Consider the following 144,179-nt stretch of genomic DNA (forward strand, 5'->3'; position numbering starts at 1 on the left):
TTTTTTTTTTTTTTCGCCATCTACTTCCTGAATTTTTGGTCAACGATACCTGGGACACCGAAACACCGGGGCACATGAAATTTGGTGGGTATGTAGCCCCGATAGACTTTTACGTAAAAATTTCGTTTGGTATCCGGGGGCCACTCCCCCTCCGCGCTGGGCCCCCCGAAACCAAAAAAATGCAGTTTTTCCTAAATAACTACCTGAACCGTGGCACCGAGGATGAAGAAATTGTTATGGTATGTTGGTCTCAAGGGCCCACATCAACCTAGCCCATAATCACTCATTTGTGATTTGCTCCCCCCCGGTAAAAAATGAAAATGCAATATCATTCTGCTTTAATCGCCCCTCTCGTCAGTTAAGATGTTCAGAACTGCACCAAATTTTATGTGTATGATTAACCTGGCATTCTCTGGGGGTATGCCAAGTTTCGTAGAATTTCATCCATGGGGGGGTCTAAAAGTTTAAGTTATGTGTACATTTAGTGACTGTACACTCATTGGCCTGTAGATGGTGGTGCACACATATACACACGCACACACACACACAGGCACACACATACTATCGGTATCGGCAATTAGAACGGCCGATACATAATTACAAATTTAGTAGGATTAAAGGAAAAATAAATATTCATCATCATCAACATCCTCATGGCTGCATTTCCAGTATTGGCGATACGTAGTCGTTTGTCCACCAGATGGCGCATCGTTGCAGTGACATTTAATTTTGTTGGAAGTTAAAGGAACCGTGTGTAAGAAATGTGTTTCTATTAATCATAAAATGGCCCTGATATGTCACTAGACATTAAGAATTCATGTTCATTTCAAATACTTATATCACTGACAACAGTAGTCCGGCCAGGATATTGTCATTTAAAAAGTAAATTTGCAGCCCTCAACTGATGTTGATGTTGTCATGTTGTGTTTTGGCCTGATGCGCCACCCTCCACCTATCTACTAATCACAAAGTCAGTAGTGTTTCGCATCCAGGGTGCCAGTTCTGCTAGTCAGGGGGGAGGGGGAGGGGATACACCGCTCTACAGTAATTTGAAAGTGATTGCAGTACCAGTTTTGGCCACAATCTTTCATACGGTTCCTTTAATCTAAAGTGGGTTGGAAAAACAATGGACGCTTCCTACAAGGACTGTAGTTTACCGCAGAGAACGCCTAATAAGGAAGGACGATTTTCACATGAAATGTAATTCCCATTTATTCTTGAAGCCGAAATAAATCTGAGAATGTTTATCGGACATGCTTGGTTTTTACTGCAGGTACGTTAATCTTATAATATCAATAGCTATAGGACCTAGGTAGCCTACAATAATGTTACTGTTAGCATTGGTTGAGTGATGGAGGCCAATTTGATTGCATTTGTAGAAAGCTATGCGGTTATACCAAGCAAATTGATGGCAGCACTAATTGTATCTTTCGACTGTCATCTCATTTGCTTATGACCATAACCTAGGCTACTAACAGGAGCTAAGTGAGTTGGCCACAAACAGGAGCTAAGTGAGTTCGCTCAAAGTCTCAAAAAGCATCTGAGTCAACGTTCATTCCCAAACACCCATATAGAAGGAAAGCAGCTTCACAGAAGTGAACTTCTGACGGCAAATTTGAGGAAAAGTTGGTAAACCACCTCTCTTACCTAATTTGATGGTGCTGATTCTGAATATTTTGTTTACCAAGCTCAATTCTGAGTTCTAAGCCGCATAATCAGCATTTTAACATAAAATAGCGATTGTTTTTGCTTATTTTTCCCTAAATTGGGTTGATTTCAAAAGTAATCACTAAAACCAAATAAAAGTGATCTCTAAATACATGTTTGAGCATTAAGAACCCATACTATAGTTTATTAACATATTTAATGGGAACATGATTACAGTTAACATGTAATACATTTGGAAATTCTAATCAAAACACAACCATATTTTTTATTGCTAACATAGTGAGTCCCTCATGTGGTGTTTAATGCATTTCATCACATAAGTTGCACATATAACCTTCAACTCAGAATATATCCTACAATACATATGAACTTAGATAGTGGGAATAAGCCTAATGCAGAACTGCATCTACCGTTAGCAACAACCGACAAGTAAAAAACATTTTACTTCTAGTAACACTGAATTTGGTATGTGTCCTTGCCTCCATACTAGAGCTCGACATCTAGAAAAAAGAGTGGCTCTGGCATAGTGTTGTCATGATACCAAAATTATGACTTTGATACAATACCTGACATAAATATCTTGATACTCGATACCGAAACGATATCCAAATCCTAAAATATCTGGAAAAGAAAGGACGCAGGCCTCCTCCAAGTGTATTCAGTCATTTGTGTTGAATTCGGTGCACTTTTGGTGCATTTTGGGTTTTAAACTTCTAAACTTCCTACTTAATTATTATTTTTGTAGTCAGTAAAATAGTATTTTGTGTGTGATTAAGTCCTTTATTGTTTGTTATAGTTAATTTATATTGTGTGGTGTTTTGGCAATAAATTACCATTAAATAGCCAAAGTAGGCTAGATCAAGGTCAGTGTTCAAATTACTGCATGCAAATCACTTAATGCTATGCAGAAGAGCCTAATCTTAAAGGCACACTATGCAGGTTTTTTAGCTTAAAATGCAATTTTTTAGCTTAATTTACTTTCATTTAACAGCTTCAGAGTCATTGGAATGGTTATATGACTTTTTTCGGGTTGAATGGTGGCTGTCTCGCTTCCCCCTAGCGCCTGTGAGCGGAAAAACCACCCTTGCAACTGTGGGCCGGTGGGCCGACGGCCTCAGTGTCAGGAAGTATAACAAGTGTAACGAATTGCTTTACTGCATTCAAATACACATACACGCCAGGCACCGGCTAGAAAAAGGTAGCGATGGAGTTTCTCAGACATTCGTTATGACAGAGCCACTGAAAAAGAAGCAAAAACCAAGAAAACAGTAAGGAAATTGCCAATACTGCATAGTTTACCTTTAAGGCCATCTGATGTAGGCTACCCTAGGCCTTCCCGTATTTATGGGATTTCTTTGACAGTTGCAAAGGGGAAAGTATGTTTCAACCACTCATTATCTGTTGCAATATCTGTGTGTATTTCTACATTAGGTCTATTTCTTTGATAGTTAACATCATTTGCTACCACATAACAAATACCAAATAACGATACAAAGGTGTCTTACAAACTTTCCTGCATACTTCTTAAATGTTCTGCAGTCAGATGGGTATCCTAAAGACATAACTAGATCTTGAGAATCTATTACCAGTGTTGAATGAGCAGTTTTTGCAGTGATCACTACTGGACATTCCACGTTGCTAGACAGCACTTGAGTGAGGATAGACTTATTTCCACTTCACAAATAACCATTGCTATCTGCAATAGCTACAGTACAGGGACATTAATCAGTTCATAGCAGTAATGATGCATCGGAGAATGTTTCTTTTTGTTGCACTATAAAGGATATCTTGTCTAATTTTTTTGCAAATAATGCAATCTCCATAGCACTCTTCAGCACTCCTCAAACATGCACACTCTTCCATTTCTGCATGGCTGGAATTTGAATGATAGGAAAGAGCACCAGTGAGACGTTTTAACTAGGCAAGCATAGGCAAAAAAAAAAAAATACAGTGTAAATCCTCTGTAAAGACTGTTCATAATAGTTAGTGACTAAGGACTTTCTACAGAAAAATGAGCAGTCACCTACTATTCTATCAATTTATTATCAAGGAATCTATTTTGTTTCTAAACATCATACTGAATTTTATCTATTATTTCAATTTATATTTTAATTTTAGCTTATTTTCATTTGCTACTTGAGGGTCATTGGGGGTAATTCCTGTCCTATCCTACAACATATCTGATACATAAAGAGTATATTAATGCATTGTTTTTTGCAATTCCTATGATATCTGATGGCAAAACCAAAAAGTATGTGAATTATGCTAATTATGCTAATTCAGCACCCTCAAATTGTGTGAAATAGCCCCTTTACCGACTTTTCCTCAAATTTGCCAACAGGACTTTTTCGGAACGTTTGTTAGCTATCTGCTCTCCCTCTAATATAGGCTACTTCAATCCTCTATTTAGTGGGTTTGATCCAGCAAGCCCACTATTGCTCTTCTTAAGTTTTCTTATTAGTGGGTTTGATCCAGCAAGACCACTATTGTTCTTCTTAAGTTTACTTATTAGTGGGTTTGATCCAGCAAGACCACAGCATGGCGAAGTAGGTTTGATCCAGCAAGACCACTATTGTTCTTCTTAAGTTTACTTATTAGTGGGCTTGATCCAAGACCTGCGGAGCAAGCCCACTATTGTTCTTCTTAAGTTTACTTATTATATCTTCCTATTTACCCACTTTTTGTACTAACTACTGCTCCTAGACCGTTTGAGCTATCGACGCGGTTCGAATTCCAAAAATTCAGGCCCGAACCGGTGTAGGGAGCTTGTTTCTTTCGTGTCGCTGGTCCTTGTCGTTTTCGCGTTATTCCCATTTTTCGGCGTTTTTCGGCCCCAATGAAATGAATGGCGGAATGTTCAGGATTCTAATTCCGATTGTGACATCACAGCTCTAATTGTTTAACCCTTAAAGGTGTAGGTTTTTGAACATTCTAAGTTCCGCAACAATTGAAGGTTCTAAAATTCTATGTTGAATTCAATGAACCCAGATATTCTTTAGAATGTTAATTTCCCAACATTCCAGTGTGACGGTACTCCTTTAAGGGTTAAAGATGCGATTTGTAGGATTGTTACCAAACGTTCTGCAGGCCAAAATCAAAACACTGGTGAACATTCTCAAGACTACCAGACGCGAGCCTCTTCTGGGTTGCCAGATGTAATGAAGACTTAGCTAACGTTAGTTGACCTGCAGCTGCTTTAACGTTTCTCCAACCATGACCCAGCTACACATTACGGAAACAGTGAAAACAAAAAATACCTCTCTAACCAACGTAACATATTTAGCTGAAGTTAGCGATGCAGATGAAGTTTAGCCTAGGCTACCTGTTGTGGAGAAATATGGCCAGCTCTGCGTCAGACTTGATATTCTTCGTTTGACGAAGACGTCACCATCTCAGGAAGCTCCTCCGATGTCCACTTAATTTGTTTCTTGTTTTAATTTTGGAAATTTGCCTGCCTCTCGTAGGCGTTATTGACTACAACTGACAGCTGTTGACAGTTGGCCTTTGCTAATTTGGCAACCCAAATAGGAGGACACGCTAGCCCATTATTAATACGCTATATTCTAGAATTAATCGTTCAAAAGATAAACGAAAATTCCAAGAGATTCCGCCCCGTAACAAATTTTTTTTCATGGGTTTTACAGGGTTTTACGGGTTAGAGTAATGTTGTCAAATACACTGCCCCCCCCCCCCCCCTCTCCCCTACATACACAGCACATTATTTCATCAGGAAGCTTCTCCAACACACATCCCCAACATACTTACACACTCCCCCCCCCCAATACACAGCACATTGTCTCATGAGGAAGCTTCTCCAACACACATATTGCACACTGCCCTCTCCCCACATACACAGCACACTATCCCATCTCCCTTGTCATCCCCCCAACACACACACCAAGACCCCTGGCAGTTGGGTTAGCCCCTTGAGCCGTGGATCTGCCCAAGGTTTCTTCCTTGGTAAGGGAGTTTTTCCTTGCCCCTGTTGCTCTTGGGTGCTCCTTGTTGGTGCCCCCCCCCCCCCAATTCCAATCCTCCCCCACCTTTCTTATGCAGCCCTTGCCACTTAATCTACTAAACCCCTCTTTTACTGCACTTTTTACCCCCCCACTTTGCACAAATAGGCTGACACCAGACATAATTTCACTGCATTTCTTACTTCCAGTAACTATATGCATGTGACAATAAACTTCCTTGTATCCTTGTATCCTTGTAAATAAGCCATTACTTCAATTCATCGTGTTTCCTTACTCTCTGACAACATATTGTGATCATATTTGGAATGGTTACAGTTTATTTTCCATTATTTCCTACATACTGGACCTTTAAGCTTGCACCTGGCAGAGTTCTAAGCCATCTGGCACTGTCTAATGGGCTGGGCTGGGCTGTCTGTGTATATGAAGGTGTGTGCATGTAACTTTTGATCTGTATGTATGTATTTTCATAAATGAGGTACTGTTGGAATTGGATGAGGCCGAGTTCCATGCCCCTGATCAAACCCACTCTTGCAGTTCCTCGGAACCGCAATTCTAGTTTCAAAGGTGATTCAAGTAAGGAAGAGCATGGCCCAAAGTAAAGTAACTAGGACTGAAACTACATAAATTCGTCAAAGTGAATAATTTGTGTCAACTCACCATGTAGATTTATTAACGCACCCATCTACATCTCCATTTAAACCAAATGTTTTAGAGCGCACGTTGAGAGATGTATCCAGGGCAGGGCTGTGCCTACACATACAGTATTGCATATGTAATACAGTAATACAGTGTATTTGTTGCACGTGCTACAAGAATCATTCTTTGCGATGGATGATTTAGTACCAACGTTACACCGGTCCGATACAGTTTTGCCTATGGCTACCGTGAGACTGAGATGCTTTTTGTTTGTTCGAAGTGCGTGTTTAGGGTGTGAGAGGGGAGTCGATGCGCTTTGATTCCAGCTTGGTAGTTGTAGTCTATGCGATTAAAAAACACGTGTGTGTGTGAAGTATCCAAACAATGATAACGCTTTCCTTATGGCTGCTTTAGCCACAGACCTTGAGCTACTGTACAGTGGATTGGTTTCCATTTAGAAGTGTCCACTTCATTCGCGCTTTCCGTGATTAACACAGCTGCGTGAAATGTATTACTATGCAAAACGATTAACTTTTCGCCAAGAGGTGGCAGCTTAAGTCCGCTTGATACTGTAAGCCATTGGTTCCCAAAGGAGATTTTATTTGGGTCGCCAGCATAGCCTAGTGACCATTTATGTTGTGTAATAGGCCTAGCATTATATAGTTTGTTAACAGTCACGGTTTTGTCATAACTCCTCTATGCATTTTTGCATTTATAATAGCTCTCAAACCGGGGGCGAACACGTCGCAGGGGGGGCGCCAGTGCGTGGATATCTCAATCGCAAAATTAAACAGTAGGCTATTTCTATTGGGTGCCTACCATGGACTATAGGCTGGGTGAACTCAGCCTGATCTGCCGGCTATTTCTTTTTCGATTTCTTAAAGGATTGAGCTTGGTCTGGCGAAAGCCAGACTAACCATGGACCTCATAGTTGCAAAATGCAAGGGAACATGAATCAGCCTATTATTTGCACGAACAATAACGGACGGTAGCTCTTCAACTTGGCCCGTTAAAATGTGTATGAACAGTCTAGCAACGCATTTCATGAAGGCCCTTTTGTACATATCAGTTATTTGCACCACTGGGTAAAACCACATTTTGTTTTAGACTACTGGTATTTAATTTGTGCATTGACAATAAAGCTAAATATCATATGAACTAGATTACTAAACCTATGCATAGAAGAAGAAGAAGAAACATTCACAAAAATCCATGACATGACCTCTCTTCTTGATAGCTGTTTTTTAGGGATTGTTTTGATTAATAATAAATAAATAAATAAATAAATAAATAAATAAATAAATACATTATGCTGCTACCTTCTGCTTTCCCCAAATACAATGTAGCCTACAGGTGTACCCTTCATCAGTCCAGTTGCAATGGATGGACTGTGATGAACTGCCCTACTTGTGATTGTTTAGAGATTTTAAAAGTTTTATAACAATGCTACAATTGTTTTGGCAAGTGCTACAAATCTATTCACCTTTGCAGTGCCAGTAGGCGACTTTGTGTGCGGCCCGCACACACACATTCCAAACAAGCATACACAAAAGTTTCAAGAGTGGGGGATGGAGTAGAAGATGGAGACAAATTAATTAATATGATTTATTTTCGCGGAATGGATGTACAGGACTGAGCGGCGGTCATATTTTGTACCGCTATGCGGTACATCTAGTTTACTTTCTTTGCTGCTGGGAAAGTGAACAGTAACTATAAATAAGATGAGGCAAAATGTAGAAGGCAGCCAAATCTTCCATAAATGGGCATTTGATGAAATGTATCTTTCATCTGTTTTAAAATATTACTTAGATTAGCACTTAGATTGTGGTAAATTCACTTGCTTCACTTGGAAAATTATGAAAAGGAAAAGCAACTGCAGGCTTTGGCTTTTTATAACTCACAGTTGGCCATGTCCATGATTGAATTCGGAAAAGTTTAGGGGAGAAATGACACCAGTTCACCTCTGAACGTCCAAGCACATCACCTCAATTTGGAATAGGTGAGGAATCCAATAAGTCAATCCGCTGGTTGGCCCGCTGGTTGACCCGAGGTTGACCTCTGTGCGGTGCAGAGGAACAGTGCATTACGGCCGGAATGATGTCTGCTCTCTCCGTAATGGGCTGTGTCTGGGGTCTCCTGCTTTATCCTCTCATTCCTCTCACTCATTTGGGTATTCGTCATGATCCCATTTCATAATGCAGACAAAGTCACTCGCTGATGGAGGGCTCACCTCCACTGAGTATGCCCTGATGAACACCCCGGCTCCTCTGCAGCGCACACTCACACACACACGCACACACACACACACACACACACACACAAAATGGATTCTGTCAGTGCTGTGTAAATGATAGTGTAAAATCTGGCTAAATGAAGAACTGTGCTCACCTCACAACGAGTCATTCTTATGTAATGTTGCACATTACTTTTCGGCAGCCTTTGGACCCCCTCTCTTGCATTAGCACAGACTGAACAGATGACTTATACAAAATTCATTGGCTCTGATGCACACAGAAGAGGTGCCTTGTTGTCAACAGACGAAAAACGCAAACTGACATCAGCATTGCACCTAAATGTGAAAGACTGTTGCCACTTACAATGAGCATCAGCCACCAAGTGTGACACTCTTAACACCTGTCCAAGCTTTTAGCAGCTCCTGACTTTTATTTTATTTATTTTGTAATCGCTGCTATTTGAATGGAGCTGCCTGTGTCACTCCCATGCCTTCATCACTGACTTAACCCTGACGGCTTTAAATGCCACTGTACACCTACAGCGGCTGTTTTTCTTAATGATGTCTTTGCCATTTGCTTCCCCTGATGCGTGTCTCCTCACTGCTGTCTGAAAGCCACCTCCCCACACCATCCATGTCCAGGGCTGTTTAGCAGAGAACCAGAGGAGACTGTAGTGACTGCGAGCCATGCTTCGGCTCATGAGTGAAAGCTCACATCATGGCGACGGACATGAATGTACTCTGTGATTCATCCGTGCTGTTTAACAAACGCGTAATTTCAGAGTTTACTCTTTTCCAGGTCACTTGGCACAGATTATACCCCAAGCACCTTAGGATTTTACCACAAGTTGAACTGCATGGTAAATTCCTTCTGGCTTGCATAATATGTAGCCTACTCTCCTTAATGCGATGTGGGGACAGATCACCTTCAGGAGGACACACTATATTTATACTGCATGCATCATAATATACTACACTTACAAGTCCCAAATATTTTTTTTTTTTTTTTAAAAACCTTGAATATATTATAGCACACTGTAATAATCAACTTGGTGTAATATTTAATACATGGTTTTTCAAGTGGAGGGAAAATGAAAGGTTCTTTGACTTTTCCAGAAGCCTCAAAGGACTTGTCTAAGATTTTTTTTATAAACCTAAAGATGCCTCGATCAAGGTCTTTGAACTATCACTGGCTTTCAGCTTTTGCCAAATATTCCAGAGCACATTCCATCCTTGAAGTACTGGTCTTCCCATCAAATACAGTCTGCAGAACTAGGCCGCTAATGCAGCTCGTCAAAGATAATGAAAAACATGAAACATTTGGCAAATAATTATTCGTCTGAACTGGTACAACTATTATGCATTCTATGGTATTGTATGGTATTTTATTCCTACATGTCGAGTGCTATGACAGGATGATCGTATTGGGCATTGACATAGTTTTGAAGTGAAACAGCAAACTTAGTCTACATTGGTGAATAGCTTAAGTACTGGAATGAATAACCTCACTCTGGCAATAACTGGCACAGAAACAGCTGGTGATGCAATTACGGTGCAGCAGGTTGTGGATTTCACGACCCAGAGGAGAGCGAGCAGGTTGAGGCTGGCATTGTTCTGGGAGTGGAGGAGAGAATGGCCGGAAATGGCAACTGTACAAATGTTTTTATGAAGTACAATAAGTAATTTAGATCAGGCGCTTGATATGAACACAGAGGAACAAGTAGCTGCTAATGACGAACTCTGCCATGACCCTGTGCTCACCACCCATGTGCCAAGTTTTATTCATTTGAGCACTGTGTGTGGCTGTGGGACTGAAGAAAATGATGGATGGGGAGCAGTGGGGGGATTTCGATTGCAGGTGATTCATGGTTTTGTGAGGTGTGATTAAATTTGACACCCTGATATGTCATTCAAACATGTATGCAGAAAAAAAGGTTCTTGCTGTTACTGACAATAGTGTAAGCGTCTCTATAAAATCAAACATAGGTCTTGCACTTGTTCAAACACTGACATCTGACCTGCATGAGTTTCCTTGTTCTGAAAAGCTGAAAACACTTACTCTGGTGATTTTGAAGATTTGCCAGTGGCACCCTCCTATTTGATAAGTGAACAACCTATTGAGTCCTTCATTTATCTGTTGTTTGTTTGCATTGCTACAGCATACATTTGACTAATCAGTTGCTCACCAATAGCCTAGAGGATGTAAGCACATATCTACATCATACTGGCCTTCACTGGAGATAAACAGACATTAATTAATCCACTAGGAAGACTATTAAATCCATTTTTAGCTCATGCGTGCAAACTGCTGGTGGACGAATTATGAAAGATCTGGTGGGTGTTACCATAAATGTACGACTTGAAGAAGACAAAAACTCCCAAACACTGGGTCTCTCAGCATGTGTCCTCTCGCCGTTAATCAGGGGAAGGCCAGGGAGTCAGTGACACGGAGTGAAGTGTTTGGGAACATACAGAGCACAAAGAGTGAAGCTCTGGCGTCTATTCAGAGCGAGAGTTTTCATCAATGATTGCTCAGCAGGCTACTGTCCCATTCACGGAAACCACAGAGTGGCATCATTTCTCTGCAAAGGTAGGTCAGATGCAAGTGTCTGTCTGTGTGTGTGTGTGTGTGTGTGTGTTTGCATATGTGTGTATGTGTGTCTTGAGATGGAAACTGTACGAGTGACAGTCATTCTCATCGAGTCTGACAACACTGTCAGACCCCAAGCCCAGAGGGAGAGTGTGAGGAAGGCGAAGGGATATGGCCAAGGGTCTGATTCAATATTAATGCCCATTTTACTGTAATGACAGCGGAGTGCTGCTTTATAGAAATGGTGCCTAGCAGTCATGCCATGTTTTTTTATGAAAAGGGGAGAGTTCGACAACAGCCAGTTGTCGATGAGAAAAATTCATTCCACGCGCCAAGACCTTTCAAATTTGAATCCGTGAATTACTAACAGACCTGTTTTGACATGCTCTTGGAAATCCAACAAGGTGCCTCATCTCATTTAACCTGAAAATATATTGACATATATCTATTCATAGCAGAGAGAGATAGATAGATAGAGAGAGAGAGATAGAAGGAAAGCAAAAGGGCATTTACCTGCTTTGCACTGCAGTGATAGGCAACATATTTATTTTAATTTCAATATAATCAAATGATTCTTCCTCTTCTTTTCCTTTTATGCATGACCATCAAAGGAATGAAAATAATACTAATAAAAAGTGATGAGTGCTTTTAGAATAGGCATCGGTTTTCACCAGACACCTGCAAACATTGCTATGGATCTTCAGCCACCAGTAACGGTTAAACAGGATTGTGAACTTGTTCTATGTAACTAACACACTACTGACCTCTTGTGTTCGTGCAAACACATGACATTTCTGAGCTGAGTTGAATTGGTTTCCTCAACATTCGTTTTTCTCAGTTGCTTTGGTGCATTTCTCAGATCAGAATGGCAATTCTCAAAACTGTTTGTTCAAACTCCATATCATCACTTGTGCACATCATTGAAGCAGTTTCTCCCAATCTCCAAATAGCAATGCTTTCGTACATCCATGCAACTGATTTTGTACAAATGTCTGCTGTTTTTTCTTCTTCTTTTCAATAGCTAATGTCATGTTGGTCAAAATGCACTATACTGGTTCCTTGCTGAATACCCCATTTGTTTACCCCATAAAACAAATTGACCTTATTTCATCGCTTGTGTCATTACATGCAAATGTGTTACTATTTGTCATAACTAGTTGTCATAGTCTGTCTAGCATATGTGACCTGACAGAAAGGAACGTCATAATGTACAGAAAGATACAGAGGTGCACAGCTCTGACCAAGAGGAGTTTTACTGTATTTTTCATTTGCACAATGCTGTAAAAGCCTTTGTTTTCTTTATACTGTCCCAATGTTTGTCAACAATAGAATGTTTGTCAACAATTGAAATAGAAAATATTTTCTAATGCACATTGTTCATTAGAAAATACTTACAGAGTAAACTGTCATATTGACAAAGACAAAACTTTGACTATCTTGACATAAACAATGACATTATGATTGCACTGACTGTTTCATTGGCATAAATATTTGCTTATTAAGGCATAAACTGTAAAATTGTTTTGAGATGCACTGTTGTGCAAATGTTCACTGTGATTTGAGAAATGCACCAAAGTGACAAACTGTAACAATGATTCAGAACAACTTAGTCACAAAATGGGTATGTGGATGGAGAGTTGTTGATGATATTAATGTAAACATAAACATAAACATTACATTTGGTTGTTGACAGCTGAGCCATGAGAACCCTTACTGAAGAACATCATTAATGCCATTAATACTTTTATACATTTAGAATCATGAGCTGAAATGAATCCACTGAGAGTATAAATGTCTAAATCAGTGATAACTACAAATAATACAGACTACACCTAAACACTCTATTGGGTTTTATAGTTTTGGTATAATCATCTCAGAAAAGAGTGGTGCTTTGAACAAACACTTAGCTATTACTCATCAAGTGTACCATAGTCTATTGTATCATCCCATGTGTCCTCATGCCTCTGCTAGGCTCACGTGGTGGGTGATGAGTGCCTTTCTGGTGCAGTCTCGCACGCTCTTCAGGAATGTCATGGGGTTGGAACCTCCCGTGCCGCGGTCACTGAGGCCCTCGCACGCTCCACGGAATGGGCAGCCCGCCACCGGTCCTGTTCGCCCCCTCTGCCTGGGCACTGTGATGTACCTGGCCACGGCGTTGAGGTGGTAGCTCCGTAGTGCCACCAGAGCAGAGACGCAGGTGTTGTACGCCTGACAGAGGGAGGGGTCGGCACTGGACAGCACGAAGGAGCGCAGAGACGGGCTGGCGGCTACAGTCTCTATCAGCTGCCGATGGGACGGGGGCATGTAGCTCCGCATTCGCCTCAGAAAGCCTGCTGTCTTATACAAACAGGACAAAGAGTGAGAGAGACCTACAGAAAAGCAATTGTTTTCTCATTTAAAAGCCTGGAACATAATGGAAAATAATGTTGCAAGTGCTGCATGAAGAAGTATTACTCAATATTTAGGGAACTGTCAACTGTCATGTGATCCATTTGATATACTACAATTTCCCCTTGGAAATCAATAAAATCTCTCTCCCTCTCCCTCTCTCTATCTCTTTCTCCCCCTGAGTGTGCCACCCACCTGAGTCCAGATCATGCTGAATGCCCAGCAGTGTGTCCAGGCTCTGGATGGAGGAGCTCTGAGCAGCGCTTCCTCCTGACAGCCGCAGAGGCTCCTCTCTGACCCCCTCATACCACAAACCGTCTGGCAGCAACGGGTTGTCTCTCCATCTGATAGAAACACATAAAAACAAACACACACACACACACACACACACACACACACACACACACACACACACAGCAACAAAAACTTCCATCACATTATGACATTGCCTACTAACTAAAAAAAACATACCGCTAATTGGCGTTTTATAATAATAAAATAAAAAAAGACTTACCCAGATAAATAGATTCGGAACGTCCCATGGAATATTTTTGGGTCTACATGATCTTGAATCAGACAGTACACAATGCATAAACAAGGAACCATTTGATTACATAAGTCCATCAAATACATAGATGAATATTTATAATATCATATATATCTTATCTTATAATATATAATATCTTACTGTGAATGATCCGAAACGCCTCCTCCATGTTTTTGAGAGACAAAGTAATTCTCTGAAGAGCCTTATGTAAACTACTTATATCAAATGTCACCATGGCATTCACTGCAGAAATTACACCCTATATGGGAGAAAACAAATGCTGTTGAGACAAAGAATGTACTAATTTATAAATATGAAAGGATAAAAAAAATGGCAAAGCACAGACTTGCCTGTATTCCTGAATTTGCACTCTTTTCCACCAACATGGAGACCAGGAAAAAGTTTTTACCACTCTCCCCTCCAGGAAATGAGAAGATGGTATCTAAGTTTCTAAAACAGCAACAGACAGTTTTATCTCAGTAGTGCAGTCTCTCTGCTACTGCATACTTCCGTTAATGTGTAACCTTCAGCAGCATCTAAGCCACATGCAGTGGCCTTGGAGTTCATTAAGAGCCTTTACGTCCTCAATCACATGAAACGTCTGCACTGGTTGGTTGGTTGGTTTCTTTCCGTCAACCCAAAGGTTACATATTTCTATCTACACTCTAAAATTCCATCCTCAATTTGGCCTCTGAGCCATTCATCTGGCTTTGCCACACTTCCTGCTGTGATGGGTATCGGCCACAAAGATCTTCCAGACTGAATTCAGGTGAGTGAGCTCTGCCAAGCTCTGTCTGGGTGTACCACAAACAGCTGTGCTGTAATATTTTGGCTGCCCATGCCATACAATATACTTCCTCAAATCCATCCACCTCAGAGTCCTGTGAGTTTCACTTCGGTCATTTTCTCACAGGCCACTGTCTAAATATGTAAGGCAGATTAGTCTTGGAATGCCACAACGTTTCAAAGGTAGCCAAGGGTCAGAAAATATGTCCATATATCTTTATCGTGGGCCACTTTTGATAAAACATCTGCTGACTAATGTAACTAGAGAACTACTTAATAAGGATGCTGGGCATAGAACTTACACTCCTGTTGCGTAATGATGCATATTTACATAGCGTTCATACTCACCCGATTTCCATTGGTCTGTAAAAAAACAAATGAAGACATTTTTGCAGAATGTGAAGAGAACTGTGAAAATCCCTGCATACATCTTAATTACACACATTTCTGAGCCTTAACCTTGTAAAAGAACACTCATATAGCACTGATAAAGACCTAACCGGCTTGGGTCCTTGAGCCTCCAGTTAGCCAGAACACAGTCTGCATAGACCAGGATGGGTGGGAGACCCAGAGCTTGAGATACATTACAGTATGGGACAGCCAGGGCTCTGGGTAATGCCTGTGAGAGAGGAGTCAAAAGACAAGACAGCCATATTAAACCAGCATTAAGGACTACAATTAGCTGATTTGTTAGATCTGTTACATCTATATGATTGCTGGTCTACAACTAGCTACAGTAGCTGGATCCACAGCCCTAACCTACTGAAAAGAGAGTTGGTCTGGGATGTCATACATCATTGCTGAAACTTCTGGAGGTGTCGTGGGCCTAATTCAATATAATATTGTGAACGGGAGGTGTCCACTTCATGACCTCACTTTGTGAAATGATAAAAAGGTGCCTCTTCTTTGTTGTTTTATTAATATCGTGAAGCATCGGTATGGTAGTTAGTGCCCTAAGGTGTCATAATATATATGCGGGAATGGATTGCTGAATATGAGTACTTGAAAGTGACAGTGTGAGAGCTGACTGCTATGAAAAGTCCACAATCAATAGTCTTCCTGTTTTTAGTAAAAAAAAAGAGGAATGGTTGAAAGTCCTATGTTGCATGACAAATCCCAATTTCCCATTCTAGCATGTTGATCTGGGGACAAAGTCAGCCGAAACCGCCCTATCACTCCATATGTTGCTATGGGACTGTTTGTGTCTTTCCTCGTCCTCTTCCTTATCTAGTGCTCACCTGAGCTGGCTGGTGAAGCCCCTCCTGCCACACGTATCCCATGGTTATGAAACCTAAGGCCAGGTGAGCGAGCCTCAGCTGCCGGTATCCATGGAGATGGAGCGTGCTCAGAAGAGGCATCTGCTTACATCACCCAGACAATGGGGATAAATAAAAAATACACCACAGAGGTGGATAAGCTGGTAGACTTCATTAAAAGGTGTACTCTCATGACATGTGTTTTGAAGTATGTCATACTGTACCTTTTTCACCAGGTCTCGGAGTTGATGAGTCTTTATGAGGTGTGTAAGGTTGTTGGCTACATCCATCCATGGCTGATAACAGCGTGGGAGTTCAGTCTGTAGATGATAAACAGCTTTACTTTATTGCTATTTGGCACACTTATCAGTGGATGTCATCCAATTTTAAACATTAGCTTAATGTCTCCAACATTAGATCCATTCATATTATGTGTGAAAACAAATGAAACAAAGACGGCAAAAACCATTTTGGTTTTTTTCTTATGCTTTTTCATTATTTTTCATATAACAAAATGCTTTATTTATGGTACATTTTATGGGTAACAGCAAAACTGTCTGCATATCTCAACATATCAACATATCTCAAAATATGTTAAATTCCATATGCTAATGGTTAAGAATGTGTCACAGCAGTCAATTCATACTCAAGATGAGTTAGGACACATAACCAGAAACAACAAATACATCTGAAGAAGATACATACACCACTGGCTCAGTTTTACAGTAGCTTCACAGACAAGCGACTTCGAGTGACTGTTCTCCAAAAACAACATCCAACAGAAGTGCTGCACATCCAGCACATTTTGACCAACATTAATTTTTCCATATAGTGCTACAGTTCTGAAATCTGCCCGTAATCAACACTTCACTGTTTTTCTACAATAGAGGGAACCTGCAACATAGGGAGCCATTATGAAACTTCCCCATACTGATAAATGCACTTTACTTCTGTTATCTACTTTTCACTTTCTCCCTTGCCCATTTCAGAATGTAATTTAACTTGGGCACACAAGTTAGTTGTTGTCAGTGTCAACATAATATCTATAAACTCGGATGGGACGTATCATCTTCCCGCCTTTCACCACCAACAACCCACTGAGATGCCCTTTTTGATGTCTTTCATTGTCATGGCAAAAGCTAACAGTCAATAGCCATGACATCAATCTCAAAATGCTGCTAGGATGAAGCCAGCAAGCATATGCTCAAAGAATGCAGGTCATGATAATTAGGAAAGCTATGATCAGGTCCTGAATGCCCTGAGTTTTCTTGAGTGAATAACTTCACCAACTTAAATGGATCATAGAATGAAATTCTAGAGTGTTCTTTCATCTTTTTTCAAAGATGTTCCATCTCCCTTAGTGTAGCCAGTAGCCACTCAATGCCTCCTCACCTCTGCTTAAACTGGTACTAATACTAACACTGATTCTAATGTTACAGAAAATAATATTAAAATTCCACACAACTGCTTATGTTACTGGCAACTCTGAATTACATTCTCCTCTGGCGGTAAAAAGTAAAACATATTCTTACCAAAGGGTCCTCAAGAACAAATCCATACTCCTCTGATATGAAGAAAGACTTCAGCTCAATTGAATGGACTGGATCAGTCCAAGTAGTCTCCATTATGGTGCTTTCAGGAAGCCTTTGACCTGACCTGTCTTCAAAATGTAACTGATGGATCTGTTGACACAATGCTACATCACAAAGATTAAAAGGACTGGCTATGTAAACCTGACTATCCTTAACTGCAGTAATCGATAAACCTTAGGTTAAAATGTAATCCTTATTGGTGCAACCCACGCAACGCCTTCAAATCATTCATGTGACAAGCTACATTTGCATTGTTTTCACTGAATGAGGAAACTGAAGAAAAAACCCCAAACATGCAGAGAAATAAAAGACACAGGACTTTCCCCTCATCCCTGTCATTTCAACTGCCCTCTGACACAGCTACAGCAGACATTTATAAGTCCTTTAATTTGATCAAAGCACACAATGAGAAGTGGGTAAGTGGGGAAATAGACCAGAATCTTTATGAATGTTTTCTCTTTCCTCATTGCTCAACCATAGATTAATATTATGAAATGAGAAAAGCACATGACAGTCATCTTTAGATATCACAAGATGGTCGTTTGTGAGGAAGTGACTAGCGCAGGGTAATGTTTACATCCACATTAAAATCACTCAACAATTGCAAAGTGCAAAACAAAATTTGCTCTCGTAAATTTCTCGTAAATAAAATAAACACTTCACTCCAGAGACATCGAAAAGCTTGAGTAACTTAACTCAGTCATTACTCTTTTTTTGTTTTCGTCTTTATTCATCTTTACTCAATTATGCTGCTGAATTAACATTAAAAACAAATGACATGACATGAGCTGTAACCAGTCATAATCACATGGTGTCATGGTGATGTGTCATATACATGAAATTCAAAACAACATTGCAGCAGCATGGATGTACAGTACATGAATTTGGTGGCAGTCAACAATATTTATTATATCCATATTCTGCACCCAGTTCAGAGTGCAGGCAAGAAATGTGATGGAAATAAACATAAATGTTACAAAAAATTAAATAAAGAACTACAAAGATAGAAAACTATATGATAACACTACAAGGGTGTTTCAAAAGTTAGAACTACAGGTTGCTCTAATGTAGTCTTGTCCTACATTCCATATGTCAAAAACTTTCAATGAGCTCAGGACAAATTTAAGCAGACATTTTGTTTTATCCTTCAGCTAAGTAGCTTTTCCTGATTTGTATTGAGGAAAGAACTTCAAAATGTGTTTTTCAGTGTCCTATTATGAAAATGAACAGTTCTGCATAATTAATATTGATTTTTTCTATTACACTGTATATTTAAATTCTCTAATAAATCATTTAAACAGTTTTTATCACTGTAATTAAACTTTGTCCAAACTGTGGTTAGACTACGAGGAAACATGTAAAGTGTTTCAACAGACAGTGTATATATTCAAGGTAAAAATAACAGTAAAGCAAATAAATATTTTTCCATAATTGTACAACAGTGTTTCATACACCACAATAAATAGAACACAGGTTATGACACTATGGAATGGACATCCAGAGTGACATGAGAAAATTGGGGTGATGGTCTTGCATATCTGTATATAATTTTAAAAATTTAATGGGCACTTTGAGATTTGCTCTGAAAAGCATTCAGTATTTGCCTCTTTAAATATGTAGTGATCGAATCAATATTCTCCATATGTGGCTAAATGTGACTTCATGTTTTAGTCAAGGCCTGGTCGGTAAAGCCAATTATCTTCATTAAGAGCTCATTACAGTGCTCTTAATCATAAACATTTGGAACTACACAAACAGTTATGGCTAACTTTATGCAGAATCATGAGACGACACTTCGGTGTATACTGTAGACCATGCTATGTTCAAATTAATAGCTCACTAACACAAAGCCCTTATTGTGGACCATACTGAGGACTGGACAACACACAGGCGTTAGCTTTGATTGGTGATAGGACCAGCGTGGATTCTGTAGCTTGAAAAGAAGTATTGATGTATAGCTTTCGGATATGATACGGCTCTATTTGGTATATATGTGAATGTAGGTCTCTTCCTGCATTTTCAATGGAACTCTTTAGTTGATCAACATTATTTGCATCCAAATAAGTGCGTCCAAAGGTCCAAAGTCTGAGTGTGACACCAATCGTTAGAAAAGCGACACTTTCTTCTTCAGGTTGTTGCGTTTCCACAACGACAGACGATCAAATTCTGTGATAGGCATTCCAAACAGCTCATGGAACTCTTCCGGAGAGAGGTGTCTCTGTTTGGGGACAAGCAGAGCATATAAGATGCAGTAGTCTGGTAAACTATCTAACTGATCAGCCTATGCAATCAATTAGTCTTTTTTTCTCTCAAGATATTGAGATGCCTTTGTCGCTAAAGCAATTTTGTTAATGCAAGTAAAATTATTTTCATCCTAATGAACAAAATATTGTATATTGTATTGCACATAAAATAGTTTTACCTCCAGTCTAGTTCGGTCAACACCTGGTGGGAGCTTGCTGCGCCCTCTATGGGTCACAATGAGCATCTCATATGGGTAGATCTGCAGACAAGTTAGCACAGCTATCACGTGTCAACATGCTAGTTTCATCAGACAATCACTCCATAAAAAGATTCCAAGTGGGGCCCTCAACCCAGTCATGACTGGCCACTGGTCAGTATGACTCACAGCCGCAGTGACAGGAAAGAGGTCATTACAGTGAAGGAGATGAGACTAAGGGGGATGAATGCTCCACGCAAACTATGGCAGGGGAAACAGCATTTCCATGTTTAAAGGCAGGCCTACTTGTGATCGCAGACAGTCCAGGGAGAGGAACAACATGCTCAGTAAAGTTTCAAAAACCGGGTTGCTTGATTAGGGAGATGAAGCCTCCAAAGTCTTTTCTTACCCCCATTATATATGATCAAATCTCTGCCTTTTGTTAGATCCACTGTCACCTCTCAGCTCCTCCTTTTTATCAGACACAGGAGCCAAGAGGGCAGTAGAAAGCAGATGGACATATAGGGGTGCATATTCAGTCAGCTGATAGCAATAAGTCAAGAGTGAGCATTGTTAAGATTGCATGGCACAGCGGCTAGAAAACTTTGGAGGCGCTCAGTACATGGGGCATATACACAGTGTATATGTTGAAGACAATCCACAACCCTCACCTTCTGTTCCAGAATACTAGGCAGTGAGTTTCCTCTGTCCATTCTCCCTCTTTGTGTATCTCCATTCTAAAAAGATACCACAAAGTCCCAGATATTCCCTCAAACAGAAGAGACTGGCATAAGCAATCATTTCAACCCCCCCCACCCCCCCACCCCACCCCCAATGAGATCTGTGGTGCAGTTTGTTTTTGCGATGCAAAATAAACTAAAACATGTAAAGCAATTATCTTCAATACAGCAAAGCATCAGAGCACATTTGTTCTGATGGCAAAATGAGAACATTCTTTAATGAACATATAGCCAATCACTGCCAGACTGTGTCACTGAGACAAACGCAATAATCCAACCAGGCAAATATGCTGCTAAAATATTAAAGCCCATTTCTATTCTTGCAGCATAGCTGCTCTGTTTGGATTGTAGCCGAAGAGAAAAGTGAAATGAGAGTTAATGTGAGAACAGTATGGCTACTAAGGAAAGCAACATACAGTTAGACTGAGTGTTAAGTCAGTGCACGTGCAGCCATGTCCAAAACATTTCTATACACACAAATGAAACAAGCTTACCTGTAGTCCTGTAGAACATGAAAAGAGAGAAATTAAGAGCGTAGAAAGTGGAAGAGATGTCTCCAGCAAAGAAAAGACAGAGGATGACTCAACATGACACGGGTGATTAGTTGTCAATACATACCATAGTATAGCGGAACCTGTTGCTACCTTTAGTTCATTTAATTCAATTTACGAGAGCTATGAGAGGGCAGTATAAATCCCTAACAGCTACAGACTTTAAGTAGGAAGGCATATACATCTATAGACAGCACAAAGCCAACCAATCTTATTTGACAATATATTTGGTGATAGGGTGCTGCAAAGGGTTTTTGATGGGATTTTGATCCAGTTCACAAAATTGGAATCAATAGAAAGAGCAGCTAGTGGGACCAGTAGATGTGTTTATCTGTCATTTACATGACTAAAATACACTGTAATGAATGAAATATGATATACAACATGAGGATGAAACAAACAACTCACAAAAATATACAAATTTCAACTTGCAACTAATGTACAATTTATAGAATATTAATCATTATGCATAAATTCCCTCAAGATAATAAGAAGTGAATGGTGTGATGTTTGATTATTTTGAAGTATTAAAAAACATTGTTGTTTTAGATTTTTCTAACAAAATGGTTGGTAATTGGTGGTTTTACGATAGTACATCTGGACCACAATTTTTATGACGACAAACAAACCTATTTAGATGGGATAATCATCCGTATGTAAAATCATTACAACATACTGCGTACCTGGCCTTGTCTGGTCTCCTTCTGACGATGGAAAGTCTGCAGACTGCAGCTGAGGATAGACATATATAAAATTAGATAAACTGGTTGATTAATGCAGTGTTTTTCAACCACTGTGCCGGGGCACACTAGTGTGCCGTGAGAGATCATCAGGTGTGCCGCAGAAAATTACCCAAATGTCACTCACTGGTCCAGAAAAGCAACTGTTGCACCAAAGAATTTATAACCACATGCTCTCATTGATTGTATGATTGCACTATTTGTGGTATGCAGGCATTGTACAACTGGGGCCCCATATCCAGTATTCACAGAATCATCACATATCCAGTTCATAACAACAATTAAATTAGATATAGTCACCTACAAATGAAACAGAGGGCGCTTGTTTTATTGAGCAGGTCTTGCATAGAAGCCATAATAAGGCCATATCTATGTATTATTTTAAATTTTAGGCTATGGTATGTTTATTTTTTCTTCACACAGGATGTTAGTGTGCCGTGGGACATTTTAAGTGTCAAAAGTGTGCCGTGGCACAAAAAAGGTTGAAAAACACTGGATTAAAGGACATAAATATAAAACAGTAATCTGCAGCTAATAGAGATTTACCATATCCATGGTTCCATAAGTAAAAAAAGATATAGTGAGTGGAGGTACTACATACATACCTCAAGTTCTAATATTTTCTATTCTACATTTGATATTAATTTCACAGGTAGCATAAAAGAAGTCATCACTCAGTATGAATGAGTACCAGTGGTAGTGTATCTGCCGCCCACTCTTACCCTGGTGAGGCCTGATCGGCTGCAGGCTGGTAAAGAGGTGGATTTTGAGGTACTGGTGGAGGACCCTGAGAGGAAAGACAGATATATGGTCAATCATCCATAAACAACCACACTATCAAATATAGCTGCAAGCAGCAATAAGGGGGCTAAGCAGATAGGCCGGAGTAACCATGGCAACGAAATGCTGTTAGCTCAATGCTGCAATCAGACGTATGGCCATAAGCTGTCAAAGCAAGTTTCACGTCTAGCACGTCAAAAGTTACAAGGCAAAATGCATTTTTGCTAATTGCAGTGACCCTAGAGGTCAAAGGTCACAGCATTTCTTCGGCATTCACAATACGGCATACATGCAACGATTGCTGAGATATGAGCTCACTTCCTGTTTGGCGGCTTCGCCACAAATTTCGATTGGATGTGACGGGCGAACGCTTCTATCAATTGTTACAGAAATAAATGAAGTGACAAGGCATGGTCTGAAGATGGTCTGTGCCAATTTTGGTGAAGATCAGATGAAATTTGTGACCTGTGCGAAATTGTTGGTGTTTTTGATCAAATCAAATATGGCGGCCGAATAAATTATATTGATGTGACAAGTTGCCCTCAGTTGACCTAAGGACCTTTCACAGTATTACCAGACACCACTAGTACAATTTAATTCTAAGCACAGCAGCAGCTACAGGCCAAAAGGCATGTTTGTGAATTACAGCGCGAGTCAAAGGTCACCAAATTTCTTGAGGGTCCTCCTGATGGGGTCATGAGTCAATGTACCAAGTTTGGTTTTGATACATGCAAGGGTTGCTGAGATATGAGCTCACTTCCTGTTTGGCGGCTTCGCCGCAAATTTTGATTGGCTTTTACGGGCGAACGGTAATACTTCCGAAGACAAAAAGTAACTTTTGTGAGGCTTGGTCTGAAGATGATCTGTGTCAAATTTGGTGGGAATCAGAGAAAGTATGTGACCCCTGATACATTTGAAGTGTTTTTGATGAAACCCAAAATGGCGGAAAAAATTGACGTCAAGCGTTGAACTCGGCTTGGTCCAAGGATTCCAACAATACCTGACTTTTGAAAGTCGGACCAACAGGTCAAAAGTTACGTGCATGAACGCACGTCCAACTTTGGCCTGTTGGTGGCGCTAAAGGGTTCGAGTTGCCGACATGAAATTTGTTATACATGATTCATGGGACCGTCCCCAATCAGTGTGCCAAATTTCCCAACTTTTTACCATACGGTTCTATGGGCTGCCATAGACTCCCTTTGCATATAATAATAATAATAGGAAAACGTAGAAACACAATGAGGTCCTCGCAGCTTTGCTGCTTGGCCCCCAATTATGCGCACACAATATATGTGTCTGAGTGTGTATGGGTGCCTAATATTGTATGTATAATGAAACATGAACCCCAACAAATGAAATAGGTACTATTTATGTTTAGTACTCAGACTTGGAAACAAATTTATTTTGGACTCAATTACCAAGTGTCCTGAATCACAGACAGACAGACAGACAGACAGACACAGACACAGACACAGACACACACACACACACACACACACACACACACGCCATGTTATAAACCCCTCACCTAAGTGCATGTGTGTCCTGTCCGGGAGTGAGCGGGTTTTCCTGCGGAACTCTGATTTCTCCATTTCCTCCTTCAGAATCAATTTGCCCAAGTTGGACTGGATCTGGAAGGCAACAAACCCCTTAGTGTGATTACAAAAGTCCATTAGGGGTGCCTTGGCTCAGATGGCCAGATGCACCACCCGCATGGTAAAACCACTAAATCCTGCACTGTGCCACTCAGTGGTGCTGCAGAGGCACCACCCCTGTACAGACACTCTGGCAAGGACATCGGTAGAATAAAATTCCATTCAGCGCTGGCTGCTGTCATTGGAGGCAGATGAGGCGCTACACACTGCGCCATGATTGATGGGGCACATAATGTTCCGCGGCCCCTCTCACCTTGTTAAGCTCCTGCTCTTGGAGTCGCCTGGCGTCCTCCGTCAGGTCCTCGAATTCATCGTCTTCCTCCACTTTTCCCTCCGCTTCCGCCTTCCTCCTCCACTCAATCTCTGCAGGAAGAGGGGAGGAACGACAGATGATTAAATCATGCAGTCACTGGTATGAGGATATTCACTGCACTCTGACGAGTGGACGTCCGGCTAGTTTCCTGTGTAATCTTTTTAAGATAAACACAAGGAAACTGAATAATATAAGAAGGCAGCATCTACTCGGCGGCATCACATGATGATGACCATAGAAATTAAAGCAGGTTGTACCCATGGTAGCCAGTGAGGGTGGACAAGGCCAGTACTCCGTTTCAATCTTGGAGGGCACGTTGGGATCAGGAGGCTGGGCGGCTGGGAATTTGGAGGACTTGATTATGTTGTCCCCTGGGTTTTTATTTTCTGATCCAGAATCTGAAGATAGAACACAGTGAAGAGTCAAAATATGCTGTAGGTTTTCATAATAAGTCATGATAGAAACATTTTGGATAAACAAATAAACAACACTCCAGGTGTGCTTCTTTAGTTCAAAATATGTATGAATTACCGTGTTTATAAATGGGAGGCTTTTTATAAATGTTGGTTCCATTATCTGAAAAAAAGCAAACAAACCAACACACATTAACTACAGCAACTGTAACATTCAACATACATAACACAGGAAAAATAATGACACTTTTTAGACCTAATATCATTATGATCTGCTAGTAAAAATGGTTAAATCTCTCACAGCTGCAATACTAATCTATTCTATCTGTTAGGCCTCAGCTAATATTTTGATAAGTCAGTCAGAAGTGAAAGATATCTGTAGCCTTTTTTCGGCTTTAAGATGCAAACACTTCCTCTCCTTCCACTGCAAAGTCCTTGACTTAGCAGAGCACATTAGAACGTCTCCCACTCTAAATAACATTATAATCTATTGGTTTATACTAGGTGCAAGTGTTCAGGTAAATATTAATTTAGGTCTTAGGCGTATATAAGTATAGTAATAATAAAAAAGAGTCTTTCAAAAAGAGAATGTGTCTGAATGAATGTCAACAGTGTGCTCAACAACAGTGATGTGTTCTGCTGGTTGGTAGTTCACCTGGCCTGTGAAAGTGCTGTAGGCCGGCCCGCGATGAGGTGCTTATCTTGCGGAGCTGTGTGGTGGAGCCCATGTTGGAGCCTCCGGGAGAGCCCTGCTCTGGCCACTCCTTCTGATCCCTACAGAACATCTGGGGGCAGAGGAGTGTGGGGGGAAAGAGAACAGACAGTGGATTACTCTCACAACCTGGGTCAAAGTCAATCTCACATGTCCCTCACTTTGATGAGAGGCTGATCTCACATCAATATCTTATTTTCTAGAAATATCTAATTGCCTTAATAATCACTTTCATGTCCTAATTGGCTCCAATCAAGCACTGCCCATGGGGCGTGGCACATCAGGGCAAACTGGAGTGATAGGCTTTATCCTGTACAAATTTCCCACATTTCCCACCAAAGCTCTCTCAGACCATCACATTCCCTTCTACCATGCTTGACAGTTGGAGTCAAACATTGCTTTGGCAGTTGGTTGGCGACTCACAAATATTCTTCTTTGCGATCCGAACACATTTTACCAGGTTTGCCAGGTACCAGGTCATCTATGTGTGTTTTATTGCCCTGTGTGTTTTCTTTTGCTAGACACTCTAATGTATCCTCTTCCATAGTAGTGCTCTGGGAGCTATAACTCTTTTATATTATTCCGGTTAAAGCCAGTTTGCACTTTTCTATGACGAGATGCACAGTATTATATGAGATCTTCAGTTTCTTGGCCATGTTTACAAGGAATATAGCCTTGTAAAACATGGCCAAGAAAATTCTGGCCATTTTGAGTCTGCAATTGAAACCACAATAACTGATGCTCCAGATACTCAATTCATCTCAAGAAGGACAGTTGCATTACTTCTTTAATCAGGGCAGCAGTTTTCAGCGGTGCTCTTTAATCACAAGGAGGTTCTGTAATGATCAGTTAGCCATTTAAAATCAGCAAATAGAATGTCCCATTGGAATAAAGGATGGATGGTTGCTGATAATGGGCCTCGGTATACTTATGTACATATTGCATTGAAAAAGAAGCCATTTCAAGCCACAACATTAATGTCTACACTGTATTTCTGAATGATTTGCCATTGTTTTAATGGCCAAAGATTTTTCCACAAACTTTTGAACGGTGGTGTATATCAATGTAGTATTTTCTGCAGAACCAAAGTAGGCTACATGTTTCAGTTTGAGCTCTGATACCCAAGAGTGTGCATTACTGCAGTCAGTAGCAGTTCAGACGTGCTGCAATACAGCTGTTGATGTATGCCACTCTCTCTGAGATGAGATGCATCATCACTTGCGATTTATAAGACTGAAACTGTGCTATGTGGATGTGCAGGCAATAACACATGGCTCAAATGAAATGCTAGATTATTAGCTAAATCTTTCAAAAACACATAACTTCACAATGGATTCAAATACATCTTCATTCCCCATCTCTAGAATGCAAATGGGGTGAGGAGAGGGAAGATGTAATTTTTTTCTGCGTTTCACATTTGCTTATTTTATAGGCTAATTTTCATGTTTCATATCGGCTCCACTCCAAAACAAAGACATGCCTTACCTCAGGAGATGGAGGTGGAGAGATGGAGTGTGGTGACATCGACCTCTAAAAGCAGAGAGAGAGAGTCCCATAAATCTTTCAGCAGTCATTGTGTGAAATGATCAAACACCAAACCACAGCAAACAATAAAGCACTTTGATCTTCACACAACTGCACATCCTGCGTCTAAGAAAAGCAGCACACCCAAGTTTCTAATAATAATATTCTACTACGAGAACAATAAACGTGTTTGAAAACAATATATGTTAAACAAAGTACTTGAGAGGACAGCAAGAGTCTATTTCCAAGGACACTGACCTCACGGCTTCTGCAGAGGCCCGTTCTGCTCAGGGAGGAAACGTTAAAGTGAGGTTCGTACACCATCAGGTCTGGCCTCTCCACCTCCAGAATGGCTTTGTCCTTGGGAATGGCAGCCAAGTCCTTGTAACCAATGACCTGGTTGTCCATCCGTGCCTTGACGCATATCAAAATAAAAAAGAAAGACCACCAATATGTTAAGAGCACGCAGAATATCCGTATAGCATCATAAAGATTAATAAATGTTACTGAGGCTGTAACAATAATGAAAATTCTCAACACAAACTCTAATCCTTATATTCTTTATACAAACATATTTCAATATTTGAGATTGTTAAAAACATAAAATATCTATGTCTATTAGACAAGCTTCTGAGCTAACTACAAGATTATAATGTTTTAGGGGCATTATCATTTGAATTTGTCAGCGCAAACATGTTCACTAGAGTTTTAGTTGTCATTAAATGATGCTAGACTTTAACAATTCTACACAAAAGAAAATGCAAAACCAAAAAATTGTGTTTATGCCCAAAGCAATGAGAGCTGGCAACAACCCTTTTCCAAAGCAGGACAATAGCGTAAGACAATTTATTCATCACTGCCTACATTCCTGCCAGTTCAAACACTGTGTGGGCAGAACATTTGTCCAGACTGTAAAAATAACTTTCTTAATACACTGTATATATTCATTTAATTTACCTGAATAATACAAGAACATTAGTGCAAATAAGCCAGATAGAAGACTGGCTGACTAATAGATCACTACTGAAAATGTTAAACAGAGACATTTCTTTGGCTGTCGGAAACTGAGGAAGTGATAGAAAAAGACGATGCAAAGCCTTCAATGATATCTTCACTTCAAAACAGTTTTTTTTTTAAAGGCTACTAACTTCCTGAGAATCGGTGGGGTGAATGCATGTCCCCTGTCAGATAACAGAGGGATCTGTTATCATTGGCAAAGGCACAGGCTAACAAACTCAAAAACAAAAAAAGGGGCCTTATTACAAGGAATAGTGTTTAACCTGGGTAACGCATGTTGAGTAAGGACCTTAAAACATTTTCAGGGATTGTTTTTGAACACAGGTTTGGATATTAGAAAGCTCATCTTACCACAATCGATGTGGCTGGGGATCCAGGGGCACTAGGACCTCGCGAAGAGGACACACTGCATGGGGCAGTTGCCGTCTGGAAATAAGATAGATGATGGGGTCAGAAGGTGAAAGTTCAACCTACATAGCTACTAAATCTGAACAGAATCTATTAAAAGAGATGTAGGATTAAAAAATGGATCAATGACTAAAAAATGTGTGGAGTAATGAGGGGGTTGAAAGAGATTATTAACCTTTTGCATGACGGAAAAACAGCTTGAAATCATTCACCTTGTTGATGACACCCAATATCACTGCAATAAAATTCAAAAAGAGAAGTGAACAATTGTTTAAAGGAGCTCTTAAAGACCACAATCAAATGGGGAAAAGTGGCACATGGTCAATTTATGTGAATACCAAAGGAAATAACTGAGGTCACAGGATATATTGAGATTCAATAACATTGACCTTTTCAAATACTAATAAACAGGGCAATAAATTGTCTTGAAACATTTATTAAAAAAAGGGTTTTCTTTTTATATAAAACAATCCAGTGTGAAAGGCAAAACTGTAGCACCCTGGATAAAGACTCCTGCCTTTATGGCACCGACACATCTAATTACGGCCCCCTACCAGGCAGATTTAAAATTCCCTCTGATATTAAAGACGATCAATAAATCCCCACTGGATTACTGGCTGTATTTGATATGGATCTTGAGGGAAGCATGATGATTGTGCCTAAGCTGCTAATACAACCACCGCTGCTACAGCCACCACAGGGACTCCCTGCTCTGTGGTGACTAAAACTATCACCTCTACCACTGTGGGCTTTGACAACACATGCTGTTGCTACGCCGTATTATCATCTCTGCAGCCATTATAAGTAATTTTACCACCAGTGAAATATATTTAGTGCTCTAACTAAGTGATGTTGGGTAATGTACTCTGTAACTCTCCTAAACACGCATCTCATAATTGGTTGGAAGAGTTTGTTATGTTATGGTCCAGGCTGGACCAAGTTGTTTTTGTTGCCGTTTTTGGAGCGCTGTCCACAGAGACTCTGTACTGTGTATTCAGGGCACAGGCAGCTAGTAGATGGTGAGGTGATGTCTGCAGTATGTGACAAAAAATGTTTAGCTTATAAACCACATAACATCACTTAGAGCACCTTTAATGCAGTCACAGGATTTTTGGCACTAGCCAACAAATGCACCAATAACATAGTCGACCACATCAGCAAACAATAGCCTGGTTTAATGGTACTAATGCTTGATAAGCTTCCTCTTCTGCAAGTCACTCGGGACAAACACGTCTGCTAAGTGGAAAAAAGGGTAATTGTACTGAAAGCGTTTCTTGCCTTTCGCTCAAATCACTGGCTGTACGTAAATTAAAGTGAGAGGCTGAAGCCTGACTTAAACGAGCTGCTTATTGGACGTTAGGACGTCCCATCTCATCACTGAAACTGACCCTGGAGACAGGACATAGCGTGGTCAGTTGCCCTACCACTCTCATTCATCTTAAGACACAAGAGTTAATTCCCTTCTCAGTCTAATTTGGATCAATGACGTGGCATGGCGTACACCTCCCTCCCTGTCATTGCTCTGCCCCTGGCCTGAACCCTGAGTTCCTCAGAAAGACCACTTGGGGATGTGTTTGAGTTTCATCTCCGATTCCAGCCCTGTGGCCTAAAACAAGAACAATACTTTCTAAGAAATGTCTTTTTGGAGAAAAGGCAATCACAGATCTCAGAAAAAAGGGCCACAATCTTCCATTATCTGCCTCTGATTAGAGAGTGCTAATTTCGGATTCACATATGAATCAGGAAGCCGGGATCCTGAATATTTTATGACTGGAGTACATTCATTAGGGCTTGTCAAAAAACAAATGCCTGGAAGCCCAAGGCCCAATGAATACATTTCCTTCCAGACAGAGAGAGACAAAGATGCTCTATGTACACCCCAGGTCTAGATTACAAATTCAGCCGACTCTTACTTTTGTGTGCCACTGGCGAATTGTGTCGCTTTTATTTCTTCCCCTTGTGATGTTGTACTTACTATAGTTCCTTAAAGGATATTCAAGAAGGCCCGCAAGAAAAACATTGTTCAATACAAGACACAGGATAGGCAACCCCAGTGGGATTCCTGCCTTTGAAATTCCATTTTATGAAATTCATAACCTCTCTGAAATTTCTAAACAGCATGGTGTTTAATTCCACAGTTCATTTAGGAATATGTTCATTGCTAAGAGAATGAAAAGCACAACAGCAATTAGCTATTTTCTTTATAGCTGGTCAAGCTGGTCCTCCAGCAGGACGAGATGTCACAGCAGGTTATGGAAACTGGTGCTCAGTACGGGTCGGATTCACTGAGCCATGAAGGGCACCTAACAATCCCCAGCGCCGTCCCTTTGACGTGATTTATAACCAGCACTATGGACAAAACCAATGTCATTAGCAGAGAGGGGTCCCATCTGCATCTGACAGCCTCCAATTCAAGTTCAATTTGAAGCCATCCTGAGACAGCCCCCACAGGAGCTGAACAGTATTTAAGGGTGTAATCTGGGAATGAGGTTTCCTCGAAGGCTGATAATGAACTTGTCAATGCTGGATTACGGTGTGATTTATGGATTTGCGATCATGATTGAATTTAATTCGGTAACACAGACTATTGAAACTTTTAAGCCTGGTGTAGCAAGTAAGCATTAAACAGTCTGAGAGGGAGCGTAGGAGTGACTCCGACTGGATGTGAAAATGTGAGGTCCTACACAAACACACAGGCCCTACAGCCCACGCATGAGTAAGATGTGAAGGCTGAATGAATATGGCAGGCCAATTATCATTCAAAGCTGACCAAGTGAGACCAATTGAAAGCTCTAAATTTCCTCAGTGCTTCAAGTGGATGTGCATTCAGTTATTTTGCCAACCATTGTCTTAAACATGGAATAAGACAAGGCTATTCAGAATGAACAATAATGTACATTAAAACATTCTGAAAAGACCAAATTCTTCATCTTGGCATAGGAGATGGGAAAGCAATTTGGAGATTTTGTTGGCAAGTGCTTTTCTGCTCAGAGAGCTCAGAGAGCTCCAAAATTACTGTACAGTTGGTGTGTCTTAATGATGTGTTTTAGGTCTTCTTTTGAATTTATTTCATATTTGATGTGATGTGTATGTGATTTTCTGCATTCATTACACATTCAGTACACAATGGAAACTATAAGAAATGTACACTCAAATGCAATGAAGTATGAAAATGCATTGAGTAGACATGACTGTTGGGAATCGCAAATCATAGTCTTAGGCTAAACTTCAATATGATTACAATTATTATCCAAGCCTTTTACAAAACCACTGGTATGCACAGGTCTGCTGATGCATCATATCAATGCTACCTATTACAAACTGGTTGTTTTAATATTCTCTTTTGGTTTCAGCATTCACATCCAAATGAAACGTGCATTCAAATGTCCAACGACTACAACACACACCCCTCAAAAAGCATACATTGGCTGTCCACAGTTTGTTCTATTGGAGCTCCTTCTGTCCCTCATTCTCAGATGAAAAATGATAATGAAAACAATGAGTCAACATTATCTGTGTGGGTTGTAGCACTCCACTCCTCTCATGCACTAATAGAGGCCTCCATGCCAGCTCCAGACAGGCTGGTCTGTAGAGGACTGAGAACACAGCCAAAGGATATGAACTAACCGCCAGAACCCAAATCGGCCAAGAACACCCATACACCCTAAATGACTCAATTGCACATGGCCTGCTTTAGTGTGGTCAGAAACAAGAAAACACAACCACTATTATGAATTAGGAGCCATGGATATGTAATAGTCTGTAATTCAGCACAGAATCATGTGACTTACCGCTCCTGTGATCTGTGCTAAATATGTGCTTTATACACAACTTAAATCTTACCAGTTCAAAAACAGACACCATTTTTGTTTTCAAGTTAACAACTGAAGTATGCAAAATTTCATTAACCACTAATTCGTTCTTGATGTACTCTGCATTTTGTTATGTCCATTCAATCAATAAATTATCCTTACAGTTAAGCTATAAAACTATGGCAATATCATTTAGTTAGTTTGCTTGCTTTAAGGCCTACTGGAACAATATTAAAGCCCAAGAAAAAAACTGAAATTCCAGTGGAATCAGCAGAATGAGAGCAGGAAAAGCACACTATCTAGAAGCAGGAAGAACTGAGTTTAGAATCAAAACAACACAAACCAGCTTTCCACCAAGCCTTGCCTGAGATGAAGAGGAAATCCTATGCTGAGGGACCCAGGCTTCCCGTCATCTTTCTTCAGCACTCTGCAGACAGTCTCTCTCTCTCTCTCTCTCTCTCTCTCCCTCTCTCTGCATGTTCCCGTGTGACCCCACCCCCTTCTCTCTCCACCCCAACTGAAAAGCACTTATCTCAGCGCCGCCAGAGCAGCCAACGCCCAATCAGCCGCTCGCTGCCGTCACCAGGGCAACACTGGTCTCGCCAGAATCCTCCGGGCACCTCTGGAGAAAACACCACCGATAGGCAAAACCTCTCTCTCTCCCCTCTGCCGGGAAACCACGTGGTGGGGGGAGAAGCCTACCAGCACAATCGATTGAGTCAAGCCATAACCATACCTATTTTTCACCACTTCCCATATGGAGGTCAAACCAGCCAAGAGTCCATCACAATGTAATGTGATGGGTATAGCTCATGGTTACAGCAGCCTGCACATAGCGACCCCTCCTCCTCCAGTGCAAATGCAAACAAGCAGACGCATGCAGGAACACACAGGCTCTCCCCATGGCCTGCTTTGCTCTGCTCTGCCATGGCATGTGCGTATGTGTGCCAACACTTCTGCATCACTGCATGCATGCTGCTCATTCGAGCTGGTTACCAGCATCTGAGCTCTGCTGGTGTATATGTGTGACAGAGTTCCAGCACAAGACACCGTCGAAACAGAGCCACCAAAGCCTTTCCTATCGGCTGCTCCCTGCTGGATGCACCCGGACCCATCCCATCTGCTGTCCTTAGCCAAGAATCATCCCCTTCAGTTCTTCACAGACCACATCTCACATCACTAAAGACAGATCACGGATCACGTCCAGAGGGCTCACCAGGAAACAGGCTGATGGATTTGGACAATCAGATTAGGGAGACATTGATTATATCTCCGACTCTGACACACTGAGATGGAGTAAGGCTAGTTCAAGTGAAGCCAGGCATGTTCTTTTTCTCATGTACTGTGCGGATGTGTACGACCAAACATTGAAAATTGTAAACTGTGAAATTCAGTTAAAAGCATCCTATGCAAATGTTTTCATCTTAATATAACAGCTTCAAAGTTATTGTGATAGTAAACTAACTCATAATAGGGAGAATGGTGTGTCTTTCCAGCCGTACATTACCCCTCTATGGAAAACCAGCTTTGCAACTTCACTCTTCCCCAACCCAGAGAATTACAAATAGCTTTATGGCAATTATGCTATAGCCTACTACTTGTATGAAATCATGTAATATTAATTACCTTGTCAGTCGACATAGCTTTTTTGAAGATTATCTATGCCAGTTTGTAAACAAAATCACAAGTACTGTGTCCAGGGGGAAGGATGCAAGCCATAAATGGTATTTATAACAGCTGTGTAAAACACAAATACTCTGCAATAATAGGGGGAGCCCAGTAGTGAAAAACCCTGAAACTGCGTTGGATACCTTTAAGCAAAGTTCAGAATATGTAACGATTACAGTCAGAACCCCCTCTCCCCCACCTTTAAAAACAATACTACTTCCAATTAATGCATTTCATATTGTAGGATTTGCATCTAAAAAGAATCTATGACCTTAATTGTAGGGATGGGTATCGCTTAGATTTGATCTGATACCGGTGCTAAATCGAAATGTTGCCTAAACAGTGCCTGAACCAACATTATTTTTTATTTTTTTTTAATTGATAAGACAAATTGGAACTTGAAATTGAACTACTGTACTCATGTGGATGTTGATAATGTTGTGTCAACTGTTTCCCCATTGATCCCATGCAAATCTATGTGAAGGTCCTGAGGCAGAGATGTCAATATTTTGACTACATGGATTTACACTAAAACAATAAAACAGTGACAGGGGGCATGGGCTTTCATAGTTCAGTTAACGAGGATGCCAAAACTCATCTTTTTTTCCTGAAATGAGAAGCAGAGGCATTCCAATGGGGAACATATCAAACACAAACCTATGGGAATATTATGAATTCAGCCAATTCCCTTGTACAAACTTGCACCTGCTAGGGAATACCCCTATGGTAAAAAACAAATAGGAAACCCACAACACAACTGTGTTTACGGCTGCTGGAACACTGTAATTTCCCTTTGGGGATGAATAAAGTATATCTATCTATCTATCTAAAACAGTATGAGTGCAACCATTTAACTAAGATGACTTCTAAAGGATTGATAAAAAGGAAAACAAAATGTTATTTTTGTAATATAATAATTTCAGTTGTCTTTTATTTCAACAATTAAAATGATGTACAATTATAGTGTACATCAACACTAGAACCATTTCAACCAAAACAGAGTTTTTTTTCCAGTAAGGAAACATGGCTTCCTGTTAGAGGACAGGACAAATAGAAATACCAGCTTTTGTTTTGGAATTAACTTGTGCAAAGGGGGACATAGTTTTTAAAGTAGGCTATAAGTTGTCTGATTTGAGTCCACTCAACCAGAAATGTAGGCCTAATATTAAACCTTTATGAAGAGAATGCAGCATTATCACTATTCAACTGAGTTACTATATGGGCCAACCTAGAACATTGATGGGCCTAATCTATCAAATGACAAATAACAATTTACTTTAACTAGAGAGCATAGCCTAATTCTCGACTAAGGACAAATCACATAGCCTAACATACGTAAAGATGTTGACTCCATCGAGTAACCTACCCCACATAGGCTAATGTTTGCTGAGAAAATTACGGAAACTGTAGCCTGTTACCTGCTATAGATTCCCAGTGACTGTACTATTTTAGCATAGACCTATGGGATGCTGGCCACAACTTTCCCACGATAACCTTCAATTTACCAGCATATAGCAAAAAAAGATCACCTCGTGTGGTTTCACCCGAGGTTATAGTTACATCGGTCTGCTACACTCAAAACAGTATCGTATTTGTAAATAATAACAGCAGTATATTATCTAGATATAGGCTATATTGTAGCATCTTGTCAGGTTTGCGTGCAGATGACAGCTAGGCTGAACAATGGTGAAGATGCCATGCGCGCCTACCTCCTCAAGCACTGTATGCTCAGTAATTCTTGATCCTCCGCTGCCAGCACGGTATAATGGAACAATCACTACATCCGAGCATGTGGATAATGTCCACGGAAACTCACATTATACACATAGTCCTAGTTAAAATACGGAAAGCTTTCCTCGGAACTGCGCGTTGTGCGTGACGTTTATTGGTGCTGCGCAGGTCTTCAAGGCGAGCGAGCGGTTAAAAAAAAAAGACAGCAAGGGATGTAGCCCACTCCTGTCCTGTTGATGCTCCTTTGCTTGTGCCTCGACCAATTCCGAGAACAGGGGAGTGTAATATGGTGAGGCAGGATTTATAGCGTAGGCCTAGTTCTGGAAAAACGAATACATTCCAATGAAAACAAAAAATCAAACTAGATCAGAGCCTTAGAACATTGTTTAATTAAAAGCCAGAGGTTTAATATTATTATTTTTATATAGGAAATTATAGGTCAATTACTCTTAATTCGTATTGCCTGGACCCATGACTAAGTTAGTTTCAGGTCATTCTTAATTAGGAATTAATTACAAATAGCCTGTTGTAGGTGTCTTAGGTTATCCTTCGCTGATGGCTTTAAGTTCATTATTTTATGCGATCTTGACCTAGGCCTGATTAAGGATATGCTCATAACATGTAGTCTATCGGTGACTTAAACCACGATGCATGTCCTTTTCATGTTTGTTTTTCATACCTTGGGGAGGCAATACAAATACATAGACAGTAATTTTGATCTAATTTCTGCTCTTACCCAATTTACAATTCGTGTTTTAGGCTTTACAGCCACGCCTTTTACGCATGACGCCAAGCTGTCGTGATTCAGGACAACGTGCTCATCGCAAGCAAGCATGGCGTCGAGTAATGGATTGGCGTCTTTGGTAAGGAGTTTTCGGTACATAACTTGTTATGGCAGCACGCTTTACAGTATTGCCATTGCTCATTGCATGCTTCATCCAATGGTACTCTATTCAATGCCGTTACAAGAGATTAATAAGCCATACATGTGACATTTAGCACAACAGGCCAGACACAAACATGCTTAAATGTTAGCTAACTTACCACTTAGCGTTACCATGTGCTGTTAACAGTTCAGTACAAAGGTGTTAGTAAAGTTCACTATTAACGTGGTCAGATATTGCTCACGAACAGTGTTATCATATTTATTCATACGTTTTATGTTAAGTCGCGAGCACTGGTAATGTTAAGTGTTAGTCGGGATACATTGCTATCTTGTTAGCTAGCTAACCACAAACGTCAGTGTAATTATGTATGGAGATGTTTGTTGCCCCCCCCCCCCCCCCCCAGCATTCATCTGTTAAGGACAGTATACACTACATTCATGTTTATTGACACGTTATTCTACATTTTCAGGGTGTGGAGGGGGCTTCAGCAGCAGCGCACGCTCTCTCTCTCCCGGCGGAGGCGTACGGAAATGATGTGAGTACAGCGGGTGAGGTGCTACCCCAAATTATGTTTCACATCACGTGATATTGCAGGAGTGCAATGAATTCAGTGATGTACTGTAATCCAGGTCTTTAAATATGCAGGCCTAGTAGAAGCTTCTACCCCACTTACTGCAGTCAGACTGAACCATTAAGCCAGTCTTGTACTCCTTTGATGGGCCCCATCGTATCATGTCACTCAAATGCTCCATGTTTTGTCATTCAGCCCCAACTGGAGGTAATGTGGGCCATGAAGGCATACAACCATGCAGAAGTGTACTTTAATGTAAGTATGATTGTCCTAATACACTATTACATGTTAAACATGATGAGTCTGTAAGTTTCAAATTTCTTTCCCCACCAAAGCTGATTTCTTCTGTGGATCCCAAGTTCCTGAAACTGACCAAATCAGATGATAAAATATATTCTGCATTCACGGAAAGTTTTAGTGACCTTAACCTGGAGCTACTGGACCCTGATCATCTAAAATCTCCTGAGGCCAAAGAGGTATTCCTAATCATTCAAAAGGAAAACCAATCCATTTGTACCAAGAGGTTTTTGGAAGACTGTTAGTATTAAATAATAATGAATAATATGCAAGCTCATTAACATGCAATTTTAAATATGCACAATGTGCAAGCCAAGTTCAGTTTTGCATGTTTATTAGTAGTTCTTTTTAATTAATGCATCATTGCACTCTGCTCTAGTGAATATGGTCATCAGCATTTAACGTCTCACTGATCAACCAGTAAAATTTATTTGAAAATTGCAATTGTTCTTCCTTGGGAGTTAGAGGAAAATACTAAAATGCTTCAGTTATTAAATATAATTGCCGTCTCAATCTCATTATTTAGAGATGGAGGCCATTCTGCAATCAGTTTGATGGTATTGTTGAGGACTTCAATTATGGAACACTACTTCGTCTAGACTGCAGAAAGGACTACACCGAGGAAAACACAATATTCGGTATGTCAGATTTTTAATTTTAACTGTATAATGCAGTCTTGTTTCATGATGTATAATTAATCGTGTAACTCTTGTTTGATTGACTTACAGCTACCAGAATCCAGTTTTATGCCATTGAGATTGCAAGGAACAGGGGGGGCTTCAATGATGCTGTTTTTAATGCCAAATGCAAGCAACAAAGCAAGGAGGAACAAAGTTAGTCTTCAACAGAGCAGTGTGACTGACGTCTTAATGTAATATTTGGTTAAATTTCAGAATGGTGGGGGAAATAACCACACAATTGATTATATTTTGAGACAAAAAATACTTAACATTGGAAGACAGTTGTGTGTAGATTGCGCCAGATCATCAGTGTCAGATTATGTTAAGCGGAAAGGTCCCGTCTTCCCAGGTCTTTGTCTATTTTACGGTAATATTATTTCACAACATTTGTGACTGATAATGAAAAGAAAGGAAAGAGCATAAACAAGGCACCATTGCAAGATAAAGCAATTTTTTGTTTTTTTGTATAACCTTTTCCTGATGCTGTATCAGACATGCGTTTTTTCCCCTGTATGATAACGTCTTGTGTACCCTCAACCAACTGGTGCAGGGGTTTGAAGTAGACTTGTGTGGAATAAATAGAGCTTCATATACAAACCATTGACGTTTATTTTGCAGTCACAATGCTTACACTATATGTAGCAGACATCCAAACAATTCAACCAGCTACCTTGTCACTCAATGGATCCAACACACAGTCGCCAAAAGGACACATTCACATCAGGGAACCAACGAAAAAAGGAACTTAAAACATCCATGAGTGTTTAACATGGTTAGAGATGAGCTAGATCTTCACAAACAGTTAGCAGCAACATCTGTTGAGAGTAGCACAAGTTGCTAATATATTCCATTCTGTCTCTTGTTTAATGCTTCTTTTTTCTTTAAATCTACCATAGTTTGATGCATTATTTTATTCGGTTATTAAAAATAAAACTGGATTCCTTCAGGGGGGTAAGGAAAAAACATTTGGGTGAAAGCTAGAGACAACTGCCAAGATTTGATTCACTCCTGTTTTAGCTGAGTTGCAGTACCAGATTCTTTTTGAAGTTCACAGCTATATCCTATAGGCCTCACTACCAAACAAATGCCAGCTCAACAATAAAGCCACGAGAGACTGGAAGCCTGTGAGATTAAAAAGCAGGGCAACAGTTGACAAAATGCTCGGAGAAGAGCAACTTCACTACAACCATAATCTTTTTAGCTAATCAAAATCCACAAAAGACATGATCAAACCTTCGGAGACTATAAAAAAAGGGGAGGGGGGAGGAGGAGGACTGGTGGTTGCGCACCCCCACCCCACCCCCCCTGCAGCTGAGGTCTCGGAATGAATCGTACACATCGAACGTAGCAATCATCCACTTTCACTTGATTGATCTCCAATCGCTAAATCCTAGGCCAGGGCAGCAAGCTTCTGAGTTCCCAACACTCAGAGCTACAGTAAAGGCAGAGAGGATGTTTCCATGGCCCAGGGGGAAGGATTTTATAGTCATTCATCACAACCACTATCATAATCATCATCATCATCATCTTCACCATCATCTCAATAGCACACCTCAGACTTGACTTATGGGAATGGGATCCCCACTGGCCCCTAACATTACTCTGCAACTGAAAGGCAGCAGGAAATAGTGTATTTACAAAGTCTTCCATGCGCCGTCATGTCACTCTAAAGATTTTAAGGAAAATATACAACGCAGTTTTTTTTCTTTCCCCTCAAGCAAAACCAACCCCCCCCACCCTACCCTTATTCCCACGCCACCCGCCTCCACAAGCCTCTCTGACATGTACTGGATCTATCACACCACTCACGCCAATCAAACATCTGTCACTTGGATATAGTATTCTCTTCATACAGACAAACCCACACTTCAGCACAGTTGCACTAACTTACTAGACTGTAAAAATGTCACACACTTTCATCGTTTTTGTTTTTGTTTTCTTTGTTTTTTCTTAAATTGAAATCATTATAAACATTGTTCAAAATGTTATGAAAAAAATGTACACGTCTTTTTTTTGTGTGTTTCTATACAAGGCAGGCAGAAGCAGAGCACTACATATACCAGCTTATACCCCCTCCCCTCCCCAAACACACATACACACACGCGCACACACACACACAAACAAGTGCACGCATAATCCACACCCTCCCTAAATCTCTCGAGAGATGGAAGAACAGCAGCCACTCATACGTTTGTGCCAGTGTCTCTGAGCACCCCCACCCCCTCTTCAGCCCGCAACGACCCCCACCCCCACCCCAACTAAACTCTCTTTGGACTTTGAGCCCCGACTGACAGGAGGAAGGTCAGTGGAGTGACCTCGAGAAAACTGGCTTTAAAATCTGTGTATATTTATATGTGAATATATAAAAAGGGGAGAAGAGCGAGGAAGGAGCAGGAAGGGGACCGGTGCCTAGGTGAGGGGCTGGGGTGTGGGAGGTGCAGGCTTGCGCAGCGGAGACCCTACCCTGGCGTCCGGGCCAGGGAGGGGGTTAGGGATGCGGAGCGGGAGCTCGGAGGGGTGGGTGGGGGGGAATTACGACCACGCCACCGCGGTCTGGTGCTCTGTGGAATGTCAGCTCATCATGTCGTTGCTGTTTACCCCGTAAGTGGAATTCTTCATGGAGTCGTTGACTTCTCTTCTAAATACTGAAAGGTTCTGTGTAAACCTGAAAGGTGTGAAAAAACTAATTATTGCAACGCAGAAATGGGAGATGGTCTAGATGATGGAGTAAGTTCACACTTGACACTCTTTCAAAAGGAGGTAAAACTGTCTATAAAAACATGATAAACAACTGAGGATGGCTTACCTGTCTCTGTTTTTGGTAAGCAGGTTTCGTTCTATACCCTCCATTAAGTTTTCAAAGCATAAGTGCATGGCCTGTTGTTTCTCTGGCGGCTGGCTGTTCACAATGCTGTTCCTCAAGTCTGCGAAATACTGTAAAACAAAGAGACATCAGCAGACTTACAACAGCCTCCAAAATCAATATCTCCAAAATCAATAAACTAGGCACAACTAATCAATCAACCAACTCGCTCAGAATCTAGATTCCCAAAGGTTGGACTTAAACATTAATTTATACTGAGAGATGGATAACTTTAATAATTTAATACTTTTATAAAGGAGAGATGAAAAAAACTGTGCTCAAACCTACCCCTACCTTCTCATTGAGCAGGATCAAGCCTAGCAGTGGCCGTGACATTGACCACTGATTCCTGCAGTCTTCAAAAATAATAATATTGAGCACAGTTGACAGCATCTGTAAAACAACAGGGGAAAGTTAGTAAATCATTTACAAAGACCTAATGCGAGTTCACAAACATTATGCATTAAAACCGAAATCTACAATATGGAACCCATCAGCTTATCAAGTTAATTCTAGAGCCAGATTTAAAAACAAACATCTCTGCTGTTCCCTACCACCCCACTCCCCGGAATGCGTTTTTTATATTTGAATGACATTCTGGATACTAAGCCCTGACTTTCAGCATTTCTGATCGGATAAAGATCTTGGCCCACAGACAATGCTGATAGGAATTTCTCTGCAATTTCGGCCAAGCTTCCCAAGAATTCTGGCTTTTCTACAGAAAAAAAAAAAAATCAAATCTACCATGCCCCATTTGCATGCTCAGGTTTGTAGGTGGGTATATTAGATTATGATCATACTGCCATCTGGTGGTCTAGTATCTAGAACATTTAAAATGAGCTATCAGGTGAGAAAAGATACTGATGCATAAGTCTGCTCGCATGTAATGCATCGTTTACATGGTTTGCTGCGTGAGGGTTTGTTTATTATGTAAACATGGCACTACGTTAATTCAACTATGGATTGGTAGTCACAACAAATACATTCTAGAAGCTGGAAGTACAATGTTTGTCTTGGCTAAACCCAAGTGCATCTCCTGTGCCAGGGGGTTGTGTGCAGCTGAAGTGGACGTGCCCCTCACCTGTTGAATCATCTCTGGGTGCTGCTGCATGATGTGCAGGAAGCGGTCACTCTCCTGGGCCATGGGAGCCGCTCGCTTCTTGGTGCTGCGCGAGAGCTGCTTGAACAGGTACGTTACTATGTGGTCTAGACTGGAGCAACATCCTGTGCATACCATTGTATCTAAGAGCGGGAGGGACAGAGAGAAAAAGAATGGATGAGAGGTAATCATCGTCACATAATCGTTCTTTTCATTCATTAACTATGATCATCATATCAATATCAACATGATCGATAGTTCTAAACTACAGAGTTTGCATGCGTACATGACTGGGTTTGATCCTTTCTTACCGAGTGCAGTGAGGCCCTCTGATATGGAGGACAGGATGTACATGACCACATGAGGCTCCAGGCTGGCGATGAAGTTCATGTGGTCCTGGGTGAGCACCTCCAGCAGCGAGTAGTAGGACTGGCTGAGCTTCGGATAGTCCTGCATGGACAACATATTAACCAGTCACTTTCAGAACACTTTCATAAACTTGGCAGAAGTCTGTGTGCGTGTGCGTGTGTATGTGTGTACTGTATGTGTGTGTGTGTTGCCTACAAGCAGGTCGCTGTGTGGGATGGAGAGGAGAAGCTTGATGAAGGTCTGCAGGGCGTTGTCCAGGGCGTCGTCGCCGTAGAGACGGAAGACGCCAAAGTTGACGTAGTTGCCGCTGAGCACGGCCTTGAGCATAGAGAAGCAGATGGAGATGCCCTTCAGCTTCAGCGCGTACACCTGGTCCTTTGGCACCTCGCCGAGAGTCAGGATACGGTTCCCTAAACACGGGACACACAACACCAGGCATCAGGCTGAGGAATGCACCCACGCATGGTAATATGCCAGCGTAAACAGAACTACAGGAAAAACATGTGCACGTGTGTGGAAAGATGACATTATCACACACACACACACACACTCTAAAGATGGCATAGCATTGACGACATTACCACACACACACACACACACACACACACACACACACACACACACTCTAAAGCTGGCATAGCATTGACGACATTACCACACACACACACACACACTCTAAAGATGGCATAGCATTGACGACATTACCACACACACACTCTAAAGGTGGCATAGCATGGATGAGGGGGTTATTTCACCTTGTTCTCTTGTGTCAACATAGAAAGTATGCAACTTTGGCCTGTTAAACACATGCTCAGATGCTATTTTACAAGCCCATTTACACCTATAATTATGTTGGGGAATAAAATGGTCCGTTTTAGAAGATATCTAGCATCCCTTGTATACTTATCTGGCACCCACATGAATAATCAAGTGAGCTTTACACTAATTGGCTGCCTTGTAGCCAAAGACCACTCACAACCACCATCCCAGTAAACTCTCTCCCTTCCACAACAGGAGGAATCTCCAACTCAAAGTTGTAATGGAATGTGTGAACAGGGATTGTGATCAGATTGATGGGCTGTGTCAGACGCTGTTTGCAGCACACTCCGTCTCTGTTCAGATTAGCCTGTTTCTAAGTGGTTATTTCAATGTCTGAGACTTGCATATGAATGAGGAAACAACGGTGTTACTAGTTCTCGGTAGCTGTGGCCATGCACAAATTTTCCTTATTCAACAAAACCAACCTAAAAATGTGTTTCCATTCTCCAGTCTGCTTTAAGAAATGTAGCCATCAAGGTGAAATGGTCTGATCGCTTTAAAACTAATCGCTTTAACAAGCTCAGAAAATTGATAATGTGTATTTTCTGGAGGTGTTTACGGCTTAGTGAAAATGAATCTTTATGTTGAAAGAACAAACTTACCGTAGGTCGTAATCATCTTGCTCGTTTCTCTGAACAACAGAATTCCATTAGGCGATGACACGTCAAACTGTAATCTCTGGGACCTGAGTGACAAGAACACCACAACATGGATCAACCAGCAGATCGTCACAACGTGCTAATGAAATCTTATCTCCGTGTGAATTAAAACCAGACCCCTTGATTGACAAGAGGGGCGGGTAAAGGGAAGCACACTGGCAAAAAGAATTTCCCTCATTGCCACTATAAAATCAAACAAACATCCAGATGCGTCAACGAGGCAGAAATACGCCACCTCGGGATTGACCCCTAGTGTAGAGTGTGCTGCGAGTCTCAGACTCTACCTGTTGTGGACGAGTTCAGCCATCAGCTTGAGTACTGGAGTGGTGCAAGCAGGGACGTGGTACCAGAGCTCTATCGCCCTCTGCAGGATGGGCATGTAAGAGGGGTAGCTGTTCAGGGGAAACCAATTAAGGAAGCACATCTGTACCTTATGCAGGAGACAAGCACCATTGTTTTGGACTTCAAAAGAGATTGAAATTGTTTGACGGTCAACAATTGGTGTGACATTGATAAGGATACATCCAGTCAAATAGCATCATGAAGCAGGTCTTTGCATTAAAAGCAAAGGCGATTCCTCGCAAGTCTCGAACCAGTCCCACTAATGTCCTCTGGAAAAATAGACAAAAACTTTGGGTTACAAATCCCTAAGGCTTCTCTATTCGGATTAATGAACAACATATGATGAGAAATTAAACCCAGGGCCCAAAGAACTACCAGAAGCACATACTTTGGCCTCTTGTTCATTGAAAGTGTTAGTGCTGAACATTGCTGCGACGGCTTCAAACGCCGCAGTTAGAGGAAGCATGAACTGCTCGAACTGGTCCTCGTCCTCCCCTACAGCAGACACAACCATACATACTTAAGCAAATAGTTAATAAACAAAACATGTAGGCCTTCATGTAGAATGATTCAAGTCTTTAGCTCATATAGAAGTCGAGACATTTAAGGAGAGGGATAAATTCTCACCTAGATCTACCATAAGCAGGCGACCGAGGGCTGTGTAGAAGGTTGTCCGACACCTCATATCGCTGAGGTTGGATTGATTGTTTACGCCCAGAAAGGAAAAGTGCTCACTCTGGTCAGAGAAAGGGTGAAGAGAGCGGGAGGAAAGGATCAAGGGAAGAGAGACAGAGAAAAAGAGAAAGAGAGAAAGAGAGAGAGAGGGAGAAAGAAATGAGCATGGGTATAATGAGGCCTGGGCCAGATTAGAGAGATTATAGGGTAACAGGGCCATCTTGCCAAGTTAAATCAGCGACATGTTGGGTAGAGATAGTCTGGGAGTGAGAGTGTGTGCGTGTGTGGAAGGTTAACTCACTGTGTGGTTATTCAGCATAAACTGGACTGCACTGAGTTTCACCAGCTTTCTCACACTGCTGTACGTACAGGCAAGCCGTCAAGGAACACAGTGGGGGAGAACACACTTCACACCAAGAAACCACATAGTGCAATGAGACATGAGAATAACACTACTACTAATTAACACACAGGGAGAGAACACACTTTACTAGGCAACATAGTGCAATGAGACATGGTGATAGTACTACTGAGAAAATATCATCTTTAACTTATAAATGTCCATATTTGGAACTGGCTGGGTAATGTTAAGGATATCCAATAGATAAGTCGTTGAGAAGCTGTAGTGTCTTGGAGGTGATCGGTTCGCACTGTCCCCAGTACTTCAGATTGGTAATTCTACATGGAAAAAAAGAAGAAGAATGTTTCATCAATACATCACTATGAGGAAATCACACAAATATACCATTACCTGTGGTGCAACAAAACTCACTAAGAGACACTGTTTATGTTTTTGAAACAATAACAAAGAGTACAGATAAACTTGTGAGATAAGATGCTAGGAATGGCATATATAGGCATGTTGGCACATTATGCAAAACTAATCCATCATGAACACAATCATTTCAATTTGCATACATATTACACACGTATGACTTAATTGTTCATGTTTTACACACTATGGTTGCATTAGCCCCCTAGTCTCTCCCTGCCCTGAAACCCAAAATTGTAAGCAGCTAAAGATTATGAGATCACATTACTTTACAGGGGTATTTGGATACTGTATTTAGCCCACATGATTACTGATACGGAGATCACAAAGTGATATTTAAACAGTTGGGGACCAAATTTATTTTGTGAAGATCATGAAGCATCTTCTAAAGGCTTTATGTAGGAGTGAAGAATCAGTGTCTATTCTGGGTTCAGCTTTGCTCTTATGTTAAATGCTCAGTGGTCCACTGTAAGTTGAACACTTCACATAAAGGGTGTCACATTCTTGCATTCTGAGGAGTAATGAAAGTCACATGGTTTTGCACCAAGTAGTTCTCCAGCTTTTCTAAGGCCATGTTTGTCATTTAGTTCCAGTAGTTCAGTATGAAACACTGTAGTGCTTCCATACTCATCAAATAATTGTGACGTTACTCAAGTAATTCTCTAGGCTTTCCATTAGCTAAACCAGGTCACAATGAAACCATCAGCAACCAAGTGTTAACTGAAATGTGCAGCAATGTAGTTCTCCACTGAAAGTGGGTAATGGCCATTGTGAACCAGAGACATGTGCAGTCTATATTTACAGGTCAATACACAGTCAGTCAGGCCAACTAGACTATGAACATGAAGAAATGTGAGAAATATAAGAGAATATGACAGAATATGAGAAATGTGACACATTCAACTGTGCACTTATTTATGGCACTTCTAATGTCCAACCATGTACATGAATTCAGGTATAACAAACACAGGGAGCCTTGAAAAAGGGGTGGGGTGGCTCTTTAGATCAAGATAATAAATGGCAGTATGAAAACAGATGAACACTCACATTTTCCCAATGAACACACTGAGTACCATAGTCTCATCATTAAGCCCCAAGACTTCGGAGAGGCGCCGGTACAACTGCAGGAGGAAAGGCCCAAAACAGAACAGCATGGTCAACAACACAGTCTTCCAGGAGCACCCACAATGACACACACACGCTTAGATCCTTTCCATAATTACTAGGTTACAACCTACAAGTTGGAATATGTACTTGCATAGTCATACGAGGATACTACTGTGCAGAAATATTTTCTGCATCATCACTCAGCTGTACCACTCATCGCAGTGTCCCTACGCGCTCTCTAGACTGTCACCTTCCAAAAAAACCCACAACTCATGTCACAATTCTGTCTGGAAATTGGGTTTCTCATGAGTCATTGTGTTTTTTTGGGCACAGATAGAAGCTCTATAAATAGTGCAACACTCAAGACAGGCACTTCTAAGTAAAAGCGTGGGTCCGACAACCCACCCAAAGCATTCATCTTGACTGTAACTTCATCTTTTAATAATACGCCTGAAATGTGAACTCACATCTCATTATGAAAAATGATCATGGATCCATGTATGTTGCCACCATAGTTTTGTTAAGAGTAAAGATAAATACTTAAGGGGGGGGGTTGGCTAAATCCACATCTACCGTGCGTTTGGACTAAAATTAACACTAATTATTCAAAAACTAGCTAATAATGGAGGACACAAATAAACTGGTACAGCAATACTAAGTTGCACTACTATGGTACACCACTTATCTGAGGTGTTCACATTTTGAAGCCTCTGGGTAGCAAAAAAGAGAAACCATGCAATGGATGGATTTGCCATGCAGGTGACAACACAACACTTCCAACTGTGCATATCATAATGGACACATCTTTTACTGGGGGGGGCGGTCACTATCGGCCATTCAAGGGAGCGAGGCCCTTTATTTAAACGCAACACCAAGCAATTAAAAGGGCTGAGTCAACGGCCTGGCCACAAAGGAGAGGCATAAACACTGCAGTGACAAAAGGGATTGGGCATTCCACAACAGGAGGGCCGCGCGGAGGTTACACATCTGCCATATTTTGAATAAAAAAAAAACAAAAACACAATAAAGTTAAGGTGACCATCATTAGAAGTTTTCTCAATTTCAAGGAAACTTCTGGATCCACACAAACATCTAGGTCAGGGATGCCACGGTGAAATTGGACAGGGGGCCAGATGTTTTTCAAGTGAGAGCTCGAGGGCCGGATTACACTTTCGGACTGAAAATGCCTAACACTGAAAATGCCAAACATATGGATAGGTAGACTATTTGAAATTATTCATGAAGGCCTACACATCAAAACGAAATTCCATTGGCACCAAAATGCCTCACAATGAGCCCTACAATTACATAACCTAAAGCAGGAGACAGTTACCCTCTAAAAACGTTCCTATCCATGCAAGTAGCCTACATTTATAAATTAGAAATGCAACAAAATAGACTAGGTGCCAACAAAACCCATTTCCTATAAATAACACAAGTGTTACTTTTATTATATTTATTGAAGGCTTGCACATGAAAACACGCATAATTAGGCCAATTAAAAGAAGGCCTGGCCAAGTAGGCCTAAACGGGTCACAGAAAGTAAGCGCCAGAATAAAGCAGTCCAACAATAGGTCATGTGATTGAATATCCAGTAGGAATTAGTAAAACAAAAAGACACCTTTTAACTTTCACCAGGCATATTTCTGGGCAGTGGCTATTTCGCCTACATAACATCATTCAGATGTCTGTGAGTCAGGCGATTTCGCACTTTTGATTTATTCATATTCATCACGTAAAAGGCCTGCTCACATAAATATGTTGTCCCAAACATACATCTACACAAGTATTTTATCTGCAAAGGCCATGAGCATTGGGTACTGGATTGATCAAATGATTCGATTGCAACAGATACATAGTAGGCTAATCCTTTGACGGTGCACAACACTGCAGTTTTATCAGTTGCATTTGGATCGCCTCTGGGACCTCGGAAGCGTCAATCGTGAATGGAGAGTAAAAAAGCGCAGTCCTTTTCCAGTTCAGCAAAAAACGTGAATCGATTGTCAAACTCATGCCTGAGTCCGGAAAGCAAGATTGCGTAGCCTACTTGTCCATACTCGATTAACAGGCTGAGAATTTAGACAGGGGAAGTGGGCTGCATTGCGCTTGGAGAGCTGCGTCTTCCATAACGCCGGTTTACTTTGAAAAGCACGAACACTATCATAATACTTTGTAACGAGCTTGATAACATTTCGATAGCGACTAGTCTACCGCCAGCACGCTGCTGAGGCGAGCAGCAGCAACAGACGGATTCCACCGAAAATTAAATACAAATAAAATAAAAATATTTTCTCCTCGTATCACCCGCGGGCCGGATGTGACATACAGTCGGGCCGGGTCCGGCCCGCGGGCAGTAACCCTGGCATCACTGATCTAGGTGCACACATGGTTGGCTTTGACAGAGATGCTGAGAGGGAGAAAGAGAGAGAAAGAAAGAGAAAGAAAGAAAGAAAGAAAGAAAGAAAGAAAGAAAGAAAGAAAGAGAGAGGGAGGAAGAGTTGGTTGGCATCTCACCTTTGATGATTTCTGCACCTGGTCACCGATGTAGATTTTGCGGAACTGCTCAAAGAAACTGAGCATGGCCAGCTCCAGTTTCTCGTTGCCGGCCTGTGCCAGTCGCGAGTCCGTCAGGTTCATCAACTGCAAGACTCTAAGGAAAAAAAAAAATCCAGCGGCAAAAATTAACGTTTTGGAATATGTGTAAATGACTGAAGTAAAATGGTTTTCTGGACCGTCACATGCCAAAAGTCACAGCTGGATACTGACCGACAAACCAGCTCTCCATCCATTGCATCTTGTTCATCTGTACTGGCAAAGGAAACCCGGCCTCCAATCACCGCCCCAATAATGTACACCAGCCAAGTTAGTCGGCCTAGACACACAGACACAAACATTTGTAGTTAGATACAGTCAGATCAACAGAAGCTTGGGGATGATGGGATGCTTACAAGTATTAAACAATATGGCTGATGAACTGGCAAAGGAAAAGTAGCAGTGGAGAGCGGTCATCTGCGACGGAGTTGGGCGTCCTCACCTTCCTGAACGGCGATGTCCATCGTGCTGGAGTTGGTGGACTGGAGCAGCTCCTGGTAGGACTGGGCGGACTGGTCGAAGAGCTGCACCAGCAGCGCGCACGTCTTCTCGTACTCGCAGCGGCCGATGGTGGACAGCTGGTCCAGCTGCTGCTGCACGAGGCCCGCGTCATCTAGTGGGTCCTCCAGGCCATCCCTGGGTGGGACAGGCCAAAACAAAAACAAAAACAAACACACATCCAGTAAGTAGATGTCTTAGAAGTCTGTATTTAAAGAACTTCAGCTTGAGTGGAATCTTTAAAATAAATGCATAGACATTATGCACATACAGTACATACAGTATCATCATATCCAAAATGCTAATTTCCCCATACTAAACAAAAGGCATAAGAGCAGTCATAGTAAGGCCCTCCCTCCCCCAATACATTACACAATTCATCTATACATTATGATACAAAACAAGACACTAAAAGACTAAAGACTGATACGACAAACTAAGCCAGCGTGTCAGTTAGCCACTGCTTGACCACTCTGATTATGAATGATTACTAGGCTACATCTAAAGGCTTTAGCTTCTTAAAAGAACCATATGTAAGATTGTGGCCAAAACTGGTACTGCAATCACTTTCAAATTACTGTAGAGAGGTGTATCCCCTCCCCCTGACTTGAGGTTGCCAACCCGGATGCCGAAACACTACTGACTTTGTGATTAATAGATAAGTGGAGGGTGGCGCATCAGGCCAAAACACAACATGACATGACAAAATTTCTGAATTTCCCCTCGGGGATCAATAAAGTATCTATCTATCTATCTATCTATCTATAACACAACATCAGTTGAGGGCTGCAACTTCACTTTAAAAATGACAATATTCTGGCCGGGCTACTGTTGTCAGTGATATAAGTATTTGAAATGAACATGATTTCTTAATGTCTAGTGACATATCAGGGCCATTTTATGATTAATTGAATTTCGTTTGTTAAATACGTTAAAGCTGATGTTAAACCTGACTTAGATTTATCAGATGCTTTTATCCAAAGCAACACAGACTCGCAGCGGGAGGTTCGGGAATGAAACCCGGGTCGCCCTATTGTCAGCCACGGTGAAGTTACTGCTGCAGTGTACCTGAGGATGATGTGCACCGATTCGAGGCGTGAGGTGATGTAGGCCTTGGTCACTTCTGGAGTGTAGGTCTCCAGCATGTGGGGCTCAGTGGCCTTGACGTAGGGCACAGAGGCCGCCAGCCGCTGCCACAGGCTCAGCAGGTAGTGCACGCTGTTGGGGGCAAACTCCCAGTGCTGCAAACAGGAAACACACAATATTGAATGGCAAAAACAAAAACAAAATCAAACAAACAAAAACAAATGGTGACTGGTGTGTGAGATGCTTGTTGTAACAAGCAATGGCCACAAACCTGTAAGCTGGTGACTGTGAAATTGGCGATCAATCTTATAACCTCAGGGTAGTTTTCTACTTTTACCAGCTCGCCAAGCTGATAGTTACTTTTTAGTCTGGCCAGCAGTCGACAGAATTCATGGTAATTGTTTGGATCAGACAGACTCTGAAAACAAACAAAAGGTTTCGATACAATGTTTTGGGGGTTAGCTCATGTGTATGTGCAAAGAGTAATTGAAAGTAAACAAGCATATCATTTAGAGACATCTGTACCATTATGAATGTAGATGGCAAACTATGGGACATACTGCAATTAAACAAGGGGGAAATTACCTGTGGATTTTCCAGGATCCTCTTGACGCCATCTACTAGATGAGAGAGGAACTTTGCTCTCTCTGCATTGTTAAAGAGTGACCTCCGGACTGATGCAATCTGAACTAGACATGACAGTACCTAAACAGAACAGAGTCAAAAGCAGAATGGGGAGTCATTTAAACTGGAAAAACTATTTTTTAGAACAGACACTACGATTAAGGAAATCCAGGGTTCCCACTGACAAAAAATGAATGGCACAATATACTGACCAATGATTTCAGAGCAGCCGTGTAGCGTTCAAGAATCTTTTACTTTTTTAGAGATGAATAAATGGACATTGAATAACTTTGCCCCCAAAATTATAAAATTCCCTGACTTTCCATGTCTGGAATAGACTTTCCAAAATTCCATGATATTCCAGAAATTCCATGACCCGTGGGAACCCTGGAAATCCTACTCTTTTTTAACACACCACAGCAATTTCTGTAATACAATTCATCGTGTCATGGTGTCAGTATCGAGTAGGTGGAGAGAAACGACTTCCAGGAAACAGCATAGATGCATAAACTTTGGCCTAAACTAGATTGCTTAGCATATCCGGCATATCCAGATTGTGGAGGAGTCCACATGAATAAAACTAACGCTTGCTGTGGCTTTTCACCCCACACACATTGTAACGTTTGCTGTGGAAAACCCACACACATTGTAACGTTTGCTGTGGAAAACCCACACACATTGTAACGTTTGCTGTGGAAAACCCACACACATTGTAACGTTTGCTGTGGCTTTTCACCCACACACATTGTAACGTTTGCTGTGGAAAACCCACACACATTGTAACGTTTGCTGTGGAAAACCCACACACATTGTAACGTTTGCTGTGGCTTTTCACCCACACACATTGTAACGTTTGCTGTGGAAAACCCACACACATTGTATGATTACGCTGACCAAAACAAAAACTAAGAAGCCACATGAAAACAACCACCACATCATCCTTCAATGAACTAACGGCTCACTTACCAAAGGAGAAAGGGAAGGAGGGATGGAATGATACAAATCAAAAAACAGTTGGAGGGTTGAGGAGTCCAAAAAAGCTGCAGAGAAGCGGAGAAGTGGGAGAGAAACACACATCAGGCATATTAAGGACTCATCGGAACCATGCCGGAATTCCACTTGTTAATACTTTCTGTTGTAAATTCGGTAAATGGTGGGATGACAACATTCCAGGCTTAGAAAGCACTGGCGAGAGAAACGATACTGTCTGATTGATTGTTTGTTTGATACATTGATCAGGAATGTTTCACTTTTACTAGTCATGAGATGATTCTTTTATTTTATTCTACTGTATTTATTTATTATATATCCTATGGACCCTCCTGTGAGTCTGAAAAAGATTGAATTGAACTGGATTCCCTTATTAGCTCAAGAGAGTCTGTGACTCCTACTCTCCACAGGCCTTGCCCTCACCTACATGCCCTCGGACATCATCTGCCCTTCACACACACACAAACACACACCTGATCTCCAGCTGGTGGGGATCTGGACGGTGCACAGGTCGTCGGAGGACTCATCCGTGGACGTGCCGATGAAGTCGAAGTTGAGGCAATTGTGGGCCAGCTTGAGCAGCTGCATGAGCAGCCCGTGCTGGCTCTCATCGTTCAAGTTCAAGTTCTTCCCCGAGGCCTGAGGAGAGGCACAACATCAGCAACAACCTCAGAGAGATAGATAGATAGATAGATAAAGAGATAGAGATAGAGATAGAGAGAGAGAGATGTGTGGGCCGACTCCCAAGGTTAGGAGGTGCCCTCCGACTGACCTGTTTCAGGAGATTACAGGAGAGCGTGAAAATGTCGAATAACGAGGAGTCCCGGAACGACGACGCAATCTTCCGGTGCTTAGTCAGAGGATGTGTTGTATCCGCCTGGAACAAACACAAGGCTGTCAGCTTGACTGCTGCACAGCAGAGAACTTCAAAACATGGAGTTTAGAGTCGGGGCCCATTCTTCTATTGCTGTTGGCTACCCAGAACCACAATTTAAGCGATATGACATGTGTGTAGGGTTGGTAAAAGGATATCCCCATGGTTAGTTGGTCAGCCACAAAATGATATCCTTTACCATGCCTACAAACATGAGTGTCATAATGCTCTTTTATACAACAGTTCTACAATTACTAATTTAGTTTAAAAACACTAGACAGTGTTTTCTTTCGTTTAGTCATTTTCCTAGCTGTAGCATGAATCTTAATCAAACCATCTGGATCAAGAGCAAAAACCACCATATTATATTAACACATACAGCTGCAGATCAACATGCTCACATAGCAATGGTTTCAACAAGTCACCACACTCATACAATAAGCATTTATAATACTTTTACAAATATATACATTGGTTAGGCTCCAAGCTATTTTTGACACAAGCACCAGCTGAATAAATATGTAGACATTATAAAAGGAAAATTGCCATCATATCAAATAAACAAACAGAAGCACTGTGTAATTCTCTCACAAATGCCTTTAGATGCAAAGCCAGGGTGAGCTTGGCAGGGCCTGTGCAATTTCAACAGAGACAACCAGTTCAAAAATGCATTCACAGCATTCAGCATAAAATGTTGACTCAAATGGTTTCTGCTAGTCCATTAGTGGAGGTCATTGGGTGGGTCATTACTGACTCTACAGTCCATCTTTATCATGAAGGCCATTAATGATGCTAACATGCCATTAAGGCTATTCATGTCTGCCTGTAGACATCCTTGTAATATCCCTGCATTACAGCCATATTAAAATGGTTCCCATTGCTACTGAAAATAAAAATGCTTCCTGAAATTGTTGTACAAGTTGTAGAATGCATGTAGTTGTATGATTGTTGTGGAGTGCTAGAAATACAAGGATGTAGACAAGGCACTTTCTGAATTCCTTCTCTACCCCTTCAAAAATCTATAGAGAAAACAAAGCTTTTTTGGAGGGGTGAGGGGGGTCTTACCCGCTAAGCAGCACAGCATTAAACCTGCAAAGCGTGGATGAAGGGTAAAATTGGGTAAACACTTACATCATTGAGGAGCGCAGAGGAACTTACTTGATTGATTTCATTGGTAAGCTGAGAAAGAATAGTTACTCCAATGATGCAGTGCTCAACACTGTCCTGCAATTCCACAAGATTGTCATCATTAAAAAGGCTTGTCCGGTGTATTTAAGTCTGAACTTCAGTGAACAAGAGCTTTTAAACCTTTCCATGCATACATCAATGTAAAAACCCTGAGGTGTTTAATTGTTTGGAATAATTTATTCCAAACAATTAAACCTGAGAAATCTGTTGATATTTGAACTTCTCATCATACACGAGCTATACCTGGAGGAACCGTGTGACATCTACGATGACATTCCTAAAGACGTAATCTTCCTTCTGGCAGTCAAACCACCCAAGCTTGGTGATTCTGGCATAGAGCTGGATCAATGCTTGTGTCACAAAGGCAGCAAGCTTTGGCCGACTCGCCAGGTAGTTAAGAACATAATTCCCTGAGGAAAAGAAAAGATTTTGTTAAATTGCGATGCCTGTGATGGTCACCTCTGTGGGTTTGACTGAGACATGCAGTCTCACAGTCAAAACAAAACAACACAACAGAGTGAGCCAGGACTTACGGATGTCTATGCGCTGTTCCAAAGGAAGTGGGTTGCTCGTGCGGGAGACCAGTTTGGAGAGACATGTGGCAGCCAGTAACTGCGAGTAGGATGACTGCACAGGCACAAAAACATGAACTTAATCACTTCAGGCATGTAATGCGTCTTTTCTCCCGGCTACACTTTGAAACTACTTCATCAAACGCCAACAAGAAGCTACATTTGAAGCCTTTCCAGACTCAAGCTTTGGTACTTACACTTCCCCTCTCGAGCAGGAGTTGGCATTTATTCAGGCAGTCGGGACTGTTGGTGAACTCAACCAAGGCCTTCTCAGCCTGCAGGCGGGTGGTGGTGTCTGTGGTCTCATACAGCTGCTTGCACAGGATCTCTAGCTGGGCTAGGCTCTGGAACACAGGTGGAGACATGAGCACTGACTGACACCAACGGGAACAACAGCAGTGAACTAGTACAGATGGCACAGTACAAATGCTTGCAGATCAGTATTGTGGAATTACAGTTCAACGACACCTGTGCAACCAGAGGCAGCAGATAAATAAACAGAGCTGCTTACAAAACATTTAACCTACTCCGTACTTATGAACGCACTATGATTGGTTCTCATTTCTACCCCTGGCTAAGCACTAACAAAAGTTTTTATTGACAGTGATTATTACAATTACCCGATTGCAATACCCTCTTAACCCCTACTGGGGAGCGAAGGTGATAAACGCAAATCAGTATCAATCAAGTAGGCCTAACAGCAAAAATGAGACATGCTTTATTGATAATGAATTAAATGGTTTGTCAAAAGAAGACCTTGCATATTTTCAAACAAACTGCATTCTAGACTAGTTTGCTTGTGGTGTCACACACTTGCTAGGTCATTAAAGAACTTCATGTTAGGGACCAAAGACAACACAACCTTGCAAACGTCCTGGTCATTTTGACTGACAACAGCATCTATTTGAAAAAGACTTCTGCTCGCAGTTTCATTTTGGCATGAATCACCAATTTTTTAAACACTAAAATACTTCCCATTACGAATGTGCAGCTCTCTCATTGCTCTCTAGGTCTAGGCCTGTTGCTTTTTGGAAAACTAACCCAAGTAGGGCAATGGGAGGATAAGGCCATCAGAGCGCCTTATTGCGACAGGTACATGAATAATAACAATAACAATTAATTATAATAATCATCATCATGATAATAACTGTGTACTAACATTGTAATAACACATCTACACCCATGGCTACACAGACATTAAAATACAACATTACTGGGCTTCAGTGAAGGAAAGTGAAAAAAGCTGACTCATTACTACCCCCCCCCCCCCCCATACACACACACACACACACACACCTCCACCCTCTATGGCCGTGCACAGCTAACATCAGTAGGAAAAAACTTCGAATTCAGTCTATCCAACACATAAGAAAAACATTGAGATGTTCACAAGTTTCGCAGTGTTCCATCAGACACACTATCTGACGCACATATATGTGATTTGACATCTGGTGTCACTGATAAAATGCCCAACACCCAAGAGACATGAGCATCTACAACTGCATGAGCATTTCCTGCAGCTACCCAAATAGCATGTAGTGTGTGTGCACATGACGATGCGAGCTGTACTGATAACTAGTCCTTCTAAATGGTGAAAAAGACCAGTGGGCCCCTGAGAAAGGAGGAACACAGGGAGAATGCATTTTGGATTCGCAAAGATAAAACAGGCCTGGCCATTAGGCAGGGAACTGCTGACAGGAGATAAGGGTCAGTCTCTGAAGAGGGAACGTTGAATTTGGGTGAACCACGGGTTTGTTTGGCTCACTTAGCACTGTGACATGTTCCTCTAGCTGTAGTGTGTATGACTACAACATTACTCCCATGCCATATTGCTTTGATAGTCTGGGCTTTCACTGTGATAAAGCTCACAGACAGAGGATTACTGTATGAGATCATGATATGCCTTTAAATTGGCTTGAGATACTTTGAGTCTACAGACAGACTTAGAAACTTGTCTACATGATTTCTCAGACACAGAAAACTATGCTCAGATATACACTTATTTAAGTTTAACTTATTTTAAATTTGCTTTCTCATCAATAACATGTGTGGTAAGTAGTTGTAAAAACGAAAATTATCTGTAGATTAATACACAAATTGTTTGCCAGACAATAACCATGTGTCCATATTTCGTAGAAAAGATTTTTAAGTTCTGGAAAGAGAAAATATGATCTGAGAATTGTTGTTTTATTTAACCATTGCTGTAGGTTTACTTACAACTAACCTCACCTCTGATCTACACAACAATACAATTAAAGGCTTGAACCATCATCCTTAAAGACTGGTAAACCATTGTGGCGAAATGCACACAGGTTAAAGGTCAACGTTGTGCTGAGTCATGTCGATTTCATAACCCAATCTGACATTTCTATAACACAGAACGTTTGTGGTTCAGAACAAATACAACCACTGTAACTTTTTATGGGTGAGCTTCCATGGCACTAGCCTTTTAAGGCCCTTTGAAGCTTGCAGTCGCTGACAAACCAGCAAGGAGAGTTTTCTTTAACAACATAATTAACGGCAAACACGTCAGTAAGTTTCAGGGGGAGACGAATACCGCTATTAACGTTATTGTTTAAACTACCCACCTAGAGAGGTAAACCCACACATAAACTGAACCAACCATTTGAATTGGCGTTTAGAAGCTTATCGTTATTAGTTTGCAAAGCTGACTCGAGGAAACTCTCGAGGAGTCTCTGGCTATGATTGTTAACGATAACGTTAAAGTTACTTCAAACTGTAGAAGCGTCTTGCTATTAACGTTATTGCTATTAATTAAACGTAAAGTTACTGCATTACAGTGCGAGGCGCTGGTTGCATTGAAGCACCAACCCAGCTTAAAGAGAAAATCACTCTGCTCCCCAGCAGATTATCTCTAATAACTTACAAGAACTAGCTTCTTAGCTGCTCTGTTAGCAGGCATCCAGGTATTATCGGATAGTTACATTAAAATACTTAGCTTATTCAAATAAATGAGTAGGTCATCTTACAATAAGCGACCCACTCCTTCACCATACAATCACAGGATGATTGATATTTACTTACTGATAGAGGCATCTCTATCCTATGGCTATGATCACTAGCATGAAGTAGACACGATTAACATCAGCTAGCCCCTTGTAGCTAGCTACTTAGCCTACTGACAAGAGCAACGAGATGTAACGTTAGCGAAATCATTATGACCACGGCTAGTGAGCTAAGTAGCGAATTTAGCTCATATGCCCGGGTTAGCAAGATATCGTGCAAGGCAAGGACTACTTGAAAACAGTAACATTATTGGATAAAAGATAGTGTTTCAGTAGTAACTAGCTACATTCCTAAACCTCGAATTCTAGGGCTATGGTGCCCAGACATTTTCTGCTAAATTAGCCAGTATACAAGACAGACAGGTCCATGAGCATTTGCTATTCAATGAAGCTAGCTAACTATTGCTAGTAGCTACTAATATTAGCTAGCTCTTATTTCATCATGGTGATACCTGAACTAACCAGGCTATATTAGCAGCGTAAAATACTGTAAATCAAATGGTAAACATGTACAACATTGGTTGCTAACATCGGTAAAATACAAAAATCGTAGCCATTCATATCATATGCAAGTTATGTTCGCTTGTTCACATTCAGTTTCCAGTGTTTCGGTAACGTAAGCTGAGGAGTCGCGCGGGAGAATTCCATGAGTTAAGTGATACTTCAGGCAAGATGCTAACTGTTGGTAAGCTACCGCACAGCGGTAGACCTTAAGTACCATGCTCCAAGGCAATGCACCCTTCTAAAACAGTGTTGTAAGTGGCAACGCAAGGGTAGCGATTCCTATTTGAAAGGCAACTCAGAATTTCAGGGTCTGCATTAGATATGTGGTAACAAGTCTGTATCTCTTCCCACTAAAATAATGCTAGCTAGCAACACGGAGTCGTCAGGCCAGCCCATTGGATGGACGTTGGATGTCTTGTTTACCAAATAATACATAATGTATCACAATATACACCATTAAGGCAGATGCAATAACAAATCCAAATTCGTTTGGAGTGTCTACATACTCAATCCTGGTTAACTTAAATGCAAATGTACCGTTTTATTGATAGAACGAAATCAATAAAGGACCTCTAGTAACAGCGATTGCTATGAACGAAGCAATTAACACGATGACAGGCCACAAGTCAACACTGATAATCGCATCCATAAACGTACCCTGTTTTCTGACGTGCCTCCATAAACAACGAATCGCAATAAACTTACCCAGCCAACTATTAAAACTGCAATACGATATTCAATAGCATTCAATGCAACAAATGTTTAGCTTTCATTTTAATCAAAACATAAACCTTTAGTTACCTGCACATGATCCGCCATTTTGCTCCATTCATGCTCCTCTCACTCCCCCTAACAAAGAGCATGCGCGCATATCCCCATATTCTATACCACGCGTACGCAATTATCGTACATGACTTGAACGCATGGAATTGTTCGCTTCTTTTCTGAATAGCTTTACGCAACATTTTCTTCGCTCAATAACGCTAAAAACGAGCCTTTGTTTACATGGACCTTAAAGATACATCACCCTATTTCAGGCAACTTACACCATCATTTCTACTCAGCATACCAGGCCGCAATTTTACACTTTTACACATACAGACCTATATTAATATTTCAACTTTGGTTTAATTGCTAGTGGATAATTTATTTATTTGAAAGTATCCCAATACTGATGTGCTCATTTTTCAATGTAATAGGCCAAGGATATATTTTGCATTGAAAAGAACTGTAAACGTAAGGAACTAACATATTTATATATTTTATGCATTTTGAAAAGCATGGAGACATATTTTTCCATGTTAAGAAACTTTCTGTAAGGTTAACTATTAACACACACACTGCAAGAGGTAGGCTACTGATACACATGGACTTGTGATGCTTCCCTGATTTGAATTCAGAAAAAGCTGAACATCCACAACTGTGATAGCATAGCCAACAGGCTAGACATCTTTAGTCACCATGTTCCAGTCAGCTATATTATAATCTATTTAAATAATTCTGTTCTGGACTGTTTTCTTGAAAGTGCAGATCATATCATTAAGTAAATCAAATAGAGCCTTAATTAAGTGTTAACTTAGGGTTTGGAGCACTCTTTAGGCTCACAGGTAGGCTATCTAAAGCTGGGGTCATATCGCCACCTAGAGGCAGTATATATGAATATATCCCAGCTGAAGCAAAATTGCATCATCAGATATCCTGAGAGTATTTCATCTGTATCTAAAAAGTGTGACTTTCCATTAACACCAATCACAGCTTTCACGGTTCTGTTGATTTCAGTGTCTTTTAGGATATCAGAGACTTTGACTTAATGACATTAATTAAAAGCAAAACATAGGCACACAATATAAAAAAAAATCAAGATACAAACATGTTTGTATTTAGATTAAAAAGCCTTATATAGTAAACTAATCACTAATCTGTTATAAATCATCAATCCCTTTTAGGATTTCAGTGTCCATATGCCCTGAAGGACATTCCTGTGGAAATGAGTACAATTTGTACTCGTAATTTTCATGTCTGCATTGAGCAGCATAGGCTACTCCTCTGAAATATAATAAAGAACTGCACTTTTGGCCAAAGTTAAAAAGCTATTTGTATGTTCATGCAAGCTGTAACATTTATGCTGATAAATTGATGTAAAAAGAACAGATGGTGTTCTCTCTATACGTTTGAAATATCACAAATTGAACATAAATTGTAGTAGCATTTGTTGAGCACATGAGGGCAGTCTGATAGAAGAATACAAGTTCTTGACTACTTCTTCAGGCACGAGAACAGATTTTCAAAAAGACATTGTTGCAAACATTATTCATAAATTATAGTACAAGTCTCTTGAAAAGGGAATAACAATGATTAAATTGTCTCTCAAGTTTTCCATATACAGAACTGTAAACTATTTTAAACTAATAAGCCAAAGAGGCAACTATTTTGCCTATAATTGTAGTATAAATCATTGCAATATTGAACATAAATGCTCAGCAGTAGTTTTGAAGTGACAATATGGCAAACACAATATTGTAATTATTTAAGTGAGATAACACAGGGTACAGGGTACAGGGGGCCTTTGAGGTATAGTGCCCAGTGGCAACACATTGTATACCGTAATACGGGCCTTCTAGTACCCCACTCAAGTCTTAACTTGCATGAGCAACCCTATTGCCAGTGATGTTGCTGAAGTCTGTATGACAGGAGACAGTGTCTGTTTAAACAAATAAACAAAAACCCTGTTTCTCGGTGTGCTTGACTATATTGTCTTCTCAAGCAAAGTAGTTTTAGGCGATTTACAGAGACAACCACAACTGTTACTTCTTTGTTGCAAGTGTGATATGCACAGGTTTGCACTTAACTTAACATAAAAGTTTCATGACCAGCTGTGATCAGTGAGCTCTACCACTGTTGCTATTTTCTCCCACCTAGAAAACCACACGGGAGACAAGAAAGCGGAACTGAAAGACAAATGAACAGTGGCAGGATACTGTGCAAAGACAAGATGGAACACAATATGTCAATATACTCTGTTTGATCACATAGTTTTAAAGAGTCCACTGCAGATTTGAACAACATGTTTCATATCTATATACACAGTACATATTGGATACATACATACAAATAGATGTATACAGACGTATGGATACATACATACAAATAGATGTATACAGACACACACACACACACACACGCAGGCACACAGGCACGCATGCGCACACGCACACACACACACACACACACCGCACACATGCATACACACGCACACACTGCGCACAACGTCTAAGTGACTAAATTAAGCTTAGAGGAAGAGAGCATGACAGGGAGCCCTGGTTCACACGTCACTCACAAACCCACCAAACTCCATTGTCTGCAGTGCGTGGTTACAGTGTGCTTGAAAAGCGTGGGAGGAGGACGACAGGGCGAGTCCGGGCCTCACATAATGGAGGGGAACATCAGAGTGAAGGGCATGTTGTACCTCCAACAGCATCGGTTTGGAAAGGTAAGATCAGTTTGGTGATCAACCTGCCATGACACAGCATTTGTGTCATGAGATCAAATGGCATTTGAAAAAACACTTTTTTAAAGCCAATTTTTTTTTCGATGGATGGATGTCAAAGAAATTATGTTGAGATTAATGGAAACAGAAGAAGAGAGAAAAGCTAAAAAAGTTTCTGTTTGTTCCTTCAAACATTTGAAAGCAGTTTGAACTTTCATTCCATCATTGCATGATATAGCGAGCAGATGTTACCCAGTCAAAGCTTATCCATGGGATTCTTTTACAGTAGATCAAGCATTGGCAATGTGTACTGGAAGCATATTAATGTCATATGGACTTTAGGCAGCTGGTTCTGAAACACAGGCAGTATACAACCATTGTTCCATCTGGAGGAGTTTTAAACAGCAGAAGAGTTGTCAGGAAATACGGTTTCATGATTACATTTAACGCTGTATCCTTCAGATAAAAAAAAACACCAAAATGACATGTTACTGGAACAGTTCTGTTCTCAGTACTACAAAGCAGCTATTTGTTTGGGGTCAGTGTTTTTTTAATGATCTGAGAGCTTGTATTTTTTCTGCTGTTGAACCTTTTATGGTCATAACAACAACTTTACTAACAGTATTCTGCAAACACATTTAATTGGAATATGATGCAATGTGGTCTATTGCCAGTAAGCGGTGACTATGATAAATAAAGTGTAAAACCAAGTAGTACAACCAAGTGCTGACCAAGGAACTTGCCTGTAACATGAGAGCAAGGTCACAGTCTTCTCTAGAGTGTGGTTTCCGCTTATTGCTTTCACGACAGAATGCATGGCAATGTAGTGTGTAAGTTCTTTCATGCTCTGTCACCAATTTGTTGGGTGTACTGTATGCTTTCTCATGATAAGTTGGGATTCACATGAATGTCTGTTCCTGAATGACTAATGTATATCCGTCCTGGTGGCTGGAGAGATACATGGGCCTAACACATTTCGCAGGCTACTTACGGCGAAGAAAATGTGAGATTATCTTCCGTTAGTGTCCCCAGTGAGATATGATTGATTGACTGGTCAGTGTAATCACTCTTTACTGACTATCATCACCCATGACGTCTGTTTTCAATAGAATGATTGAAAATGTAAGAACACATTCCAGTCCTGGTGCATGTTTATGCAGTATAAATAAACCATGGGACTGCAAATGGGGGTAGACATTGTGATTCATTCCAAAGGATGTTTTACTGACATGTCACTGTCATGCAAAGGGAATTTGACTCATGCTCAGCAGGAGAGGGCATGGCACCAGTTGCAAACATGCTCCAAAATTCCTCTTTTTGGGTCACTAACAAACATTGCTTTTTAAGAGAAGAATATTTTAGAACATCCACAACCAGTGTTTTTGTAAGGCACAGTGTTTGCTATTTGTTTAAAGTATCACCCAAAATTAATCAGAAGAATTACCAATGTAATTTTTCTTCAAATAATAAGAGATACACTGATGTTGTATATACCTCATTAAATCTGTGTTTAAATCTTTGTTTCATGTCAAAAACAAAATTATCTATCATAGGAAGAAGTGGACAAAATGCTATGTGACGCTGGTTTACACTATGGTCGTTGTTATGAGTTTTTCTAGAGTCTTCTGCAGATTCTCACTGTGCCTTCTCTCTGTCTCACTAAGAGATGGAAGAAGATGTGGTGCGTGCTGTATGGTGAGAGCCGGTCCTCCGTGGCCCGGCTGGAGCTGTACGAGTACAAACAGGGCTCTGGGCTGCCCGCTGGGGCCAGCGGCGGTGGCCTAGTCGAGGGCCACATGCTCCGCAGGCAGGACAGCAAGCGGGTGGTTCTGCTGAGAAACTGCATCAGCGTGGAGGAGCTGGAGCTGATGGACTGCCCGAGAGACTGCGTCTCCTTCCTCGTGGCCACCACAGAGAAGCGCTTCCTGTTCGCGGCGCTCTTCACGGAGTTCAGACACTGGATCGCCGGGCTGTGTGAGCTGGCATTCCCTGTACGTCTCAGCTCAGTTCACACCAAGTCTTGTCAGTTGGGTTCATGATAAAGAGGGTGGATGCATTTTGTTAGTACTTGTATTCAGTATTGCATGACAAAAATGCCACTGAGTTGAGTCAGACATGTACTTTTAAGGGCCTGAATTCTGTTCCCATGTATGACTATAGATTTAATTACTATATTTTTTTGGATTCATACAATGCAACATTTTACATTTGTTTGTGTCAAATACATGTGACAAATACTTCTTTGATATCTGATATCAGATAAACAGGGCTGAAAGCGGTGGGTTGGATCCTCTTGTCAGGCAGCGGTCTTTGAGGGACACATCACATGCCAAGATGGTGGAGAACTCGCTCTATGAAAGAACAGATATTGGTAGGTTCTTCTTGTCATTATGTTTTCAACAGTTTTGTTTGTTTTGTTAACTGAAGTGAGCATTTTAGAACATGGAGGGAATGTGAAGTCAAAGCCACATAGAAGGAGATTGAGTGCACTGTATAAAATAGTTAAGCTTGTATTCAACCAGTCATACAGGGTTGTGTGCAGTCTGTATATTCTTTATAATGCACATATTCTCTGTAATTCTGGCTTGGTTTGGTACTCTCAAGGTAATTTCAGGAGAGGCCTCATCAATCTGCACCATCTTTGCTGATGCCCAGATACACCTCAAAATTATGAGTTGTGTAAAAATAGCAATTATCCATGGTGACCTCACCTTCATAGCTGATATTAGCAACACTGAAAGCAATACCGAGACAGACAGAGGATGCGAGACAGAGGGAAGGGAGAGGCGAGCTATTTTAGTTTGTTTCATTTCAAGGACAAGCGGCCTCCCATTCAAGTCACCACCTCAGGCCTGAGTCAAATTGCCCATTTGGGCCCCAGCTGGCCAACCTTGATTCCATTAAAGGACAGAGGAGATTGGACTGTCTTTGGTGTGGGGCAAAGCAGAGGTTTATTCTGCTGAAGCAAAGACTGAAATGAGACGAGTCAAAAGGGCCATAAGTCCCCTTTAACCCCCCCTCCCTCTCTCTCTCTCCACCACAGCCACAGTTAGTTCATATATTATAAAAGTTTCTTAGATTGCTCTCTATTGTGTACATTTCAAAAGTATTCATTTCTCTGCTTTAGTCCCGTAATTGCTCCCCCACCGTATTCTCACAGAAATATTTCAGCTTGCTTTAACTTCTCAACTCTGAAAAGGGTGTGGATTTCTTTTAAGAAGAAGTGGTCAGAGGAGAAGAGAGATCACACTGTAAATACCAGTACTTCCTTTTTCATTGTGAGTCAACCTTGTAGATTCATCACAAGGAATGGAGGAGCATGTCAAAAATTTACCAATTTAACCAGTTACATTTAGCTGCAATTAATAAGAGTAATTAATAAGATTAAAAAGATCATTAAATGGGCAAAAAATCCTTCTGTACGCTGTTGTTTTATGCATAGCAAAAAAGTATGATTGCCGTGTTAGAGACTTGTTTGAAGAAGAACACATTGCAGATTATCAAAGTCGGTGGTGCTTTGGTTCAGTGGAAGGACACATCTGAGGATGTGTGCTAGAGGTCAGCCTCACAGCAGTCTGCAGATAATTGGATTGAAACCACCTCCTGACAAGTTTGATTGGACTTGGAAGCGTGTTTTGAGTTGTAAGGTTGTGGGCACGTCAAACTGCTTTGGACTTCAACATCAAAGAAGAGGCCCTGGGTGTCAGTAAAATAAAAAAATAAATAAAATAAGTGGATAATAATAAATAAATACTAAAAGGAAATAGAATGGAGTAGGGAGCTTCTGAAAAGCCTTGCAGCAATGTGTTGTTCTTATTTCTATTCTAATTTTTATTTTAATTATTAAAATAATTTTTAATTTATTTTTACAGTATAGCTGGTTGAAAACATGTTAAGGGCAATTACATAGACTGCATATGGGTAATTATATCTACTGGAGGTATTGGAGGTAGCCAGTAGACACGTCTTGGTCTATGGTCTAGGTCTGTTCTCAGACCATGGTCAGCCTCATATAAACTAATTATATAAACTTATATTATTATTAATTATATATAAACATATCAACTAATTTTGTACATTGAGATGCAAGTTTTAGGTGTTGAATGGCGCATGTTTAAAAATACCACGCGACAAATTCAGAGGTAAAATAGTTAGGCAGTTATGCAGAGCTAGTCTTTAAAATGGCAACAGAAAACAAGGGCAAACCACCACATTAAGGCCACCAGATCTATTTTCTCCATGCGTATATGCAGAGAGTACACCCATGTGCTCTGTAGGAAGGAAGTGGTAGGGTGTTTTTTTTGTTTGTTTTCAGTTTCTTTTTTTTAAACCTGCAGCGGATACACGAGTGATGGGATCAGTAACATGCAGCTGTGATTGTGGTTATTCCTCTTGCTTTTTCCTGAGACCTACTTCTCAAGTGGAGCAGCACCTCTGCAGTTTGAGACGTTGCAGTGCTCAGACGATCATGCAGCAGCAGTTGCTTCTGTGACTGGCCCCAGTGGCACCTTTGACTCACTTGTAGTTCCAACACACCATGTCATGCACCTCTGTGGTGACGGCATCCTTGATGGTGTGGTGTCTGTTCAGGAGAGTAGGACCTGCTGGTGCACTTGGTAATTTCCGGTGTCACCAATATCATATTGCCCCTGGGTGACCTCTTTCTTCGGGTCAAGACCAGACAGAACAGTGTAAGACAAATGCCAGGATGGCACAGGTTTTTATACCTGGTACAGAACAGCTGGCAAAGATGGTGCCAGAGAACACACATTTTAGGGCATATACTGATATGAACTAAACATGTTATACACTGACATTAGAGTTAACAGCTAACAAAGTAAAACTTTCCGTGCCAGTTAGCACAGCGTTCTGGCCATCTTATGTCACTGAGCAATCACTCATAACTTGATTGACATGTTACAATATGTATCATCTTGTCTTTTATCTCCTCACATTAATACATGAATTAAAAGTGTAGATATAGATATAGATGTATGTTCAGTATACTTTCATTTAATCCTTGGTGGTGGGTGAACACACAGATTAAAGGGACACCAGGCAACATTTTCGTGTTAATTACTCATCTTCGCAAGTCGGTATATGGTTAAATGACTCATTACAGGGCGAATGAAGACTCTCTCGCACGCCCCTACTGCCTGTAGGAAGAATATCCCGCTTGCAAGTTCAGTGTATCGTACCCGCCGACCGAAGCAGGATTAGTTTACATCCTTCATCCACAGCACAGAGGCTAATGAAACGCTAGTGATTGTTGCAAACGTGTGTATAATGGCAGAGCCGGCGAAGAAGCAGCGAAAATCCTTGACGGAAGATGCAAAGAAAAGGAAAAGAGCTTCAGACCAAGCGATGGGGTGTTTCGTAGAGAAAAAGCATCAGGCTTGCCTGGTGTCCCTTTAAGCAGTGTAGAATTTATCCGATTTATTCGGATTTCCAGAGAATTGAGAAATTGTGAGAAATGGCTGATGTGGATTATTATGAAGTCTTTGCCACATACAGTATTTTTTACAGTACAGTATGTTTTGTTTCATATTTGTAATTATGTGGAACTGAATTTGAAATGTGTAATAATAAAAATGACAGTTCTTGTTTTGGCCATGCATTAGGCAGAACTGGGAAAGCAAATGTGAACAAACTTCAGTGGATTAAATCGAAGAAGCATGACACAGCATAAATATAGATGAATATTGTGCTCTATTTTAAAGAGAGTGGAGCCCACTGAAGTCCAAGCCTTTTGTACCTTTATGTCGACTCTTACTTTGAATTGTGGGCCCTGTGGCTTGCTGTGTCTCAGAAAGCACCACGAGATTGACAGCGATGTCCAGGTTAACCGGGAAATGCAAGCGGTCCACACAGCATAGTTATCTTTTCAGCTTCATTCTCATCAAGGGGCTGCACGTCCGTATGTGCAGCCACATCTCCGGCCCCACTGCTGAGCAGCAATCTCCAGGGGTCGGATTGAAAGTGGGAGAACACAACAAAATAAATCAGTCGCTCACGGTCAGGGTGGTAGAGTAGGGCGGTGGGGGAGATTTGGGCGTCCTGCCATCGCCAGAGAGACTCTTCATCTCAGAAGACACAGAGAGGGAGGAAGAGATCCTTTGTGGTTGGCGCAGAATGACGGCTGTGAACATCGTCTGGAAGAACAAAGGCTGTGCTCAGACAGGGCTGCTCTTTCTCTCGCTCCACCAAGGCTCACTCCCGTGGACATTCAATTTTGAATTACAAAGTTATCTCCGGGGACTTGGGCCGAGGGTTAAGTTTCCCACTGCTTCCTGGCCTGAGAATCCCTCCAGTCATGAAAAGTTACGCCTCCCTGACAAGTCGGCGAGAAGTTACGCCTACAAAACAACTGCTCTCGTGCTCTGTCTCGGGCAGAGAAGAGTGCCACATGGGAGCTTGGCAGGACATCAATTGAGTTCTATAATTCTTGCATTCTTCACCTCTACTGTCACGCCTGTCTTTAGACATGGCCATAAAAGACTTGCCCTTTGTAACATTACGTGTTTGTCAGGGACACACAATGTGCGGTGCATGAAAAATGACCAGGTCTGTTCTGACTGGGCAGCAGGTGACTTCCCCGTCTCGGTGGTGAGGACAGAGGCCTCGGACAGGTGGCAGCTACAAGGCGCTTACCTCCTGACACCCGGACAAGACCGACTCCTCCTGAAGGACCCCATATGCAGAGAGGTGCTCTTCATCTGGCCATATTGCTATGTCAGGAAATTTGGTCAAGACACGGTAAAGAAATCCACCAAATTGCTTATATTTACTAAATAGTACAACATATATACAGAAGTGGTTTGTAATCACTGTGTTCAATTAATAATACATATTTGTTGTTGTTGTTGACATATTTGGTTTGAGTATGCTCTTTAATATGTTCTTGAATACACTCTTTAAGCATACCCCAGTCCAGTCATATTTTTCCTTTTTGAATTCATAATGACACTTCCCACCCTGCACTTCTCTCTCTCTCTCTCTTTCTCTCTGTCTCTCTCACTCTATTTCTATTTTCAGTCCACTTTTTCCTTTGAGGCTGGACGCAGATGTGAGTCTGGAGAGGGGGTCTTTGAGTTTACCACCAGCCGTGCTGATAGCCTCTTCAGGATTATCAACACAGCCATCACTTCCGCTCAAGGGACGCAAAGGCCCTGTTTACATTCATCCCGCAGCCTGTCAGTGGAGCATGCTCCTGAACCCGATACGCTCACGGCCCAGGTAAACGTGTACGACTATCAGGTCCCAGAGAGCGTGCCACCGCCCCCAACACAGAGCATACCGCCGAAGCCTGATCGGCAGCTGAAAAGGCTATCTCCCTCTTTCAGGAGCCTGTCGCTCAACGCCATAAAACCCCCGAACAAAGACTTGGTGAGGAACATCTCCAGCTGCCCTCCTCTCAAACATCAGGAGCAGAAGGAGGTTATCTACGCCCGGGTCGCCCGGCAGAAGCCACGAGATCAGGCTTCCCAGGAGGAGGAGGAGGGGGGTGCCTGCAGCAGAGGATGTGACAAGGCTCCGGAAGTCTCGCTGCAGGTTCCGTTTGCGCCAGGTGCGAGCTTCCCGCCACATGGCGCCTTTGAAGCACCGCGGCCCGAGGGAAGACAAAACAGCGAGGGGGGCGAGGCAGAGACGGAGCGCCTCATCAGAGACGTGCCGCACGATCACAACGCTCAATTAGACGCCGAGGGAACAGCTGACACAGACCACATCTATGACGACCCCGAGGGCTGCCTGGCTAGCCCTCAGTGGGAAGAGGATTTTGTAGTTTATGATGATCCGGAGGAGATCAAAACTGACCCTAACCCTGACATAGGTCAGGCAGCCACGGGGAGTGTAGTTCATGATGAGGATAAATTCCTATACGACAACATAATGAAATAGACAATGAGAAACTGATTATAATTTGTGCATGTGTGAGTATGTGTATATATGTTAATGTACAAATGTGTATGACTATGCATGTCTTTGTTCTTGTGCCTACTTAAGAGTATATTTATAATGGAGATGTAGCGTGTAGTTGTGGTCCATAGTCCACATTATTCATATTCAAAGCCTTATTCTGGCTTGATTGTGAGGATAAATTGAAAAAAGCTGCCGTAATGTGTCAGGGGAGTACTTATTACTGCTAGTATCCAGTGCATGCAAACAACGTGCTTAATCAACAGAGCTGTGACCGTAGGGGACCACTCTCTCATCCGTCGCATTAAACTTCATAATCACAGCCACAGCCAGGGCACCTGCGGCTCCGAGCTGATTGGGAGCCCGACCTGACTGAGAATGAAGATGTCACAGCGAGCCCATTTATCCTTGCTGCCCATCACCCCCCCCCCCCCCCCCCATTCCCGGGCCTTCAAACATGACTTCCACCGGGGCTGGGGGCGGGGGACCACAGGGCCCACACCGACTGACAGATGTGTGGATGCACCACAGCGGGCTCTGGGAAGTGGCCCGAAAGCTGGTGTGCACAGTCAATTAACAATGAGGAACAGAGTCTGTGCAAACCTTTCACCCAGACAAGAATGTGAATGACCTTTTCAGTGTCAATGTCCTCAGGAAGACATGTCCAGGTTTTCAGTGATATTCTGATAAGTGACTCACACCTTAGGATAGCACAAAACACCTTGAACAAAATAATATCTAGCTGGCCTGAAATTTACAGTTTTGTACAGCCAGGTGGTCCAAGACGTGATTTTAGCTGTTTCTTTACCAATGATTGTTAAAGGCCTTTGAAAATGCATGTATGAAATTGAATGTTGCAATTTCACAACAAACCTTCACAATTTATCTAGAACAAATGCTGTCTGTCTTTGCAGTTTTCAAATGGAATAAAAACCAGCTGTGTATGGTGGTGTATGAAGAAATCAGATGTAAACATCTTCAATTATTTCCCCACAGAGTAGGCTAGTATCTCTGGCAGAACTTACATCAATCATACACACAGGCACGCATAGATAAATAAAGATGGATAGATAAAGAGCCAGAAAATTCTTAGTTGCAACACATTTTACAGTTTCATTTCATCTGTTTTCTGAGGAGCAGAGCATTCATCACTCAAGCATCAGTGCGTAATTACACTTTCTCCATGTAATTGCAATAGTATACTCTAGGGGGCAGTATTCCCTCTTCTCATTGGATATGTGACAGCACTAACTTAGAAAAGTATGGCAAACCTCCAGAACAGCAACTCTGTATTCAGAGTCAAACAGCACAATATCACGATCCATTAGACACAAGTCACAAGAGTACCATATAATTTTCTCATGCTGTAAACTTCCTCTCAAATTCCATCGTGGACAAATGAATGCCACTGAACACAAAATGAAAGTCACAAATGAATGAATAATAAGGGAATGCTTTATTTTTGATGCTTTACTCTCCTGATAGGCATAATAACATCTCAAAGTATTGGTTAATAAAAAAAAAACGTCACTATTGTACTTTGAATTCCTCTCGCTTAATGAGATGAGCAATGGCAAATGCTTCTCTTTCTTTATGGATTTGTATCGCCTTGGACTGAGAAACTGAAATGTTGTCATGTTGTCAACAACTCCTCTTGTAAGGTCAAGTTTCATGGACCATCCTTTTTTATTTTTCTAGTGCCAGACCAGTGCTGTAGTGTAGATTGATAACCCTCCATTGAGAGAGATCCATTATGAGATTGAACTCAGCCTCCTGGACCCCTTTTGGTCTTTAAAAGCCCCCTTGGCTCTCAGTAAAATGGCACTCCCTGGACCCAGGCAATCTGAACTTGCACCTTCGCTGCAATCCAAACACCCTTCACCTCTTAGCAACACACAGATCTCTGTCATGGCATCACCACCACCATCATCCAAAATATTTAGAGTACAGCAGAATTTTCATTGGCAGCAGAGGTAATGGGGGACAGATGCATAACTGGGATTTAAAGTAAGGCTACATCATACTCCATTAATGAACACAAAAAACACACAGGGCCACTACTTTCCTACTGCTACTGCATATATCGGTGTACTTTCAGCATTTCAGCTGTGGTTGGGGGTGGGCACAACGGAAAATATCTTTGAGTGAGTATAGCATAATATTTTGTACAGCATTCAGATGTGTGCAGTGAACTAATTTGAATGCACCTGTGATTCTGCATATGCTTGAAATGGTTTGCTCTGTTGAATGTAGATGCTATAGAATTTATGAGGATGGCTTTTTGGTTGAGCTGAAACTGACCACTGCATTAGCTTGAAACTGAAGACAGTTATAATAAATCATACAGTACCTCCACATGAACCAAATGTGTATGGTGTGGTTAGTGGTGTGTGTTATTATTGATTACTTAAGCCGCCCAATTACCTGCATGCTGGAAGTATGCTATGCCCATGTAATAGCTGTTGTTGAAGCATAATTCGCATGGGAGCTATCCGACAGGATCGATCAGATTTGATTTAATGTTAATAGGCCTAAATACAGACTTGAATACGTAGATATTTACGGATGAAGCCATTTAGTGTCCGTGCTCAAAGTACCTGACATATTCACACTTTATCATTGTGAAAAAGTGAGATGTCTTGATAATGATGCTGTGATTTGAACAGAAAAGTTGACCGAACGTAAGGGCCACCCATGCCCTAAAACCACATTTTAATGTCCATTAGTGCAGTAGACTTACTTTTCACTATAACAGCCTTGTCAGATTTGTGTTATGTTGTGTGACATTTCACTTTACAAGAAGTGTTTTTTTTTTTACTCATATTTACTCATGAGAGTTCCTGCCCCTAATGCAGTTCTTTCCCATGTGGGAAACATGGGATAGAACTGCATGCACAAACAAACAAACAAGCACACATACACACACACACATACAGAGAGAGAGAGAGAGAGAGAGAGAGAGAGAGAGAGAGAGACACACACACACACACACACACACACACACACACACAGAGAGAGAGAGAGAGAGAGAGAGAGAGAGAGAGAGAGAGAGAGAGAGAGACACACACACACACACACTTTAATTTTCAGGAATTCACAGTGAACATCTTATTTCTCTGAAGGTGGTTTCCATAATTTAACAGGCCTGCTCCCCCCTACAAACTCTGTCACCAGTTTAAAACCCTTCTCAGGCTGTCTCTTGCCCTCTGTAGATTACGACCTTAATTAGCAGTGGAATCTGTGTGAGCCCTTCCACCTCTAACGCGTGGAATCTTCACAGAGCCGCCTCGCTGATGGAACCAGCTGGAAGCCTAATGAGCTCTTTTTTACCCTCGCGGCTGTTTGCGTTACGAGGAGCAGCATAATACACACGGTAGGTCAATGGTGACTTCATTGACAGTGCTTACGACGGCAAGGCTGCTCGCATATGGCCACACATGCTTTTGCACATTTACGTGAGCAATTACACACACAAGTACACACTTACACAGGAAGAGAGAGAGAGAGAGAGACAGAGAGAGAGAGAGTGAGAGAGAGAGGCATAGAGCTTTCCCCTAAGAAATGTTTGTGAGTTAAAGAAGTAGGCATACTGTTGACTGAGGTCTGTGGGAGGAAGATAATCTGATTAGCCTGCACCGGCACCCTTCCACCTACGCTTTCACGCCATTGGCTTAAAATATGAAGGGTATTTATTTATTTTATTGTTTTAGATTTCTTTTTCCGTGAATGGAAGGGTTCCAAGATGCATTAATCCATTGGTTATCACTGACATTCAGTGAATCGGAAAACACCTGAGCAGAGGCTCTGATTAGAGCCTTTGGTTTTGCACCCCAATGCCCGAGTCCTCACAAAGGCACTGGAATTTGGCTTTGGCCACTCGGCACTGTGCACACAATACCCTCAGTCTCTGTCAAGTTTGCACAGGCAAACAACAAACTAGCTAGCATGTGCACAGAAAACATAGCCTACTGTGATTTGAATGGAGAGACTTGGTACAGCATGCAGCTTGGCTCAGAAGGGCTAATTAGCAGTATGTCACTGACTCTCTGTATAGGTCCATGGAGAACTGTGTCTTACAGTTCATATGCTAAGTGTAATTACAGTAGGTTTATGTAGTCTTTGAGTGGGGGTGAGTGCATTAGCTTTTCCCCAGAGAATTACGGCTTTTGACTGTATTTCCACTATACATATAATTACTCCATAATGTTAGAGGAGAATATGTTTTAGGCTTGTGCATGCTGTCCGTGGCAAGGCAACCAAAATAATGTTCATTTTACATTTCTGGTTCTGAAGACACAGGCCTTTATTTTGCTGGAGACACTTTGCAAAGCAAGGTATGAAATGAATTCTGAGGTGTGGAAATTGAAGATACACTGAGCACATTTTTTTTCCGAGGCGCATTGATTTTCCTTTGCGGCATAAAAATAGGACAACATACCTCACACTATAGAATGGTGAAGGAATGTATCAATCTTACTTCAGAGCCTGCACTAGAAAAAACAAGTGTGTGTGTGTGTGTGGATAAATGGAAATCCTGAGACTTTTTGAGAGAAGGTGTTCCAGCCTTCAGCTGGTCCTCTGAAACACTACACGATAGAAGGTGTTTTGGGGGGATATGTGCCACGGAGATACAGAAAGTAAATATAGAGCTCTGCTCTGACACATAATTGAAAGGTTTTATGAATGTCAAACTGTAGCAAGTAATGGAAGACAGCCCAGGGGTTCACTGTTGATATCCTCCCGAGCTTGCAGTTCTAATTTTATTTTTATTTTAAAATGACCAAATAAAGCAGAAGATGCACACCTGTGATCCAATTTCAGAAGTAAACGCAAACCAGAAGCAGTTCAAAATGATGTTGAAAAAAAATGAAATCCCCCATTAAAAGTTCTGGGCCCTAACATCAGTGTGTTTGTGCTCATTCTGTTGTTTTTTCCCTGGCACTAAAGTGAATGCCTTGAGAGCATGTCCTTGATCCCAGGCAATCAGTGTGCCGTGCTGACCCCTCGGCACACTTTGTCTCCAGGTTATTGGTCAGGCTGTAATAGTGCCGTGTCGTGTTGACTGAAAAACCATGATTGTTATCTCCGACCTTCCCCTGAAAACTCCCTCCACCAAAGCTTCCATTTGGAAAGAAAAAAATAGCCCAAGATACGGAGGAGTCCTGTCCGTTTAACCTTAAACAATTGGGGAAGGGCATGAAATAGCACCCACATGATTAAAGGGAGGGGAGTTAAAACATGCAGTTTGCTTAGTCGATAGGTAAGACAGTGGACACCAAGGCAAGGACAGTGTTTAGCCCATCCCTTTCTCCACTGAGGGCAGCAGAGATGGTGAGAGGCTCAGGGAATATTTTGGGTAATACTTTATTTCCACATGTTATTGATCACCCATGCTTTGAGGAATCTAATGGTGGATTTGGACTTTGGTCTAACTGTCAAACCATCAGCATTTTGCATGTGCATCTGGGTACCCAGAAGCTTGCATCATGCTGAACTAACTTCTGGGCCAAAACCTTCACAACCGGAAAACAGTTACTTTCAGAAACGCCCACTGATCTCACTTCCATTGTGTTCATGGGGAAAAGTTCCTACTGAAACCAGTGCAAAATGGCTGCCGATACAAACATAATTGAAGCATGTTTACAGTAGAGTCGATTTGTGAAGAAATTGAAGTTCGTAACAACATTTGCTTTAAACCTCTGCAGAAATGATGTCTCATGAAACAGCCAGTATATGTGCATATACTCACAAGGTCTGCCACCTCTCCGCAATTGGCTATTGAAAAAAGCTTTGTTTGAAATTTGAAATTTGAGACATTCCCCTCGCCCTATTTCCCCCTGATTCCATGCGTATTCCTCTAGACTAGCATCTGAGAAACTTTCAACATTCTCATCAAGGAAGTTTTACTGTAGTCTTCAAGATAACCCTAAAATCTGTGAGCTGGCCATGGAAATAAAGCAAAATAAAGGAATGCATAATAAGTCCTTATTCAAGCTCATCACATGTCAGGGAGCTGCCTTGCTGATTTGTCTTGTGCTGCAACATGGAAGGACAGGGAGTTTGTGTCATTTCATGCACTTTGCAGAGTTGGCACTGAGCAGGCCGTCATCTCTACTTTGCGTCACCGCCCAGGCCAGGACCTCGCGGAGCCTTTATCGCGGGCGGCCAGGCGGGGACGAGCGCTGACACTGAGCCGAGGTGACGACTCCATCATGGGCCACATGACAGTGTCATCACAGAAACTGATGAGCCGCTGCATCGATCCTGACAGTGACTTGTGGATCCAGGGGCCGGGGAGAGGCATGCGGGGAAATGCTCCAACGATTGGCCCTGTCGGCGATTAATGCAGTGAAAGTAAAGTAAATGAACACCCTGAAGTGACAACAGCAGACAAATGAAAAGAGGACCCAAATGACAGAGTAGACTGAGGTTAATCTCCTTACATCATATTGAAACTGAAATATGGATTATTTTATCAGCACAACAATGAGTGAATTCCACTCCTCAAGAAAAGCATTTCCAATGTGAAGAGTCCTCTGAAATTTAATTGCTTCATTGGAAAGAGCTCTCAGATACTCAGAGTTGCTCGCCAAGCATTGTCAAGCAGTGCTCTGTTAGAAACCACTTTGTAGTAAAATCGTAGTCTTTAGCATATCATACCGCTGTTATCATACAATATAATTTCAAAGATGTTCTGATATTAAAGAAATGTGCTGTCAACTTACCGGTACTCATCTTATAATGCTTTGTGCACCACTGCATTCGATCAGACAAGGCTAAACCATGCAACAGAAAGAAATGTGACTTGAGTGAGAATACTAATCTTACCTGTACTTAGATCTCAAGTGTTTCAAGTCTATCTCAAGATATGTCACAGATGTGGTCCTGCATGAGAAGGCGGAGGTAATCAGATTATGTGACACTGAATATGTAAACCTGAGTGATTTTGATCCACTTGGAGGCAGACTCGCATCACAAAGAAAACATATGAATCTCTGTCTCTCTAATCCTTTTTTATTTATGTATTTATTTATTTATTTATTTATGTTTGATATGGAAATACATTTAAGGTCAAGGGCTTAAGTGTACAGTTACTCACAGCTTTGATTTTCACAATCAGATGAAGATGCCTGCCCCCTTTTCTTTTCACAAACACAATGTTTTTATGACCATAACCATTCCTCTGTTTGCGGTTTAATGTCTCAGGAGTTTATTTTTGAAACAACAACCTGCACAAATTTGAAGTCTCTGAGTAAGTACACAGTTGATCAAAGGCAATAGCGCCTCTTAAACATTCATGATTCAATCTTAAAACAAGCAAGCAAATAAAAAAAATAAATAAAAAAAAGGAGAACATCTGTATATCTACAGCATATATTTTACCGTTTGGGGAAAAAATGCCATGCTGCATGTCTTTTGGCTTCTGCCATATGTATCAGCCTGTTGACAAAGGACAGATACATGTCAAAAGCTGGGAACCCATGATAACAATGACTGCCCACCCTGATGAAGCTTTCACCTGAGGCCATCCAGAAAACATCTACAGTATCAGACGGGGTCAGTATAGACAAAGAGGCTGTTGACAGACTGCATGGCTTTTCTGACTGTCAAGTGTCTAGGAAGAGAGCTTATTTCCCCTCATAGAGACACAGAATAAAGTGTTAATCCTATTTTTTCCACCAGGCAGGTGGTGGAAAAACGTCATGTCTACAGACTTGGAGTGACCAAAAAGGTATATTTTGCTGTTGCCGACATTTGTTTTGTTGTGGTGGAGATGGGTGTTATTAAGCTCAGCACAAATCAGTGAGCTTCACCATGTATGGGGGGGGGGGGCTGCGATAAGAAAACAGATAACAGGGAATATGTTTATGGGAAGAAAAACAGAGAAGCGTGGAGCAGCATATAATGACTGGCACTCAAAAACCTTCACAAAGCGCTATTGAAAAAGCCAGCATTGAAAAAGAAAGCGTGCACAGTTATCTCTCGGCAGCATACGTGGTGCGGGGGATTAAAATGCTTTTACATGCACACAGTCATTTTGTACCTCGCCAGTGATAATGTAAAATTAAAATGGACTCATAACCACGTGATTAGTGCAAGCTACATGCTGGAAGCAATTTGCTTCCCTGTCGAAAGCTGCACTGATCTTACCTTACTTTGACTTCATATTTACAGAAAGTGAATTACATAAAATCACTAGTTACTTGATGAAAAGGTTTGGGAATATCATAAAGAGAGAAGAGAAAGACTGTGCATTAGCAGTAATTAGTGAATTTAGTGAGCAACAAAAGACCCACACCAATTTTATTTTCTTCAAGCCTTCACAAAAACTTCTAAGAATTGCTCTGTATGGCCAGGATTGGCTTGTCTGGCTGTAGCATCCAGTCTATAACAACCTGTGCTTTCCTTTGGATACCTGCCAGGCTTCCTATGAATCTCTGAATGACTTTCAGTGTGTAACATTCTCTTCAAGATGTTCCGAAACTGTATGAGTGCACGTTGAATGTTGTATACTTCTGTGTTCTGTCATGAATCAAACCTGAGTTTTGACAGACAATTACCCAGCTGGACTGCCCAGCCAGAGACCCCGTCAGCATACAACGCAGTTCCAACCCACCTGTCTGAGGAAAACATACCGCCATCTCTCTTCAGCCGAAAACATGTCAACGAGACAGTTTACCTAGACCTTCTGACTACCTCCTCCAGATGAAAAACCCAAAGCTCAGAAATAATCTTTCGAGGAAATAGCTGACCAGAAATGGACCACTAAATATCTAGTTAATTGCGTAATGTCATTATTTTTGCCATGGCTCAAATGTGGATATTGTTATTATCATACATTCATTAATTTGAACTTGAGATGATGTAATTTGGAAGGGGATTTAAAGCTAGACTGAGCAGAGACTACCATGTAATGATTTACCCCAGGGCTCCATGGTTAAGCATTCCGAATACTGTTAATTACAGTGCATGAAAATGCACTGTACTGTTCTTCCTAGGCTTTTTACAGTGCATGAAAATGCACTGTACTGTTCTTCCTAGGCTTCTTCTTCTTATTACAGTGCATGAAAATGCACTGTACTGTTCTTCCTAGGCTTCTTCTTATTACAGTGCATGAAAATGCACTGTACTGTTCTTCCTAGGCTTCTTATTCTTCTGATTCTTATTCTTCTTCTAACGCACTTAATGCAGCTTCAACCGTTTAACGTAGAAACTTCATTCAAACTATGTTACGTAGGTCTTACTTAGGACATGGGTGCTATGTATTTTTCAGCTTTGTAACTTTTATACTTTTTAAACTATTAATTAAAAACTAATCAAAATTTCCCCATTGACTTAACATTATGATTATGACATCACAATACGGCCGTTAAGCAATTAGAATCCTATGGCAGGTGTTTGGGCCACCTGGATCAACTGCCAGTCTCAGGCTTTAAGCATACAAACTGGCCCTATTAAGACTACACATCCTGTTCAACTGCTTCCTCTGCCAAAAACTGTTTCAAAATAAAAGTCCTCACTACAATATTTCACTGTTCAACAATTTAACCCTTTAAACTACTGAACTTTTTAACTGTTCAGCCATTGTAACTGTTACTTGTCATCAACTATGACTCCTACCCACTGTAGCTAATTAGCATGGTTAGCATTCTAGCATGTTAGCATGCTAGTTAGCATTTTTAACAAAACTGTTAAAAATGATTAGCTAAGTCACATGGTTAGCATAGTTAGCATGCTAGTTAGCATTTTTAGCAAAACTGCTAAAAATGATTAGCTAAGTAACGTGGTTAGCATAGTTAGCATGCTAGCGTGTTAGCATGCTAGTTAGCATTTTTAGCAAAACTGCTAAAAATGATTAGCTAAGTTAGCTAAGTAACATGGTTAACATAGTTAGCATGCTAGTTAGCATAGTTAGCAAAACTGTTAAAAATTATTAGCTAAGTAACATAGTTAGCATGCTAGCATAGTTAACATGCTAATTAGCAATTTTAGCAAAAAAACTTGGTTAACATTATTATCTTTGACAACATAGTAGCATAACTGCTAGCAAACATTAGGGCCATTCCAACTGTCAGTTATCGTCAATTATCTACCTAAATAATTTAACTATTTAAATTATCCACCTATTTAACCGTTCAATCATTCCAACTATATTAAACCTTATCTACCAAGCAAATCATTTAACTATATAAACTATCCACCTATTTAACTGTTCAGTCATTCCAACTATTTTAAACCTCATCTACCTAGTTCAGTCATTCCAACTATATTAAACCTCATCTACCTAGTTCAGTCATTTGAACTATATTAAACCTCATCATGTTGGTTGCCAATTAGCACATCATTTGTTTTAACAATATATTTCACACCATATGTTTTGCATTTTCATGCACTGGTAATTCCCTGGAATTGCGTTTTCTAGTTACAGTGCATGAAAATGCACTGTACTGTTCTTCCTAGGCATTTTATTCTTATTACAGTGCATGAAAATGCACTGTACTGTTCTTCCTAGGCATTTTATTCTTATTACAGTGCATGAAAATGCACTGTACTGTTATTCCAAGGCTTTTTACAGTGCATGAAAATGCACTGTACTGTTCTTCCAAGGCTTTTTACAGTGCATGAAAATGCACTGTACTGTTCTTCCTAGGCTTCTTCTTATTACAGTGCATGAAAATGCACTGTACTGTTCTTCCAAGGCTTTTTCTTCTTCTTATTCTTCTTCTTCTAACGCAGTTAATGCAGCTTAAACCGTTTAACGTAGAAACTTCATTCAAACTATGTTACGTAGGTCTTACTTAGGACATGTGGGCTTTGTATTTTTCAACTTTGTAACTTTTATACTTTTTAAACTATTAATTAAAAACTAGTCAAAATTTCCCCATAGACTTAACATGGGCTGATGACATCACAATAGAGCCGTTAAGCAATTAGAATCCTATGGCAGGTGTTCGGGCCACCTGGACCAACTGCCAGTCTCAGGCTTTAAGCATACAAACTGGCCCTATTAAGACTACACATCCTGTTCAACTGCTTCCTCTGCCAAAAACTGTTTCAAAATAAAAGTCCTCACTATAATATTTTACTGTTAAACAATTTGACCCTTTAAACTACTGAACTTTTTAACTGTTTAGCCATTGTAACTGTTACTTGTCATCAACTATGACTCCTACCCACTGTAGCTAGTTAGCTAAGTCACATGGTTAGCATAGTTAGCATGCTAGCATGTTAGCATGCTAGTTAGCATTTTTAGCAAAACTGCTTAAAATGATTAGCTAAGTTAGCTAAGTCACATGGTTAGCATAGTTAGCATGCTAGCATGTTAGCATGCTAGTTAGCATTTTTTAGCAAAACTGCTTAAAATGATTAGCTAAGTTAGCTAAGTCACATGGTTAGCATAGTTAGCATGTTAGTTAGCATAGTTAGCATAGCTGCTAAAAACAATTAGCTAAGTTAGCTAAGTCACATGGTTAGCATAGTTAGCATGCTAGCATGTTAGCATGCTAATTAGCATTTTTAGCAAAACTACTAAAAACGATTAGCTAAGTCAGCTAAGTCACGTGGTTAGCATAGTTAGCATGCTAGCATGTTAGCATGCTAGTTAGCATTTTTAACAAAACTGCTAAAAATGATTAGCTAAGTTAGCTAAGTCACATGGTTAGCATAGTTAGCATGCTAGCATGTTAGCATGCTAGTTAGCATTTTAAGCAAAACTGCTAAAAATGATTAGCTAAGTCACATGGTTAGCATAGTTAGCATGCTAGCATGTTAGCATGTTAGTTAGCATTTTAAGCAAAACTGCTAAAAATGATTAGCTAAGTTAGCTAAGTCACATGGTTAGCATAGTTAGCATGCTAGCATGTTAATTAGCATTTTTAGCAAAACTACTAAAAACGATTAGCTAAGTCAGCTAAGTAACGTGGTTAGCATAGTTAGCATGCTAGCGCTAGCATGTTAGCATGCTAGTTAGCATTTTTAGCAAAATTGCTAAAAACGATTAGCTAAGTAACATGGTTAGCATAGTTAGCATGCTAGTTAGCATAGTAACTTTGTTAACATAGTTAGCATAACTGCTAGCAAACATTAGAGCCATTCCAACTGTCAGTTATCGTCAACTATCTACCTAAATAATTTAACCATTTAAACTATCCACCTATTTAACTGTTCAGTCATTCCAACTATATTAAACCTCATCTACTTAGCAACCAATATAGTTTGTTTTTACTCTGTATGATTTTTTTACATCATATTTTTGCATTTTCATGCACTGTATTTCCTTCAGGAAATGCTTTTCTAGTTATTATTCTTCTTCTAACGCACTTAATGCAGCTTCAACCGTTTAACGTAGAAACTTCATTCAAACTATGTTACGTAGGTCTTACTTATGACATGTGGGCTTTGTATTTTTCACCTTTGTAACTTTTATACTTTTTAAACTATTAATTAAAAACGAATCAAAATTTCCCCATTGACTTAACATTATGATTATGACATCACAATACGGCCGTTAAGCAATTAGAATCCTATGGCAGGTGTTCGGGCCACCTGGACCAACTGCCAGTCTCAGGCTTTAAGCATACAAACTGGCCCTATTAAGACTACACATCCTGTTCAACTGCTTCCTCTGCCTAAAACTGTTTCAAAATAAAAGTCCTCACTACAATATTTCACTGTTAAACAATTTAACCCTTTAAACTACTGAACTTTTTAACTGTTCAGCCATTGTAACTGTTACTTGTCATCAACTATGACTCCTACCCACTGTAGCTAGTAAGCTAAGTTAGCTAAGTAACATGGTTAGCATGCTAGCATGTTAGCATGCTAGTTAGCATTTTTAGCAAAACTGCTAAAAATGATTAGCTAAGTTAGCTAAGTCACATGGTTAGCATAGTTAGCATGCTAGCATGTTAGCATGCTAGTTAGCATTTTTAACAAAACTGGTTAAAATGACTAGCTAAGTTAGCTAAGTCACATGGTTAGCATAGTTAACATGCTAGCATGTTAGCATGCTAGTTAGCATTTTTAGCAAAACTGCTTAAAATGATTAGCTAAGTTAGCTAAGTCACATGGTTAGCATAGTTAGCATGTTAGCATGCTAGTTAGCATTTTAGCAAAACTGCTGAAAACGATTAGCTAAGTTAGCTAAGTAACGTGGTTAGCATAGTTAGCATGTTAGCATGTTAGTTAACATTTTTAGCAAAACTGCTAAAAATGATTAGCTAAGTCAGCTAAGTAACGTGGTTAGCATAGTTAGCATGTTAGCATGCTAATTAGCATTTTTAGCAAAACTGCTAAAACGATTAGCTAAGTTAACTAAGTAACGTGGTTAACATAGTTAGCATGCTAGCGCTAGCATGTTAACATGCTAGTTAGCATTTTTAGCAATACTGCTAAAAATGATTAGCTAAGTTAGCTAAGTCACATGGTTAGCATGCTACCATGCTAGTTAGCATAGTAACTTTGTTAACATTATTATCTTTGTTAACATAGTTAGCATAACTGCTAGCAAACATAAGAGCCATTCCAACTGTCAGTTATCGTCAACTATCTACCTAAATAATTTAACCATTTAAACTATCCACCTATTTAACTGTTCAGTCATTCCAACTATATTAAACCTCATCTACTTAGCAACCAATATAGTTTGTTTTTACTCTGTATGATATTTTACATCATATTTTTGCATTTTCATGCACTGTATTTCCTTCAGGAAATGCTTTTCTAGTTCTTCTTCTTATTCTTCTTCTTCTAACGCAGTTAATGCAGCTTAAACCGTTTAACGTAGAAACTTCATTCAAACTATGTTACGTAGGTCTTACTTAGGACATGTGGGCTTTGTATTTTTCAACTTTGTAACTTTTATACTTTTTAAACTATTAATTAAAAACTAGTCAAAATTTCCCCATAGACTTAACATGGGCTGATGACATCACAATAGAGCCGTTAAGCAATTAGAATCCTATGGCAGGTGTTCGGGCCACCTGGACCAACTGCCAGTCTCAGGCTTTAAGCATACAAACTGGCCCTATTAAGACTACACATCCTGTTCAACTGCTTCCTCTGCCAAAAACTGTTTCAAAATAAAAGTCCTAACTATAATATTTTACTGTTAAACAATTTAACCCTTTAAACTACTGAACTTTTTAACTGTTTAGCCATTGTAACTGTTACTTGTCATCAACTATGACTCCTACCCACTGTAGCTAGTTAGCTAAGTCACATGGTTAGCATAGTTAGCATGCTAGCATGTTAGCATGCTAGTTAGCATTTTTAGCAAAACTGCTTAAAATGATTAGCTAAGTAATGTGGTTAGCATAGTTAGCATGCTAGCATGCTAGTTAGCATTTTTTAGCAAAACTGCTTAAAATGATTAGCTACGTTAGCTAAGTAATGTGGTTAGCATAGTTAGCATGCTAGCATGTTAGCATGTTAGCATGCTAGTTAGCATTTTTAGCAAAACTGCTAAAAATGATTAGCTAAGTCACATGGTTAGCATAGTTAGCATGCTAGTTAGCATAACTGCTAAAAATGATTAGCTAAGTTAGCTAAGTCACATGGTTAGCATACTTAGCATTTTAACATTGTTAGCATGCTAATTAGCATACTTGGTTAACATTATTATCTTTGTTAACATAGTTAGCATAACTGCTAGCAAACATTAGAGCCATTCCAACTGTCAGTTATCGTCAACTATCTACCTAAATAATTTAACCATTTAAACTATCCACCTATTTAACTGTTCAGTCATTCCAACTATATTAAACCTCATCTACTTAGCAACCAATATAGTTTGTTTTTACTCTGTATGATATTTTACATCATATTTTTGCATTTTCATGCACTGTATTTCCTTCAGGAAATGCTTTTCTAGTTCTTATTCTTCTTCTTCTTCTAACGCACTTAATGCAGCTTCAACCGTTTAACGTAGAAACTTCATTCAAACTATGTTACGTAGGTCTTACTTAGGACATGGGTGCTATGTATTTTTCAGCTTTGTAACTTTTATACTTTTTAAACTATTAATTAAAAACTACTCAAAATTTCCCCATTGACTTAACATTGGGCCTTTATGACATCACAGCAATTAGAATCCTATGGCAGGTGTTCGGGCCACCTGGACCAACTGCCAGTCTCAGGCTTTAAGCATACAAACTGGCCCTATTAAGACTACACATCCTGTTCAACTGCTTCCTCTGCCAAAAACTGTTTCAAAATAAAAGTCCTCACTACAATATTTCACTGTTAAACAATTTAAGCCTTTAAACTACTGAACTTTTTAACTGTTCAGCCATTGTAACTGTTACTTGTCATCAACTATGACTCCTACCCACTGTAGCTAGTTAGCTAAGTTAGCTAAGTCACATGGTTAGCATAGTTAGCATGTTAGCATGCTAGTTAGCATTTTTAGCAAAACTGCTAAAAATGATTAGCTAAGTTAGCTAAGTCACATGGTTAGCATAGTTAGCATGCTAGCATGTTAGCATGCTAGTTAGCATTTTTAGCAAAACTGCTTAAAATGATTAGCTAAGTTAGCTAAGTCACATGGTTAGCATAGTTAGCATGTTAGCATGCTAGTTAGCATTTTTAGCAAAACTGCTAAAAATGATTAGCTAAGTTAGCTAAGTCACATGGTTAGCATAGTTAGCATGTTAGCATGCTAGTTAGCATTTTAAGCAAAACTGCTTAAAATGATTAGCTAAGTCACATGGTTAGCATAGTTAGCATGCTAGTTAGCATTTTTAGCAAAACTGCTAAAAATGATTAGCTAAGTTAGCTAAGTCACATGGTTAGCATGCTAGTTAACATTTTTAGCAAAACTGCTTAAAATGATTAGCTAAGTCAGCTAAGTAACATTGTTAACATACTTAGCATTTTAACATTGTTAGCATGCTAGTTAGCATAGTAACTTGGTTAACATTATTATCTTTGTTAACATAGTTAGCATAACTGCTAGCAAACATTAGAGCCATTCCAAGTGTCAGTTATCGTCAACTATCTACCTAAATAATTTAACCATTTAAAGTATCCACTTATTTAACCGTTCAATCATTCCACCTATATTAAACCTTATCTACCAAGTAAATCATTTACCTATATAAACTATCCACCTATTTAACTGTTCAGTCATTCCAACTATATTAAACCTCATCTACCTAGCAACCAATATAGTTTGTTTTTACTCTGTATAATATTTGACATCATATTGTTTGCATTTTCATGCACTGTATTTCCTTCAGGAAATGCTTTTCTAGTTACAGTGCATGAAAATGCACTGTACTGTTCTTCCTAGGCTTCTTATTCTTCTTCTTCTTCTAACGCATTTAATGCAGCTTCAACCGTTTAACGTAGAAACTTCATTCAAACTATGTTACGTAGGTCTTACTTGGGACATGGGTGCTATGTATTTTTCAGCTTTGTAACTTTTATACTTTTTAAACTATTAATTAAAAACTAGTCAAAATTTCCCCATAGACTTAACATGGGCTGATGACATCACAATAGAGCCGTTAAGCAATTAGAATCCTATGGCAGGTGTTCGGGCCACCTGGACCAACTGCCAGTCTCAGGCTTTAAGCATACAAACTGGCCCTATTAAGACTACACATCCTGTTCAACTGCTTCCTCTGCCAAAAACTGTTTCAAAATAAAAGTCCTCACTACAATATTTCACTGTTAAACAATTTAACCCTTTAAACTACTGAACTTTTTAACTGTTCAGCCATTGTAACTGTTACTTATCAACTATGACTCCTACCCACTGTAGCTAGTTAGCTAAGTTAGCTAAGTCACATGGTTAGCATAGTTAGCATGCTAGCATGCTAGTTAGCATTTTTAGCAAAACTGCTAAAAATGATTAGCTAAGTTAGCTAAGTCACATGGTTAGCATAGTTAGCATGTTAGCATGCTAGTTAGCATTTTTAGCAAAACTGTTAAAAATGATTAGCTAAGTTAGCTAAGTAACATGGTTAACATAGTTAGCATGCTAGCATGTTAGTTAGCATTTTTAGCAAAACTGCTAAAAATGATTAGCTAAGTTAGCTAAGTAACATGGTTAACATAGTTAGCATGCTAGCATGTTAGCATGCTAGTTAGCATTTTTAGCAAAACTGCTAAAAATGATTAGCTAAGTTAGTTAAGTAACGTGGTTAGCATAGTTAGCATGCTAGTGTGTTAGCATGCTAGTTAGCATAGTAACTTGGTTAACATTATTATCTTTGGGCGGTGGTAGTGTAGTGGTTAAGGAGCTGGGCTAGCGTACAGTAGCCTGAAAGTTGTCGGTTCAATTCCCGGCTTCCACCGTTGTGCCCTTGAGCAAGGCACTTAACCCCAAGTTGCTCCGGGGACAATGTGATCCCTTGTAATATAGCTGACATATGTAAGTCACTTCGGTCAAGAAGTGTCTGCTAAATGTAATGTAATGTAATGTAATGTAATGTAATCTTTGTTAACATAGTTAGCATAACTGCTAGCAAACATTAGAGCCATTCCAACTGTCAGTTATCGTCAACTATCTACCCAAATAATTTAACCATTTAAACTATCCACCTATTTAACTGTTCAGTCATTCCAACTATATTAAACCTCATCTACTTAGCAACCAATATAGTTTGTTTTTACTCTGTATGATTTTTTTACGTTATATTTTTACATTTTCATGCACTGTATTTCCTTCAGGAAATGCTTTTCTAGTATTATTATTCTTCTTCTAACGCTTTTTGTGCGTTTAATACAGCTTCAACCGTTTAACTTAGAAACTTCATTCAAACTGCGTTGCGTAGGTCTTACTTATGTGACTTCAGCTATGTATTTTTCAACTTTGTAACTTTTATACTTTTTAAACTATTAATTAAAAACCACTAAAATTTCCCCATTGACTTAACATTAGATTATGACATCACAATAGAGCAATTAGAATCTTATGCCAGGTGTTCAGGCCACCTGGAGCCACTGTCTCAGGCTTTAAGCATACAATATGGCTGTATTAAAACTGCAGATCCTGTTCAACTGCTTCCTGTGCCCACAGTTGTTTCAAATTAAAAGTCCCTTTAAACTATCCAACTTTTAAACTGTTCAACTGTTATCAACTGTTGTAACTGTCAGTCAACTATGACTCCCATCAACTGTATCCTCTGCCTTCAACTGTTTCATAATCATTCTATTAAGACTACACATTCTGTTCAACTGTTTCCTCTCTCCACAACTGTTTCAAAATAAAAGTCCTCGCTACAATAATTCCCTATTAAATAATTTAACCATTTAAACTATCCACCTATTAAACTGTTCAGTCATTCCAACTATATTAAACCTCATCTACCTAGCAAATAATTTAACCATTTAAACTATCCACCTATTTAACTGCCCAGTCATTCCAACTATATTAAACCTCATCTACCTAGAAAATAACTTAACCTTTTAAACTATCCACCTATTTAACTTTTCAGTCATTCCAACTACAGTATATTAAACCTAATGTAGGCTACCTAGTTCAGTCAATCCAACTATATTAAACCTCATCTGCCTAGCAAATAATTTAACCTTTTAAACTATCCTCCTATTTAACTGTTCAGTCATTCCAACTATATTAAACCTCATCTACCTAGTTCAGTCATTCGAACTACATTAAACCTCATCTACCTAGCAAATAATTTAACCTTTTAACCCTTTCGTGCCCGTGCCGAACATTCCATTTTTGGTGCTGGATGACCTCCTTACACAAAAAACCTTATTTCTTGAGTATAATACATACCATCAATGGGATATACATACCATTGTAATCAGAAGGGTCAGTTCTATCAAATGATGTAAAATACATATGGTAATGTTGATATAGTAATGAACAGTCTTTGAAAATCCTCTCCAAATGTATACCGAAATTCGTTAAAATTTAATTTAATTCGCATAAAAATGAATTTTCATCATATTTCTATACGAGATAGAGAAAAATATAGAGTGTATGACATGTTCAGCAAGTTGTGGGCTATTTAACAAAAAAGACTGAATTGGAATATCATTAACCTTTCAAAAGTTATGTTAAATTAAGTGATAAGTGTAAAAAAATGCAGGAAACGGGATTTAGAATGTTGACAGAATTCACATTCTCTTTCTCACCAAAAACATAAAAGTATGCATAAAAACTAATAATGAAGTCAGACACAATGGTTTAGATTTATTTGGTCCATAAGAATAAACCATTTATTTGTATATAAGCAAATGCTACAGTCAACAATAATGATATATAAAAGAAAAACATGTACCTTACCAGTAATACAGGAAGTAAGTATACTGTATATTTATTGAAGATCAATTCTGAATAGAGACATAGACTACATTTGATTCAACAGATACAACTTCCTTATATAAATTAGTGTAATATGAAAATGATATACATCTATAAAATGTATTATTTATGAAAAGCTAGGAATACAATCAACTTCAACATCACTCAAAAATCAATGTGTCTAAACATTTGAAAGTGGATTACATAGAACAAGCCTGTTGAGAATATACACACAAACTCACACACACACACACACACACACACACAGAGGAGGATAGGGAAAGGTGGGGTGGGGAACCTGAAGGTTAAACACAGAAGACCTATGACTCATAACGAAACGCATCCCCTTCTGTAGAATGCCAAATCTGACAGCAATTTTGTTTACCAAAAAAGCAGTCACCTACCACTAAACTCCAGGCCATACAAGCTACTTTAGTGTTATTATGTATTGTTTTTATAACAAAGCCAACAATTTTTCTTTGGCTCCTGCTGTACAGGAATATGTACTTGATGAAAAGACGACAGAGTAGTAGTTGGAGCAGCTGAAGGCGAGGCTTAAATTTTGACGGAAATGCCTGCCAGCTGTTGTGATACATTTTCGCCAAAGTCTTTCTGGCTGTAGCTACCAAACCTAGGTTCAACACCAGATTCTGCATTGCCAAACTTGAAATAATAAGAAACTACTGAAACAGCAATGTCAATGGAGAAAAAGTGTACACAATATGTATTTCTCATTTGGTCAACGCTCCCTGATCCCTTCAGAGACTTGGTTCCCCAGTAGCAATGGATATTAGGGAGGGAAGTGAAGTCCCATGTCAATGATCAATCCCAGAAAACTGTGAAAGTCTTCTGGGGTCTCTTCGTCCCATGCCCCTGCACTGTGTGTTTGCATACGACGGCCTACTAAGCACAACCTCCCACCCGTTCCGGTTGGTAAAACCACATATGCCTGGGACAACAACATAAAAATCAACATAACAAGTCTATTTCACAGTGTAGGGCAGTCTACACCACCCTACGCACGCCACCTAAATCTATACCTTCTTCCTCCATCCTCACATGGTCTTCAACATTGTGAGCGCAAGCTCATCAGCAGTCAGCTACCTCTTCAGGCCTGCAAGGAGATCTGTGTAGGTCTTGTCATCCTCCATCTGAAACAACAGTAAAATCATACAAATGTAATACATTTATTAATTTAAAAAATAAAATCACAAAACTACAGATGTGTGCGTGTGTGCACATACATACACAAGAAGAGGTAGCCTAAACTATTGAAGCATTTTGAGTAACTCAAAAATATTTAGAAGTATGAAAAGTCATTTTATTACACATGGGTTTAGCTACCCTAAATCTGATTGCCTGGCTGGCATTAAGATAAAGACAGATTACATTTCACCTAGTAACTAACTGCTTAAATGCAATAATGACATTTCTGACATAATATGTGATTTCACATCATGTTTTCTATAAAACTACATATTGAGAAGAGTAGAATATCAAGTCATGCCATCTTAGAAAATGTTGAGACAAGCACGTCTGATGTTTGTCATTTAGAAGTTAGCAAGGTAAAACAGTTCACTACAAACTGCCTAGCGAGGTAACAACCCGAGGAGAGGCAATACGTTAATTAGCACTACATTTCTGACAGAATCCGTGATTTCACATCTTGTTTTCTACAACTACATATTGAGAGGAGTAAAAATATCGCTCAACTTATTTCATGTAAGAGAACGCAACTTAGAAACGCGGCGCCCATTGATTTATTCAGCTTTGGTATGCTATACTGACTTGCCAATATAATGCTTACCTAACAAGCAAATTGGTACTAGAAAACAAACTTACTTACAGGTTATATACTAACAGGTTTTTAAATGAAATTGTCAAATGAAAATAACTGATATCAAAAGCAAACGAGAATACTGCAAGAAGTTCAGAGTAATGCAGCTAGCTAAAGTTACATGACGATGCACTTAGCCCCCGCTATGCCATAATGTTGACGCTGATGAGAAAGCATATTACTGTCAAATAACATGATTTTATGACTACAAATTAAGATGAACCATAACTAGAAACGATGTAAAATATATATTACCTCAGTTTATCCAGCTGTGTGGTTTCCAGTCGAGGTAAACTCCAACGAAGTGCAGGTGGCATCTGGTGGTCCATGTTAAAATGTATGACTGAAGTGAAAAGTTTTTTTCACGACTCATCTTCAAGTATCCAAAACATTTCGCGCCATAAACCCCTTAACCAATCATATCAAATTGAAGCTTATGTTGTCAGCATTACGGGGAAGATTTCAGAAATAAAATCAGTCATTGGACAACTGAGATATTAGATGATTGGTCATCGTTAAAATATTAACGAAATTAGAACGGTCGGGCTTGTAAGGGTTAAACCATCCACTTATTTAACTGTTCAGTCATTCCAACTATATTAAACCTCATCTACCTAGTTCAGTAATTCCAACTATATTAAACCTCATCATGTTGGTTGCCAATTAGCACATCATCTGTTTTAACAATATATTTCACACCATGTGTTTTGCATTTTCATGCACTAGTAATTCCCTGGAATTGCGTTTTCTAGTTATTATTCTTCTTCTAACGCACTTAATGCAGCTTCAACCGTTTAACATAGAAACTTCATTCAAACTATGTTACGTAGGTCTTACTTAGGACATGGGTGCTATGTATTTTTCATCTTTGTAACTTTTATACTTTTTAAACTATTAATTAAAAACTAATCAAAATTTCCCCATAGACTTAACATGGGCTGATGACATCACAATAGAGCCGTTAAGCAATTAGAATCCTATGGCAGGTGTTCCGGCCACCTGCATCAACTGCCAGTCTCAGGCTTTAAGCATACAAACTGGCCCTATTAAGACTACACATCCTGTTCAACTGCTTCCTCTGCCAAAAACTGTTTCAAAATAAAAGTCCTCACTACAATATTTCACTGTTAAACAATTTAACCCTTTAAACTACTGAACTTTTTAACTGTTCAGCCATTGTAACTGTTACTTGTCATCAACTATGACTCCTACCCACTGTAGCTAGTTAGCTAAGTTAGCTAAGTAACATGGTTAGCATAGTTAGCATGCTAACATGTTAGCATGCTAGTTAGCATTTTTAGCAAAACTGCTTAAAATGATTAGCTAAGTTAGCTAAGTCACATTGTTAGCATAGTTAGCATGCTAACATGCTAGTTAGCATTTTTAGCAAAACTGCTTAAAATGATTAGCTAAGTCAGCTAAGTAACATGGTTAGCATAGTTAGCATGTTAGCATAGTTAGCATAACTGTTAAAAATGATTAACTAAGTTAGCTAAGTAACATGGTTAGCATAGTTAACATGTTAGTTAGCATAGTTAGCATAACTGCTAAAAATGATTAGCTAAGTTAGCTAAGTCACATGGTTAGCATACTTAGCATTTTAACATTGTTAGCATGCTAGTTAGCATAGTAACTTGGTTAACATTATTATCTTTCTTAACATAGTTAGCATAACTGCTAGCAAACATTAGAGCCATTCCAAGTTTTAGTTATCGTCAACTATCTACCTAAATAATTTAACCATTTAAACTATCCACTTATTTAACTGTTCAGTCATTCCAACTATATTAAACCTCATCTACCTAGCAACCAATATAGTTTGTTTTTACTCTGTATGATATTTTACATCATATTTTTGCATTTTCATGCACTGTATTTCCTTCAGGAAATGCTTTTCTAGTTCTTCTTCTTCTTCTAACGCATTTAATGCAGCTTCAACCGTTTAACGTAGAAACTTCATTCAAACTATGTTACGTAGGTCTTACTTAGGACATGGGTGCTATGTATTTTTCAACTTTGTAACTTTTATACTTTTTAAACTATTAATTAAAAACTAATCAAAATTTCCCCATTGACTTAACATTATGATTATGACATCACAATACGGCCGTTAAGCAATTAGAATCCTATGGCAGGTGTTCGGGCCACCTGGACCAACTGCCAGTCTCAGGCTTTAAGCATACAAACTGGCCCTATTAAGACTACACATCCTGTTCAACTGCTTCCTCTGCCAAAAACTGTTTCAAAATAAAAGTCCTCACTACAATATTTCACTGTTAAACAATTCAACCCTTTAAACTACTGAACTTTTTAACTGTTCAGCCATTGTAACTGTTACTTGTCATCAACTATGACTCCTACCCACTGTAGCTAGTTAGCTAAGTTAGCTAAGTAACATGGTTAGCATAGTTAGCATGCTAGCATGTTAGCATGCTAGTTAGCATTTTTAACAAAACTGCTTAAAATGATTAGCTAAGTTAGCTAAGTCACATGGTTCGCATAGTTAGCATGCTAGCATGCTAGTTAGCATTTTTAGCAAAACTGCTAAAAACGATTAGCTAAGTCAGCTAAGTAACGTGGTTAGCATAGTTAGCATGCTAGTTAGCATTTTTAGCAAAACCGCTAAAAACGATTAGCTAAGTCAGCTAAGTAACGTGGTTAGCATAGTTAGCATGCTAGCGCTAGCATGTTAGCATGCTAGTTAGCCTTTTTAGCAAAACTACTAAAAACGATTAGCTAAGTAACATGGTTAGCATAGTTAGCATGCTAGCATGTTAGCATGCTAGTTAGCATAGTAACTTTGTTAACATTATTATCTTTGTTAACATAGTTAGCATAACTGCTAGCAAACATTAGAGCCATTCCAACTGTCAGTTATCGTCAACTATCTACCTAAATAATTTAACCATTTAAACTATCCACCTATTTAACTGTTCAGTCATTCCAACTATATATAACCTCATCTACTTAGCAACCAATATAGTTTGTTTTTACTCTGTATGATATTTTACATCATATTTTTGCATTTTCATGCACTGTATTTCCTTCAGGAAATGCTTTTCTAGTTCTTCTTCTTCTTCTAACGCATTTAATGCAGCTTCAACCGTTTAACGTAGAAACTTCATTCAAACTTCGTTGCGTAGGTCTTACTTAGGACATGGGTGCTATGTATTTTTCAGCTTTGTAACTTTTATACTTTTTAAACTATTAATTAAAAACTAATCAAAATTTCCCCATAGACTTAACATGGGCTGATGACATCACAATAGAGCCGTTAAGCAATTAGAATCCTATGCCAGGTGGTCAGGGCACCTGGATCAACTGCCAGTCTCAGGCTTTAAGCATACAAACTGGCCCTATTAAGACTACACATCTTGTTCAACTGCTTCCTCTGCCAAAAACTGTTTCAAAATAAAAGTCCTCACTACAATATTTCACTGTTAAACAATTTAACCCTTTAAACTACTGAACTTTTTAACTGTTCAGCTCTTGTAACTGTTACTTGCAGGGGGTCAAGAGCGTGCAGATTAGCTTCGGCATGTTAGCAAACGCCATTTTCAAGTATGGTAGGTACCTATCCGGCGGCTACAGCCAAACATTATTCAGTGCGTATTTCTTGAGGAGCCTATGAGAAGACGTGTATATTATGGTTATGCATCATATGACAAATAAAGAAAGTGTATTGATCTTGTTTCGTTGTTGTTTGTCCAGAACAAAAATAGCCTAAACAGCGGCATAAAGCCCTTGTCTCGTTACACCATGGTCACATGTTGCTGTCAACCCATAGCCGCCCCCTTTTGAGCTTGCCAGAGGCTGAATCAGTAGGCTACTACATTGAAACACAATTATTGCCGCGAGGCATTCATTCCAGCCTACAAATTTAATAAAAGTAAACCATGCATAATTAAAAAAAATAGCTCAATTTAGGCGACTTCGCTACGCAATAAGGTTTCCATTAGAGCACAGCGCACATTCAATGAATGAGTGAAAGGGACAGCTGGAAATTCCAACACTTTTTCAACTACACGAAACTTTACAGTGATCATCAAATACCCCGTAGATTTTAGTGCCCATTGGTCTCAACATTTAACTATATATTAAAAGTCCAAAAGTAAATTAAATCCCATACCAAAACCGAAAATCGTCTGCTTTTGAATGCCTAGTATGCCGTTCCAAACAAAACGCATGTCTCACAATAAAACGCACAATGTAAGAAATAAAGTTCTGCCTCGAATAAGCCTACCCCAAATAAATACCTGTGCTTTGCGAAGCCTAAGTAAATAGCAGACCCCGGACATAATGTAGGATTTACAGAAAGTATGCAATCATACGATGTTGGACGCCTGGCGATGCTGGCCGTCTACTGTGCCTCTGACTCCGCTGCCTCATTTGGATGGTAGCCTAACTCGACAGGTGAGCGCGAAGATTGGATATCGTATATGCAGACTACATTCTCTTTAATGTTACTTTACCATCTGCGGTGTTCAACCCAAAGTATTTCCAGACACCACATTTTAGATGAGTTGGGGACGTAATTTTCCGCTCATGCTGGCAAACAATAAAATAAAAAAACAAACTAATCATAGACTGTAAAAATGCGCTACACATGGCACTAAAAACCGAATAGTTTATTTATAGTTCGACAACGGATATTTCACGTCATGTTCGAATGCATATTTGCAGCAGCAGGACGTCAGGCAGACCGCTCTTAGTTAGAGCCGCTGTTATCCAATGAAATTAAGTTGCGCTTCAGGGCGACTCCACTGGACTCCATGCGTGTTCCCGAGCAACTTTTTCTTCTTCTTGTTATGTGGCAAGCAAAGTATGTGCATTATCACCACCCACTTACTGGAGGACGACTCTCTTTTTACAGAATATCCAATAAAAATCGACGTTGGTTCATGCGTCATTTCCAGCTTTAGAACTTGGCGCATGGTCAGAGCCAACTGGCGCTGGATCCGAGCCCCAGTGTTCAATATGGCGTTGACTATGAATTGGCCGGATTTACTAGCCTAGCCTCTGCCATTCATTTGTATGAAGGGCGGGACTTAGTCACTCTCTCCAGTTATATATAATACCTCCATGGTTACTTGTCATCAACTATGACTCCTACCCACTGTAGCTAGTTAGCATGGTTAGCATAGTTAGCATGTTAGCATTGCTAACATTGCTAATATTGTTAGCATGTTTAGCAAAACTGCTAAAAATGATTAGCTAAGTTAGCTAAGTAACATGGTTAGCATAGTTAGCATGTTAGCATCACTAACATGCTAGTTAGCATAGTTAGCAAAACTGCTAGCAAACATTAGAGCCATTCCAACTGTCAGTTATCGTCAACTATCTACCTAAATAATTTAACCATTTAAACTATCCACCTATTTAACTGTTCAGTCATTCCAACTATATTAAACCTCATCTACCTAGCAACCAATATAGTTTGTTTTTACTCTGTATGATATTTTACATAATATTTTTTCATTTTCATGCACTGTATTTCCTTCAGGAAATGCTTTTCTAGTTTAATGTTGCCATTTTTAAACTGCAATAGGGGAGCACAAAGGAAACCCCTAAAGCAGTGGTCCCCAAACTACGGCCCGCCACCTGATTTTGGGTGCCCCCCCAAAACATGTCCGTGGTATATAGCATCTGCCCCGCATGGGAGTATGACATCGTCAAACTATAACCTCCGTAATTTCCCCCATTCATTCTCTATAGCGAGTCTTAACAGTACACATGTAATACTCTTTTTGTCCACTGGTGGTTGTTTTGGCGCTGTTTCACGCTTGCCATCGAAAACGGAATGAAATGTAGGCCTACTTGCAAACAATGTAAGAGGCCTATGCTGACTGTATCAGTGCTCAAAGTATTCTAAAAGTTTATCAATTAATTGCTAATAACTAACTAACTTCTATTCAAGTCATATTTCTGGGACTTTCTGGGATAATTATTTCTATTTTTTATCCACTCGTTCAAATGTTCATATAAAATTTACAATTCACAAAGTTCTCATCAGGTGAGTGAAAGTGGTCATTTCAGATGTTTTTGCCAGCACTTCATAAAACTCTCATAGTTTGAGAACTTTAAATTATTTGTAGGATATTGCTTGTTCACAATTTGAGCTGTGTATGCAAAGACACAGAGTTCAGAGTTCACACATTTTGAATATTTCATTTGAGCTACATTTTACACTGATATGGCATGATGGCAATATAAACACAGCTAGCTGGTATTAAATTACAGTAGCCTATGATTAAATGTAATGGAATATTCAACTTGAAGGTTGACTGTTCACAGCACTAAACTATTTATGGTTACTGATATACTCCGAGTCTCTGGCCCTCTATTAGAGCCAGGCATTTTGAGCTGGTAAAAGTTTGGGGACCACTGCCCTAAAGACATTAATTGAAGAGTGGACAGAGCTAACGTATCAAATTAAACTGTAGTTAGAGGAATATTGTACATTCAGACAAACAAAGCCCAGGCAGAGACCCTCTGTGCTTCACAAAATGCAGTTCTGTTTAACTATAAACATATGAGAACTTCTGGCAATATGATTCAAAAGGGTTTAAATGTTCAGAGAGAGAGACACTCAAGAATGGCTTAAAAGTAAACCACCATCCTTTCATATGAGGATAGAGACACCAACAATCCAACAATAGAATGAGCATTCCTCTCTGTCTCTAACTGGACAGTAAATGGATTTGACAACAACAAACATATCCTGTCATGGACAGTTTTTCAACATGTAGTATCTTGATTCTTCCTCACAATCGGAGTACATTAAACATATATGTTGAGAGAATATGAATTTGAGAATGTGAAGCTGGTCCACAACTTCAATAAGCCTATGGTTGCAGTTAAGACCTGCATTTTTAGAAACCAAAATCAAGAGAATTATGACACATTTTTCTTGTGAAAGAAACAGGAAAATACAAGACTGAACTGACGAAAAATGGCGGTGGCATTGGTTGCTGCCGCGACCTGGATGGGAGTGAGGTTAGGCAGACTGAGTGTAACGATAGCCTGCCTGTGCGGTGCTGTGCAGAGAGCAAACCGGTGTAGGCCTTTCATTGTACAGCAGACTGGAGCCTGCCAGCCTGGCTAACGTCAGACCTCATCTCATTGAGATGGGGTCTGGGAACTAGGCATTCATTTTCTCATATTTGAAACGTGGTTTACGAATGCCCAGAGCCGTTTATTGGGCGCTACGAATGTCTATCAAATGCGTCTGTACGTAGCTCATAACGGCTTTGGTGTGTCGTCATCATCTTGCTGCCCTCCCTCCGTTCTGTGATTGGTTCCTTCGTTGAGGTGCAAACGAAGTCCATAGAATCCAGGCTGCCTAGCAGCGTGAATAAAATTGCGCGCGTAAGGCAGCATGGGGAAACCCAGGCTAGGAGCCTGCAATGCTGGCATGAGAAGCAGCATAGAGGCTATGCATAGAGGCTAAGACCCATGGGTGCTAGTGCTTGCCACTAGCACGTCTCTTAAGGTGTCAGGGAGTGAAGTTTTTTTTCATGGCACAGCACTACTGGCTGGGTATACTGTCACATTCACTCACTGCAAAGCACACTACTGGATAGCTACAGTTTCACCAGCATGGAAACAAATAACACAAGTAGACTACTGCAGCAAGATGTTTCTACTGTTGCTTTGCAACACGATAACAAGGTGAGCTGATTCACAGTGTTTCTTAATGGTTCTTGATCTGATCAAATGTACTTCCAAAATAACATTAACCTTTAATCAACATTGTAAAATACATACACAATTTTCAACCATTAAAATGTAATCTAGGCCTAATATCATCTAAACATTGAGATGCTGCTGAAGTACAGCATTTCCTTCCACAAAAGATTTGCACCATGACTGACTTCCTTGATATCATTCTTCTAAAAAATTGCAATCTTTAAACCTCACTGACATCCATAACTTTGAACACCTACAGTACATGCACAACTGGCTACCTATCTTCATATTTGAATCTTTGACAACTCACCGCCAGGTCACTTCACTTCACTGGAGCTGGCAGAGACAGAACACAACCTCCATATCAGACTTGTCCTACAGCCATGATCACAGCATCCAGATACTACATATAATTTGAGTGCATGGAAAGTTTCACTTTTTCTCTTAATTGGCCACTGCCACTGCACACTTTGCTGCAGAGAAATGAGTGTGTACTCCAGACATGGAGTGAATCCATGAGCAGAACGGCGATTGAGCAAACGGCGATTGAGCTGCTGTGTTTTGGTTCCGTTAAGCCACTGATATATAGAAGACTTTTCACACCAGGAAGTGAAACCACTGAATAACATTAAATCCATCATCCTCAAACAACTATTTTCTCTGACAACTTGAACATATAATATAATTGAGTCAGTTAACTTTCACCATCAACAAAAGAAATGGCATCTTTTGGCAACAGTTTTAGTTCACTCTGCTTAGTCAGCCGTTCACTGTTTCATTCTTGGAACTCTGACAATTCTATCTCCGATGCATCACATTAATGCAGATATAATGCAGATATAATGTTTCCCATAGCCTGTGAGTAGTAACTAAATACAGTTGGACGCTCAAATTAATCAGTGACCAATGTTTTTCATGAGAGTAGATACTCATACACACACTATAAAGGAAATTGCCATCATAGATATTACACACATAAATCCTAGACGGCTTGCTTCTCATATAGAGTCTCTGGAGGGCTTTGCTTGCTGCTATTATGTGCTGTACAATCCCAGTCACTCCATTATATGCACATCCTCAAACTGTCAGTCATATAGAGCTGGTTACTGGTACAATGCCTCTCTCCTCAACTCCATTCATATTGAAGGGTTTTGTGTTCTCTATCTGAGCAAAGCTGTTCTTAATTCAGTCTTTACAGCCCCCTTAAAGTCTCCAGCAACATTCTGTTTTCCACTTCGCCGTCTCCATTGAGAGCTTTGAGAGTTCTAGATATTGCTTTTTTCCTGATGAGAGGAGAAAAAGTAAAAAGTCGTCTCTTGGGTTGGTTTGAGACTACATAGAGTCAGAGGAAGCCATCTCACCAAATGTTTTTACCTCCGCAAAGGTGTTGATGTGCTCTAACTCCGCTTTATCTCAGGGAATGTATCTGGCCGTGGTGCAGCATCTGCCTCTCATAAAGCTGTTTACATTTTCCTTGATCTATCACCTTGAGTTACAGCATGCAGCAAAGTAATGAGGTCGTGTGGGAGGACTGTATTGATTCACACTCATAACTGGTCATCCACATCTGCCTCAAAGCCAGCTATGCAGTGAGGAACCTGCACCACCAACCTGACCAGGCTGCCCTCAACCTGTGATGCCTTTACGTTTCTAATGAGAAGTTTTCGATCAACTCTCTGAATCATAATAACAATGACTCAGGGCAGAGGTTGTAGTGGCTTTATTTTATGCTGGAGAAGGAAAGGAGCTGTAGCCTGACAGTATAGACATAAAATAGTAAAACCGATAAGGACTTGGGACACAACAAGGTGGCGGGGGGTTAGCCCAGGATTATCTAAGAGAAGAAAACTTTTTTCCAGGAGTGTGGGATCTGGAGTCCTCGTGCCCTGCCACTGCTGAATAGGAAACGCCCTCACCTCTCGGTGCTGTGGCCCATTAGGAATTCATGACTGAGAGGTGTAATGACGAGGTGGCCAGGGCGTGTGGGCATTGGGGGGGGCGGGGGGGGGGGGCAAACAGGGCATCCGGCCAGTCAGGAGCAACAGGGCTGTAATGACCCCCAAGTCCGACGCTTGGGGACTCCTTTGGGCTTTCACTGTCATTCTCAAGGGAGCCTGAGAGGTTGACAACACGCCAAATGACTCCCTCTGCACATCCCAGAGGAACATCCATTTAGGCGTGGCGGCACTCCCCCTCACGCACACTCAGTACTTGTCATTCATATCATAACGTGGTTTAGAGCAATGACTATTGAGGCAGCCGATCAGAAATGTAATTTCCTCTCTGATGTAAACGCGGATGCGCCTCTCTCATTTACCTGCCCCGTGGTGTGGAAACGTCCTCATGTTTGAGGAGATGTATCCCCACAGCTAGAAAAAAAAGGTAACATTTATTTGAGGTTTAAATGAGCATTTTTCATTTCTCATCAAAGCAAGTGCCTTCCGTGCCTTGGGGTATGCTATGGTTAATCGGGGCAAGATTTGTTCAGCCTCAAAGGTCTCAATCCTGTTTACATAGCGAAGATAAACACAAAAGTGATGCCGAAGTCGCTAACTCTCTGCGGCTCCGTTTTTACTACTTTTTTGAGACGTGGGTCGACCGAAAGGTTGGACCATCTCCGGGTCACGGTTGCGTGTAGCCGACAGACACCACGGTGCTGAAAAGTATGTCCTCCCCTCTCCTGTGGGGCCAATTTCTCTCCGGATGTCACTACTGTCAGATAACGAACCGTTATCAGCCAGTGAGTCGGCCCCTTCGTAATTGGCTTTCATTTACAGGCTAGAGCTGGGGCTGATGGGGACCCTGCCTGTTTTTTTTTCTTCTTCCGTTTTATCCCCCTCTGACGAATCCAGTCTCGTCTCTCTCAAGCAGAGGCCCAAATGGCCGATCCTTGCCGAGTTTCTGTGATTGGATGTGTGATTGCGGAGAGCCGCTGTCTGATGTTAGCCCAGCAGCCCTTTACAGCCCACAGCAGAGATACACAACATAAAGGATGATGATAATTGTCCTGCATGGGTCCTCGAAGAGTGTAATTGGGGAAAAGTCACTAAGTAATGTTCTTGCCCTCATGAAACACCACACACACACACACACACACACACACACACACACACACACACACACACACACACACGCACACACATTACCATATTGGACAGAACTGTATCAAAGGCACACACACACCACACAATGATAAAAAGACAACAGACACACACACACTTTTTCTCTCTTGAAACACCACACACACACACGCATACACGCTCACACACACACACACACACATTACCATACTGGACAGAACTGTATCAAAGGCACACACACACCACAGAATGATAAAAAGACCACACACACATACACACACACACACACACACACTTTTTCTCTCTTGCATACACCAATCACTTACTCAATATTTTATGGCTTTGTTCACACTGATGGTTCAGAGAAGATTATTCTCATTATTATGGACTGAGAGATGAACTATGAATGGTGTAATTGATTTGCAATCTGCAGGTGCATTTTTCAAAATTGTGATCTTTAGTGTCCTTTAGCCATTTTAAGAGTTGTCTGAAGAGCCTTTCATGTGAGAAAGGCTGCAGTTCTCAAGGTTACAAATAACAATGATTTTGGCCTCCAGTTCCTATAATATGGTCTTGATGAACATTTTTATTTTTTGAGACGAATAAATGTGGCTTTTGTTGCTTCAGCCAGGATTCAATTAGCATTTACTGGCATTGCACTCATGACAAGGTGAAATGTGTGGATTTATAAGATATGAATTAATAATGTGTGTTGAAAAATGTGCGACATTCATGTGGCTGAATGAGCTCATCAGTCAAATGAAAATTTATTTTTAAAACATTGTGGGTGGTAGTATCATCTGTGGTTAGATTGCAATTTCTTTGGAACATATTGACCATTTCTTTTTCAGTTTCATACAACTATTTTTTTCACAACATCATTATTTTTTTTTTCTTAAATGAAATGAAATTAAAAGAATTGACTAAAGGTAGAATGAAAATGATTGTCAAGTGCAGTTGGGGTTTTGTTTTCACTCCAGTTTTGGACTCATTTACATCAGAAAGAATTGAAGACATATTGTTGTTGCTGTTGGTCTTCTTGTTTTTCTGATTAGAATGAAATGATTGGAAGTCAGCAACAGTGGGCAGGCTGTCACTAGGGGACCACTGTCTCCCAATTGACCACTGATATTGTGGACACTGGCTGAACGTAATTTATTTGGTGAGGGTTGAAGACCGCTCCTCAGCACCCCTACATAAGAGAAGGTAAGCGTAGCGATCATATAGGGATTGTCAAAGTTTTTTTTTTTTCTCCCATCATCTACTTGAATTTTTTATCAACGATTCTCGGGACACCGAAACACCGGGGCACATGAAACTTGGTGGGCATGTAGCCCCACTAGACTTTTATGAACAAAAATTGGTTTGGTCCCCGTGTCACCAAGGATGAAGGAATTTTTATGGTATGTTAGTCTCAAGTGCCTGCATCAATCTACACACATGCACACCCTCACACATACACACACACTCACACACAGTGACAGACTGGACGGTCTGGCATTTGGGCAGATGCCAGAAGGGCCGCAGCCTCTCGTGGGCCGTTTGGGCCGGCCAATCACGGGGGTGCTTGTCGGGTTCGCGCGGCCCCTTCATCGCAAGGCCGGTTCCACATTATCTCTCGGCCCACTATTAAACATCAATAGTGTGAAATGGCTTCAAATCAGCCTTATTCAACCAAATGTTTTAAAAGTGCATTGTTTGAAATTGAAATATAATGAATATGCCTTTATCTTTTATTTTATTATTGGTTTACAAAAGTTATATGCAATGACTTCTGGAAATTTCAAAACCGAATGCGTCTACTTCCTTCAGCATGCCGATCTAGCATGCCTTGATCCTCAGAATTTTCCCCTTATAAAAGCTAATAAACTGCCCCCAAATGCACTTCGAAACATAGCTGGGACATCACCTTGAAGCTTTTTATTGGAAATGTCATTGAGAACATTGACTTGACTGTAGGATGCTTGTCCACCCTCGTAGTTAGGCAAAATAAAACTGCACATTAAGCTACTTTTTATGTCATCCTCGCAGCTGGGATTGACTCAATGAGAACATTGATAATATCAATGTTTAAATCTATATCCTATTTAACTATACATGGGAATGCTTTTATAATTGTCGGTCGGGTCTCCACCGTTGGGCTGTGGCTGACTCCCCTTCAGGAATGATTTATGCAGAACATCCATCACACAAACCCATTGTGTCACGCTTGTTATTTTCCCATTTCGGCCAGAGAAAGGAATTATTTACTAATAATCGTGGGCTGCACACTGAATTAAATGGCATGTATCGGAAAGCTGATATTTTCTAGGCCTACCCCGAGAAACTGTTACAAATAATTCTGAACACCATCATCATCACATATCAGTTAACACAGTTACTGTAGTAGAAGACCAGAGAACAGTAAGCTCAGATGAAACTGGTGGCAGTCAGATTGATTTACGTAGATCGCTGGTTTTAGATGGGTGACTGATCAGAATTCAAACCACCATCTACCATTTCAGACACAACAACAAATGAACCATTGCAAACACTGATGGTTAATGAACGTCACGAGACACACAGGATAAACGTTTGAAGCAGTGCATTTAACAGCATTGTCAGTGCTTTACTGAGCACCATCACACACATCACCCCCCAGTGTGTTGCCCCTGCAGCAGGAAGAGGAAGGCACTCATGGCACCATCAATTCTACATCAACTCAGGGAGGATTGACAGGCACCCCTACCAGGTCTGAAACCGGTACACCTGTGTTAGACAGATCAGAATTCATTTTGGATGCTGATGATGGAAAGGGAATTCTAATGTAACTGTGGTGTTTGTCAGTATGTTTTCACCACACAGGTTATTGTCCACTGGATTATAAAACCAATCATGACATCACAGGTTATTATGCAAAGTACATTATTTAGAAAAAGAACATCTCATCCCTGAATTTCTTAACATATAGACACATGCTGAAAACATTTGCATAAACAAGCACTGACATTTGGTTAAGGAATACACACATATGCGCACGCACGCATGCACGCACGTGCACTGCCTGGGCTGTGACATTGGTTTGTCACACAGGTTCGGATTATTGACATGTTTGGGGATTAAAGGTACAATATTCAGGTTAAGTATTTTTGGTGACTGTAGAGCTCCCTCTAGAGTCGCGATATACCGTAAAACTCCAAATAATAGCCCGGGCTTTTATTTTCCCAAATCGCCAAACTGCACCGGCTAGTATTAGAGACAGGCGTCTATATGAGACAGGCCTTTAATTCCCTTTACACAAAACTTTTCCTCTGCAAAGATGGAAAATATTATCAAATTAATTATTTCAAACACACTGAATGTCTACCTATATGACTAGGCTATCCGATGACAATTACGGATCATCATTCATTTAGTGTTGAGATGTTGTTCATTAAGTGAGATACAGTAAGATCCAAATAGCGGGGATAGCCAGAACAGATGAAACACGTTTTAATCTTTACAAAGAGATCGTATCACACTGAAAGCTCATATTTTGTCACTAGCAAATAGCCTATATTGGTCCTTTGTCAAATACAGTTGCATTATCAGCCCTGACCAAAACCGTTAAGGAATTATTTATGCAAAAGTGGAACGTGCGTAATGTTTCATTCTCCCTTCCTTTCGGCATGAATGAAACCGCATGAGAGAGCATGAACCATATGTTTCTCCCGTATTTTATTTGACATATTTGACAACCGTCTACATTTCAAATCACAGCCTACTTCCAGGTGCGCGGAAACATATTTTTGACCGGGGGTGCTGAATAACAAAATCATGGATGTCCGACGATTTCTCCCCCAGCATATGATTCGAATTTAGACAGCTAAATACGCAATTTCAGCGCCATGTATGAGTAGGCCTAAGGGTGAGAAGTTTTATAATGCCCTGGGCAGCCACATTCCACTGCAACTACGCAGCACTTGCCACTCCGACTCATCAATAAAAACTGTGCTTGCACACACCAGACCCATAGAAGCGCACTTGACTTTACATCATTAACTTAAGGTAAATTCCTTTTATGACTTCTTTCTCGTTATTGCCATGGCAGTCAGGGACGGATCATGGCTTGTGCCAAGTGTGCACGTGCACAGGGGCCCTCAGCCAATGGGGGCCCTCGGATTTAAAAAAAAAAAATTGCCATGAATTTAGGCTAGATTATGCCCGTTGCTTCTGTCTGTTAATTTGCGGCACAACTAAATGGTGTAATGGAACCGCGGACCGAAAGAAAAATAAACTAAATGTTTTCCTGATCAATAAATACTTCTTAATTCATAAAATATAGAGGCATAACATTAGGTGGAAGTGGTAGGCTATGAGTGCTCATTCAATGTGTATGCGTGTTTGCGAAAGTGAAACTGACCCACTCGTGGGTAGGTGAATGAAGTGGATTCCTGCAATGTTCATGAAAACAGCATAGCGATTGGATAGCCTAATAAATCGCGACTTGTTGTAGGCCTAACAGCTTATATTGTAGCAAATAGCCTATGGCAATGCCGACGGGCCCTGCTTGCTCTGTTAAAGTTTGTATGCCCCTTCCAAACTGCGTTAAAAGGGTATATTTAACAGCCAGAATTTCGAAATTTTCCCAGGGGAGACACCCCCAAACCCCCCGTAATATGATCAGCACCACCTCTCACAAAATACTATCAAAGTCCCTGCTACCGGTCCGTCAGATATGACAACTGTGTCCGGTCCGTTTAGTGAAAAATGTTGCTGTAGACTGTTTGAACAGCAAAGGGAGATTACAGCCTAATAATAAAAACAGCTGCTGGAATTAATTTCTGTGTGGGCCTGAGTTATAATATATGACATAATGTACTACATTTTCATTGTGTGAAATTGTGCACCAGCCTGCACAGCGACAGCAAAGAGAGAAGTGCTGGCTGCACGCGCACGTCACTTGCACGCGCAAACGCGCTCGCGCGCGTCGCGGTCAGGGGGAAGGGGGGCCTTTTTTGATATTGTGCAAAGGGGCCCATATTTGTTTAATCCGTCCCTGATGGCAGTACGCATTTAGAATAAAGAATAATGTTCGCGAACCCTTTTGTTTTGTTGCCAGCATAAAAACAAGCTTAGGCTACCATCGGCCTATCCGCAAATTTTAAACACAAGGGATGAATTGAACGATGATGAAGTCGGACATATGGGCATAATTCATATTGAAAAAAGTTATACAATTTGGAGCTTTTCCCCAACGCAGTCTTTTAATGCCATCTCATAACGTGAATAGACTGCACCATGCTTAAGCCCAAATCACACCAAAGATTCACGACGAGATGAGCTGCAACATTCTATTAACCAGCAACTTGATGCAACATTCTAAAACCTTGCAACTGTGACCAGACATGGTAAATGCTTTGCGATGGCTTGCAACAATGTGCAACATCTAATTCACACCGCTGCAACTCCTTTCTGCAACAGTTTCGTGTGAATTGGCCTTTTTTTTTTTTTTAGACGATTAAATACAACCCGAAGCTAAAAAACAGACCAGGCCTCTACTGGAGACCGGCCTTTAACCCAAACCTGTAGCCACGCCAGGCGTTTAAAAGAGACAGGCGTCAGTTTGACTCGGGCTATTAGGCGAGTGAGGCGACTCGGCTATTATTTGAAGTTTTACGGTATTTATATTTTACTCTGCTGTTGTAAATAGTAAACTTCTCGTGACTTATCCCTCCTGTACACAATGAACATGCTTTTGTTGTGGAGGTGAAGGATTAATAACAGGCAAAAACTCTTATATAAAACTTATATCTACTGACAAGGTAATATTTCACGATTCTTGCAAGATTTGTTGGGCCGCCGTTCTTAAAGTTGCATGGCTGGTTTTCTCGGTAGCGACTCACTATGTCTATGCTGTATAGCTATGCTAGGTGAACAATTCAAGTTTGTTTACCATCAATTGGCTATGTAAAGGTGAAAATCTTGCATAGTGTACCTTTAACTACTTTCAAGTATTTTTTTAAGTGTTTGTTTTGAGTTCTGAACACTATGCCCTTAATCTGATAACAAAATATCCACAAGTTCTCTTTTCTCTATGAGTTCTTTCCTCACCATTTAAAGAAAATAAAATTTGCTGTGGGAACTTGAGAGTAGCAGTGCCCTAGTGATCCTTAAGGACATCCCCTAAAGGAACAATTAAATATTTTGTCTGGACACAATGTTATAAGGAGATGGGGGTGTGGCTCTGGTGAGAGATACCAATAGCTACAGCAGAAAGTGTGATAAAAATTTGCGTAACAGGAATTTCATGAGTAATGTTGTTGGGATTTAAGGTATGATACTAATGTTAGTCAGTACACAGTATTAACATTAATATCAAACATCTCTAGGATAGACATTTGAATTCTATAGCAAGTAGCAACATGATTTGCTGATGCATCAGGAATTATATTGTGTGTGATCTGCTCTGGCAGCAGAAAATGGACTGAGAACATCCTCTGTATGTATCACATGTAATGAGTGCACCACTTCTGGGCACTGTCACTGACCAGTGAGTAACTCTTGTAGTCATCACGAAGCATGAGCGCTCAAAGCTTTACCATTGTAAACAGCATCGTGCCACTGGGTGCAGTGCTGAATCTCCCATGCCAGTCATTGCTGGGTTCAAGCCTGACAAAGTGGCTTGTATTGGCAAAGGCAGGCAGGGGTGATGTGGCATACACTGTCTGAATCAGGGAAATGGACAAATTATATACCATGCAAAGCCAGTTGTCAATAGGGCAGAGTTATGCGTCTAGACATCCTGATCCAGAGCCTCATCTGTTATTAAAATCCGTACATCCATTGATGGGCCAATCAGCCAGATTGGGCTGAGATCCACAGAATCTATCAGCCATTGAAAATAAATGCACTGCAAAGTCCAAACTCTTGGACAGCTCCTTGAGGTTGACCTGGGTCGTTACCACGGTTGTGTTCAGGGCAGCCACACCTGAAAGGCTGGCTGGGTTTTTTTTTCTGAATGCTTAAATCCTAACCGTGATTCTTATAGCACAATTTCTAAAACTATTAATACTTATAGCAAAATCACTCACTGAGATTGCAGAACTAAAAGCACAAATACTACTTTCCACTCAGTTTGCAATTTTGTAACACACACTTTGCAAAAGGTAAAATTCACTGCAGCACTCTTTTTGCAGAACTGTAAACACAACTCACTGCTTTACACTGAATTTCCAAATGATCAACACACTCCTAGCAAAACTATACACATATATGGCTATTATTTACACTATTTTGCCAACTGTCTGGCACACTGTCACATGTGAAAACTGTTTTAGATAATTAGTTCACTTTGCAATCAGCCTAAGCACTATACATAAGACATCTCCCAGATTCTTTTCAATCTTTCTTTACTTGTATGTCTTACATGTCAGTGGCAATTACATCTTGGGAGGAATGAATAAATTATTTTTTTATTCAGTACATTTTGTCTTTTCACAGTTTTTTTCTGATACCAGAAAAATGAGAAAGTAATGGAACAGACATAGCAAAAATGCTCATTTTGAGAACTAGATTTTGCATTTTGTTGTCCAATGTGTAATGATTGATTAAAGACTGTTTTTGAATTGGCAACAAGTTAGTGTTTGAAGGCAAGATTTGCTTTTGCTGCATGTTTTAAGTGTTTTGAGAGAGTAACAGCCTTTTGCAAGCAAAATGTGTCATTTTGTCCAGTGTGCGTTCAGACACGGGTGTTAACTGTTTTGAGAACGTGATGTCAGAGTTGACACAGGTATTAAAACGATCGAGAAAAACTGTAACTGTTTTGCAAAAGGGTGTGAGAAATGTGTGAACCCAATGAAAATGTGTGAACACATTCGCAAGAGATGACTTCTGCTGTGCAAAGAAAGTGTTCATGAAGACCAAGTGGATCCCAGTTTCCTTAAGCAGGTAAAAGCAATCGAGAAAAACTGTAATATGCCTTATAGAGGCCCAATGCTATGGAATGGATTACCTCCCCTCAAGGCCGTAGCCATGATGTCAACATTGGGGGGGACCAAATCTGTGTTGCGGTGTGAATTTCAATAACAGAATTTCAATACATTTCCTGCCATGCAAAAATATTATTAAAATCACAAACAAGTCATTAGTTAAAGGAAAACCTGGCAGGACTTCCCCCTCTGCTGGAGAAATTGTGCATTATGCTATTTCAAACTGTGGGAAAAGGTAATGATAAAGCACATGGATTTGTTTACAAGCTAGCGAACTGTTAGCATACGTTTGGCAGAAGTATGTGGATGTTACAAGGTAAGAAACACGATTTAAAACAAGTTTCTTGTTTCTCACTTCTCTTTCCGGGACGGTAGTCTCAATGTTGCAAGGTTGGTTTTCCGCCTGGGGACGCTAGGCGCGCGGGGAAAGTCACCATTTTCACCGGAACAGGTCATTTAACCATCCAAATTATTTCTAAACGGGTTTATTACGTTGAAATAGTTGCCAAGTTCCCCTTTAAGTCAGTCAATTAGGATATACCAAACTTTTGACGGACATAGGCACTGATGGATTATGAACCCCTGGGCATAGATGCAAAAAAACCCTCCCCTGTTAAGATAGGGGGGCCCGGGCGCATACTTCCCCGGAAGACTTAAAAAAAAAAAAAAAAAAAAAAAGACCCTTTATATTATGACGACGACGTGTTGTGAGTTTTGTGGAAATAGAAGACAAGGGCGGAGGTGCAACTTCACACAGTCTTAGGCTTCAGGGCCCCCTGAGCTCTTGGGCCCAGTAGGCCCATTCAATAATCCATCCCTGGATACAGACCTGTGGTATGACTCCATTTGTCTCCAAAATGTATATTTTAAAAGAAAATACAAACTAGAGTATCTTTGATAACCTCTATATTACACTGAATGCTTACTCATAGGTTTGGACCTAGCCCAATCATATTTGGTATTTTGATTTTATTATTCTGGCGGCTAATCACACAATTTTAAGGTTGTTTGAAAGGGATAGGATTCAATATAGGCTACTAAGACAGGTCCCTTTTCTGTCTGACTCACCTCAAGTTACCCTATGCATTATAGGCTGGTTTCTGACAGAAATTACGTTTTGTGTTAAAATGTAGAAACACAGCCTTTATTTGGTGAATGGAGGTGGAAATTCCTTTCTTTGGTTAATGTCCGCGATTCACATTAACTGTAGTCTATCACCGCCATTGTAAAAGTTTTTTCAACTTTTGTGCCGTCGCCACATTTTGCCTGCATGGATGCGCGATTGAGTGTGCATCTAAATGTAACATGCAAGATGAAACAGCCATTTCTAAGAGGCTTATAAACCGGTTCATTTCTGACATTACTACTAACCGTGGTAAAGTTGGTTTTATATTGGACGTTGGATATTCGACACATTCGAAAAATCTATTTAGCGCTGACTACGAGGGTCGAGTTTGTGTCAACCCAACTTTAATATGTTTAAACAAGGCCTGCCTACAAAGCTTATTTTGTCCAAAAACCCATGTTTTGATTTTATGACATTTTTATGCTGATAAAAGATTTCAGTCTATTATGCGGCTTCACCTTTTGACTTACCCATACTAAAACACATCTCCTGAACTCGCCTTACTGCCCTTTCTAATACACAAAGCTTATTTTTCCCTAAAACCCACTCTTTGATTTTATACAATTTTTTATGTTAAATGTTTCAAATCGATTATGTGGCTTGCCCTTTTGACCTACCCATGTCAAAACACATCTGGTGAACTCGGATTACTGCTCTATATAGTACACAAAGCTTCTTTTTCCCAAAAACCCATTCTTTGATTTTATAAATATTTTTTAATGTAAAAAAAATGCTATAAATGCTTTAAATCTATTATGCAAATTGCCCTTTTGACCTACCCATGTTAAAACACATCTATTGCACTCAGGTAACTGCCCTACACAGTACACAAAGCTCATTTTTTCCAAAAACTCCCTCTTTAATTTTGTATAATTTTTTTTACTGTAAATTTTTTTTATACATCTATTATGTGCCATCCTCTTTTGACCCACCCATCTCAAAACACATCTGCTGCACTCATCTAACTGCCCTACATAGTACACAAAGCTTCTTTTTTCCGAAAACTCCCTCTTTGATTTTATATACATTTTTTTTACAGTAAAAAAAATATATAAAATCAAAGAGGGAGTTTTTGGAAAAAAGAAGCTTTGTGTATTATGAAGGGCAGTTTGCTGAGTGTAACAGATGTGTTTTAACATGGGTAGGTTGAAAGTGGAAGCCGCATAATAGATTTATAGCATTTTTGAATAGTAAAATATTAATATAAAATCAAAGAGTGAGTTTTTGGAAGAAAGAAGCTTTGTGTACTATGTAGGGCAGTTAGCTGAGTGCAACAGATGTGTTTTGACATGGGTAGGTCAAAAGGTGAAGGCACATAATAGATTTATAGCATTTTTGAATAGTAAAACAAATAATATAAAATCAAAGAGTGCGTTTTTGGAGAAAAGAAGCTTTGTGTAATATAGGCAGGCCTTGTTTAAACACATAAAGTTGGTTTGACACAAACTCGACCCTCGTAGTCAGTGCTAAATAGATTTTTCGAATGTGTCGAATATCCAACGTCCAATATAAAACCAACTTTACCACGGTTTACTACCAGCATATGAATGCATTATTTATGTTGTAAGACATGTGAAAGAAATGAATAACACAGGCACGCACAAATTCAAATGAAAGGACACTACGTTTCACTTTCGCTATCATTGCGAGAAAATAGGCTACAATATGGAAAATGCTTCAAAGTTACCTTTGAGTCTGATCAGCTTAAAAAATGAATGGGGTTTCCTTAGACAGTGCTACATCTTTCCAACAAGTTTTGTGAGAATTGTACCGGTATCTTTTGCGATATTGTTGACAGCCTGCACCGCAGTAGGGTGCAGGAAGCTTTTGATAGCGCACTCAAACGATAAACGCAAAACCTCCAGGACAAACTACTCACAGTGTACTCTCTGAAACCATGAATAGACATGGGCGGATTATGAACTTTCGGATGTATTAAGGGCCCCCCACTAATTGTTGCATATGTGGGAGGGGGGTTTGGGGGTCCTCCCCCAGAATTTTTTAAATTGGTTTGATGTGATTTCCTGTATTCTGGTGCATTTTGGGGATGGCCAATACTAAATTCAATCAGATTCATAGCCTACATCCTGATTTGTTGATATTGAGGCAATGATTCCATGCAAAAGCTTGGGACACGTCCCCCACAAAGTCCATGGTGACTACGGCCCTGCCTCACCTACTAAGATCCATAGCCTCCCATTTACATTTTTCAGAGTGTCTATTCGTACCCCTGGTTGTGTTTTATTTTCATAATCTTTGTTCAGTGAACACATACAACCATCAGTTTGTTAGCTAACAGAAATTTCGTGAATATGATGTTCCGGCCTATAAACTATAAGTTTACCTGCAAACATCATCATTGTGTGGAAGCAGATAGTGCAGTGGTAACAGGCAAGGGCCGGCACGTGGGAGACCGGGGTTCAATTCCCGTGTGATGCGTTTTGGCAGAGTGAGTGTGCATGTGTACCAACGTCTCTGGAGAGAAGGCGCGCAATTTGAACAAGAAATCGGTTCTCAAACGGAAGTTTTGTTTGCAACAATTAGCTAGTTCATGCACCAGGGTGTAAATAGCATTCAGTACTATAAACACCAGGGTAAGAATAGCATCCACTTCTAACTGTACATTGATGCAAACAGCATACCTTATTCAGAGTGTCTATTACACAGCTGAGCTATTCACACTCTGTTATGTAACAACAACAAAAACATGTTGCTTGTTTTAAAAAAAAAAAAAAATATTACATTGTGTGATCAATATGCCAGATTAAATGCACAGGGGTGCAAATAGCATACACTGATATTTGTACCAGACGAGGTACTAATAGAACACATTGCTGAGTGCACCGGGGTACGAATAGCATACATTGATATTTGTACCAGACGAGGTACTAATAGGACACATTGCTGTGTGCACCGGGGTACGAATAGCATACATTGATATTTGTACCAGACGGGGTACTAATAGAACACATTGCTGTGTGCACCGGGGTACGAATAGCATACATTGATATTTGTACCAGACGGGGTACGAATAGAATTCACTTCTTATTGCACCAGGGTACGAATAGCATACACTGCTAATTGTACCAGGGGTGCAAATAGCCTTACTACTTTTGTATTTTGTCTCCTGATTTTTCAGTTTCAGTTTTCAATTAATATTGAGTGTATCTGTACTTTATCTCCTTTGTTTGGAAACGTTTATTTGTTAGCCTTTTACAGTTGAATAATTATTGAAAGGGGTGGAACTCTTGTACAAGCCCTTTGGGCTTCGTTCCCTCCTTGCACCATTGATGTAAATGTGTGCTAAAAATAAATAAATAAATAAACAAACAAATAAACTAAAAAAGCAAATTGCAAATAATTCCATAAGGCTACGAGAAATACAGCAGCGCATAATTGAGGATGACACCACCTTCCAAAACATACACAATGTGAGCATTTCTGTATTATGTTGTGTACTTGCCTGCAACAGAATCTGAATGAAACAAATCTCTTCCTTTTGTGTCCCTTTTGAAAGAAACAGTGAACTTGTAAAACAACTGCGATATGTGCAGGTAGCTATAGTATCATTGGTACTGAATCTGGAAGTGCATACTGTAGTGCTGTGCATGGACCTGCAGTGCTGCATTTGTTTTGTCTTGTCCAGAGAGTGATGGAGCTAGAGGCAGATGTCATGGGTCATGAGCTGCTTTTTGTGGATGAGGCAGGTTTTACAGTAACTTCATTACTTCATGTATGCAGCTACAAGTCAAAATCACCATCATGCAACCCTAGGCCATATAACACTGCACACATTATTACATTCCTGGACACCTGACATAACCTACTACATGACATGCTCACTAATGTTCAGAGACCAGAGCAGACCAGATAGGTCATCATATGGGACAATGTTAGTTTCCATGCTGCTTTATTCTGCAATTGGTTTACAGAACACCCACTCTTCACTGTACTCAACCTCCCCCTATACTCTCCATTCTTGAATCCAATTGAAGACTTCTTCTCTGCCTGGCGCTGGAAGGTCTATGACCGTCATTCTCATCAACGCATAGCCCTTTTACAGGCAATGGAGGAGGCATGTGGGGATATTGACCAGGCATCATGTCAGGCCTGGATACGGCATTCCAGAAGATATTTTCCCCGGTGCCTTGGTGACATTGTATGTGATGTATAAACAAAATTTTGTGGCCGGACCCAGGGAGATGACACGATGTAGACTGATTTTTTATTTTTTTTTGTCTCAGTGAAATTTGGCTCGACTTGGAAAAAAACACTTGAGTTTGTTTTGATGTGTGTAAATAAACACCAATACTTGACAAGTATGACCTCAAACTGACATAGCCTACCTTGTGCACAGAGAAAGCAAAAGCCAGATGTGTTTTTTATTCATACCATCAGTGTGCATTGTGTGCTTATTGATGTGATGGCTTGTGTTAAAGGAAAATTCCGGTATTTAGTACTTTGAGTCCCTTTTCTGATTTGTTTTGGATGAACTAGAGTGGTGGACACCGAAATTTTGACGATTGGTCCTGTCTCGACTTTTCTGACTCGTTTTGAATCGCCTTTGATTAGTCAGAGTGGCTGCCTACAGGCATGCTGTTCGCAACTGTTTGATGCGAAAATACCATTTTTACGAAGGTGTGAAGAGTGCAAAGTTTATTAACTTTTGCAAAGAGAACTACAATGTTTTGCTGATTTGGTGAAATCAGAAACAACTGTAATATGATTCAGCATTTCTTACCTTGCCTACTTTTGGCAGATATGATTGGCTCCTTGAGGGTGAGAAGGGATGTAGTCACTGAAATACAAAATTCCTCCGTCAGCCTGACTGGGTCTGACTGCAAGAATGGAGGGGAGTTCATTACCATAATGGTGAACAGAATATTGCAAAGATTAAATCAATAATTCCTATTTCATTCAGTCCAATGTCGTTATCATGTTAGCAGCATAAATTACGAGGCAGGAGGGCAGCAAGGTCAAATGCATTTACTTAACAGCGTATCAGCCAATTACTCCCCTGATTGAACCAATCAGGTGACTTGTTCAATTACCTGTATACATTAATCGATAGCACATTAATTTCCACGTAATCCACCATTACCTTTGGAATACATAAATAAAAGAAAATAGTCCAGAGCTCTTAAGTCAAGTATTCTCTTGGTTGATATCAAAGTATGGCAAATAACGTTCAGTTCAGGTTGTTTCAGAATTTAAGCCATCGGCTGGACCCTAATGTGAATTGGAATCTAATTGAAATCTTCCAGGTTCTGCTCCTGGGGAGAATTATCTACTTTATTTAATATATTTTAGTTGAACTATATGATGGACATTAACCAATCAAATGAATATTTATATGATTTGAAAGCCTGTATGTTGGGTCATGTTTATGAAAAAGATAGAGCTCATATACAACATGCATTTAGTAGATTAAACGTGGCAGTCCCTAATTTCTTAAAATGTATATTTTCTAAACTCACCTTTTCTTTAAATCCACCTTACCTTGCCTTAAAGCATGGATCTCCTTTGTCAGTTTAATTTAAAAATCACAAATACATTCGAGGAAGCATAGACTAAATTATTGTAAGAAAAGGCATATCTGGCTTGAGGGAGTGAGTTGTGTCAATTGCATCTCATGCTCAGTGTCAGAGTTGGCAGCCCTGGTTTTGGCAGGCAGTTACTCTTCTCTCTTTGTAGTATACAGTACGTACCACCATTGAATATATATATATATATATATATATATATATTATATATTATATTGGGCTTTTAATGTGTGGGATCGGGAAAAGACTCAAACCTAAATATGGTACAGGCGCTGTAACTTTCAGCCAACAATCTGCCGCAGGTTTTCCTGTAACATTTGTGAAATTCAAATGATCAGTCCATTCAATCTGTCCCTACTTGGGGAAGTTCAAATGATCAGTCCATTCAATCTGTCCCTACTTGGGGAAGTTCAAATGATCAGTCCATTCAATCTGTCCCTACTTGGGGAAGTTCACACCTGCTTGCACCCTGTTGTTTGTGGCCTTGAACTTATTGCAACGGTGTTTCCCTTTTCTACAGTATTGTTTTCGAACATTGTCTATTTATGCCAGAAATATTATCATACAAGATGATTCTTGCTCATTACTTCACACTGTGGTTGTATTATACTCATTCTCTTGCTTTATGCAGCAGCCATATGGCCGCTATTCAGTATGTCTAGTTCTGTTCAGTGTCCAGATAGAATAGGCAGGACACAGACTCTTGCAAGTGTTTATTTGTGTGTGTGCGTGCATGTGCGTGTGTGTGCGTGCGTGTGTGTGTGTCTTTGTGCATATTTGCAAGTTTGTGTGTGTGCGCGTGTTTGCATGTTTGTGTGTGTGTGTGTGTGTGTGTGCGTGTGTGTGTGTGTGCGTGTGTGAATATACATGTTTGAACTGATTCCCTCAGTTCTACATCAGCCTGCGTGTGTGCGTGTTTGTGTGTGTGCGCGTGTTTGTGTGTGTGTGTGTGTGTGTCTGTGTGTCTGTGTGTGAGTGAGTGTACTGATGTTTGAACTGATTCCCTCAGTTCTCCATCAGCCTCTTCAGGTCTCCCATCTCCCATCTTACCTCAATCTTAAGAGTCATCCATCTTCAGTCGGCTGACCATGAGCTCCAAAGCTCTCCGGCCCCATCATATCCACACACAAGACGTCAGCTCATTCACCTGTGCAAGCACACGATAACTAAGTAATTCAGTATTTATTTATCAAATGTCTGCGTGTTTGGTATAAATGCCTCCGCAATATGTTCATGTCGAGGGCGAGGGATTACATCCAACTCGATTACAATAACATACAGATCAGTGTGTTTCCTCTTTTCTTGATGTTGAAGAATCGGCAGTCCCCGGGCCCTATGAGTGTTATCATCAAATAGAGCAGAGTGCGATTGGGAAGGAAGTGTTTGAGGATCTGAGGCTCTGGTCTGCTGGCTGTGCACAGGTATTTCACTGAGCCTCTTGTGGGCCTGGAGGCTGCTTGTGTGTGTTTGTGTGTGTGTGCGCGTGTGGAGCCTCCCACTTCGAAAAAAATATTCATTTCAAATGCCGCTCATCGGCAGGCACCACACAGAGGTTTTGCTGTGCTCGACAAGATACCGTGTTTCCCTGTGCTCTTTTGCGCTGAAAGGGTGACAAATGGACTGTAAAATGTGGACGACATTTAAAGCACATGCAACACGCATGCATGTGACTGCTGGCAGAATTTCACAATTAACACTGAAGTTTATCACACTCTGGCAAGCCTGAACTGGTTTTGTATGTATGTATTCATTTTTTTTTTTTTTTTTGTATTTGGAGGATGCTGATTTCAGGCAATCTGGTGGAAATTCACTGAAGTCTGTCCAGACATTAATGCACAGCTTGGAGTGATGTGCTGCCATGTGCCTTGTGTGTGATGTATGGGAGGAGAGAAATGAGCCAAGATCCCCCAGATTTCCCTGACCGGCTGAGGAACCAAAAGTGATGTGCCAGTGCTTTTTATTTTCCCTGTGGTGTGCATTTAAGTCACATTACGTAATATACATTAAACAAGCAAATTGATATTTTCAGTCCACATAGCAATTACATATATATAACCCATTCTCGTTCATGTAGAAATCAGTTGTAATGATTTGCATTGGTAAATGAGTACTCATTATTAATGTGTAATGTTAAATGTTAGGCATATAGAATGTTAGATTTTCATTGTAAACCAAAGTATAAAGAAATATCTGCAGACATTGAACATGGGCAAGAAAAGAATCCCTTTCAGTAATAGACATCATTATGCAAGAGCAATGTTCTGTTTTGTTCAAATGATGGAGTTGCGCTGAATCTCTGCACGTCCACACTTATTTCCACAACTGCGAGGCTCCCCCTCTGTGCTCACCATAATTACAATCATCTGATGCATAATTACAATTTTAAAACATTTTGTCAGACTGCATCAATATGACATGATAAATAATGGAGAGAGAGGAAACTGTATTTTTGATAGTCTAGGCACCAGGCATGAGAAACAGAAGGCGGTAGCCATCATCTGCTGGACAGAAAGGCTAAAGTGCTCAAATTTGGGTTCAGCACCATTAATTAGCATGAATAAACTTACAGACCATAAGACCTCAGGGGCTAAGTATACGCATTGAGCTGATGTGCTTGGAGGGCTAAAACACTGGGGGAATTTTGGCACAAGAAATGCATGCAGATTATTTTAATTGTACCATATGACTATACTGTGATTAGCCATTGTTCATTAAATATGAGCATGATCATCCAGAAATTAGTTGATTGCCAAGCATGTTCTCATGTAAATGCATTGAAGTGATTCAGAGACAGCTGAAATGTTTGTTTATGATGCCTCAGTGTCATTTACATAACCGATTACCCCAGTGACCACATTGACAACATATATACAGTATGGTACACGTAAGGGATAATGCCCGACGAGGTGTCCATTATCAGAAATAAATGGATGACACAGAGGCGTGAACTGTAAGACGCAAAGCGAAGTCCATTTATTTCTGATAATGGACGTGTCGAAGGGCATTATCCCGTTTATACCATGGTCTCATTTCTCAAAACAATTAGTGCAAACTGCAAAACCTAGTGGATAACCTGCAAAAACACGTCACTTGCTCAAAATGGATAGTCCATTCCTCAAAAGCAAGTATTTATGTCAATGAAACTGCCAGTGTCATCAAAATGAGAAGTCTTGACACCATCGTTTGAACAAGATAGTCAAATGACTTTGTCATGTTTTCATTACGATTTCATTACGATTAGTTTATGCTCAGTATTTTCCCATTACAGTTTTTCTCAGTCGCTTTGGTGCTTTTTTCACATCACTATTAACATTTGCACAGCAGTTAGTGCATTTCTCGAAACAATTAGTGCAAACTGCAAAACCTAGTGGATAACCTGCAAAAGCACGTCACTTGCTCAAAATGGATAGTCCATTCCTCAAAGGCAGGCAATGAAACTGCCAGTGTCATCAAATTGAGTCTTGACACCATCGTTTATGAACAAGATAGTCAAATGGCTTTGTCATGTTTTCATTACGACAGTTTATGCTCTCAGTGTTTCCCCATGCAAAAAAAGGTCAGAACTCGGTGACACTACCTGAAAATGCTCAAGACAGCACTATACAGTACCTGTACAGCCATTTGAAAACTACAGTAAAGTTACAAATTGCTGTAGTTAGGGGAGTAAGTGAGTACAAGACACTGAATATGTACGTTTCACAGTTTTACTGTATATGCTCTTCTACAGCATTGTGACAGAATTTAATAAATAGTTCACCAATTTTGTATGTAATGACTCAAGCAATGAAATGAAGACTTAGTTTTATTGGGAACGACTATTCAGCATCCATAAGTATAGTTCATTTTTACTGACATGACAAAGCAACTGGTACATGTTCAAAAGCGTTTGCAATTTGTTCAGAGAAAGGAGAAATTGCTACTATGATGTGCACAAATGACTAAATGTTGTGGAGGTTGAACTAATAGTTATGAGAATTTTGATTCTGATCTGAGAAAAGCACCAAAGCGACTGAGAAAAACCGTAATACTAAATGAGTTTTAGAACTAAAATCGTTTGGTTACCAACTAGTGTTTGAGCCAGCGCAATGATTTAGAACTGTCATCAGGCAATTTGAACAGAACGTCTTTTTATAGGTGTAGTAGGCCTATATCACTTTTTAAACCTAGACCATGGTATAAAATGTGTTATGAGAGGGTTGTGTAGCTATAGCAGTGAGTGTTCCACAGACAGTAGTGTGTTCCAGTTAGATGATTAATATAAACATTTAATTAAAATGTCTGTCTGACTGACTGACTGACTGACAGACGAAGCTCAACCTCATGTGCTAATTGCAAGAGAGTCATTGGCTGATGCAATACAGGCTAATACATCACAGTTCACAATCAGTTATATTGATGTAAGCTCAACCTCATGTGCTAATTGCAAGAGAGTCATTGGCTGATGCAATACAGGCTAATACATCACAGTTCACAGTAGGAAACATTACATCATGGCTGACCACACTCATGGTCACACAAAAATTTGGTTGCACATACTCAGGGGCGTATAACAGACACCCCCTGCCCGTATACTTGTAAGAGAAGATGGGGCAGTATTAAGAGTCTGGCCAATGATTGGATGGACCATTAACTCTGTAGGGAATAAGTCCAGGAGCCAGACCTAAGTTGTTGAGGTTCACTGTGACATGCATGCATGAGCACACACATCATCTCCCGCCCACTATCTAGAGATTTCCTGATGCTTCTGTAAGTGAAGGCAACAGCTGGACTCCATGAATCAGATGAGGGTTTTAAAGCTAGCCATTCTCTGCTTTGAGGCCCCCACATATCATGAGGGAATCATATCCACTTTGGTCTGCACACTCTACTGGCATCAGTCCCAATTGCTTTCATCTTCTATGCACTGGCAGTGCTCGCTCTCAGAGGGCTTTCCTTTTGTCCAACTAACACCTTCCTCAGCTACGGATTTTCAAACTGATCCAGCCCTTAATTAAGTTGCTTGTATATGTTGCATATAGAGTCTTAGCACTTTAAAGACAATTACTTTGGATTGGGCTGTTCTAGATCTTGAATTTTTGCCAGTGTTAGCACAACACACATCTTAAGCCATGCTGGATTAAGACCACATCTGAATGATGAAATGAAACAAATGGTATGGCATATTTTTTTTTCACGTTGCCTATCACTTTTGGCTTATTTGTTGGCAAATAGGCATGAAGAAAGGATTCATTGAAGAACATTACCGTATTTAACACTGTGGACCAAAGTCGTGATTAAATAAGAAGCATCCTTTCACACTATAAACCTCTTATAAAGTCATGAATATTAGAAGATACAGAAGAAAATAATTGGATAACAAATAACCAAATTATCCAAATGGTTATAAGTCATTAGTGAAATTCGCTCCATAAAAACATATGCACATGAAACGGTAGAGATTTCCTATAAAAAGAACAAATGGTGTTGAGAAATGGTGTGCTGATAGCACACTCTGGGTATAGGCCCTAAGAGTCACCCTGTGCCTTCCTCAACACTTCCATGTTGCAGCAAGCAACCCATAATATTAACCAGATGTGACACAATTAGGCTTACGGCTAGTCATCAAGTATCACACCAGTGGGGGGAGTGTGTGTGGGTGCGTGAGTTGGGGGACTTCAACACACACTTCAGAGCAAAGTAAATTATGTAACCAAGACCCGAGATCAATACATAAACAAGATCTTCTCCAAACAAGTGACTTCATAGATTTCTAAAGCACTTTTTGATCAACTTTGTGATTTTATTCATGAAACATTTTGTAAAGCATCCTGCAGAGTCTCTGCAATTCACTTGGTACTTTTAGAGCCAATTTTATACTTATGTGCAGCAGTAAATTTTCCATTTTGACTACAGCAAAACCAGGACATTGTGCAATACCCTATGAAACCATTAACAACATTTGTTACTGTACATTATGCTATCTAGGGACAGGCAAAACAAACAACCAGCAGGACATAAAGCAGCTCGTCAATATGACCATCACGCTTCTCTTGCCTTTTATTGGTGTTTCTGCACAGATTTATGGGTACAGATTGACACACAAATGGCAAATGACATCCATTAGAAGTCTCCTGATATCCGCAGTTGTTGAAGCATATCGCCTACGAAAGTACCTTTTAGCTTCATAATGTGCTTCAGCGGTGCGCCGGCTAATTCAGAGGTATTGCAAAAGCCTCAGATTGTCTTTGTGTCATTATTGCTGACTATCAAATGTCGTGTGGAACTGAAGAGCTGGCGTGTCTATAAACAGATTGGAGTAATCTGATTGCACCACTAAAAACTGAAACAGCACCAATGAATCTACAATACCATAAGTGTGCCGGCCAGGATCTCAAGAACTATACTGCGGTGGCCTTTCAGTGCTTAGAGTCGCATACCAAAGCTTTTCATGCTTCACTCCCATGCCTCGCATTGACATTAAAAGACACTTAGGGCAACAAAAGACTGGCCCTTTCCAAAAATGGCCCTAAGTGTTTCTGTCAGAGATCTGACTGCCTCTTTCTCCTGTGAGAGGAGGGCAGATGATAAGTGCCTGTTAGCCTAAAAGGTTTACAGTAAGATGATAAATAGCACATGGCAAAGCATATAAGTAACAAATGCTGGAACCCATCGCAATATTTCAATAAAATCTGCTTTTAGAGCAAACATTGGAGCTTTTTTTAATCATTATTCTAGACTGTGCCCAAATATTTGAGTCTTCAGCTTTGAGTGCATTGTCAAATCTGACTGCTGTGAACATAAGCAGTCCCTTTGCCAAAAATCACACTCTCATCTCAAACACAAATCAGCTGTCTGATTATCATTCATACAAATTCTATTTCTAAAAATGGCACAGGCAGCATTTGATAAATTTGTTAAACAGCAGAATATTGTGTTGCATTAGAAAGTCAGTTTTAGATCACTCACTGACAGAGCTGAGATTCTGGTAAGTAAATATTCTAATTGGAAGGTAGCTGTCAGCAATCTTTGCAGCAATAGTGAAAAGCTAGTGCGAGAATGCTTGGTGACTCAGAATGACTGACATGTGTGGTAATGATGGTACAACTTTTAATGGGCAAACTAGTGCCATTTAGATTTTGTGCTCAAGTATTCCCCTAGAGTATTTATAGAAATAAATGTTGATAAATATTTATGGGAATAATATTGATAAATAACTAGTAGTCCAAGAGCATTAGCTCAAAATTGAGTCAAACCCGGAACAAATTAGTAACAAGCTGAATTTTTCAGGATATGTTCAGAATACCTTTAGGAATAACATACTAAAAGTCCCCGTGAACCCCTCTTGTGCTTTCTGAGATATTCAAGATGGCTCCAAAATTGCCGCTATTTGGAGATTTTTCCATATCTCAGGCTTAAAACATGATACAAATGCAATAAAAATGTTTAAATATAAGTTTTCTCATACAAGGAATCCAAATTCACCATTGACACACTGCTAAAATTATAGTTAACCAAGATTACAAGGTCAATGTGACACAAAATTCACATAGTGTACCCATTAAGCCCAGGCACCATTTAAGCCCATTTGTAACTTTGTCATTTTTTAGAAAAAGAGGGGCCTGTCTAATGCTATTCATTATTTTGTCTAATCACACAATGTCTTTATTATGTTAGTTTTTATTTGGCACCAATCACATTTGTGAATATTGAATAAGCCTCACTTACATCTGTGCAGTCTCAAAGAGGCTCAGATAAAGTCGCTTCAAAACTTTGGTGTTTTCGAACCCCTCAGATAGAGCCTCTTTTCAATTATTTTCAGCCACTGACTAAGTATGTAGATTCATATTATGTAAATTGGGAGATTATTGTTTGTTTTGTGTGTATAAACAGGTAGTTCAGTGTCATTTTTTACCATTTGGCTTTATGTAGAAAGATGAGTTATGCTAGTTAGCGCAGTGAGCAAACCATTGTCAATAGTCAATACATGTAGCCCTACTGATAGATATGTAACGGGAGTAGTTTGCTCTCCATAAATATCCTCTGCATTGTGTTTTTAAAAGAAAAGTTGAAATAATGCAACGTGACGTTCGAACTGGGTCTTACTGAATTTGTTTATTTTCGTACACAGGCTATCACATTCAGGTGCTCCTGTTGTGTGAAATCTGACAAGCCAGCCTGGGGTAGTGGGACACTTAGTTAAAAGTAAATTTTCGTGGAGCATAGCCCCACGTCACACCTACACCACACCAATTTCTGATGATGAGGATGATGACTGAAGTGATTTATTATTATGAAATGTCTCCATTCAATAAACTAATAATGAACTTGACTTACTTACCCTAAAAAACATATATTTTGACCTTTTAATTACATTTGTATATCAGGTTTTAAGCCTGAGATACGGAAAAATCTCCAAATGGCGGCCATTTTGGACGCCATCTTGAATATCTCAGAGAGCACAAGGGGGATTCACGGGGACTTTTAGTATGTCATTCCTAAAGGTATTCTGAACATATCCTGAAACCCTATTACTACTAGTATAGGACCTCAAAAACTATCTGATCTGATCATGTGATTTATTAATGATCTCAGGAGTCTTAGCTTTTCCTTTTATCCATAATTTTGCCATATCTGCAGTATAAGACATTAGCCCACACTTATGTCAATTCATTTACAGTATGCAGTTATTGTGGGTTCCTTAAAAATATAGCTAATAAAATGCTAGAGCTATGATGAAAAGAAAAGGAACAGGGGAACGGTTTGTGCTTTGTAATGTGGAATATGGCTAAGAAGGCATCAAATCCAAGAGCAACAGTAATTCTGCTGTAGGGATCCTTTGAGGATATGAAGTCTTGACTAATAATCCCTTCACACTTAGCTGCACGTGCCCCAAGACACACTCTAAGTGCAAATATTATTGATCGCAGTTAGTAAGTTGAAAGGTGGAGAGATCATGTTTAATTGATCACTCCCATCAGCAGTGTTATTGGCATTTGCAGCCCAACAATGTTACGTGCACAAAAAAAATCATAACACTATTAAAAGAAAAAAAAAAAAAACGCTGAGCTTGAAATGTATTGCAATGTTTTCTCTCCTTAAAATAAATAATGGACTGGAGGAGGGTACAGCAATAACTGGTATTAAAATATGACATCCATAGCAAATCGATAACACATCTTTTGTGTCTAGACTACTCATGTTCAGACAGTAGTGCCCTTGTATGCAAATCTTTTTAGAACAGAAGGCAGAGATAGTAAAAACAATTTTTAACTGCCAGATTGCCATAGTAAGATGTGCACTGAATTATGTTATCATCTCATATAATGTATTAGCTGATATTATGTTACTTACTAAATATGTAATTCTGACGCACATGGTGCTGATGATGTGACTGACTGCACTGTCTATATCTGGGCTGTAGGGTCTCTTAAAAGGCTGTGCATCAGGATTACATAAGACTGCTCTCGTGTTTTCATATTGTCTGCCCCACCCCCCACCCTTCTCCGAGTCCGATAAGTCAGAGTACACAAAATGCTTGGAGGGCTATCAATGAAAAGGTTTCTGAAAAGGTTCTGACAAAGTATTAAATGTTTCAGCCTCCACTGTAGGCTGTGATCTTGCCCTAGGCGGCATGCTTTGTGGTGACTACATTCTGTACCCTTCAGCCTGGCTTTAGATATACCAAGCACAGCAGTTTCTGCTCGAAGCCTCAGAAGGCTATACATTATGAGACGTCCCATATTTAGTTAGGCTGACCGCAGTTACGCTGAGTGACTTATCTGTTGTGCTAGACAAGGAAACCTTTTTCCTTTGTGGTTTAAAGCCTTGCAGTTGCAGCCCAACATAGCATTTGCTCAGATAACACATGGAGCCAGGCTGCAGGAAAGTGAAATGGATTGATGATTAACATTTCAGTAGACAGTGGACAGCTATTCACAGTGAAGTGGTACTCATATGGACTTGCCTTTCATACATTTCATAATTCAGCTGATGCTTTCATAGTCAAGTCAATGTACATTTAAAATGACCACTTGATACAAATAGCAACTGTGAGCATGTGCAATCAACACACCAAACACATAATTTTCACATTGTCATTTTCCAGCAAACCTCCAAATAGGTGTTATTATGGGTTGGCTATTATTATGGGATGGATGGTTAAAAATAAGTTTTAGGGGCATGCAATTTTGAAATAAAAAAAGCAGTCCTGAGTCATTGCATCCTGGTGTCTTTTTTAATTTGTAGAGCTCACGCTGTTGAAATGTTTCACTTTGATCAACCCCTGTCTGTCGTCCCCATGCTGAATCAGCCTGTGAGGAGGAGAATCTCATTTCCCAAAAACAAAACACCCCTCGCTGAGTCACGTGCATGTGTGATGGAAACGGCGGATTATATCTTGGCAGGTGTACTCGGAGATGAAAGTTGACTAACTTTACTCCCTTGCTGCGTTCCACCATCGCCGGGTGCGCCACAATGCATTTTAAGGGATTTTTTAATCCTCTTAAATCTCTGCCACATCCGATACATTGTGGCGCCTGCTGGAATGAAATCAAGCCGTCTGAATTGTGTCACGGCTCAAAGAGGACCAGTGTTGAGAATTCATGCTCACGCTGCCTTGGCCGAGATAACAGGAGCAGGGAGAGGCCTCCGAGGGGATTACCTGATGTCAGGGCCAGTGTCTCTGACCAGGTGACCTCACCTTCACAGAGCCCCATTCAGCTGAGGTTAATGCACTGTATCTGGGTCTGTGGGGGATTAGAATATGTGGTGACTGCCACATATTGACTGTATCCAGAACAGCTCACTGTGAGTAATACAATCGTCTCCATGCACTGCCATCGCTTCCACAAGCTGCAGTGTCTAGTCTGAGGTAAGTCACTAATGAGTGAGATCACCCATTTCTGAGTCAATTACCCTGTAGTCACTGACACATATGAATATTCAGTCACTGGAAACAGTACTACGTTTCAACTGAAAAGCTAATTTAATTTAATGATTTACAAACAAATGTATAGCATTAAAGTAAAACATATTTTCAGTGCTTCTGTATTTGTTGTGTAGCTGTGTATGACTAAACTAAAGACAGGCTTGGATATAGGTGCATATGCTAGCTGGCGTTGACTTTTTCATGAGTGAAAATATACATAAGTTGAGCTTGTCTGTCACAGTGTGTATGATTTATCCATATACATTTTCATTTCCAATGATTCCCTTTCTTCCTCTGCATAGCCACACTTCAATGCATGCCATGCACTTTGTTTCTACTTTCATCATTCCCCAGACACAAAGTTCCAATCTGAATAGGTGTAATGATAGAGCATTCTGAAAAGCTGCAGTACTGTATGCATATTATTTCTTTGATATAATACAATCCACAGTGACAATGTTCTGATGATACATACATCCCATATATGCCGTCATACCATAGCCATACTCTTGGAAGAGAATAAACCATCTCAAATACCCTGGTTATTAAAGTATTATTAGAGGTTATCTGATCCAACTAGAACTGTGGCTGTTAATTTCAACTGAAAAAATACACTGGGAAAAGCACAGGTTTAGTAATAGCAAATACAAAATTTAATCTGCAATTGATGTTTTGATGCCCCATGTGCACACAAATAGAAACATCCAATAAACTGTGCAACTATTCTCAGCAATGAAGATGAATGTGGCTTGTAAAGTAAAGTGGGCCTGTTGCGTTGAGGTAATGGAGGGTTTTGGATTTGTGACAAGATTTAGCCTGCCAAACCTGATCTCAAACCAAACTGTGACACAAGCCAAGTACAAAGATAATAGCGGTATATCCATGGATTATAGACCGAAATAATTCACTTTATAATACATGATCATTTGAACTATTGAAGAGAGGAATCATTGTGATAGTGTGATGGTGATATACATGAAGGATCTATGGATACAAGTTACTTGTGTCAGCATGTTATTGGGTAGGCAATGAGAGGAAGAGATGCCATTTAGGCGGGGATCACATTAGCCAGCGGCAAGCAGCAGGTTTCCAATTGTTCTCTATGGTTCGGCAGCGGAACGCTGGCATAACGCTTGTGTTTAACAAGCTGAGCATTGACCAAGCGCATTCAATTGATAAACCATTTGTGTTGCTTAGGAACGAGACAAAACTTATTATGGTCTGAGCGTTGCGTTACGTTTGCCGCTGGCTGATGTGATCCTTGCCTTATTGGCACCGGATTCATTATGCATCAAGATAGAGTGTAGTTTATTTCAGTAGTATAAAGATAAAACTTTAAAGCAAGCTTTTGAAACCATCTTTTAGAAAGCTGTGGATGGGCATCATGTGTCTGTAAACCTGACTGTAGTGGTGCTCAGCCACGTAGCTTTCACTGTATTATGGTCCTGGACCTGGTCTCATAACCTCCAAGGGTGTTTATTTGAGAGAACAGTGTAATTTAAACATAGCATCATACCATGCTATATTGCAAATTTTGTCATTAGCACTTCCTGGTAAGTCCACTGGACTGGTTGTCCAGTAATCTTGCTATTTTTTAAAATGATTTATGACAGTGTTTATTATCCATGGTGCCATATTTTTATGACAAGTTCAACAGCAATACAGTATATTGTGAGGAGTATAGGCTTATTATATGCATGAAACTGACACACATTCTCATAAAGTACACACAGTCTCATAATTAATGTTAATTATTCCAAATTTTCCTGTTATTATCACCATATTTTTATGAATACGAAGACATTTATTGCACAACCATGACAAGTTACTGTAAAGGCAGAGGTGCCTGAGAGTAGAGCCTTCCCTTTAACAAGAAGAAAGTTTCCAAACATTTTGGCTTGACTCAGCAGGTCCCATCAGTCAGTGGTTAACTTCTGTAACCATATTTTGAGAGCTTACAAAAAGGCAGGGCTGGCAAACTGGCAGGACTCAGTTTGATGAGTAAGCACAGTGAGCCTCTCTTCATTGCAGACCTGCACGCCACATGGAGAAAGCGATCTATATCTCAACAAATGTGACATCAATGATGATGGTGAACGATACGCCATGTACCCAGACACAAAGGGTCTAATTGCCACAGATAATCTGGAGCATGTTCCAATCACTATTCTCTCCTACATGCTATATATTGAAATGAGTTCATCATGCATGTAGTCAGGCCCACTTTACTGACAAAAAGACAATGGTTAAAAAGACAAACATTATCATGCATCACTGTCATTTGAATTCCAAATTAAAGTCTCTGGGTGTCAAAGTCATTTCCAAACACAGGTGCCAGCAGCAGAAGGTGGTGGCCATGATAGGGTGGAGTTGAGGTGTATCTGTATGTGTATGTGTGTGTGTGTGGGGGGGGTGGGTAGGAGGCAGGAGAAACACAGTTCAGGTGTTGATTCAATGAGAAAGCCATTTTCTTTTCAATTTCAGCCAGGGGTGGGAAACAATCAGTCTTTGGTTTGACACCCCCAGTAAATGCATCGATTGCCTCTGGGTATGAGGTCCACTCCTGTGTAAGAACCATATTATAAATCCACGCCACTGCTCCCACACCAACTCCAAGGACCTCCTACCATTCTGTCCACGTGGAGCCCAGCAAAATCAATGGCCGTAACAAAGCACTGCAATGATCTGTCCTCTGGCCATTTAGATGGCCCATTACTTTTTCTGTTTGTTCAGCAAATCAAAAGATCATCAACGCTATTATCTGTACCTGTGCTACTGAGTCAAATTGACCAGATCTGAGATTGGACAACCATGCTCTTTTTAATGCTGATGTTAACTGAGCAGTGTTGAGTTAAATCGCTAAGTAGTGAATATCAATGTGATAGCTATGACACGGAATATGCAAGCAAGACCTGTTATTTTATTTTAGAGCAGCTTTTAGAGTTTCAGTCAGATTGCTATTATGTTAAGTGGATGCATAAATGCTTAGTCAATATGCCTCACTGTCATCGATAAGGATATGTAATATATGATACACAATATATATATAAAAGCATGTTTAAAGGGGAGTCTATGTGTCAATTAAGAGGGATAAGATCATGTCTTTTCCTTGAATTCCCACCTGTGTTATGTCAATTAATCACAAGAGCAGGTGAAACAAAACCATGATGAAAACTGTTGGGAGAGAAAAACATGATGAATATGTCAGATGGTTGAAGTAGAATACAAGTATTTGGTTGTCAGACTGTAACTATAAACATCACATCACATCACAATACATTTGTCTTTATGTCAAAGTGGTGAGGAAAGTATTTATTTGTGAGCTATAATTGTTGAAAAAACTCTATTTCACGTTTACCATGAAATAATCCTCACCTTTAAAGTAATAATCCATTTTGGCATATGCCTAAACCAGAATACTGTTAATACTATTACAGCTGTATGTCTGTAGGGTTAATATTGACTATTAAATCTTCCCTTGGGACATGTCAATTTAAAAAGGGATTTGGTCCATTTACCATAGGATAAGATTGATTTAGCAAGGGATTAGGCTAAATTGCTCTAAGACTCCCACTGGAAAATGTTAACAGGGCAATGGCAACCCAGACAGATGCTGATGGGTGTAAGTGCATAAGGAAATTACTAGTTTGAGGAGACTACATGATGAATGATATATACCAGAAATGGGGCATTACATACATCAGTAGCTGTAGTAATGAATGGCATGTTCTAGATTCTAGATACAAAATTATGGACACTCACTGAGTTTGGTGTTGATAAAATGGGAACTAAAATCTGCTTCTGCATAGTATATTTCTCCTAGGGTAAAACAAAATCCTAAAATAAAGTAGCTTGATTTGATTTTAAACCTATACATCATTTCTCAAGAAGAAACAGTCTGTCATGAAAGAACAACGTGTCATTTATCACAAATTTCATAAGAATGAAATAAGTCATAAGTCAGAAGGACCATTTAGGACAACACAAGGTAATCATATTCATGGCAACAGCAGCAGCCAGAATGGTTTAGCATTAATTTGTGCTGCAGTGAAAATGTTTATTATACCTCAAGAAAGATACATCATATGGCATAGAAATGACATGGCCAGAGTTATGAGTTAAATATGACAATGAGTTATGGCATAACTTGCCCATGATGTGTATTATAGACATTGCAACATTTTTCTTGACTGTTATGGGACTGTTATATATTTAATACCTTTCTAGAGTAAACTATACTATCTTTATTATGAGCCATGTATTGACATGAAGTGAGTAAGTTTTTAATTATTCCTGGCATTGCTTTGAAATGTTGTAACAGCACCGATTTTGAAATTCCCATACACAGTTTGATCCTTGCTACTTACAATGCAAGAAAGTCAAGTGACCATCTACAGTAGGAGTTTAATCAAGGAAAGCAATTATTAGCTTTCCAACCCATTCAAAAAGTTTGCTCTCTTTCAATCTGTTTTTTTCTATTCAAAAAAATATATTTTTTAAGACCTCAATTTGCCAGCTCTTGACATCTTCCAAACCAAAGCATTTGAAGAGCCTAATTTACATGAATTCAATAATGGAGCTAATTGTCCAAGCTTTTTGGGGTTGGGATTGATTTGTCTGTTTCAACACTGATAACACAAGTAATTATCTCACTGCTTTGAAGCCATGTCTCCTGATGTCTGCCGGACTGGTGCTTAATTGATATTTCATTACGATGTGAATACGGTCTTACTCTACAAGGTGGTCTGTAGTGAGATTGTTTCTCTGGGTATTGTGGGTAATTATGAATGGCACGGACTTGTTTACTGGCATTAGCTAAATGACAGATGTCAGAAGAAAGGGGCAAATAGGTGATGATGCTAAAGGAATGCTTCTCCTCAGACAGCAGTATGGTGCTTCACCTTGTAATGTATCTGCAGGAAGTAGGAAAGCTTGTTATGGGGCATAGTTGTAAATACGATCTGTAGTCAATATCTACCTGCCAAGGTCCAGATTTAATTTCACAACAACCCATTTTTCATGGCTCAAAAATATAACTCAACTAAACAGTTTTTATTATTTGACAAATGACTTAAAAGTATCTTTGAAGAAATAAAAATGCTTCTGACTAATGTAGGCCTACTTGATTCTTGTCTTGTTTTTGGGGATGTATGCTCATATACAGTATAATGATATGCCTGCATGTAGATCATATAAGTGTAAGTAAATGTGTGCTGTCTCTTTAATTGTCATTTGCTTATTGATGATGTCAGTATCTCCATGACTACAGGAAGTAAATCAGTTAATCTGAAAAAAGTAAAAAAAAAAATCATGAAGTTCTGCTCATGTTATCTAAAGCCATCTGTTACATTTCATGCCTTTGGATACACTGTCGGTATGTTATTTCTCTTAATGGAAGTCTATAAACTAGGCTATATGTATAATACGTATATATACGTACTATACGAATATGTGAACTATACACACATAGTGATATGCCTGCATGTGGATCCTATCTACTGAATATGGAAACTGTAGGCTGACAGTGACAGCCTTGTAGTTGACTCAGATACCAGATGCTGTTCTAGCTACTGTCAAGGCTTCATTCTGACGATGATATTCAAAACAAACTTTATCATCACAGTAGTTTGGCTGCTTTACTTGTTGCTGATAAGGGCAGAGTGAAGGAGAAAGATTCAAAGAGTTATGAGATGTGTGGTAAAAAAAAAGTGGACAGAAACTAGAAGGCAGAAGCACAGACTCATGCTTCCAGCTAGGCCCTATCCATCGAAGCACAAATAATTTATTTACGGATAATTTTAACATGTTGCAGAGGATATGCATCATGTGGATTGCTAATGTGTTATTCACATAGGAATGACTATGTGCTTCTTAACATACACCTCCACCTCCCCCTACAAGTGCAATGCAGCTAAAAGTATAAAACATGCAAATAGCATGGACTGCATTCCCCACCAGGCATACTCATTGAAATGCATCCCACATGCATGAGTATAGTTGCTTTACAAAAATCTATACATTTTTGCGAAAAACAGGGCAGCCAAATTGCACTTGCAACAATGAGGGTATACCTAATGAAACCTTTTGCTCTCCAGAGGGTTCAGATGAACAAGCATTTATAGAACTAGATGTACCACAGAGCGGTACAAAATATGACCGCCGCCCAGTCCAGCACATTTTTTACACAAAAATAAGTCACGCTGAAAGGCATATGATTCTAACTGTCTCACTAGCATTATGCACACTCAATTCTCACTGGTATCTGCTAGACAACAAGTACCAAAACATGATTAGTTCATAGATTTCACATGTAAAATACATTTTATACAACCCCACCCCCATCTTGCCTGTTCAAAATTCTGAGAAATTCTTGAATTGTGTGCATGACTGTAACCGGAGGGTTGCCGGTTCGAACCCCGACCAGTAGGCACGGCTGAAGTGCCCTTGAGCAATTAAGGCACCTAACCCCTCACTGCTCCCCGAGCGCCGTTAATGCAGGCAGCTCACTGCGTCGGGATTAGTGTGTGCTTCACCTCACTGTGTGTACACTGTGTGCTGTGTGTGTTTCACGGATTGGGATAAATGCAGAGACCAAATTTCCCTCACAGGATCAAAAGAGTATATATACTTATACTTACTTATACTTATGTGTGCGTGTACATGTTTATGTTTATGTGTGTGGGTGGGTGGGTGGGTGTGTGTGCGTGCATGTGCTTGTGTGTGTGCCTGCGTATGTGCCTGTGTGTGTGCATGTGCATGCATGCGTACATATGTCTAACTGTGTGAGTATGTGTCATACGTATGATTACTGTGAATGTATGTGTGTGCATGTGTATCTGTTTATGCACATGTGTGCATATGGAATGGGTTAAAATGACCCCTGGAGGCAAACATAGACAAAAAATTGGTCATCTTAGGCCCTACGGTTCTCAAGATATTCACAGAAAACTATTGTATGGCCCCCCATTAACGAAAGTTCACGAAACTTGGCATGCATTCGGAGGGTGTCATAGTGATCCTACACTTTCAATTTCGTACAGTTTTGACCATGTCAGCCAGAGATATTGTGATTAAAACACCTATTTTTTTATTTTAAATTTTTAACTAGGTGGCGCTATACATGAAATAAGTGGTAATGGCATGGGTTTACATGGCCCCTTAAGACTAACATACCAAAAAAAGGTGGTCCTCCTAGGCCCTACGGTTCTTGAGATATTCACAGAAAACTGTGTCTGGGGTCCAGTCCAGCGGGGGGGCTACAGATCAAAACGAAAAATGATGGTTCCATGCTATCCATGTGGGGATGCCCACCAAGTTTTGTGTACCCTGGTCTTTCAGTGTCACGGGAATCTTTGACAGAAATTTGGCCATGCGAAAAAGAAAAAAAAAAAAAACGCTTCGCTGCGGTCATAATAAATACCTGTACCCTTTCAAGGACACTCAGAAAATTGAGAAGAAACCCCAGCCCAATGATCAGAAATGGCATTCACAGAGATCTCATAATTATCTGTCTCACTTGGTGCTTATCTATGACTTAACAGGTTCAACCACTCAGGAGCGGGAAATTGTTGTGGCACCCCACTTGAATTTAATCGCAAACACTACAGCATAAACAGCTTACATTTCTCATTAACCTGAGGTGAATACCAAAGTGGGAGGGACATATTCTAGACAGACACTGCTGGGACACAGACTGTATATGATTAGTATAGAACTTGTGGCATGTTGTGACCACCTCTTTTTTTTGTGAAGAGGATTCAGTAAATGGATAGACTGTGATGTATGTCCAATGTGAATGGAATGTGAATTTTATTTCTAATCTAATACTGGACATGCAAAGCTAATTAGACTAAAATACAATTATGTTTCATTATTTGCCTTGCAAAATTACGCAAATATAAAAATAACATGTCATGAGTGTTCTAAAGGTGATATTCAACTAAAACAGCACTCAGTGAGCTGCCTTTGCTAAAGTCATATGTCAGATCTTGAAACATGAATGAAGGTCAAACTAATGTTGTGGATCTGACTGTATTGGGTTCGTCCTTGGCCAATGCTATCACCCTTTCACCAAATTTGCATAATCTTGCTTACAGACAGACAGATGGACAGAAGGACATACATACATAAACAAACTGCAATAACATTAACCTCATCGGTGGACATAATAAATAGAGTCATCTAATTGAATGTAGAAATAAACCTATCAGAATTATTACAGTATGTTTATTGGGTATAAGCCAATTTTTTCAGTGCTCTTAATGTAACTAGATGTACCGCAGAGCGGTACAAAATATGACCGCCGCCCAGTCCAGCACATTTTTTCCAAAAAAAAGTCACGCTTGTCAAATTGTGTTTATTTCCTACTTTGTTCCTTTTTGGTGTGTTTGCAATTTAGTGTGTGCAGAGTGTGTGGTTGTTTTTGTGTGTGTGTTTTTTTTTGTGTGTGTTTGTGTGTGTGTGTGTGTGTGTGTGTGTGTGTGTGTGCGTGTGTCTGTGTATGTACTGTAGGTGTGTTTGTATTTGTGGGTGCATGTGTGTGAGGGTGTGTGTGTGTATGTGTGTTTATGTGTTTGTGTGCGTGTGCGTGTTTGTGCATGTCGTGTGTGTGTGCATGTATGTGTGTGTGCATGTGTAGTGTGTGTGTGTTTACAGTACGTGTCTTTGTGTGTGTGTGTTTTATGTGTGTGTGTATGTGTGTGTGTGTGTGTCTTTATGTATGTGTACATAAATAAAGCAAATCAGGTAACCACCTACTCTTTGCGATAAGTGCCACGGGATCTTTAACAACCATGGTGAGTCAGGACCTCAATTTAACATTCATGCAAAGGAAAACATCTCCTGCAGTACAGTGTCCCTGTCACTGCAATAGGACATTGGGATTGATATTTGTTTGGTGGCTTTTGGCCACAGGGAAGAGTGTCACCAACTGGCCAGCCACCAACACCACTTCCAGCAGGAACCTACTCTTCCAAGGAGGTTTCTTATCCAAGTACTAACTAAGCCTGCTTAGCTTCAGTAATTCAGCAAAGTCAGGGTATCTGCTGGTCTGGCTGCTGGCTAAAAACAAAAGGCGAAAGGCATATACTGTATGATTCATCTTGCTTGTTCATAATTCTGAAAAATTCTTAAATTGTGTGCACGTGTGCGTGTACGTGTTTATGTTTGTGTGTGTGTGTGTGTGTGTGTGTGTGTGTGTGTGCTTGTTGGTGTGCCTGTGTGTGTGCATGTGCATGCATGCATACATATGTCTACTGTGTGTGTATGTATCATACGTATGATTACTGTGAATGTATGTGTGTGTATGAATATCTGTGTTTATGCACATGTGTGCATATGGAATGGGTTAACATGACCCTTGGAGGCAAACATACACAAAACATTTGTCGTCCTAAGCCCTACAGTTCTCAAGATATTTACAGAAAACTCTGTTGGTGTACGGTCACTAAATGTACACATAAATTAATTTATTATATGGCCCCCCATGAACGAAAGTCCACGAAACTTGGCATGCATTCAGAGGGTGTCATAATGATCCTACACTTTCAATTTTGTGCAGTTTTGACCATATCAGCCAGAGATATTGTGATTACAACACATACTTTTTTGCTTTTTAATTTTTAACTAGGTGACGCTATACATGAAATGAGTGTTAATGGGATGGGTTGACATGGCCCCTCAACACCAACATACAAAAAAAAGGTGGTCCTCCTAGGCCCTACGGTTCTCGAAATATTCACAGAAAACTGTGTCCGGCCACCTACAGGCCAGTTGGTGTACAGTAACATAAATTAATTTATTGTATGGCCCCCCATGAATGGAATTCCACGAAACTTGGCGTGCATTCAGAGGGTGTCATAATGATTCTACACTTCCAATTTCGTACAGTTTTGACCATGTTAGGTCACAGATACCTACGATACCACCTCATTTTTACTTTTTCATTTTTAACTAGGTGGCGCTAGACATGAAATGAGTGGTTATGGAATGGGTTGACATGGCCCCTTAAGATCAACATACAAAAAAAAGGTGGTCCTCCTAAACCTTAAGATAGATATTCACAGAAAACTGTGTCCGCCCTACCTTCCTTTCCAGTCCAGCAGGGGGGCTACAGATCAAAACGATAAACAATGGTTCCATGCTATCCTTGTGGGGCTACATGCCCACCAAGTTTCGTCCACCACGGTCTTTCAGTGTCCCAGGAATCCTTGACGGAAAATTGGCCATGCAAAAAAAAAAGAAAAAAAATCTGACTAAACCTATATGACCGCTGCTTCGCTGCGCGGCGATCATAATAACTACAATCAGCCTAAAGCACATTATATTAGCTGTTATTTTTCTCTGCCACACACACATGGCAAATGACATTGAGAAAAACATAATTCTTTGTTGTATTGTATGCACTATGCAGAAATCAAAACAGCAAAAAAAGAGAGAAAAAACTGCTTAGTGGTCCCTTGTCAGGCTTTGTTTAGAGAGCAAACAATTTACTGAAGTCATGGGACATTGGTTCAGATAAACTGTTAACAGTTGGATTTTAAACCTGTTACGTATGGACCCCAGAGTTTCATCTGGCACAGTTTGGGAAGCAAAGGTCTGTCAGCTATGAAATTTAATTGGGAAAAGAGAAGCACAAAATTGAACAGAGGCTTTTCAACAATAATTGTGAATGCACTCTTCACCTCAGTGTTGTATTATGGTGTTAAAGCATACATGTTTAATGTTGTCACAACATTAAACATTCAACATGCAATACAGAAATCGGCAGGTGTATTTACCTTGCATATACTGAATAAATTATAAAGGTCTATACTGTAAGAGACAATGTAACAATTTACCATTACTGTCACGGGACAACTTTTTAATCTGTTACACTGATGTAACACCTATCAGAACAGGTGGTGCTGCTCCCTAAACATGCTTACATGAATAAGTGAACAGACAGCACCAATACGTTTGCCTTGCACTGAGAAAACCCTAACTCAAACCATCCTTTAATGCTGTCATCTGCCATGGAGTTTGAAGGAAGCTGTCTAAAACTGCTATTAAATTAAATTATCTTGTAAATGTTGCAATCCTTAGTTTTTAGTGTGTCTTTTCTGTGCATGAGGGGCTGTTTATATGTGAAAATAATGGGTCATATAATTAGATGTCAGCCTTATTTGTGTTTAATCAATGTTTCATTGGATCATTACATTTTAGAATATATAAATATAATAAATGTATTGTTTAAATGTGTGTGTGTGTGTGTGTGTGTGTGTGTGTGTGTGTGTGTGTGTGTGTGTGTGTGTGTGTGTGTGTGTGTGTGTGTGTGTGTGTGTGTGTGTGTGTGTGTGTGTGTGTGTGTGTGTGTGTGTGTGTGTGTGTGTGTGTGTGTGTGTGTTGAGGGGCAGCCGTGGCCCACTGGTTAGCACTCTGGACTTGTAACCGGAGGGTTGCCGGTTCGAGCCCCGACCAGTGGGCTGCGGCTGAAGTGTCCTTAAGCAAGGCACCTAACCCCCTCACTGCTCCCCGAAGCCCCCCATTGTAGCAGGCAGCTCACTGTGCCGGGATTAGTGTGTGCTTCACCTCACTGTGTGTACACTGTGTGCTGTTTGTGTTTCACTAATTCACCGATTGGGTTAAATGCAGAGACCAAATTTCCCTCACGGGATCAAAAAAGTATATATACTTATACTATATATAATGATGTGTCTATTTGAGTTGGTGTGTGTGTGTGTATGTGTGTGTGTATGTGTGCGTGTAGGTGTGTGTGTGTGTGTGTGTGTGTGGGGGGGTCTCTTAAAGCAACTTGATGGAAAAATTGATAAGTATGCCCTTTGGCGTCAACGCATAACGCCATCTAGCACTACGAAAAATTACTAAAAGGGTCATGATCCTATCCGCTCAACAATGTGACATTGCGCAATATCAAGCAAGACTTCATTTTCCCTATTATAACTCACCGTAACACCAAAATGAGTTTGGAGCCATTATTTTAAGTTAAAAAGGCTTTGTAAACTTCCAGCTGCCCAACACCCATTGAGTGCTCTGATCCTTTTCAACCACACCCACTCTAGTTCTGTCCCATCCACTTCTGAATGCTAACACCTACAGACTGTCAGTCAAATAATATCTCTAGCATCTCTAACAAAGTTCAGGAGGATCCCACAAAGATGATTGACAGCTGTCAGCCTGTCACTTATCCCACTTCTGCATTCAATTCTATTCTTAAAACCAGTCTTACCTGTGTACATTCTGTGCAGTTCAGTGGTCTAATGGGTCAGGGCTAATGGCTAAAGGTTTGCTCAGGCTACTCAAACCCTTCATGTGGATACCAACTATTATTCAGTACACCAGCTAAGCAATTTACATGATTTCTGGGTTGCTCTCGCTCCTGCCCTCAGTCAGTGGTGTAGTGTAGTTATGCTCCACCTGCTAATCAGGTGTTTATGGGTGCTTTCATGGACAGATGCCTCTAGTTGAACACATGAGTCCACGGGCTCTCTATCCACCCAGCATATTGTCATTTTTCTTCTATACCACACCCCTTTTTCGGGGAATGCAAGCACCTATCACGTGGATGCAGCTCCATAGGTTTCAATTCACCCCAAGCGGTCTGCTTTCCCCTTAAAAGGGGGCGGGGACTTGCAGCGTATTCAAAGTCCACAGGTGTGCTGGCCTAGCGTATACTGCACCTGTGCCCTCTTACCCTGACCATAACAGAGTGGAAGAAGGGTGGGGGAGAGGGGCATGAAGACATGCAGTATGCAGTGCCTTAACTAAGTGAATATGTGCCTAATTTGTTTCCAATGTTTTGGCAGGAACAGTCATTGAAAGCCAGATGGAAATTACATTGTGTGTCAACAAGAAGTATAAAGCACCATCCACCAAAAGATGAGGAAATGTGAACGCCAAATAAAAATATTTTATATATTGCCAAGACAAAAAAGCAATAGGCAATAATAAATAAGCAAATAGAATATAAATGCGCTGCTACTATTACAATTACTGAGCAAATATTGGTGAAATCCATCTTATCAGTCATCTCTGCAACTTATTTATAACCTTCTCCTGCAAAGGCCTTATTTGGCTTTACAAACGGCTACAATTAATGACTTATAACTTAGTAATAACAATACTATTACAGTCTTTATTAAATACTTCATTTGGTTTCATGTGCTACAGACAGTTGTCAATTACAATAAATAAATAAATAATAATAAAAAAATGATCTGACTGTAAAATCATGTTACTGCAACACTGAGTGAGATGATCTGTGAGTAAGTTTAACATGACCTAACATAACTTTTCCTTCCAGTAACACATATATTTTCATTTTTATGAAATGGACATTTGGAACCGTTCCAATCAATTTGTTCCTGTGCTGTTCCACAATACCACAATACCACAACACCTTTAACCAAAAATAATTACAGTAATTCATACATTCTTCTCTATACTTTAGTTATTCAATGTTCTCTTGAAAGCCCAGTTGCTAGGTAACACCAACATATGTTCAGTATTGAATATAGAGGGTTGGGCAAATATATAAAACACCTAACATAAAATGAATGACCCACTGTGATTTCTGGCCTCCTTATACAAAGGCACATTTGGACTTGGTCATACTAAGTCCATTTTATTGTAATCATGTGGCAACCACCTCTACCAAGCCATCCACCGCTTTCCTTTGATTGATCTGTAAAGTATATATTGTCAGCCTCTACTAACAGCGCATTAGTCACTGGACAATCCGCAATAATGTTATTCCACTGATACTATGAAAAGGGGAAGCCACAAGGGGAGATTCTGATCGATTCTGCAAGACTAAGTGCCCAGGAGACCACTCTAATTAAAGGGGGGAAACAGCCAAGCAGATGCAAGGCAAATGTCCTTCAGACAATTGTGCGCTGCCTACGCAAGCATTCCTGAATGTTTCCTGATGCTAATCGCCACATTCACCTCTCTCCACATCATTATAAATAAGCTGCCCACAGCTGAAAATGGCATCCAACAGTCATTCAAGGTTTCCCCCCAGCACTGATTCGCTGCCCAATCCCTTTGTATCTCATCAAATCCGCCCTGTTCTCTAGACTGTCACCGTAAATGGAAAATGAGCTCTCTATTGACCTTCGTCATTTAATAAAGCTCAAAGAAATGCACAGCAGATGCATTTTAATTACACTGTCCGTGATTAGAGATGATCATCTTGGGCACTGGTTATTGCAGTGTTATCAAATGATGAGCTTAGGTAATTTGTTGAGGCATCACAATTGGAATTACAAGAAGCGATGTGTTTATCTTTTTTTCTTATGTGAGAGGAATAAAAACTGTTGTATGGTATTACACTTGTATTTTGTGTTATACAGAGCTAGTGATCACAGACCCACACGTGCCATATCTTTACCAGCAAAATACTGCAGGTATTTATATTCTGGCAAAGAAAAATTCCCTTCTAGCCGAACAAAACCTTGAACAGAGCCCAATCTGCAGGACCCATCTGTCTGGGAAAGGGAGACAGGAGGGGTGGAAAACTGGAGAGAGGGGGGTAACCACCTGAGAGCATAAAAAGGGATACATATTGGATACAGCAACTGGCTTTGGACACACATACAAACGCACACACACACACATACATACACACACTCGCATCCAAACAAATACACACACAAACACACACACAAACACACACACACTACGTGTGATCATCCTGCGATTACATGGAACGATGTGTATTATGTGATTTTAATGTTTCCCCATGTCAATTTTGTGGACCTTGACACAATCATCTCACCAAAAAAAGAAAGGGGGAAAAAAGAAACTGCTGTAGCTTGCCATGCTGCTGCAGTGCTGATTAGATTTGGGCCTGTTGTGTATAGCTGATGTTTGGCACGCGCCATAACAAACTCAAATGAGATCAATTGTAGATATGAGAGGGAACAGCAGGGTATACCATCATAAACAACATGTGAATTGTGAGGCTACGTCAACATTTACCATACTCACACAAAGGGAATAGAATAGATTTCAGAAACCATCCCAGTGAAACTGGGTTTAATCTGTTCCATTAGTCGTTGGCCTTCTTCCATTACACAAAGTTCCCTTATGTTTCCCAGATCTATGATCAGATCTACAAGTTCTCTCAGGAGACGGTATATCTAAATGGAGGCACGTTGCTAAAATACACTGTGACCAAAACCCAGATTTTTTAAGCTCTCTGCAGCTGATATTTTCGCCCAGGACTCACTTTATACGAGACTGTGGTTAATATATCCTGCAGAATTGACACACGATGATGGACGTTGCACCAAAAGAAGAACTTGTATGTCAAAATATCAATTATTTAACCTACAGAGTACAAACCATTAAATATTATTAAATCCTATTCCACACAGTACCTGTTGCACTTTCTTTAACATATTCAAGTTCAAGTTAGGTTCAGAAGAAAGACTCCACTTCATGGCTTGCACCTTATGCCTGCCTGCATGAATCAACATGGCTCAATTTCCTCAATTTCAGAAGTAAACTTGGAGACAAAAATAGCAAGTTTGATGAAACTGATAGATGTGTCAAGCCGGACAATACCAGTGTATTCTTAAGAGAACAGACAACTCAAGATCATTGTTGTCATAATTTCCGGAGAGAAGCCATGGTGTTTGTCTATCATCAATGAACTGCTCACGGAGGGGAAGCCATTTTCTTTGCTATGCCCCTGTGATAGGTACGCCTGCAGTTACAGTGTGCTCTTCTAAATGCTGAGACGTTTTTGACGTCCTCAGCCCCCCCACCATTCCAGTAACTACACACACGGACATCAGACGTCTTTGAAGCGAGCTCGCTCCCTGCAGCTCATCCTTATTTGTAATTTCAAACATTCTCATTGGCAGTGTCTCTAAAGAAAGTGGGGGAATAACCCTGACACCTGCATACCTTTCCTTTCCTCCTGATCTGCGTGTCTGAAGGCAACCACTGACTATTTGAGGATGATGGGGGTGGCAGTGGGTGCCCTGTCTCCTTTTATGGCACGACACAAAATTAAATTAAGCACATGACCAAAATAATTGTATCTTGACAGGTTATGCCATGGGTATAAGAGGAGTTATTGCACTATAC

General features: G+C 40.2%; 5 protein-coding genes across 24 annotated transcripts; 2 read left to right on the top strand and 3 right to left on the bottom strand.

Annotated features, from left to right (window-relative positions):
• Positions 1-12,341: 12,341 nt before the first annotated feature.
• Positions 12,342-18,291, bottom strand: LOC121681014 (indoleamine 2,3-dioxygenase 2-like). 2 transcript variants are annotated; one of them, XM_042060623.1, is made up of 10 exons: positions 17,614-18,291; positions 16,306-16,401; positions 16,064-16,183; positions 15,326-15,444; positions 15,174-15,188; positions 14,390-14,489; positions 14,181-14,298; positions 14,007-14,058; positions 13,688-13,836; positions 12,342-13,437 (listed from the first exon to the last, which is right to left on the bottom strand). In XM_042060623.1, the coding sequence occupies exons 1-10, from the start codon at positions 17,704-17,706 to the stop codon at positions 13,061-13,063; spliced, it is 1,239 nt and encodes a 412-aa protein (XP_041916557.1). In that variant the 5' UTR covers positions 17,707-18,291; the 3' UTR covers positions 12,342-13,060. The 2 variants fall into 2 exon arrangements, with proteins under 2 accessions (XP_041916557.1, XP_041916558.1); XM_042060624.1 differs by having other exon boundaries at positions 12,342-13,441.
• An 89-nt stretch (positions 18,292-18,380) lies between these two features.
• Positions 18,381-36,474, bottom strand: dmtn (dematin actin binding protein). Of its 5 annotated transcripts, none has more exons than XM_042060625.1 (16): positions 36,156-36,474; positions 29,142-29,201; positions 28,910-28,984; positions 27,800-27,955; positions 27,503-27,547; positions 25,961-26,090; positions 25,424-25,468; positions 25,150-25,290; positions 24,833-24,942; positions 24,453-24,555; positions 22,867-22,931; positions 22,088-22,136; positions 21,348-21,355; positions 20,785-20,850; positions 20,096-20,176; positions 18,381-19,891 (listed from the first exon to the last, which is right to left on the bottom strand). In XM_042060625.1, exons 2-16 carry the CDS (start codon positions 29,172-29,174, stop codon positions 19,778-19,780), a joined length of 1,221 nt encoding a protein of 406 aa, XP_041916559.1. In that variant the 5' UTR covers positions 29,175-29,201; positions 36,156-36,474; the 3' UTR covers positions 18,381-19,777. The 5 variants fall into 5 exon arrangements, with proteins under 5 accessions (XP_041916559.1, XP_041916560.1, XP_041916561.1 ...); XM_042060626.1 differs by lacking the exon at positions 36,156-36,474 and adding an exon at positions 33,122-33,253; XM_042060627.1 differs by lacking the exon at positions 36,156-36,474 and adding an exon at positions 33,143-33,251.
• A 455-nt stretch (positions 36,475-36,929) lies between these two features.
• On the top strand, positions 36,930-39,209 carry pbdc1 (polysaccharide biosynthesis domain containing 1). The gene is made up of 6 exons (XM_042060630.1): positions 36,930-37,040; positions 37,534-37,599; positions 37,831-37,890; positions 37,971-38,111; positions 38,459-38,570; positions 38,661-39,209. Exons 1-6 carry the CDS (start codon positions 37,011-37,013, stop codon positions 38,768-38,770), a joined length of 519 nt encoding a protein of 172 aa, XP_041916564.1. The 5' UTR covers positions 36,930-37,010; the 3' UTR covers positions 38,771-39,209.
• xpo7 (exportin 7) lies at positions 39,204-60,210 on the bottom strand. 12 transcript variants are annotated; one of them, XM_042060616.1, is made up of 28 exons: positions 60,073-60,210; positions 55,939-56,085; positions 55,703-55,796; positions 55,413-55,579; positions 55,140-55,205; positions 53,880-53,984; positions 53,581-53,746; positions 53,084-53,157; positions 52,079-52,198; positions 51,765-51,911; positions 51,476-51,648; positions 50,352-50,545; positions 50,084-50,189; positions 49,832-49,967; positions 47,258-47,331; positions 46,036-46,116; positions 45,740-45,803; positions 45,391-45,499; positions 45,152-45,258; positions 44,944-45,032; positions 44,706-44,813; positions 44,365-44,447; positions 43,139-43,353; positions 42,886-43,024; positions 42,557-42,717; positions 41,770-41,868; positions 41,419-41,546; positions 39,204-41,277 (listed from the first exon to the last, which is right to left on the bottom strand). In XM_042060616.1, exons 1-28 carry the CDS (start codon positions 60,088-60,090, stop codon positions 41,184-41,186), a joined length of 3,264 nt encoding a protein of 1,087 aa, XP_041916550.1. In that variant the 5' UTR covers positions 60,091-60,210; the 3' UTR covers positions 39,204-41,183. The 12 variants fall into 12 exon arrangements, with proteins under 12 accessions (XP_041916550.1, XP_041916549.1, XP_041916545.1 ...); XM_042060615.1 differs by having other exon boundaries at positions 55,113-55,205; XM_042060611.1 differs by having other exon boundaries at positions 41,764-41,868; positions 45,152-45,282; positions 55,113-55,205.
• On the top strand, positions 57,862-72,210 carry LOC121681012 (docking protein 3). 4 transcript variants are annotated; one of them, XM_042060621.1, is made up of 6 exons: positions 57,862-58,273; positions 62,636-62,761; positions 64,423-64,749; positions 65,018-65,129; positions 69,342-69,514; positions 69,794-72,209. In XM_042060621.1, the coding sequence occupies exons 2-6, from the start codon at positions 62,702-62,704 to the stop codon at positions 70,655-70,657; spliced, it is 1,536 nt and encodes a 511-aa protein (XP_041916555.1). In that variant the 5' UTR covers positions 57,862-58,273; positions 62,636-62,701; the 3' UTR covers positions 70,658-72,209. The 4 variants fall into 4 exon arrangements, with proteins under 4 accessions (XP_041916555.1, XP_041916556.1, XP_041916554.1 ...); XM_042060622.1 differs by lacking the exon at positions 57,862-58,273 and having other exon boundaries at positions 62,490-62,761; positions 69,794-69,994; positions 70,102-70,429; XM_042060620.1 differs by lacking the exon at positions 57,862-58,273 and having other exon boundaries at positions 62,490-62,761; positions 69,345-69,514; positions 69,794-72,210.
• The last annotated feature ends 71,969 nt before the right edge of the window (positions 72,211-144,179 follow it).

The sequence above is a fragment of the Alosa sapidissima genome, chromosome 13, assembly GCF_018492685.1.
Source record: "Alosa sapidissima isolate fAloSap1 chromosome 13, fAloSap1.pri, whole genome shotgun sequence".
Classification (NCBI taxonomy): domain Eukaryota; kingdom Metazoa; phylum Chordata; class Actinopteri; order Clupeiformes; family Clupeidae; genus Alosa; species Alosa sapidissima.

What these genes read in the sequence shown, in the direction of transcription:
- xpo7 (XM_042060606.1), bottom strand. Translation starts at nt 59,415, where the DNA reads ATGGAATTCTCCCGCGCGACTCCTCAGCTTACGTTACCGAAACACTGG. An exon ending in TCAATGAACAAGAGGCCAAA is followed by an intron (nt 45,033 to 45,151) that starts GTATGTGCTTCT and finishes CTATTTTTCCAG; the next exon opens with AGGACATTAGTGGGACTGGT. An exon ending in AGAGGGCCTCACTGCACTCG is followed by an intron (nt 42,718 to 42,885) that starts GTAAGAAAGGAT and finishes TCCCGCTCTTAG; the next exon opens with ATACAATGGTATGCACAGGA.
- LOC121681012 (XM_042060619.1), top strand. Translation starts at nt 62,576, where the DNA reads ATGACAGGGAGCCCTGGTTCACACGTCACTCACAAACCCACCAAACTC. An exon ending in AACAGCATCGGTTTGGAAAG is followed by an intron (nt 62,762 to 64,422) that starts GTAAGATCAGTT and finishes TGTCTCACTAAG; the next exon opens with AGATGGAAGAAGATGTGGTG. An exon ending in GGAAATTTGGTCAAGACACG is followed by an intron (nt 69,515 to 69,793) that starts GTAAAGAAATCC and finishes TTCTATTTTCAG; the next exon opens with TCCACTTTTTCCTTTGAGGC.
- LOC121681014 (XM_042060623.1), bottom strand. Translation starts at nt 17,706, where the DNA reads ATGGAGACTACTTGGACTGATCCAGTCCATTCAATTGAGCTGAAGTCT. An exon ending in TTGTTCTTGAGGACCCTTTG is followed by an intron (nt 16,402 to 17,613) that starts GTAAGAATATGT and finishes TATCATCTACAG; the next exon opens with ACTGAACTCCCACGCTGTTA. An exon ending in TTCCGAATCTATTTATCTGG is followed by an intron (nt 13,837 to 14,006) that starts GTAAGTCTTTTT and finishes TGTTTCTATCAG; the next exon opens with ATGGAGAGACAACCCGTTGC.
- dmtn (XM_042060625.1), bottom strand. Translation starts at nt 29,174, where the DNA reads ATGATTTCAAGCTGTTTTTCCGTCATGCAAAAG. An exon ending in GTTTTTCCGTCATGCAAAAG is followed by an intron (nt 28,985 to 29,141) that starts GTTAATAATCTC and finishes TCTTATTTCCAG; the next exon opens with ACGGCAACTGCCCCATGCAG. An exon ending in GCCTCCCATTTATAAACACG is followed by an intron (nt 25,291 to 25,423) that starts GTAATTCATACA and finishes TTCTATCTTCAG; the next exon opens with ATTCTGGATCAGAAAATAAA.
- pbdc1 (XM_042060630.1), top strand. Translation starts at nt 37,011, where the DNA reads ATGGCGTCGAGTAATGGATTGGCGTCTTTG. An exon ending in CGGAGGCGTACGGAAATGAT is followed by an intron (nt 37,600 to 37,830) that starts GTGAGTACAGCG and finishes TTTGTCATTCAG; the next exon opens with CCCCAACTGGAGGTAATGTG. An exon ending in CGAGGAAAACACAATATTCG is followed by an intron (nt 38,571 to 38,660) that starts GTATGTCAGATT and finishes ATTGACTTACAG; the next exon opens with CTACCAGAATCCAGTTTTAT.